At 56.7% G+C, this 100,929-nt stretch overlaps 1 protein-coding gene and 9 pseudogenes across 1 annotated transcript; all 10 read left to right on the top strand.

Annotated features, from left to right (window-relative positions):
- Positions 1-4,705: 4,705 nt before the first annotated feature.
- LOC143166248 (protocadherin gamma-B5 pseudogene) lies at positions 4,706-16,521 on the top strand (annotated as a pseudogene).
- A 453-nt stretch (positions 16,522-16,974) lies between these two features.
- Positions 16,975-19,461, top strand: LOC143166247 (protocadherin gamma-A10 pseudogene; annotated as a pseudogene).
- Positions 19,462-19,994: 533 nt separating this feature from the next.
- LOC143166246 (protocadherin gamma-B5 pseudogene) lies at positions 19,995-34,479 on the top strand (annotated as a pseudogene).
- A 1,421-nt stretch (positions 34,480-35,900) lies between these two features.
- LOC143166245 (protocadherin gamma-A10 pseudogene) lies at positions 35,901-38,617 on the top strand (annotated as a pseudogene).
- Positions 38,618-45,635: 7,018 nt separating this feature from the next.
- Positions 45,636-49,063, top strand: LOC143166244 (protocadherin gamma-B5 pseudogene; annotated as a pseudogene).
- Positions 49,064-50,837: 1,774 nt separating this feature from the next.
- On the top strand, positions 50,838-53,554 carry LOC143166243 (protocadherin gamma-A10 pseudogene; annotated as a pseudogene).
- A 3,175-nt stretch (positions 53,555-56,729) lies between these two features.
- LOC143166242 (protocadherin gamma-B5-like) lies at positions 56,730-69,208 on the top strand. The gene is made up of 4 exons (XM_076350446.1): positions 56,730-56,837; positions 57,366-57,419; positions 63,957-66,918; positions 69,102-69,208. Exons 1-4 carry the CDS (start codon positions 56,730-56,732, stop codon positions 69,206-69,208), a joined length of 3,231 nt encoding a protein of 1,076 aa, XP_076206561.1.
- Positions 69,209-69,661: 453 nt separating this feature from the next.
- LOC143166241 (protocadherin gamma-A10 pseudogene) lies at positions 69,662-72,378 on the top strand (annotated as a pseudogene).
- Positions 72,379-84,703: 12,325 nt separating this feature from the next.
- Positions 84,704-89,347, top strand: LOC143166240 (protocadherin gamma-B5 pseudogene; annotated as a pseudogene).
- Positions 89,348-89,824: 477 nt separating this feature from the next.
- On the top strand, positions 89,825-92,308 carry LOC143166239 (protocadherin gamma-A12 pseudogene; annotated as a pseudogene).
- The last annotated feature ends 8,621 nt before the right edge of the window (positions 92,309-100,929 follow it).

The following is a 100,929-nucleotide window of genomic DNA, read 5'->3' as shown; positions in this document are numbered from 1 at the left end:
CGTTACAGGGAAGTGGTCTGGGGAAGCGGTCTCTTGCGGAGAAGAAGTTCTTGCAAATTACGAGGGTTAAAGAGCCCCACGCAAGCGGTGAGGGGTTGGAGATGAGAATTGTGGGAGCTGGTCGTGGGGGGCTGTTGAATTACGGAAGAGATACGGTTTGCTCCTTTCCCTGTTCAGTGCCCAGCTGTAGTTTCACGCAATGCGAGTTTCACCTTCCCAGGTAAGTTTGGCCTGAGACACGTTGTTCCGGCTGTACTGGGAGCCCTGCGAGGCGCTTCCTGTGTGTTTGCAGGTTGTTGTGATGTTCTTAATTAACAGCCGAATTATGTACTTATGAGAAGTGCCATAATGGGAGCTTTGGGAGGAGCCAGCAGTGTTTTCATTACCTACTAAACACCTTCATGACGCATCTACTCTAAGTGCCATCACCTAGAAGAGTATGTTACGCTCCTTCTGGTTTTGCATGTTTTTGCTTCTTGCCTTGCTCGTTTTCATAGGAAACACTTTCACAGACGTGTCTCCTCAAATTGTTACTGGAGGAAATGTTCTTGCTTGCCAAATACACACGGTAAGAAGTCATACGTTATTCGTGGTAAAGGAGACGTCGTCTGTGCAACTTTTCTTTGGGTGGAGTCTATCTGGAAATGATGCAGGTCAAGGACCACGGTGCGATCTGTGCAGGGTTTGAGGAGAGTCTTGGGGGTGCTGTGTGTGAGGAGGTAGCGGTGGAGACATGGCATGTGTTTTGTGGGTTCCCAGGGCTTCTTGCTGGCCTTCTGGAAATGAGCCTGAAGGTGTCATATTTTTGGGTATCACCTTGCTCGGACTCCGACTGGAGAAGTTGTGGGTTCATCAGTTTGCTTTCCTATTGCGTGCTGTTCCCTGGGAAGGGTACTTAAATTCTTGCCTTGCTTGTCATGATGAGGTCAAGGTGGGCCTCCGTGTGTCTGATACTGTGTCTGAAAGTGTCACTAGTGCTCATCAGTGCTCTTGCTTGTCACAGACCCATGGTGAGAAGTCAGTGCAAGATCAGCAAGAGAGGCTGGCGTCGAAGCAGGAAAAAAGGGGGTTGTACGCTCCGTCTGGCTGGGCGGTGCTTTAATATTAATTAATATTAATATAACGGCTCTTGCTCCTATGAAGTAACGGCTGATGTTTTGTCGGTATTAAAATTGGTGGGAGTGTAGGAGACGGGAGGGTATTTTTGTCAGGAATTTCTGGGTTTGGGGCTTGTTATTTGAAGCATGGCTGAGGAAGTTGCTCATTTTAGGCACTGTCATGTTGGATACAGCTTTTCCTGTGAACGGTAGTTATTGGGCGTAGACACAAACATTGCATTAACGGTTGCAGAGTCACATATCTTTTGCATTGCCCATGTGCTGAGGAAGAACGACGGTGTCTTTGAGCTGATGCTGTCGACTGAGTCTTTACGTGAGCTGCATATTGCTTCTGGCCTTCAGAACACTTTACGTTTCTTCAAATGAGTGTGATGAGCAGAGAAGTCTCTATGCATGCATCCGTGTTGTGAGCCTTGTTCTCCGTAAGGAGAAGCTGTGTGTGAAACACTTCTTTCAGTGACGTCTGTCTGCAAAGTTAGCCTCCCTGCTGCGTGATGTTTGAGCACGCCGAAGCATTCTGTCTGCACGGAGACAGGGCAGGTGGAAGAGTTTGCTGTGGTATAGTAGGAAATGTGTAAAAGGTAGGTGTCAATGTTTGGTTTCTCCTAGTTGTTGTGTGGGTCCCATAGTTGTGGTTAATATTACCAGGCTGGGGGAGCCATTTCCATCCCTACCTTGAAGGTGTTCAGCTGCCAAGACAAAGACATTGATACACTTCCGTATCCCTAAAATGTCACTGAATGACATGATTTTTTTGCCTGTGTCCCCTACATGGCCAAAATATTGGGTATTGTCCGTGGTGCAGGTAAAGGCTGTGAGTGCAGAGCAAGGAGGGTGAGAGGCTGGCTTCCAACTATGCAAATGGGTGGTTCAACGTGGTTTTGGCTGGGCAATGGTTTGATTTCACACCTGGTGCCAAGGCCTGTGCCATTGATGCGATGATCGTAGATTAACTTTCCTAAAAGGCAATGGTAGTCCTCCTATCACGAAGTATTAGTGCAATAACTGTGCATGTAGAACGATGATGCATGTGCAGAACGCCTCATAATTGCCATGAATTGGTCAAAGAACACAGTGCACGTTGTGAAGGGTTGGAGGTGCGAGTCGTGGGAGCTGTTCGTGAGGGGCTGTTGAAGGACACAAGAGCTATAGTTCTCTCCTTTCCCCGATTAATGCCCAGCTGTAGGATCATGCAACGTGAGGTCTGGCTTCCCAAGTAAGTTTGGCCTAAGACATGTTACTCCAGCTCTACTGGGAGCCCTGGGAGGTTCCTCCTGTGTGTTTGCAGGTTGTCCTCAATTCTTAACTAACAGCTTGATTGTGTGCTTATGACAAATGCCATCATGGGAGCTTTGGGAAGAGCAAACCGTGTATCCACTGCCTACGAAACACCTGAACTGCGTACCTACTCTAAGTGCCATACTCTAGAAGGGTATGTTCTGATGCCTTCCTTCACACCTGCAGGTGTGAAGTTCTTGCCTTGCTCGTTGTAATGCTCGGAAGGGGGGCCGTTGTCTCTGATAATGTGTGGAAGATCACATCTGTTACACGGTTTGTCTGGCTGTCCCGTACGCGCCTTTCATGTTTACAGCTGTAAAGAGAAAGGCTTTCGTAGACCTGTTTCCTTAAAACATTACTGGAAGAAATGCTCTTGCTTGTCACAGACACGCGGTGAGAAGTCAAACGTTATCCGTGGTAAGGAGAAGTTGTCTGTGCAGCTTTTCTTTTGACGGAGTCTATCTGCAAATCATGAAAATCATTGACAAGCATGCGAGCTGTGAAGGGCTGGAGGGGTCTCTGTCTTGGGGGCGCTGTGTGTGAGGAGTTACTGGTGGAGACAAGGCACGTGTCTTGTTAATGCCCAGGGCTCGTTGGTGGAATACATAAAGTGAGTCTGAAGGTGTCTTATTTTTGGCTATCACACTGCTCAGATTCCAGCTGGCCAAGCTGTGGGTTCATCAGTTTGCTTTCCTGTTGCATGCTGCTTCCCGTCAATGGCGGTTCTTGAGCATGGACGTACAATTTACGTTAAGATTTGAGAGTCGTGTGTCTCCCAAGTTGCCCAAAGTGTTGAAGAAGGATGATGGTGTCTTTGAGTTGATACTTTGGCGACCGGGCCTTTGTCGGAGCTGCATATCGCTTATGCACCTGAGACCATTTTACGTTTCTTTGAGGTAGTGTGCGAGCAGAGAAATGTCTTTGCATGCATCCGTGTGGTGATCCTTGTTCTGAGAGGAGGCGAAGTTGTGCGTGCAACTTTTCTTTCAGTGGTGTCTGTCTGCAAACGTAGCTTTCCTGTTGCGTAACGTTTGGGCAGGGTGAAAAATTCTGTCTGTCCAGAGACGGGGCAGGTGAGAAAGTTTGCTGTGGTATAATTTGAAATGTCTGCAAGAACATTTAGGTGTCAAGGTTCAGTTTGTCCTAGTTGTTATATGGGTCCCACAGTTGTGGTTCTGTGCATTTTCCCTTTCTTATTGTCCAAAGAAATTGCGTTGAGGATCCGTGGCTGTGGTCTTTGGTGTGAGCTCCTGTGTGAGTCTCCTGTGGACTTGTTACCAACGAGATACCCTTCTTGTGTACCTTCTAGAGCTGACATAATCTGAAACGTCAAGCTGTGATGCCTTCACTTCCGTAGGTTTCCCATTCTTGCCACCTTTGTTGTCCAGGTCTAAGGCGGGGCCTCATTGTGGCTGGTGACCCTTGAAACCTTAAAAGATGTTTTGTGACTGTTGGGCTGGGGAAGCAGTTTCCATCCCTACCTTGAAGGTGTTCAGCTGCCAAGACAAAGACATTGATAGACTTCCGTATCCCTGAAATGTCACCGAATGACATGCTTTTTTGCCTGTGTCCGCTATATGGCCAAACTGTTGGGTATTGTCCATGGTGCAACTAAAGGCTGTGAGTGCAGAGCAAGGAGGGAGAGAGGCTGGCTTCCAACCATGACCACGTGGTTCAACGTGGTTTTGGCTGAGCAATGGTTTGATTTCACACCTGGTGCCAAGGCCTGTGCCATTGATGCGGTGATCCTGGATTCCCTCTCCTGAAAGGCAATGGTCGTCCTCCTATCATGAAGTATTTGTGCAATAACTGTGCATGTAGAACAATGATGCATGTGCAGAACGGCTCATAATTCCCATGTGAACCCTCCGTTATCCATGTCCATCTCCCTGAAACGTTGCGATGTAGAGTTCCTTCACAGCTGTAATTACACTTTCTCTCAGGCCTTTGTTTCCTGGAAGGTCGTGTTTCCTTTTCCCCATTTCTGGACAGTGCTTTTTGCGTTTGAAACTGTGAGTGTTGCTTTGCAGCAAATACTTCCTTCAGCTACGTAGGACAGAATTTTTGGTGTGAGGGAAACGAAGGAGAAGCTTAAGGAGAATCTGTGGTAATTTCTCAGAAGACTTAGCTTGGGAACGAGGCCCACGATAAGGTGTTTACTCTTACGGCTTCATGTCTGTGGGAGATGAGCAGGCCACATGAGCTGCTGACTATTTCTTCAACTGAAGCCCCCTGCTATTTTGTCCAGAGCAAGACTTTAGGGCCGCACTTGTGCTTGAGACCTCAGTGACTCCCAGGTGCTCTCAGGGATGAATTTCAACACCCGCAGTGAAGACCAAGAAGACTTCCCGGTGAGTTTCTCTGACAACACTTTCTCTTTGAAAGCTTCCTTGCCTTGCTTGTCTGAGTTATGTTTTTGTTTCTCATTACCTGGTCTCATACGTCTGTAGCTTTACTGGTGTTTATCAGCATCGCTTCGTTTAGCAATGCGCCGTGTGGTAGTGCCTCTTGGTCTTGCTGCAGCGGGTGTGAAGGGCAGGAGATGTGAGGGTATCTTTGTGTTCTGTTATTGTTGGGGGGAATAGATGTAAACATGACCTTAGTAGAAGTCGCACCTCTGTGGAACAGTGCGTGTGATAAAAGAGGGGAGGAGGTTCGCCCTAAACCGTGAGTCTGATGACCCATTCTCTGCTGGACGACCGCTCTGCTTTTATTTTGGCCGTTTATCATTCGTGTGCTTTAGAACCCTTCTTTTTCTTCTGAGACTGCTCTTGAGCAGAGAAATGTACCTCCCTTCTTGGTGTGATGGTAGTGCATGATCCTCCCATGATGTGTTTTTGGCAGTTGTGAGCAGGTGAGAAGCGAACCCGCAAGGTGTGTAGGGTTGGAGAGAAGACAGGGGAGCTCGGGGGTGGGGGGCTATAGAAGAACAGCTGGTCATTTCCTTGCTTGCCATAGTTAACACAAGCGTGTGCCTAATGGAGTACCATGGAATTTGAGTTGCTTCTGCTCAATAAGTTTGGCCTCAGAAATGCTATTCCACCCGATCCCTTCATTCCTGTATGTTTCTAACTCTTGCCTTGCTTGTTGTCATGAGCTACGGCTCGGCCTCGGGGTGTCTGGTCAAATGTGGAAGGTCCCATCTGTTGCAGTTGTCTGCGTGCAGGTGCAGTTCCCGTACACACCTTTGATGTTGACAGCTGTAAAGAGGAAGGCTTTCACAGGCAGACGTGTGCTCCCAGGGGCACACTTGTCTGTAGCGAAAGAAAGCAAGACCATCTCTACCGCAGTCCTCAAAGTGCAGAGTGGCAACCGCGCCCCGCCAAGGTTTCCATGAAGAGATGGGGGCTGAGTGGGAGAACGCGTGGAGGGTGTCCCCCGACGGTCCCCCATAACATGCTGGCCACTCAGTTGGAGAGAGGTGGGTTTGACAGGTGGGCTCTTAGATGGATGAGGAAGTGTCTGGATGGCCGCATCCAAAGAGTTATAGTCAGTGGCTCAATGTCCAAGTGGAAACCAGTAACGTGTGGTGTCTCTCGAGGGTCCGCACCAGGGCCAGTACTATTTAGTACCTTCACAGAGTGTGGGATTGGGTGCACCCTCAACGAGTTTGCAGAGGACACCAAGCTGAGTGGTGCCATTGATTCACTGGAGGCAAGGGATGCCATCCAGAGCGACCTTGAAAGGCTGGAGAAGTGGGACTGTGTGAATCTCATGAATTTCAACAAGGTCCTGTGCCTGGTTTGGGTGGCCAAATGGGACATGAGCTGGCAATGAGCGCTTGCTGCCAGGAAACACAGTCATATCCTGGGCTGCGTAACAAGAAGCGTGGTGGTTGTCTCCCTCTGCTCCGCTTTCATGAGACCCCACCTGGAGTACTGCGTGCAGCTCTGGGGCCCACACTACAAGAATTTTATGGAGCTGTTAGAGTACATGGTCCAGAGGAGGACCATGAAAATGATGAAAGCTCTGGAACACCTCTGCTATGAAGAAGGGCTGAGAGAGTTGAGGCTTTTCAGCCTGGAGACGAGAAGGCTCTGGGGAGACCTTATGGTGCGCCTTTTTAATATAGAAAGGGGGCTTATAAGAAAGAGTTTTTACCAGGGCCTGTTGTGACATTTGATTGGACGTTTTCATGGTTTAAGCTCATTTGGCAACTGAGCACCACACAGCTGATCGCTCACTCTCCCCACTCCCGGTGGGATGGGGGAGAGACTTGGAAGAGTAAAAGTGAGAAAATTCATGGGTTGAGATAGAAACAGTTTGATAATTGAAATAAAATAAAATACCACTACTACTAATAATAGTTATAATAAGAATATACTTATTACTTATATATATATATAAGCAAGTGATGCACAGTGCAGTTGCTCACCACCCACCGACCGATGCCCAGCCAGTCCCCAAGCAGCAGCCCCCCCGGCCATCTTTCCCCCAGTTTATGTACTGAGCATGACGTCCCATGGTGTGGAATGTCCCTTTGGCCAGTTTGGGTCAGCTGTCCTGGCTGTGCCCCCTCCCAGCTTCTTGTGCACCTCCAGCCTGCTCAGTCGGCAGAGCATGGGAAGCTGAAAAGGCCTTGACTAGTGTAAGCACTGCTCAGCAACAACTAAAACATCAGTGTGTTATCAACATTATTCTCATCCTAAATCCAGAACACAGCACTGTACCAGCTACTAGGAAGAAAAGGAACTGTATCCCAGCTGAAACCAGGACAGTATCCACCCCTTATTCTATACCATCTACGTCATGCCCAGGTCCCCCACTTTCCAATACATTCCAACTGATCACCACCTCATTTCCTATTTTTGATATATATACACACAGATATCATTCCCTTAGTCTATGGGCCATCCCTCTAAAATGTTTGTTGAGTTCATTCAGTCCATGACTTTGGGCTCCATCTGTCATCATAATCTTTCAGGGCAGGAAAGATGGAGATGGTATGCGGTGTTGGATTGTTTCGTGTTGAAGCCAGTCCTGGTTCCACCATCACTGTGCTTTGCTCGGTTTCATCAAAGTTCATTCTTCATTAATCTGGGTGATTCTTGTTGTAATATCATTGGTATGGCATATAATATTATGCAGCAATTAACATCATACAGTTCAAATCATTGGCTGTTCTCACCCAAAATCAAATCCCCTTGAGGTACACATCGGACTTCCCCATCCTTCCGCATTATCCACCAAGTGCAGCCGGGTCCTTGAGCAAAAGCAATCCCACGGATGGGTTTGCCTTTGCCCGAGGCAGGAATAATCCAGAGTGTCTTCCCCAACACATTTTTTATGTGCACTACAGGGACTTTATTCCCATCTACAGTACGTAAAAGTTCTGACTGGGCAGGGCCAGCTCGATTGGCAGATCCCCTGGTGTTGACTAACCAGGTGGCCTTTGCTAAATGTGTAGCCCAATGTTTGAACGTCCCGCCACCCATTGCTCTCAGTGTAGTCTTTAACAGTCCATGGTATCGTTCGATTTTCCCGGAGGCTGGTGCATGACAAGGGATGTGATACACCCACTTGATGCCGTGCTCTTTGGCCCAGGTGTCTATGAGGTTGTTTTGGAAATGAGTCCCGTTGTCTGACTCAATTCTTTCTGGGGTGCCATGTCGCCATAGGACTTGCTTTTCAAGGCCCAGGATAGTGTTCTGGGTGGTGGCATGGGGCACGGGATATGTTTCCAGCCATCCGGTGGTTGCCTCCACCATTGTAAGCACGTGGCGCTTGCCTTGGCGGGTTTGTGGGAGTGTGATATAATCAGTCTGCCAGGCCTCCCCATATTTATGTTTCAGCCATCGTCCTCCATACCAGAGGGGCTTTAACCGCTTGGCTTGCTTGATGGCAGCGCATGTTTCACATTCATGGATAACCTGCGCAATAGTGCCCATGGTCAAGTCCACCCCTCGATCACGAGCCCATCTGCATGTTGTATCTCTTCCTTGACGGCCTGAGGTGTCCTGGGCCCCCCGAGCTAGAAATACTTCACCCTTATGTTGCCAGTCCAGATCCACCTGAGCCACTTCAATCTTAGCAGCCTGACCCACCTGCTGGTTGTTCTGATGTTCTTCAGTGGCCCGACTCTTGGGTACGTGAGCATCTACGTCACGGACTTTTACAGCCAGGTTCTCTACCCGGGCAGCAATATCTTGCCACAATGCGGCAGCCCAGATGGGTTTGCCTCTGCACTGCCAATTGCTCCACTTCCATTGCTGTAACCACCCCCACAGGGCATTTGCCACCGTCCATGAGTCAGTATAGAGATGGCCACTTTTCTCGGTCAGCAGTGTCTAAAGCCAGCTGGATGGCCTTTACTTCTGCAAATTGGCTCGATTCACCTTCTCCTTCAGCAGTTTCTACAACTTGTCACGTAGGACTCCATACAGCCGCTTTCCACCTCCGATGCTTTCCCACAAGACGACAGGACCCATCAGTGAACAGAGCATATTGTTTCTCATTTGCTGGTAGTTTATTATACAGTGGGGCCTCCTCAGCACGCGTCACCTCCTCCTCTGGCGATATTCCAAAATCTTTGCCTTCTGGCCAATCCATGATCACTTCCAGGATTCCCGGGCGACTGGGGTTCCTATTCGAGCCCGTTGTGTGGTCAGTGCAACCCACTTACTCCACGTAGCATCAGTTGCATGATGCGTACAGGGGACCCTCCCTTTGAACTTCCAGCCCAGCACCGGCCGTCGGGGTGCCAGGAGGAGCTGTGCTTCAGTACCAGTGACTTCCGAAGCAGCTGAAACCCCTTCATATGCTGCCAGTATGTCTCTTTCAGCTGGAGTATAGCGGGCCTCGGATCCTCTGTATCCCCGACTCCAAAACCCTAGGGGTCGACCTCGAGTCTCCCCTGGTGCTTTCTGCCAGAGCCTCCAGGTAGGGCCATTCTCCCTGGCTGCGGTGGAGAGCACATTTTTTACATCTTGTCCTGCCCGGACTGGCCCCAGGGCTACTGCATGAACTGTCTCCTCTTTGATTTGTTCAGAAGCTTGTCGTTGCTCAGGGCCCCATTTGAAATGGTTCTTCTTCCGGGTCACTTGATAGAGGGGGTTTACGATCAGACTGTAATTTGGAATATGCATTCTCCAAAACCCACAACGCCTAAGCAAGCTTGTGTTTCCTTTTTGCTAGTTGGTGGAGGCGTGGCTGTTATTTTGTTGATCACATCCATTGGGATCTGACGACGTCCATCTTGCCATTTTATTCCTCAAAACTGGATCTCCTGTGCAGGTCCCTTGACTTTGCTTTGGTTTATGGCAAAACCGGCTTTCAGAAGGAGTTGGACTCTTTTCTTCCCTCTTTGAAAAACTTCTCCTGCTGTGTTGCCCCACACAATGATGTCATCAATGTATTGCAGGTGTTGCGGAGTGTCACCCTGTTCCAGTGCGGTCTGGATCAGTCCATGGCAAATGGTAGGGCTGTGTTTCGAGCCCTGGGGCAGTCTGTTCCAGGTGTACTGGACGCCCCTCCAAGTGAAAGCAAACTGTGGCCTGCACTCTGCTGCCAAAGGGATTGAGAAAAACGCCTTAGCGATATCACTTGTGGCATACCACTTGGCTGCCTTTGACTCCAGTTGGTATTGAAGTTCAGGCATGTCCGGCACAGCAGCACTCAGCAGTGGCATGACTTTGTTCAGGCCACAATAGTCTACTGTTAGTCTCCACTCTCCATTAGCCTTTTGCACTGGCCATATGGGATTGTTAAAGGGTGAGCGAGTCTTGCTGATCACTCCGTGGCTCTCCAGTTGAAGAATCAGGTTATGGATGGGAACCAGGGAGTCTCGGTTGGTGCAATATTGCCTGTTAGAGTAGGTCCAGAGGAGGACCATGAAAACGGTCAAAGGGCTGGGCCATCTCTGCTATGAAGAAGGGCTGAGAGAGTTGAGGTTCTTCAGCCTGGAGACGAGAAGGCTCTGGGGAGACCTTATGGTGCACCTTTTCAATATAGAAAGGGGTCTTATAAGAAAGAGTTTTTACCAGGGCCTGTCGTGACAGGACAAGGGAAAAGGGTTTTAAACTGAGCGAGGCTAGGTTTTGATTGGAGGTAAAGAAGAAATGTTTTATGACGAGGGTGGTGAGACACTGGAACACATTGCCCAGAGAAGTTGTTTATGCGCGACCATTGGGAGTGCTCAAGGTCAAGTTGGACGGGGCTTTGAGCAATCTGGTCTTTTGAAGGGTGTCCCTGCCTTTGTCAGAGGGGTGGATTCGATGGTCTTTAAAGGTCCCTTCTAGCCTAAACCTTTCTATGATTCTATGAAAGACTTGACCTGGCTTTCCCCATCAGATATGGAGACGTAACAGAAGGGACTTCGTTTGTGAATCAGAAACAAAATAATACAGGATATTCTGCTCTCTTAGTATAGAGCTCTACACATTACCTTTGGGGTGATATGTTTCTCAGTGCGATTGTTCTGCTCCCTACAAGGAAAATCAATGGTGGGCCAAACATCATAGACACACGTGAGGAAAAGGAAGAACCGCAGGGAAGACGGAAACCCTTTGCAGGTCTGGCATGACAGGACTGCAATGACTTTTGCTTCATTCTGTTTCTGATGGCTTATTGATTACCCCAACACGAATCTTTCCTACTTGGTATTTGTCCCAGGTATCAAAGCAGAATTCGGAATACCTGACAGAGTGCTAAAAAGCTCTTGAAGTCTTCCCTAGCTATACTGTCGTCTCTTGCTCTCATAGTTCTGTCCTGATGTCATTCACGGCAGCTGAGTTCCTTTCTTGTTTGCTCTGCTGTACGAATATTTACTGCCGAGTATTCATTGCGACTCCAGGAGATGCCCTAAAAGTACCCGACAGCGTATCTCAGGTTTAAACCCTTCGGAGTGGCGTTAAGCAAGTGCTTCTGCGCCTCCTGATTGTAGTAAAAGAGAGACGCCAAGGGTGGGCGCAGCCACTCAGCGCCGGTCAAAAGTCCGGGCCCCTGCGGGCGCGGCCATGAGGCGGCTGCGGTGGCGTCGCGGCGCCTCCGGGTGCCGCTGTTGGCCGACGCGGAGCGGCGCCGGAGCCGCAGCCGGCGCCGGAGCCGGCGCCGGAGCCGGAGGCGGAGGCGGCGCAGCGTCGTGCCCCCGCAGGCTGCTGGCTCGCACGGCGCCGGCCAGAGCGGCAGCGGCACGGGCAGCAGAGGCGAGAGGCGGCGCGGCGCGGGGAGCGGCGGCGTCCGAGGCGGCGGCGAGCTCGCTGCCCTGCGGCCGCCCCTGCGCTCGCTGCGGAGAGCGGCCGGGAGGGAGGGAGGGCAGCGGCAGGAGGGAGGAGCGCGGCGGGCGCTGCCGAGAATGGCGGGCAGGCAGCGGCAGAGCGGCCGGCGAGCGGCCGGGCGAGTGCTGCTGCCCGCTTTGCTGCTGTGCTTGTGCTGCCGGGCGGCGCCGGAGCGGATCCGCTACGCCATCCCCGAGGAGCTGGGCAGAGGCTCGCTGGTGGGGCCGCTGGCGCGGGACCTGGGGCTGAGCCCGGCGGACCTGCCGGCACGCAAGCTGCGGATAGTCTCTGGTGACGAAAAGCAGTACTTCACTCTCGGGGAAGATAATACAAATCTGCGGGTAAACGAGAGGATAGACCGAGAGGGCATCTGCGGGGCTGTGTCGCCCTGTGTCCTCACTTTGGAGGCAGTCGTGGAAAAGCCTTTCAGTATATTTCATGTAAGCGTCACTATCCAGGATATCAACGACAATCCGCCGCAGTTTGACAGAGAATTTGTTGCCATAGAAATGATCGAGTCCACGCCTCCTGGGGCCAGGATCCCGCTGAGCAGTGGCAGAGATCCCGACATTGGGGCGAACTCATTACAGAATTACCAACTTACCCCCAACCCGCTCTTCTCCCTTGTAGTGAGGGAGAGTCCTGATGGGACGAAACACGTGGAATTGGTACTGGAGAAAAGCTTAGATCGAGAAAAACAGAGCTATCACCATTTGATACTGACGGCGGTGGATGCCGGGGATCCAGTCCGATCCGGGACCGCCCAGATTAAGATTAACGTGACCGACGCGAATGACAACCCGCCGGTGTTCACCAAAGAGATCTACAAGGTTCGACTGCTGGAAAACCTGCCAGAGGGCTCCTTAGCTTTTCAGGTGAAAGCTACTGACGGCGACGAAGGTACAAATGCAGAGATTACCTACTCCTTCAGTGACATCGCAAACAGTGCTCGCCAGCTCTTCGCTCTGGACTCCAGGACAGGGGACGTGAAGATAACAGGTCCCTTAGATCACGAAGAAGGGAAATACTACGAAGCGAGTGTTGAAGGCAAGGACGGGGGCGGGCTGAGTGCGCACGCCAAAGTGCACATAGACATTCTAGACGTGAACGACAATGCGCCAACCCTTTCCCTCCTGCCTATCTTGAACCCGACACCTGAAGACGCGGCCCCGAGCACAGTAGTAGCTCTGATCAATGTCCGTGACAGAGACTCAGGGGATAACGGAGAAGTGAGCTGCAACATCGACGGCGATTTCCCTTTCAGACTAGAACCGGCATCAGCGAATGCCTACAAACTGGTAATAGCCAGTGCCCTAGACAGAGAAAAGGTCTCCGCTTACAATATCACCATCACTGCCAGGGACCGGGGCAGCCCGGCGCTGTCCAGCCGCGCGGCGCTGGTGCTGGAGGTGTCGGACGTGAACGACAACGCGCCGGTGTTCGAGGAGGCCGCCTACAGCGCCTACGTGGCGGAGAACAACGCGGCGGGCGCGGCGGTGGTGCGCGTGCGCGCGCGGGACGCGGACGCGGGCGCCAACGGGCGCGTGAGCTACTGGCTGGCGGGCGGCAGCGCGGGCGCGGCGGGCGCGGCGCCGTACGTGTCGGTGGAGGCGCGGAGCGGCGCGGTGTACGCGCAGCGCTCCTTCGACTACGAGCAGTGCCGCGAGTTCGCGGTGGCGGTGCGGGCGCAGGACGGCGGGGCGCCGGCGCGGAGCTCGACGGCGACGGTGCGCGTCTTCGTGCTGGACCGCAACGACAACGCGCCGCGGGTGCTGTGGCCGGCGGCGGGCGCGGGCGCGGGCGCGGGGGCGGGCGCGGGGGCGGGGGCGTCGGGGGCGTCGGGGTCGCCGTTCGAGGTGGTGCCGCGGTCGGCCGAGGCCGGGTACGTGGTGGCCAAGGTGGTGGCGGTGGACGCGGACGCGGGGCGCAACGCGTGGCTGTCGTACGAGCTGGTGCAGGCGCCGGAGCCGGCGCTGTTCCGCGTGGGGCTGCACAGCGGCGAGGTGCGGACGGCGCGGGCCGTGTCGGAGAGGGACGCGGCGAAGCAGCGGCTGGTGGTGGTGGTGAAGGACCACGGGCAGCCGGCGCTGTCGGCCACGGCCACGCTGCACGTGGTGCTGGCCGAGAGCTTGCAGGAGGCGCTGCCGGAGCTGAGCGAGCGGGCGGCGGGCGCCGACTCGCCGGCGGAGCTGCAGTTCTACCTGGTGCTGGCGCTGGCGCTCCTCTGCGCCCTGTTCCTGCTGAGCGTGGCGCTGGCCGTGCTGGCGCGGGTGCGCCGGGCCGGGCCGCCCGCCGTCCTGCGCTGCCTGGGCGCGCAGCGCTTCTCCGTGGCCGGCGCCGCCTTCCCGGCCGACTTCTGCGAGGGCACCTTGCCTTACTCCTACAACCTGTGCGTGGCGCCGGGCCGCGCCGTGGCCGAGGGCGCTTGGCTGCCGCCGCCGCCGCCGCCGCTGCCCAGCCTGCCCGCGGAGGAGCTTCTCGGCGGGGAGCCCTGCGGGAAGCGGAGCCCGAGCAGCAGCGCCGGCGCGGGAGAGCCGCCCGCGGACCCCGACGCACCGCAGGTCGGTACGCCCGCGCAGTCCTCGTCGCTCAGCCTTTCCTCACCTCACGCTGGCGGTAGCGGGCTCTTGGCTCGTCGCTTCTCTGCTTTGCCCGGTAGTGCCCATCTCTGTTCCCACGAACGAATGAAACGATCCCTTCTTTTGGCAGCTCCTTTGGCAGCACGCAGGGTGCGAAGCGGCGCTTCCTGCGTCGTCGGCTGTCAGACGGCTGGGCGCCGCGGGGAGGTCCTTGCCCTTCCACTTGTGCTGGGTGAAATGGTACAAGCTCGTGGGTGGGATGGGCTCTGCTGATGCTGGGCGTCCACAAGGCAAAACACCCCTGCCTTTTTCCCATTTCCCACTCAGAGCAGGTAGCCAGTGACGGCGCTTCTTGGTTCATGGCGCGTTCAGGTCCAGCTGAGCCGTTTTGTCTACAAAACTCGTGCTCTGTAAAATGGTATGCGTTAGTCATGGTTCTGCCGGATCCTTTCTGTGCCGACTGAGATCCTTGGGCCTTTCTGAGCCTCCACCCTCTTTCGCCTGGGTTTCCCCGGGGGGTGTGGGTGGCAAGTGCTGGTCCGTGTCTCCATGCGGGAATGAGAGCCGAGCAGGGTAAGGCCGTTCCATTCAGAGCAGGCAGTAGGCGACGGCACTTCTTGGTTCGTCGGCGGTCGCAGGTTGCGGGTCAGCTGAGAAGTTTGGACTGCGAAGCTTGTGTTGCCTGAAAGGGTAGTGAGGGTGAAGGCGGGTCCGTACTGCGTAAAAAGAGACGCGCTGATTCTACACGACGGGGTCGGGAAAATGGGGCTGACGCTTGGTGTTGGAGATTTCTCCTTCCTGAAAGGTGCGTGCTTTCTCCGTGAGAGGAGAAGTTACGGGTCGTTCCTCCCTGGTGAAGCAGGAGAGTGTCGCCCATCTGTTGGGGTAAGGCTGCTGCAGCAACGGTAGCCCGGGTGGGACGGGTTAATTCGTCCAGGCGTTGTTTCTCTGTGCAGTTACTTCTCCTTTTTCTTTCTTCCACCCTGGGTGGTAGTTCCCTCTTTTTTACCGTTCCTGATCTGCCTTTCATAGGCAGGTGAAGTTGTCGACTGGGATCTCAAGAAAGAATAATACAGCCTTCTGTCTTTCAGAGCCTGTCTTCTTTTCCTCTTCCCTTTTCCCAAAGAGAGGTGCTCGGGCCTGGTTGATCGCATTGGCAGGGGAAGAGCAAACCGAGGAATTCGGTCTCTCAGCCAGTGTTGTGTCTGCCTGTTTTACCGGGAGAGGCTATGCCCATCCTGAGAACATACCTAAACTGCCAAGGAGATACGCGAAATGGCAGCAGTCAGGCACTTGAATAAAGTAGATAAACTGTGTATAAACTAGACGAACTCTAAATTAATGTGGCCTATTGAAAAGGGAAATCCCAGGTTCTTCAAGTCCTTCAACTTTGCTTTTCCAGTAGTAGCTGTATCTGTAGAGGTACCAGCATTTTGACGCAATTCCATTGCTCTCATCCGGTTCAGAAATACCGCTGAGAATAGACGAATATCGGGAAAAGAGGCGCGTGAGAATAATTTGGAGGAAAGCCACCCTGCCGTAGGGCTGCAGTCCCCCCCCGTTTGGCTGGTGTGGGCCAGAGAAGGGGCGCAGGAGCAAAGGCAGAGGGACCCGTTAGTCTTCTTGCTGTACTCGCAAAGCCATTTTCGCCGGGGTTTGCGGGGAGCCGAGCAGCTGAATCTGGCCAGGTTCCCTGCAGGTGGGTGCACCCGGGGTGGGTGGGAGAGAGTGGTTTTCGAGCAGCAGGGGAGCCTCCGCCTGTACTGTGCTCCCGGGAAGGTCTTCCAGGGAGAAAGCCCAGAGCGCGCGGCAGGTGCCTGAGCGGCCCCACCTCCTGAGGAGCTGTACGGGGTTGGGGGGCTTAGAGTGTCAGGTTGAGCTGACTGACCCCACCTTCTTCAGCCCTTAAATGTCTCATCTCAGCCCGTGCTGGTGGAGTAGTTAATTTAGACCGTGTTCCGTGCGAACGGGAGTAGTTAAAGAGAAGTCCCTGCCGAGGGGATTAATGAGCCTGATACCCCTGGTTCTCCGGGGGAGGGTCTGAATATCACGTTTTGTGTTTCAGAGCCCGTTTGCTTTTGCTGTCCGTGTACCGGTCATTCAAGCATGGCGGATACAAAGATTCGTGGGGGCGATTTTTCTTTTGGACGAGCGGGAGAAGACTAATAATATTCCAGAAGTCGCATTAAGGAAAATTGTTTTACTTTACATATACCGCCATTAGGAATTAATTTTCGCCATGCGGTAGAAATGAGACATCGACGGGAGGACTCCGCCCTCTTCCTGGCTGCGATCACCTTGCGGAAAGGGAAGGGTGATGTCGCACCGTGAGAGCAGAGATGGTCTCGAGCTTAAGGCAACGCCCGCGATCACCGGCGGACGGGAAGCGATGTGTCCGCGGCGACGGCGCCGTCCCCGCGAGGTGTCCGTGGGAAAGGCAGGGCGGGCAGCGGTCGGCAGCGCTCGGTGCCTGCAGTGCCGGGAGGAGGCTGCGGGCGCCGCTGTTGACCGAGGAGGAGCGAGAGGAAGGCCGGAGCGCTGCAGGCAGCCCCGCCCGCTGCGGCCCGGCTGGCTCGCTGGCTGGCTGGCTGGCTCGGCGGCCGGGCGGTCTGCGAGCGTCCCCGCGGTGCGGAGCCGTGCTGCGGCGAGGCGGAGGGGCCGGCGGCAGCGCCCGGGAGCGGCGAGCCGGGGCCGGAGCCGGAGCGGGAGACGCAGCCGGATCGTTGGGCGGCGGCGGCGGGGAGCTGCCGGCGGTGGTGCGGCGCCGGCGGGGCCGCGGCGGAGATGGTCGCGGCGGGGAGGCGCTGTGGCCGGCGGGAGCGAGCCCTGCTGTGGTGCGTCCTGGCGGCGGCGTGGGAGGCGGCGTGGGGGCAGCTGCGCTACGCGGTTCCCGAGGAGATGCCGAAGGGCTCGTTCGTGGGCGACGTGGCCAAGGACCTGGGGCTGGACCTGCCGGCGCCCCGCGACCGCGGCCTCCGCATCTTGGGCAGAGGTCGGACGCAGTATTTCGCTCTTCACGGGAAGACGGGACATTTGGTGACGGCGGAGAGGATAGACAGAGAGCAGCTGTGCCGGCTGGTGCAGCAATGCGTGCTGCGCTGTGAGGTGATAGTGGAGGGGGACATGAAGATTTACGGAATCGAAGTGGAGATCACGGACATTAACGACAACGCGCCCAGCTTCCGAGAGGCAGAAACGGAGCTGAGAATGAGCGAGATGACCGCCCCGGGGTGGCGGTTTCCCCTGGCCGAGGCTCACGACCCGGACGCGGGACGGAATTCGGTGCAGAGCTACGAGCTGAGCGGCGACGAGCACTTCTCGCTGGCCGTGCAGGCGGGCCCCGGCGGGGACCAGCGTCCCGAGCTGGTGCTGGCGAAGGCGCTGGACCGGGAGGCGGCGGCGTTTCACGAGCTGGTGCTGAGGGCGAGCGACGGCGGGGAGCCGGCGCGGACGGGCACGGCGCGGATCCGCGTGGCGGTGCTGGACGCGAACGACAACGCGCCCGTGTTCAGCCAGGCGGAGTACACGGTGCGTGTGCCGGAGGACGTGCCCGTGGGCTCCGCCCTCGTCACCCTCACGGCCACCGACGCCGACGAGGGGCTGAACGGCGACGTGAAATACTCGCTGAAGAAAGCCACGGACATGGCATCGCAGATTTTCCAGCTGGAGGCCGGGACGGGAGCGATCACGCTGCTGCGGAGCCTGGACTTCGAGGAAGGCGACTCCTACGAGCTGGAGGTGCAGGCACATGATGGCGGGGCCCTTTTCGACACGGCGAAAGTCGCGATCGCGGTGACAGACGTGAACGACAACGCGCCCGAACTGACAGTGACTTCCCAGCTGAGCGCGATCTCTGAGGACGCGCCGCCGGGGACGGTGGTGGCCCTGCTGCACGTGCAGGACCGGGACTCGGGGGCGAACGGCGAGGTGCGGTGCAGCATCGGCGAGAGCCTCCCGTTCCGGCTGGAGAAGTCCTTCGCGGAGTACTACCGCGTGGTGACGGCGAGGGAGCTGGACCGGGAGGAGGTGGCGGAGTACAACGTGACGGTGCGGGCGGCGGACGGCGGGTCGCCGGCGCTGTGGAGCAGCGCGGTGCTGGCGCTGCGGGTGCTGGACGTGAACGACAACGCGCCGGTGTTCGCGGAGGCGCGCTACAGCGCCCGTGTGCCCGAGAACAACGCGGCGGGCGCGCTGGTGCTGACGGTGCGGGCGGCGGACGCGGACTGGGGGCAGAACGCGCGCGTGCGGTACCGGCTGTCGGAGGGGCGGGTGCGGGGCGCGCCGCTCTCGTCCTACGTGTCGGTGCAGGCGGAGACGGGCGCGCTGTACGCGCTGCGCTCCTTCGACTACGAGGAGGTGCGCGAGGTGGGGCTGTGGGTGCGGGCGGAGGACGGCGGCGCGCCGGCGCTGAGCAGCAACGTGTCGGTGCGGCTCGTGATCGTGGACGAGAACGACAACGCGCCGCAGGTGCTGTACCCGCCGGCGGCGGCGGCGGCGGCGGCGCCGGGCGCGGGCTGGTCGGGCGTGGAGCTGGCGCCGCGCTCGGCGGAGCCCGGGGCGCTGGTGGCCAAGGTGGTGGCGGTGGACGCGGACGCGGGTCAGAACGCGTGGCTGTCGTACGAGCTGGCCAAGGCGACGGAGCCGGGGCTGTTCCGCGTGGGGCTGCACAGCGGCGAGGTGCGGACGGCGCGCTTCCCGCTGGCCCGCGACGCGGCGCGGCAGAGCCTGGTGGTGGTGGTGAAGGACCACGGGCGGCCGGCGCTGTCGGCCACGGCCACGCTGACGGTGGTGCTGGCCGAGAGCGTGGCCGAGCTGCTGTCGGAGCTGGGCAGCGCGGCGGCGGCGCCGGGCGAGCCGGCCGGCAGCCTGACGCGGTGGCTGGTGGTGGCCGTGGCGGCCGTGTCCTGCCTCTTCCTCGCCTTCCTGCTGCTGCTGCTGGCGCTGCGCCTGCGGCGCTGGCGCCGCTCGCAGCTGCTGGCGGCGGGCAGCGGCGCCTTGCGCGGCGTGCCGGCCTCGCACTTCGTGGGCATCGACGGCGTCCGCGCCTTCCTGCGCTCCTACTCGCACGAGGTGTCGCTCACCGCCGACTCGCGCAAGAGCCAGCTCCGCTTGTCGGCCGGCAGCTGCTGCGACACCCTCCCGGCCCGCCCGCCGCCCGACGAGCCCGCGCCGCTGCTCGGGGAGGACCCTGCCGGCGCCCGCCGCGCGGACCCCGCCGCTCCCCCGGTGAGTTCCTCTGACCAGGCTCCCCTGCCTTTCCTTTCTCCGTAGCCTGGGTTGTTTTTCTCTTCCCGTTACCTCTCCTCCGTGCGTGCAGGTGAGGCGAGGCGTAGCTGCGTGGGCAGAGGCTCTGTGTGTTGGCGCCTATTGCTCATTTAGGGCATTTGCTGGAGTTTTCATCAGCCTTATAGGTGGTGTGGGAGGTGGGAGAAGCGAGGCTACGGTGGTGTGCTGTCCTTTTCCTGGTGGGGGAAGTAGATGAGAAGTGGATGTAAACGTAGCAGAAGAGGCGCATCGACGTCTGTATCATCTCTGCGGTTTCAAACCTCTCAGAAAATGCACCGCTCCTCCTCCTGGTAGACATCCAGGGCCTGACCGTGGTACACGTTACAGGGAAGTGGTCTGGGGAAGCGGTCTCTTGCGGAGAAGAAGTTCTTGCAAATTACGAGGGTTAAAGAGCCCCACGCAAGCGGTGAGGGGTTGGAGATGAGAATTGTGGGAGCTGGTCGTGGGGGGCTGTTGAATTACGGAAGAGATACGGTTTGCTCCTTTCCCTGTTCAGTGCCCAGCTGTAGTTTCACGCAATGCGAGTTTCACCTTCCCAGGTAAGTTTGGCCTGAGACACGTTGTTCCGGCTGTACTGGGAGCCCTGCGAGGCGCTTCCTGTGTGTTTGCAGGTTGTTGTGATGTTCTTAATTAACAGCCGAATTATGTACTTATGAGAAGTGCCATAATGGGAGCTTTGGGAGGAGCCAGCAGTGTTTTCATTACCTACTAAACACCTTCATGACGCATCTACTCTAAGTGCCATCACCTAGAAGAGTATGTTACGCTCCTTCTGGTTTTGCATGTTTTTGCTTCTTGCCTTGCTCGTTTTCATAGGAAACACTTTCACAGACGTGTCTCCTCAAATTGTTACTGGAGGAAATGTTCTTGCTTGCCAAATACACACGGTAAGAAGTCATACGTTATTCGTGGTAAAGGAGACGTCGTCTGTGCAACTTTTCTTTGGGTGGAGTCTATCTGGAAATGATGCAGGTCAAGGACCACGGTGCGATCTGTGCAGGGTTTGAGGAGAGTCTTGGGGGTGCTGTGTGTGAGGAGGTAGCGGTGGAGACATGGCATGTGTTTTGTGGGTTCCCAGGGCTTCTTGCTGGCCTTCTGGAAATGAGCCTGAAGGTGTCATATTTTTGGGTATCACCTTGCTCGGACTCCGACTGGAGAAGTTGTGGGTTCATCAGTTTGCTTTCCTATTGCGTGCTGTTCCCTGGGAAGGGTACTTAAATTCTTGCCTTGCTTGTCATGATGAGGTCAAGGTGGGCCTCCGTGTGTCTGATACTGTGTCTGAAAGTGTCACTAGTGCTCATCAGTGCTCTTGCTTGTCACAGACCCATGGTGAGAAGTCAGTGCAAGATCAGCAAGAGAGGCTGGCGTCGAAGCAGGAAAAAAGGGGGTTGTACGCTCCGTCTGGCTGGGCGGTGCTTTAATATTAATTAATATTAATATAACGGCTCTTGCTCCTATGAAGTAACGGCTGATGTTTTGTCGGTATTAAAATTGGTGGGAGTGTAGGAGACGGGAGGGTATTTTTGTCAGGAATTTCTGGGTTTGGGGCTTGTTATTTGAAGCATGGCTGAGGAAGTTGCTCATTTTAGGCACTGTCATGTTGGATACAGCTTTTCCTGTGAACGGTAGTTATTGGGCGTAGACACAAACATTGCATTAACGGTTGCAGAGTCACATATCTTTTGCATTGCCCATGTGCTGAGGAAGAACGACGGTGTCTTTGAGCTGATGCTGTCGACTGAGTCTTTACGTGAGCTGCATATTGCTTCTGGCCTTCAGAACACTTTACGTTTCTTCAAATGAGTGTGATGAGCAGAGAAGTCTCTATGCATGCATCCGTGTTGTGAGCCTTGTTCTCCGTAAGGAGAAGCTGTGTGTGAAACACTTCTTTCAGTGACGTCTGTCTGCAAAGTTAGCCTCCCTGCTGCGTGATGTTTGAGCACGCCGAAGCATTCTGTCTGCACGGAGACAGGGCAGGTGGAAGAGTTTGCTGTGGTATAGTAGGAAATGTGTAAAAGGTAGGTGTCAATGTTTGGTTTCTCCTAGTTGTTGTGTGGGTCCCATAGTTGTGGTTAATATTACCAGGCTGGGGGAGCCGTTTCCATCCCTACCTTGAAGGTGTTCAGCTGCCAAGACAAAGACATTGATACACTTCCATATCCCTAAAATGTCACCGAATGACATGCTTTTTTGCCTGTGTCCGCTATAGGGCCAATATATTGGGTATTGTCCGTGGTGCAGGTAAAGGCCGTGAATGCAGAGCAAGGAGGGAGAGAGGCTGGCTTCCAACTATGCAAATGGGTGGTTCAACGTGGTTTTGGCTGAGCAATGGTTTGATTTCACACCTGGTGCCAAGGCCTGTGCCATTGATGCGATGATCGTAGATTAACTTTCCTAAAAGGCAATGGTAGTCCTCCTATCACGAAGTATTAGTGCAATAACTGTGCATGTAGAACGATGATGCATGTGCAGAACGCCTCGTAATTGCCATGAATTGGTCAAAGAACACAGTGCACGTTGTGAAGGGTTGGAGGTGCGAGTCGTGGGAGCTGTTCGTGAGGGGCTGTTGAAGGACACAAGAGCTATAGTTCTCTCCTTTCCCCGATTAATGCCCAGCTGTAGGATCATGCAACGTGAGGTCTGGCTTCCCAAGTAAGTTTGGCCTAAGACATGTCACTCCAGCTCTACTGGGAGCCCTGGGAGGTTCCTCCTGTGTGTTTGCAGGTTGTCCTCAATTCTTAACTAGCAGCTTGATTGTGTGCTTATGACAAATGCCATCATGGGAGCTTTGGGAAGAGCAAACCGTGTATCCACTGCCTACGAAACACCTGAACTGTGTACCTACTCTAAGTGCCATACTCTAGAAGGGTATGTTCTGATGCCTTCCTTCACACCTGCAGGTGTGAAGTTCTTGCCTTGCTCGTTGTAATGCTCGGAAGGGGGGCCGTTGTCTCTGATAATGTGTGGAAGATCACATCTGTTACACGGTTTGTCTGGCTGTCCCGTACGCGCCTTTCATGTTTACAGCTGTAAAGAGAAAGGCTTTCGTAGACGTGTTTCCTTAAAACGTTACTGGAAGAAATGCTCTTGCTTGTCACAGACACGCGGTGAGAAGTCAAACGTTATCCATGGTAAGGAGAAGTTGTCTGTGCAGCTTTTCTTTTGACGGAGTCTATCTGCAAATCATGAAAATCATTGACAAGCATGCAAGCTGTGAAGGGCTGGAGGGGTCTCTGTCTTGGGGGCGCTGTGTGTGAGGAGTTACTGGTGGAGACAAGGCACGTGTCTTGTTAATGCCCAGGGCTCGTTGCTGGAATACATAAAGTGAGTCTGAAGGTGTCTTATTTTTGGCTATCACACTGCTCAGATTCCAGCTGGCCAAGCTGTGGGTTCATCAGTTTGCTTTCCTGTTGCATGCTGCTTCGCGTCAATGGCGGTTCTTGAGCATGGACGTACAATTTACGTTGAGATTTGAGAGTCGTGTATCTTCCAAGTTGCCCAAAGTGTTGAAGAAGGATGATGGTGTCTTTGAGTTGATACTTTGGTGACCGGGCCTTTGTCGGAGCTGCATATCGCTTATGCACCTGAGACCATTTTACGTTTCTTTGAGGTAGTGTGCGAGCAGAGAAATGTCTTTGCATGCATCCGTGTGGTGATCCTTGTTCTGAGAGGAGGCGAAGCTGTGCGTGCAACTTTTCTTTCAGTGGTGTCTGTCTGCAAACGTAGCTTTCCTGTTGCGTAACGTTTGGGCAGGGTGAAAAATTCTGTCTGTCCAGAGACGGGGCAGGGGAGAAAGTTTGCTGTGGTATAATTTGAAATGTCTGCAAGAACATTTAGGTGTCAAGGTTCAGTTTGTCCTAGTTGTTATATGGGTCCCACAGTTGTGGTTCTGTGCATTTTCCCTTTCTTATTGTCCAAAGAAATTGCGTTGAGGATCCGTGGCTGTGGTCTTTGGTGTGAGCTCCTGTGTGAGTCTCCTGTGGACTTGTTACCAACGAGATACCCTTCTTGTGTACCTTCTAGAGCTGACATAATCTGAAACGTCAAGCTGTGATGCCTTCACTTCCGTAGGTTTCCCATTCTTGCCGCCTTTGTTGTCCAGGTCTAAGGTGGGGCCTCATTGTGGCTGGTGACCCTTGAAACCTTAAAAGATGTTTTGTAACTGTTGGGCTGGGGAAGCAGTTTCCGTCTGTTGTGGTTTAACCTCAGCCGGCAACTAAGCAACACCCAGCCGCTTGCTCATTCCCCCTCCAGTGGGATGGGGAAGAGAATTGGAAGGGTAAAAGTGAGAAAACTTGTGGGTTGAGATAAAGATAGTTTAATAGGGAAAGCAAAAGCTGCGCACGCAAGCAAAGCGAAACAAGGAATTCATTCACTACTTCCCATGGGCAGGCAGGTGTTCAGCCATCTTGAGGAAAGCAGGGCTCCATCACGCGTAATGGTTATTTGGTAAGACAAACGCCATCACTCCGAACGTCCCCCCCTTCCTTCTTCTTCCCCCAGCTTAATATACTGAGCATGACGTCACATGGTATGGAATATCCCTTTGGGCAGTTAGGGTCAGCTGTTCTGGCTGTGCCCCCCTCCCAGCCCCCCGTGCACCTCCAGCCCTCCCAGTCGGCAGAGCATGAGAAGCTGAAAAGTCCTTCACTAGTGTAAGAACTACCCAGCAAAAAATAAAACATCGGTGTGTTATTAACTTTGTTCTCGTCCTAAATCCAAACCACAGCACTGTTCCAGCTACTAGGAAGGAGATTAACTCTATCCCTGCTGAAACCAGCACACCATCCCTACCTTGAAGGTGTTCAGCTGCCAAGAGAAAGACATGGATACACTTCTCTATCCCTAAAATGTCACCGAATGAAATGCTCTTTCCCATGTGGCTGATGCACAGTCAAAATATTGGGTATTGTCCGTGGTGCAACTAAAGGGCTTCATACCTGTGGGAGATGAGCAGGCCACATGAGCTGCTGACTATTTCTTCAACTGAAGCCCCCTGCTATGTTGTCCAGAGCAAGACTTTAGGGCCGCACTTGTGCTTGAGACCTCAGTGACTCCCAGGTGCTCTCAGGGATGAATTTCAACACCCGCAGTGAAGACCAAGAAGACTTCCCAGTGAGTTTCTCTGACAACACTTTCTCTTTGAAAGCTTCCTTGCCTTGCTTGTCTGAGTTATGTTTTTGCTTTTCGTTACCTGGTCTCATACGTCTGTAGCTTTACAGGTGTTTATCAGCATCACTTCGCTTAGCAATGCGCCATGTGGTAGTGCCTCTTGGTCTTGCTGCAGCGGGTGTGAAGGGCAGGAGATGTGAGGGTATCTTTGTGTTCTGTTATTGTTGGGGGGAATAGATGTAAACACGACCTTAGTAGAAGTCGCACCTCTGTGGAACAGTGCGTGTGATAAAAGAGGGGAGGAGGTTCCCCCTAAACCGTGAGTCTGATGACCCATTCTCTGCTGGACGACGGCTCTGCTTTTATTTTGGCCGTTTATCATTCGTGTGCTTTAGAACCCTTCTTTTTCTTCTGAGACTGCTCTTGAGCAGAGAAATGTACCTCCCTTCTTGGTGTGATGGTAGTGCATGATCCTCCCACGATGTGTTTTTGGCAGTTGTGAGCAGGTGAGAAGCAAACCCGCAAGGTGTGTAGGGTTGGAGAGAAGACAGGGGAGCTCGGGGGTGGGGGGCTATAGAAGAACAGCTGGTCATTTCCTTGCTTGCCATAGTTAACACAAGCGTGTGCCTAATGGAGTACCATGGAATTTGAGTTGCTTCTGCTCAATAAGTTTGGCCTCAGAAATGCTATTCCACCCGATCCCTTCATTCCTGTATGTTTCTAACTCTTGCCTTGCTTGTTGTCATGAGCTACGGCTCGGCCTCGGGGTGTCTGATCAAATGTGGAAGGTCCCATCTGTTGCAGTTGTCTGCGTGCAGGTGCAGTTCCCGTACACACCTTTGATGTTGACAGCTGTAAAGAGGAAGGCTTTCACAGGCAGACGTGTGCTCCCAGGGGCACACTTGTCTGTAGCGAAAGAAAGCAAGACCATCTCTACCGCAGTCCTCAAAGTGCAGAGTGGCAACCGCGCCCCGCCAAGGTTTCCATGAAGAGACGGGGGCTGAGTGGGAGAACGCGTGCAGGGTGTCCCCCCGACAGTCCCCCATAACATGCTGGCCACTCAGTTGGAGAGAGGTGGGTTTGACAGGTGGGCTCTTAGATGGATGAGGAAGTGTCTGGACAGCTGCGTCCAAAGAGTTATAGTCAATGGCTCAATGTCCAAGTGGAAACCAGTAACATGTGGTGTCCCTCGAGGGTCCGCACCAGGGCCAGTACTATTTAGTATCTTCATAGAGTGTGGGAATGAGTGCACCCTCAACGAGGTTGCAGAGGACACCAAGCTGAGTGGTGCCGTTGATTCACTGGAGGCAAGGGATGCCATCCAGAGCGACCTTGCAAGGCTGGAGAAGTGGGGCCATGAATTTCAACAAGGTCCTGTGCCTGGTTTGGGTGGACAAATGGGACATGAGCTGGCAACGAGCGCTTGCTGCCAGGAAACACAGTCATATCCTGGGCTGCGTAACAAGAAGCGTGGTGGTTGTCTCCCTCTGCTCCGCTTTCATGAGACCCCACCTGGAGTACTGCGTGCAGCTCTGGGGCCCACACTACAAGAAGGATATCGACTCTTGGGTACGTGAGCATCTACTTCACGGACTTTTACAACCAGGTTCTCTACCCGGGCAGCAATATCTTGCCACAATGCGGCAGCCCAGATGGGTTTGCCTCTGCGCTGCCAATTGCTCCACTTCCATTGCTGTAACCACCCCCACAGGGCATTTGCCACCGTCCATGAGTCAGCATAGAGAGAGAGCACTGGCCACTTTTCTCGGTCAGCAGTGTCTAAAGCCAGCTGGATGGCCTTTACTTCTGCAAATTCACCTTCTCCTTCAGCAGTTTCTACAACTTGTCTCATGGGACTCCATACAGCCGCTTTCCACCTCCGATGCTTTCCCACAAGACGACAGGACCCATCAGTGAACAGAGCATATTGTTTCTCATTTGCTGGTAGTTTATTATACAGTGGGGCCTCCTCAGCACGCGTCACCTCCTCCTCTGGCGATATTCCAAAATCTTTGCCTTCTGGCCAATCCATGATCACTTCCAAGATTCCTGGGCGACTGGGGTTCCTATTCGAGCCCGTTGTGTGGTCAGTGCGACCCACTTACTCCACGTAGCATCAGTTGCATGATGCGTACAGGGGACCCTCCCTTTGAACTTCCAGCCCAGCACCGGCCGTCGGGGTGCCAGGAGGAGCTGTGCTTCAGTACCAGTGACTTCCGAAGCAGCTGAAACCCCTTCATATGCTGCCAGTATGTCTCTTTCAGTTGGAGTATAGCGGGCCTCGGATCCTCTGTATCCCCGACTCCAAAACCCCAGGGGTCGACCTCGAGTCTCCCCTGGTGCTTTCTGCCAGAGCCTCCAGGTAGGGCCATTCTCCCTGGCTGCGGTGGAGAGCACATTTTTTACATCTTGTCCTGCCCGGACTGGCCCCAGGGCTACTGCATGAACTGTCTCCTCTTTGATTTGTTCAGAAGCTTGTCGTTGCTCAGGGCCCCATTTGAAATGGTTCTTCTTCCGGGTCACTTGATAGAGGGGGTTTACGATCAGACTGTAATTTGGAATATGCATTCTCCAAAACCCACAACGCCTAAGCAAGCTTGTGTTTCCTTTTTGCTTGTTGGTGGAGGCGTGGCTGTTATTTTGTTGATCACATCCATTGGGATCTGACAACGTCCATCTTGCCATTTTATTCCTCAAAACTGGATCTCCTGTGCAGGTCCCTTCACCTTGCTTTGTTTGATGGCAAAACCGCCTTTCAGAAGGATTTGGACTCTTTTCTTCCCTCTTTGAAAAACTTCTCCTGCTGTGTTGCCCCACACAATGATGTCATCAATGTGTTGCAGGTGTTGTGGAGCCTCACCCTGTTCCAGTGCAGTCTGGATCAGTCCATGGCAAATGGCTGTGTTTCGAGCCCTGGGGCAGTCGGTTCCAGGTGTACTGGACGCCCCTCCAAGTGAAAGCAAACTGTGGCCTGCACTCTGCTGCCAAAGGGATTGAGAAAAACGCCTTAGCGATATCACTTGTGGCATACCGCTTGGCTGCCTTTGACTCCAGTTGGTATTGAAGTTCAGGCATGTCCGGCACAGCAGCACTCAGCAGTGGCATGACTTTGTTACAGGCCACAATAGTCTGCTGTTAGTCTCCACTCTCCATTAGCCTTTTGCACTGGCCATATGGGACTGTTAAAGGGTGAGCGAGTCTTGCTGATCACTCCGTGGCTCTCCAGTTGAAGAATCAGGTTATGGATGGGAATCAGGCAGACTCGGTTGGTGCGATATTGGCACCGGTGCAGTGTGGTGGTAGCGATTGGCACCTGTTGGTCTTCGACCTTCAGCAACCCCAGAAGAGAAGGGTCCTTTGAGAGACCAGGCAAGGTAGACAGCAGTTTAATGTCTTCCGCCTCCAAGGCAGCTATACCAAAAGCCCACCGGTACCCTTCTGGGTCCTGGAAATACCCTCTCCTGAGGCAGTCTATGCCAAGGGTGCACGGAGCCCCTGGGCCAGTCACAATGGGGTGCTTCTGCCACTCACTCCCAGTTAGACTCACTTCGGCTTCCAATACAGTTAGCTGTTGGCGTCCCCCCGTCACCCCAGAAATACAGATGGGTTCTGCCCCCGTATAGCTTGATGGCATTAGGGTACACTGTGCACCGGTGTCTGCTAGAGCCTTATACACCAGTGGGTCCGATGTGCCAGGCCACCGAATCCACACAGTCCAGTAAACCCGGTTGTCCCTTTCCTCCACCTGGCTGGAGGCAGGGCCCCTCTAGTCCTCGTCATAGTATTCGTTTCTCAGTTCCTGTAAATACGAGTCAGAAGTCTCTTCATTAAGAGCAGAAGTAAGATGGGTCCTTCTACTCTGCCTGGGGAACTGCCCGCTGGAAACTGGAGCAGCAATTTTCCTGGAAGAACCCCCTTTTGTGATTGCTTTTCCTTGCAACTCACGTACCCGTGCCTCTAGGGCTGAGGTGGGCTTTCCATCCCACTTTCTCATGTCCTCTCCGTCGTCACGCAGGTAAAACCATAGGGTGCCCTGTGGTGTGTACCCTTTATAGCCTCTCTCTTGAGCAAAAGAACGCTGACTCCTAATAGCCGAGATACTGGTCCGTACAGGTGGGGAGTAGGACCTACCCTCTTCAAGTTGCTGGAGCTTCCGGGACAGTTTCTCCACAGCCAAGACGAGGGAGGAAGAGAGACTTTCTTCATATTGCCGGAGTTAACCAGCCAATTCATGCACTGTTTGTCCCTCTCCGTCTTTCCAGGCCATCACTGCCAATGACTTGGCATACGACAATGGTGCGCTCCTTACAAACTTCTGCCACATGGGTCGTGTGCACTTGACTTCATCTGGATCTTTGCATAGCTGCTTGTTTTTCAGGTCACCATAAACCACCTCCAGCACAGCTAATTCCCTCAGGTACTGGATACCCCTCTCCATGGTGGTCCACTAGCCTGGATGACATATGACATCTTCCTTGAAGGAATACCTTTCCCTGAGTTATAGTCAATGGCTCAATGTCCAAGTGGAAACCAGTAACGTGTGGTGTCCCTCGAGGGTCCGCACCAGGGCCAGTACTATTTAGTATCTTCATAGAGTGTGGGAATGAGTGCACCCTCAATGAGTTTGCAGAGGACACCAAGCTGAGTGGTGCTGTTAATTTGCTGGAGGCAAGGGATGCCATCCAGAGCGACCTTGCAAGGCTGGAGAAGTGGGACCGTGCGAACCTCATGAAGTTCAACAAGGCCAAGTTCAAGGTCCTGCACCTGGTTTGGGGCAGTCCCCAGTTTCAGTGCAGACTGTGGGATGAATGGGTTGAGAGCAGCCCTGTGGAGAAGGACTTGGGGGTAGTGGTGGGTGACAAATGGGACATGAGCTGGCAATGAGCGCTTGCTGCCAGGAAACCCAATTGTCTCCTGGCCTGGGTAACAAGTAGCGTGGTGGTTCTCTCCCTCTGCTCCGCTTTCATGAGACCCCACCTGGAGTACTGCGTGCAGCTCTGGGGCCCACACTAAAAGAAGGATATGGAGCAGAGTTAGAGTAGGTCCAGAGGAGGACCATGAAACTGGTCAAAGGTCTGGAACACCTCTGCTATGAAGCAGGGCTGAGAGAGTTGAGGTTTTTCAGCCTGGAGACGAGAAGGCTCTGGGGAGGCCTTAGTGAGCCTTTTCAAGATATAAGGGGGGCTTATAAGAAAGAGTTTTTACCAGGGCCTGTCGTGACAGGACAAGGGGCAATGGTTTTAAACTGAGCGAGGCTAGGTTTTGATTGGACTTAAAGAAGAAATGTTTTATGATGAGGGTGGTGAGACACTGGAACACACTGTCCAGAGAAGTTGTGTATGCGCCACCATTGGGAGTGCTCAAGGTCAAGTTGGACGGGGCTTTGAGCAATCTGGTCCTTTGAAGGGTGTCCCTGCCTTTGTCAGAGGGGTGGATTCGATGGTCTTTAAAGGTCCCTTCTAGCCTAAACCTTTCTATGATTCTATGAAAGACTTGACCTGGCTTTCCCCATCAGATATGGAGACGTAACAGAAGGAACTTGTTTTGTGAATCAGAAACAAATTAATGAAGGGTGTTCTGTGATCTCAGCAGAGAGCTCTACACATTACCTTTGGGGTGATACGTTTCTCAGTGCGATTGTTCTGCTCCCTACAAGGAAAATCAACGGTGGGACAAACATCAGAGACACAAGAGAGTAAAAGGAAGAACCGCAGGGAAGACGGAAACCCTTGGCAGGTCTGGCATGACAGGACTGCAATGACTTTTGCTTCATTCTGTTTCTGATGGCTTATTGATTACCCCAAATGAATATTTACTGCCGACCATTCATTGCGACTCCAGGAGATGCCCTAAAAGTACCCGACAGCGTATCTCAGGTTTAAACCCTTTGGAGTGGCGTTAAGCAAGTGCTTCTGCGCCTCCTGATTGTAGTAAAAGAGAGACGCCAAGGGTGGGCGCAGCCACTCAGCCCCGGTCAAAAGCCCGGGCCCCTGCGAGCGCGGCCATGAGGCGGCTGCGGTGGCGTCGCGGCGCCTCCGGGTGCCGCTGTTGGCCGACGCGGAGCGGCGCCGGAGCCGCAGCCGGCGCCGGAGGCGGAGCCGGAGGCGGAGGCGGCGCAGCGTCGTGCCCCCGCAGGCTGCTGGCTCGCACGGCGCCGGCCAGAGCGGCAGCGGCACGGGCAGCAGAGGCGAGAGGCGTCGCGGCGCGGGGAGCGGCGGCGGCGTCCGAGGCGGCGGCGAGCTCGCTGCCCTTCGGCCGCCCCTGCGCTCGCTGCGGAGAGCGGCCGGGAGGGAGGGAGGGCAGCGGCAGGAGGGAGGAGCGCGGCGAGCGCCGCCGAGAATGGCGGGCAGGCAGCGGCAGAGCGGCCGGCGAGCGGCCGGGCGAGTGCTGCTGCCCGCTTTGCTGCTGTGCTTGTGCTGCCGGGCGGCGCCGGAGCGGATCCGCTACGCCATCCCCGAGGAGCTGGGCAGAGGCTCGCTGGTGGGGCCGCTGGCGCGGGACCTGGGGCTGAGCCCGGCGGACCTGCCGGCACGCAAGCTGCGGCTCAGCGCGGAGAAGCAATACTTCACGGTGAGCGGGGAGAGCGGGAACCTGTACGTGAGCGAGAGGCTGGACCGGGAGGAGATGTGCGGCGAGTCGGCGTCCTGCTCCGTCAGCTTCGAGGCGCTGGTGCAGAACCCGCTGAACGTTTTCCACGTCGAGGTGGCCATCCAGGACGTGAACGACAATTCCCCGGCCTTCAGCAAGGCTGCGCTGGACCTCGAGATCGTCGAGTTGACCCTTCCCGGGGCGCGTTTTCCGCTGGAGGTGGCCCGAGACGCGGACGTGGGCAGCAACGCGCTGCTGACTTACGAGCTCACTAGCAACCCGTCCTTCAGTCTGGCCGTGAAGGAGAGCCCGGGCGGGAGCAAGCAGCCGGAATTAGTGCTGGAGAGAGCGCTGGACCGCGAGAAGCAGAGCTCCTTTCAGCTGGTGCTGACGGCGGTGGATGGCGGGGACCCCGTGAGGTCCGGGACTGTGCAGGTTCGCGTCAACGTGTCGGACGCCAACGACAACGCGCCCGTGTTCAGTAAAAGCGTGTACGAGGCGCGAGTGCGGGAGAATGTGCCGGCGGGCTCGCCGGTGCTGCGGGTGCGAGCCACGGACGCGGACGCGGGCTCCAACGGGCGGGTCTCCTACTCCTTCGGCAACGTCCCGGACGGCGTCCGCGCGTTGTTCAGTGTGGACAGCGACAGCGGCGAGGTCAGGACGGCGGGGCCCCTGGATTTCGAGGAGAAGAGGACATACAGCTTCGGCCTGGAGGCGAGGGACGGCGGCGGGCTCACGGCTCACTGCGAAGTGCAGATAGACATCAGCGACGAGAACGACAACGCGCCCGAAATCACGATGTTGTCGGTGTCGAGCCCGGTGCCCGAGGACGCGCCGCCCGGCACGGTGGTGGCCCTGGTGAAAGTGCGGGACCGGGACTCCGGGGAGAACGGGCAGGTGTCGTGCGAGCTGCGGGGCGAGGCGCCGCTGTCGATCGTGGCGTCGTCGGGCGGCTCGTACAAGGTGGTGACGGCGAGCGCGCTGGACCGGGAGCAGGCGGCCGAGCACCGGGTGGCGGTGGTGGCCAGGGACCGGGGCAGCCCGGCGCTGTCCAGCCGCGCGGCGCTGGTGCTGGAGGTGTCGGACGTGAACGACAACGCGCCGGTGTTCGAGGAGGCCGCCTACAGCGCCTACGTGGCGGAGAACAACGCGGCGGGCGCGGCGGTGGTGCGCGTGCGCGCGCGGGACGCGGACGCGGGCGCCAACGGGCGCGTGAGCTACTGGCTGGCGGGCGGCAGCGCGGGCGCGGCGGGCGCGGCGCCGTACGTGTCGGTGGAGGCGCGGAGCGGCGCGGTGTACGCGCAGCGCTCCTTCGACTACGAGCAGTGCCGCGAGTTCGCGGTGGCGGTGCGGGCGCAGGACGGCGGGGCGCCGGCGCGGAGCTCGACGGCGACGGTGCGCGTCTTCGTGCTGGACCGCAACGACAACGCGCCGCGGGTGCTGTGGCCGGCGGCGGGCGCGGGCGCGGGGGCGGGGGCGGGGGCGGGGGCGTCGGGGTCGCCGTTCGAGGTGGTGCCGCGGTCGGCCGAGGCCGGGTACGTGGTGGCCAAGGTGGTGGCGGTGGACGCGGACGCGGGGCGCAACGCGTGGCTGTCGTACGAGCTGGTGCAGGCGCCGGAGCCGGCGCTGTTCCGCGTGGGGCTGCACAGCGGCGAGGTGCGGACGGCGCGGGCCGTGTCGGAGAGGGACGCGGCGAAGCAGCGGCTGGTGGTGGTGGTGAAGGACCACGGGCAGCCGGCGCTGTCGGCCACGGCCACGCTGCACGTGGTGCTGGCCGAGAGCTTGCAGGAGGCGCTGCCGGAGCTGAGCGAGCGGGCGGCGGGCGCCGACTCGCCGGCGGAGCTGCAGTTCTACCTGGTGCTGGCGCTGGCGCTCCTCTGCGCCCTGTTCCTGCTGAGCGTGGCGCTGGCCGTGCTGGCGCGGGTGCGCCGGGCCGGGCCGCCCGCCGTCCTGCGCTGCCTGGGCGCGCAGCGCTTCTCCGTGGCCGGCGCCGCCTTCCCGGCCGACTTCTGCGAGGGCACCTTGCCCTACTCCTACAACCTGTGCGTGGCGCCGGGCCGCGCCGTGGCCGAGGGCGCTTGGCTGCCGCCGCCGCCGCCGCCGCTGCCCAGCCTGCCCGCGGAGGAGCTTCTCGGCGGGGAGCCCTGCGGGAAGCGGAGCCCGAGCAGCAGCGCCGGCGCGGGAGAGCCGCCCGCGGACCCCGACGCACCGCAGGTCGGTACGCCCGCGCAGTCCTCGTCGCTCAGCCTTTCCTCACCTCACGCTGGCGGTAGCGGGCTCTTGGCTCGTCGCTTCTCTGCTTTGCCCGGTAGTGCCCATCTCTGTTCCCACGAACGAATGAAACGATCCCTTCTTTTGGCAGCTCCTTTGGCAGCACGCAGGGTGCGAAGCGGCGCTTCCTGCGTCGTCGGCTGTCAGACGGCTGGGCGCCGCGGGGAGGTCCTTGCCCTTCCACTTGTGCTGGGTGAAATGGTACAAGCTCGTGGGTGGGATGGGCTCTGCTGATGCTGGGCGTCCACAAGGCAAAACACCCCTGCCTTTTTCCCATTTCCCACTCAGAGCAGGTAGCCAGTGACGGCGCTTCTTGGTTCATGGCGCGTTCAGGTCCAGCTGAGCCGTTTTGTCTACAAAACTCGTGCTCTGTAAAATGGTATGCGTTAGTCATGGTTCTGCCGGATCCTTTCTGTGCCGACTGAGATCCTTGGGCCTTTCTGAGCCTCCACCCTCTTTCGCCTGGGTTTCCCCGGGGGGTGTGGGTGGCAAGTGCTGGTCCGTGTCTCCATGTGGGAATGAGAGCCGAGCAGGGTAAGGCCGTTCCATTCAGAGCAGGCAGTAGGCGACGGCACTTCTTGGTTCGTCGGCGGTCGCAGGTTGCGGGTCAGCTGAGAAGTTTGGACTGCGAAGCTTGTGTTGCCTGAAAGGGTAGTGAGGGTGAAGGCGGGTCCGTACTGCGTAAAAAGAGACGCGCTGATTCTACACTATGGGGTCGGGAAAATGGGGCTGACGCTTGGTGTTGGAGATTTCTCCTTCCTGAAAGGTGCGTGCTTTCTCCGTGAGAGGAGAAGTTACGGGTCGTTCCTCCCTGGTGAAGCAGGAGAGTGTCGCCCATCTGTTGGGGTAAGGCTGCTGCAGCAACGGTAGCCCGGGTGGGACGGGTTAATTCGTCCGGGCGTTGATTCTCTGTGCAGTTACTTCTCCTTTTTCTTTCTTCCACCCTGGGTGGTAGTTCCCTCTTTTTTACCGTTCCTGATCTGTCTTTCATAGGCAGGTGAAGGTGTCGACTGGGATCTCAAGAAAGAATAATACAGCCTTGTGTCTTTCAGAGCCTGTCTTCTTTTCCTTTTCCCTTTTCCCAAAGAGAGGTGCTCGGACCTAAACCGTGTATTTTAGAGCGTGCAGCTGTACTTGTCTTCTCCTGCCGTCCTACACTATTTTCTTGAAAAGGTGTCGTACCAACCTGAAGATTCGAAAATTAGATGAATAAGCATCGATCTTTTCACACAGTGATTTCTGAGAAAATGAAAGCCCCTTGCTGGTCGTTCAGGCCGCAGAGTTACTGGGATAAAACGTGTATAAACTCAGCCGAGCAGCTGAATCTGGCCAGGTTCCCTGCAGGTGGGTGCACCCGGGGTGGGTGGGAGAGAGTGTTTTTCGAGCAGCAGGGGAGCCTCCGCCTGTACTGTGCTCCCGGGAAGGTCTTCCAGGGAGAAAGCCCAGAGCGCGCGGCAGGTGCCTGAGCGGCCCCACCTCCTCAGGAGCTGTACGGGGTTGGGGGGCTTAGAGCGTCAGGTTGAGCTGACTGACCCCACCTTCTTCAGCCCTTAAATGTCTCATCTCAGCCCGTGCTGGTGGAGTAGTTAATTTAGACCGTGTTCCGTGCGAACGGGAGTAGTTAAAGAGAAGTCCCTGCCGAGGGGATTAATGAGCCTGATACCCCTGGTTCTCCGGGGGAGGGTCTGAATATCACGTTTTGTGTTTCAGAGCCCGTTTGCTTTTGCTGTCCGTGTACCGGTCATTCAAGCATGGCGGATACAAAGATTCGTGGGGGCGATTTTTCTTTTGGACGAGCGGGAGAAGACTAATAATATTCCAGAAGTCGCATTAAGGAAAATTGTTTTACTTTACATATACCGCCATTAGGAATTAATTTTCGCCATGCGGTAGAAATGAGACATCGACGGGAGGACTCCGCCCTCTTCCTGGCTGCGATCACCTTGCGGAAAGGGAAGGGTGATGTCGCACCGTGAGAGCAGAGATGGTCTCGAGCTTAAGGCAACGCCCGCGATCACCGGCGGACGGGAAGCGATGTGTCCGCGGCGACGGCGCCGTCCCCGCGAGGTGTCCGTGGGAAAGGCAGGGCGGGCAGCGGTCGGCAGCGCTCGGTGCCTGCAGTGCCGGGAGGAGGCTGCGGGCGCCGCTGTTGACCGAGGAGGAGCGAGAGGAAGGCCGGAGCGCTGCAGGCAGCCCCGCCCGCTGCGGCCCGGCTGGCTCGCTGGCTGGCTGGCTGGCTCGGCGGCCGGGCGGTCTGCGAGCGTCCCCGCGGTGCGGAGCCGTGCTGCAGCGAGGCGGAGGGGCCGGCGGCAGCGCCCGGGAGCGGCGAGCCGGGGCCGGAGCCGGAGCGGGAGACGCAGCCGGAGCCGGAGCCGAAGCCGTAACGGGACCGTTGGGCGGCGGCGGCGGGGAGCTGCCGGCGGTGGTGCGGCGCCGGCGGGGCCGCGGCGGAGATGGTCGCGGCGGGGAGGCGCTGTGGCCGGCGGGAGCGAGCCCTGCTGTGGTGCGTCCTGGCGGCGGCGTGGGAGGCGGCGTGGGGGCAGCTGCGCTACGCGGTTCCCGAGGAGATGCCGAAGGGCTCGTTCGTGGGCGACGTGGCCAAGGACCTGGGGCTGGATCTGCCGGCGCCCCGCGACCGCGGCGTCCGTATCGTGGGCAGAGGTAGGACGCAGTATTTCGCTCTTCACGGGAAGACGGGACATTTGGTGACGGCGGAGAGGATAGACAGAGAGCAGCTGTGCGAGAGTGTGCAGCAATGCGAGCTGCGCTGTGAGGTGATAGTGGAGGGGGACATGAAGGTTTACGGAATCGAAGTGGAGATCATGGACATTAACGACAACGCGCCCAGCTTCCGAGAGGCAGAAACGGAGCTGAGACTGAGCGAGACGACCGCCCCGGGGTCGCGGTTTCCCCTGCGGGACGCGCAAGACCCGGACGCGGGACGGAATTCGGTGCAGAGCTACGAGCTGAGCGGCGACGAGCACTTCTCGCTGGCCGTGCAGGCGGGCCCCGGCGGGGACCAGCGTCCCGAGCTGGTGCTGGCGAAGGCGCTGGACCGGGAGGCGGCGGCGTTTCACGAGCTGGTGCTGAGGGCGAGCGACGGCGGGGAGCCGGCGCGGACGGGCACGGCGCGGATCCGCGTGGCGGTGCTGGACGCGAACGACAACGCGCCCGTGTTCAGCCAGGCGGAGTACACGGTGCGTGTGCCGGAGGACGTGCCCGTGGGCTCCGCCCTCGTCACCCTCACGGCCACCGACGCCGACGAGGGGCTGAACGGCGACGTGAAATACAGTTTTAAGAAAATTTCAGACCGGGCGTCGAAACTTTTTCACCTGGATTCTGAGACAGGAGAAATATCCGTTAAGGACGATTTGGACTTTGAGGAAATCTCCTCACATGAACTGGAGGTGCAGGCAAATGATGGAGGTGTCCTTTTCGACACGGCGAAAGTCGCGATCGCGGTGACAGACGTGAACGACAACGCGCCCGAACTGACAGTGACTTCTCAGCTGAGCGCGATCTCTGAGGACGCGCCGCCGGGGACGGTGGTGGCCCTGCTGCACGTGCAGGACCGGGACTCGGGGGCGAACGGCGAGGTGCGGTGCAGCATCGGCGAGAGCCTCCCGTTCCGGCTGGAGAAGTCCTTCGCGGAGTACTACCGCGTGGTGACGGCGAGGGAGCTGGACCGGGAGGAGGTGGCGGAGTACAACGTGACGGTGCGGGCGGCGGACGGCGGGTCGCCGGCGCTGTGGAGCAGCGCGGTGCTGGCGCTGCGGGTGCTGGACGTGAACGACAACGCGCCGGTGTTCGCGGAGGCGCGCTACAGCGCCCGTGTGCCCGAGAACAACGCGGCGGGCGCGCTGGTGCTGACGGTGCGGGCGGCGGACGCGGACTGGGGGCAGAACGCGCGCGTGCGGTACCGGCTGTCGGAGGGGCGGGTGCGGGGCGCGCCGCTCTCGTCCTACGTGTCGGTGCAGGCGGAGACGGGCGCGCTGTACGCGCTGCGCTCCTTCGACTACGAGGAGGTGCGCGAGGTGGGGCTGTGGGTGCGGGCGGAGGACGGCGGCGCGCCGGCGCTGAGCAGCAACGTGTCGGTGCGGCTCGTGATCGTGGACGAGAACGACAACGCGCCGCAGGTGCTGTACCCGCCGGCGGCGGCGGCGGCGGCGGCGCCGGGCGCGGGCTGGTCGGGCGTGGAGCTGGCGCCGCGCTCGGCGGAGCCCGGGGCGCTGGTGGCCAAGGTGGTGGCGGTGGACGCGGACGCGGGTCAGAACGCGTGGCTGTCGTACGAGCTGGCCAAGGCGACGGAGCCGGGGCTGTTCCGCGTGGGGCTGCACAGCGGCGAGGTGCGGACGGCGCGCTTCCCGCTGGCCCGCGACGCGGCGCGGCAGAGCCTGGTGGTGGTGGTGAAGGACCACGGGCGGCCGGCGCTGTCGGCCACGGCCACGCTGACGGTGGTGCTGGCCGAGAGCGTGGCCGAGCTGCTGTCGGAGCTGGGCAGCGCGGCGGCGGCGCCGGGCGAGCCGGCCGGCAGCCTGACGCGGTGGCTGGTGGTGGCCGTGGCGGCCGTGTCCTGCCTCTTCCTCGCCTTCCTGCTGCTGCTGCTGGCGCTGCGCCTGCGGCGCTGGCGCCGCTCGCAGCTGCTGGCGGCGGGCAGCGGCGCCTTGCGCGGCGTGCCGGCCTCGCACTTCGTGGGCATCGACGGCGTCCGCGCCTTCCTGCGCTCCTACTCGCACGAGGTGTCGCTCACCGCCGACTCGCGCAAGAGCCAGCTCCGCTTGTCGGCCGGCAGCTGCTGCGACACCCTCCCGGCCCGCCCGCCGGCTGAGGCTTCAGGTGAGCTCGTCGCCACGGGCGACCACGTTGCCGAGGACGGTGGCCAAGTGTCCTTTCAGGTACGTTCATTTTGTTTACCCTTCTTTTGTCTAACGCGGCGCTTAGGATTCTGAGGGCAGCCACGGACGTTCCCAAGCGCACCGTTCGCAGTCTTGGCAATCACCTTTTGCGATGGTCGCCAGCGCGTGAATGGCACCTCCGCAACGTGCGCTGAGTCTGCTGTGTGGGTTTTACGTGCCGTGCTCTGTACCGGCCGGGCAGAGCTCTTGGTGTCTAGCTTCCTCTAAGGCTGGAAGCTTCCCTTGCATGTGCGGCTGCGCAGGGAAAGGTTGGTCTCGAGGTCTTCCTCTGACACTTCCTTGAAATTGTGAAGTGCTTCCTAGTACCGGGGTCCCAGAATTTCCTTGCCGTCCCCTGGATCAGCTCTCAAATGCTGGTAGAACTGGGCAACCTCGTAGCCCGAAAGCCAACACCTCTGAAGTCCCAGGTTACTTGGAAACCCGCCTTCGGCAAACGAATTAATCAATCCCGTACAAGGACACTCAAAGGTCTACGAATAGATTGGTATTACATGGGGAAACATCCCTCTGATAGCCCTTCGATTTTCTTCCCGCTGCTGGGCCTCGTGCCTTAACCTTTGGATCCGATACAAATGTGATTTTCGACAAGGAAGGCAAAGCGTCGTTCAGCAACGCGCTGTGTGCTGGTGCCTCTTGCTCCGGGGGGGTGAAGGTGGGAATGTGTCTCAGCGTTACAGTTGGTGTGGGAGGCAGGAGAAGTGGGACTGCTGTTGGCTGGAGTTTCGTTTGAGCGGGGCTTTGTGTTTTTATCACGCGCCGGGTCGTTTCTCGTTTTCTCCCCTGACGTGTGTAATAGCGTTTTTCCTGTCGGTATTAGCTCTTCTGAACGGAAGTGTTGCGTCATTAGCAAAGGGAAGTTAGGAGCAGGGTCAGATATCTTCCCGGCAGCAGATGTGCTTGAGTAGGAACGTTAATGGCCCCGTGCATATCTGCTCATCGTTTCTACTCTTCTCAGCCTTTATGTTTCTCCATGATAACGCGGTGAGCAACAAAGTGTCTTTGTATTTGTCCGTGCTGCCATCTTTGTGCACGGGGTGGAGGAATGGGCTGGGCAACGACTCGTCCCTTGGCGAAGTCTGTCTGCCTGTTGTGAAGGCGAAAGAGAATCATAAAAGTTGTGACTGTTTGAGAAAGTCTCTGGGTGGCGGCGTGTGAAGGGCTACTGGAGGAAACGGGAAATGTGTTTTGCTGATTCCCTGTCTTTTAAGGTTGAGCTATTTAAGAGGGAGCTGGATGTGTCTTGGCTTGAAAATAGATGCTGTGGCGAGAGCCATATGAGTGCTGGAGGGGAGAGATTCAAGGTGCAAGGCAAGGTGTAAGGAGGGGGGGTATTCCCCCTCCGCAGGTGTCCACCGACCCAGTGTCTCCTGGAGGACCGCTCCTTTTAGTTTTAGACCCTTGATGTTTCTTCCCAGAAGACTAGTGAGCAGGCAGATCTTCTGTCTTAGGACAGAGATGTAAAGATACCTATGTGAAGTCCATGGGTGATCCTGGTGCCTTTTATAGGGAAGTGGTCTGGACAGCTGGCCCTTTGATGGCACGTGCTTGAAAATTATCAGGGTCAGAGAACACAGTGCACGTTGTGAAGGGTTGGAGGTGCGAGTCGTGGGAGCTGTTCGTGAGGGGCTGTTGAAGGACACAAGAGCTATAGTTCTCTCCTTTCCCCGATTAATGCCCAGCTGTAGGATCATGCAACGTGAGGTCTGGCTTCCCAAGTAAGTTTGGCCTAAGACATGTCACTCCAGCTCTACTGGGAGCCCTGGGAGGTTCCTCCTGTGTGTTTGCAGGTTGTCCTCAATTCTTAACTAGCAGCTTGATTGTGTGCTTATGACAAATGCCATCATGGGAGCTTTGGGAAGAGCAAACCGTGTATCCACTGCCTACGAAACACCTGAACTGTGTACCTACTCTAAGTGCCATACTCTAGAAGGGTATGTTCTGATGCCTTCCTTCACACCTGCAGGTGTGAAGTTCTTGCCTTGCTCGTTGTAATGCTCGGAAGGGGGGCCGTTGTCTCTGATAATGTGTGGAAGATCACATCTGTTACACGGTTTGTCTGGCTGTCCCGTACGCGCCTTTCATGTTTACAGCTGTAAAGAGAAAGGCTTTCGTAGACGTGTTTCCTCAAAACGTTACTGGAAGAAATGCTCTTGCTTGTCACAGACACGCGGTGAGAAGTCAATCGTTATCCATGGTAAGGAGAAGTTGTCTGTGCAGCTTTTCTTTTGACGGAGTCTATCTGCAAATCATGAAAATCATTGACAAGCATGCGAGCTGTGAAGGGCTGGAGGGGTCTCTGTCTTGGGGGCGCTGTGTGTGAGGAGTTACTGGTGGAGACAAGGCACGTGTCTTGTTAATGCCCAGGGCTCGTTGCTGGAATACATAAAGTGAGTCTGAAGGTGTCTTATTTTTGGCTATCACACTGCTCAGATTCCAGCTGGCCAAGCTGTGGGTTCATCAGTTTGCTTTCCTGTTGCATGCTGCTTCCCGTCAATGGCGGTTCTTGAGCATGGACGTACAATTTACGTTGAGATTTGAGAGTCGTGTATCTTCCAAGTTGCCCAAAGTGTTGAAGAAGGATGATGGTGTCTTTGAGTTGATACTTTGGTGACCGGGCCTTTGTCGGAGCTGCATATCGCTTATGCACCTGAGACCATTTTACGTTTCTTTGAGGTAGTGTGCGAGCAGAGAAATGTCTTTGCATGCATCCGTGTGGTGATCCTTGTTCTGAGAGGAGGCGAAGCTGTGCGTGCAACTTTTCTTTCAGTGGTGTCTGTCTGCAAACGTAGCTTTCCTGTTGCGTAACGTTTGGGCAGGGTGAAAAATTCTGTCTGTCCAGAGACGGGGCAGGGGAGAAAGTTTGCTGTGGTATAATTTGAAATGTCTGCAAGAACATTTAGGTGTCAAGGTTCAGTTTGTCCTAGTTGTTATATGGGTCCCACAGTTGTGGTTCTGTGCATTTTCCCTTTCTTATTGTCCAAAGAAATTGCGTTGAGGATCCGTGGCTGTGGTCTTTGGTGTGAGCTCCTGTGTGAGTCTCCTGTGGACTTGTTACCAACGAGATACCCTTCTTGTGTACCTTCTAGAGCTGACATAATCTGAAACGTCAAGCTGTGATGCCTTCACTTCCGTAGGTTTCCCATTCTTGCCGCCTTTGTTGTCCAGGTCTAAGGTGGGGCCTCATTGTGGCTGGTGACCCTTGAAACCGTAAAAGATGTTTTGTAACTGTTGGGCTGGGGAAGCAGTTTCCATCCCTACCTTGAAGGTGTTCAGCTGCCAAGACAAAGACATTGATAGACTTCCGTATCCCTGAAATGTCACCGAATGACATGCTTTTTTGCCTGTGTCCGCTATATGGCCAAACTGTTGGGTATTGTCCATGGTGCAACTAAAGGCTGTGAGTGCAGAGCAAGGAGGGAGAGAGGCTGGCTTCCAACCATGACCACGTGGTTTAACGTGGTTTTGGCTGAGCAATGGTTTGATTTCACACCTGGTGCCAAGGCCTGTGCCATTGATGCGGTGATCCTGGATTCCCTCTCCTGAAAGGCAATGGTCGTCCTCCTATCATGAAGTATTTGTGCAATAACTGTGCATGTAGAACAATGATGCATGTGCAGAACGGCTCATAATTCCCATGTGAACCCTCCGTTATCCATGTCCATCTCCCTGAAACGTTGCGATGTAGAGTTCCTTCACAGCTGTAATTACACTTTCTCTCAGGCCTTTGTTTCCTGGAAGGTCGTGTTTCCTTTTCCCCATTTCTGGACAGTGCTTTTTGCGTTTGAAACTGTGAGTGTTGCTTTGCAGCAAATACTTCCTTCAGCTACGTAGGACAGAATTTTTGGTGTGAGGGAAACGAAGGAGAAGCTTAAGGAGAATCTGTGGTAATTTCTCAGAAGACTTAGCTTGGGAACGAGGCCCACAATAAGGTGTTTACTCTTACGGCTTCATGTCTGTGGGAGATGAGCAGGCCACATGAGCTGCTGACTATTTCTTCAACTGAAGCCCCCTGCTATGTTGTCCAGAGCAAGACTTTAGGGCCGCACTTGTGCTTGAGACCTCAGTGACTCCCAGGTGCTCTCAGGGATGAATTTCAACACCCGCAGTGAAGACCAAGAAGACTTCCCGGTGAGTTTCTCTGACAACACTTTCTCTTTGAAAGCTTCCTTGCCTTGCTTGTCTGAGTTATGTTTTTGTTTCTCATTACCTGGTCTCATACGTCTGTAGCTTTACTGGTGTTTATCAGCATCGCTTCATTTAGCAATGCGCCGTGTGGTAGTGCCTCTTGGTCTTGCTGCAGCGGGTGTGAAGGGCAGGAGATGTGAGGGTATCTTTGTGTTCTGTTATTGTTGGGGGGAATAGATGTAAACATGACCGTAGTAGAAGTCGCACCTCTGTGGAACAGTGCGTGTGATAAAAGAGGGGAGGAGGTTCGCCCTAAACCGTGAGTCTGATGACCCATTCTCTGCTGGACGACGGCTCTGCTTTTATTTTGGCCGTTTGTCATTCGTGTGCTTTAGAACCCTTCTTTTTCTTCTGAGACTGCTCTTGAGCAGAGAAATGTACCTCCCTTCTTGGTGTGATGGTAGTGCATGATCCTCCCACGATGTGTTTTTGGCAGTTGTGAGCAGGTGAGAAGCAAACCCGCAAGGTGTGTAGGGTTGGAGAGAAGACAGGGGAGCTCGGGGGTGGGGGGGTATAGAAGAACAGCTGGTCATTTCCTTGCTTGCCATAGTTAACACAAGCGTGTGCCTAATGGAGTACCATGGAATTTGAGTTGCTTCTGCTCAATAAGTTTGGCCTCAGAAATGCTATTCCACCCGATCCCTTCATTCCTGTATGTTTCTAACTCTTGCCTTGCTTGTTGTCATGAGCTACGGCTCGGCCTCGGGGTGTCTGGTCAAATGTGGAAGGTCCCATCTGTTGCAGTTGTCTGCGTGCAGGTGCAGTTCCCGTACACACCTTTGATGTTGACAGCTGTAAAGAGGAAGGCTTTCACAGGCAGACGTGTGCTCCCAGGGGCACACTTGTCTGTAGCGAAAGAAAGCAAGACCATCTCTACCGCAGTCCTCAAAGTGCAGAGTGGCAACCGCGCCCCGCCAAGGTTTCCATGAAGAGACGGGGGCTGAGTGGGAGAACGCGTGCAGGGTGTCCCCCAACGGTCCCCCATAACATGCTGGCCACTCAGTTGGAGAGAGGTGGGTTTGACAGGTGGGCTCTTAGATGGATGAGGAAGTGTCTGGATGGCCGCGTCCAAAGAGTTATAGTCAATGGCTCAATGTCCAAGTGGAAACCAGTGACGTGTGGTGTCCCTCGAGGGTCCGCACCAGGGCCAGTACTATTTATTATCTTCATAGAATGTGGGATTGAGTGCACCCTCAACGAGTTTGCGGAGGACACCAAGCTGAGTGGTGCCGTTGATTCACTGGAGGCAAGGGATGCCATCCAGAGTGACCTTGAAAGGCTGGAGAAGTGGGACCGTGTGAATCTCATGAAGTTCAAGAAGGTCCTGCACCTGGTTTGGGGCAGTCCCCAGTTTCAGTGCAGACTGTGGGATGAATGGGTTGAGAGCAGCCCTGTGAAGAAGGACTTGGGGGTAGTGGTGGGTGACAAATGGGACATGAGTTGGCAACGAGCGCTTGCTGCCGGGAAACACAGTCATATCCTGGGCTGCGTAAGAAGTAGCATGGTGGTTGTCTCCCTCTGCTCCGCTTTCATGAGACCCCACCTGGAGTACTGCGTGCAGCTCTGGGGCCCACACTACAAGAAGGATATGGAGCATAGTTAGAGTAGCTCCAGAGGAGGACCATGAAACTGGTCAAAGGTCTGGAACACCTCTGCTATGAAGCAGGGCTGAGAGAGTTGAGGCTTTTCAGCCTGGAGACGAGAAGGCTCTGGGGAGACCTTATGGTGCACCTTTTCAATATAGAAAGGGGGCTTATAAGAAAGAGTTTTTACCAGGGCCTGTTGTGACAGGACAAGGGAAAAGAGTTTTAAACTGAATGAGGGTAGGTTTTGATTGGAGGTAAAGAAGAAATGTTTTATGATGAGGGTGGTGAGACACTGGAACACACTGTCCAGAGAAGTTGTGTATGCACCACCATTGGGAGTGCTCAAGGTCAAGTAGGACGGGGCTTTGAGCAATCTGGTCTTTTGAAGGGTGTCCCTGCCTTTGTCAGAGGGGTGGATTCGATGGTCTTTAAAGGTCCCTTCTAGCCTAAACCATTCTATGATTCTATGAAAGACTTGACCTGGCTTTCCCCATCAGATATGGAGACGTAACAGAAGGAACTTCTTTTGTGAATCAGAAACAAATTAATGAAGGGTGTTCTGTGATCTCAGCAGAGAGCTCTAAACATTACCTTTGGGGTGATACGTTTCTCAGTGCGATTGTTCTGCTCCCTACAAGGAAAATCAACGGTGGGACAAACGTCAGAGACACACGTGAGGAAAAGGAAGAACCGCAGGGAAGACAGAAAACCTTTGCAGGTCTGGCATGACAGGATTGCAATGACTTTTGCTTCATTCTGTTTCTGATGGCTTATTGATTACCCCAACACGAATCTTTCCTACTTGGTATTTGTCCCAGGTATGAAAGCAGAATTCGGAATACCTGACAGAGTGCTAAAAAGCTCTTGAAGTCTTCCCTAGCTATACTATCGCCTCTTGCTCTCATAGTTCTGTCCTGATGTCATTCAGGGCAGCCGAGTTCCTTTCTTGTTTGCTCTGTTGTACAAATATTTACTGCCGAGTATTCATTGCGACTCCAGGAGATGCCCTAAAAGTACCCGACAGCGTATCTCAGGTTTAAACCCTTCGGAGTGGCGTTAAGCAAGTGCTTCTGCGCCTCCTGATTGTAGTAAAAGAGAGACGCCAAGGGTGGGCGCAGCCACTCAGCCCCGGTCAAAAGCCCGGGCCCCTGCGTGCGCGGCCATGAGGCGGCTGCGGTGGCGTCGCGGCGCCTCCGGGTGCCGCTGTTGGCCGACGCGGAGCGGCGCCGGAGCCGCAGCCGGCGCCGGAGCCGGCGCCGGAGGCGGAGGCGGAGGCGGAGGCGGCGCAGCGTCGTGCCCCCGCAGGCTGCTGGCTCGCACGGCGCCGGCCAGAGCGGCAGCGGCACGGGCAGCAGAGGCGAGAGGCGTCGCGGCGCGGGGAGCGGCGGCGGCGTCCGAGGCGGCGGCGAGCTCGCTGCCCTGCGGCCGCCCCTGCGCTCGCTGCGGAGAGCGGCCGGGAGGGAGGGAGGGCAGCGGCAGGAGGGAGGAGCGCGGCGAGCGCTGCCGAGAATGGCGGGCAGGCAGCGGCAGAGCGGCCGGCGAGCGGCCGGGCGAGTGCTGCTGCCCGCTTTGCTGCTGTGCTTGTGCTGCCGGGCGGCGCCGGAGCGGATCCGCTACGCCATCCCCGAGGAGCTGGGCAGAGGCTCGCTGGTGGGGCCGCTGGCGCGGGACCTGGGGCTGAGCCCGGCGGACCTGCCGGCACGCAAGCTGCGGGTGGCGCCTGCCGCTAAAAGGCAGCTGAAATACTTCACGGTGAGCGGGGAGAGCGGGAACCTGTACGTGAGCGAGAGGCTGGACCGGGAGGAGATGTGCGGCGAGTCGGCGTCCTGCTCCGTCAGCTTCGAGGCGCTGGTGCAGAACCCGCTGAACGTTTTCCACGTCGAGGTGGCCATCCAGGACGTGAACGACAATTCCCCGGCCTTCAGCAAGGCTGCGCTGGACCTCGAGATCGTCGAGTTGACCCTTCCCGGGGCGCGTTTTCCGCTGGAGGTGGCCCGAGACGCGGACGTGGGCAGCAACGCGCTGCTGACTTACGAGCTCACTAGCAACCCGTCCTTCAGTCTGGCCGTGAAGGAGAGCCCGGGCGGGAGCAAGCAGCCGGAATTAGTGCTGGAGAGAGCGCTGGACCGCGAGAAGCAGAGCTCCTTTCAGCTGGTGCTGACGGCGGTGGATGGCGGGGACCCCGTGAGGTCCGGGACTGTGCAGGTTCGCGTCAACGTGTCGGACGCCAACGACAACGCGCCCGTGTTCAGTAAAAGCGTGTACGAGGCGCGAGTGCGGGAGAATGTGCCGGCGGGCTCGCCGGTGCTGCGGGTGCGAGCCACGGACGCGGACGCGGGCTCCAACGGGCGGGTCTCCTACTCCTTCGGCAACGTCCCGGACGGCGTCCGCGCGTTGTTCAGTGTGGACAGCGACAGCGGCGAGGTCAGGACGGCGGGGCCCCTGGATTTCGAGGAGAAGAGGACATACAGCTTCGGCCTGGAGGCGAGGGACGGCGGCGGGCTCACGGCTCACTGCGAAGTGCAGATAGACATCAGCGACGAGAACGACAACGCGCCCGAAATCACGATGTTGTCGGTGTCGAGCCCGGTGCCCGAGGACGCGCCGCCCGGCACGGTGGTGGCCCTGGTGAACGTGAACGACCCGGACTCCGGGGAGAACGGGCAGGTGTCGTGCGAGCTGCGGGGCGAGGCGCCGCTGTCGATCGTGGCGTCGTCGGGCGGCTCGTACAAGGTGGTGACGGCGAGCGCGCTGGACCGGGAGCAGGCGGCCGAGCACCGGGTGACGGTGGTGGCCAGGGACCGGGGCAGCCCGGCGCTGTCCAGCCGCGCGGCGCTGGTGCTGGAGGTGTCGGACGTGAACGACAACGCGCCGGTGTTCGAGGAGGCCGCCTACAGCGCCTACGTGGCGGAGAACAACGCGGCGGGCGCGGCGGTGGTGCGCGTGCGCGCGCGGGACGCGGACGCGGGCGCCAACGGGCGCGTGAGCTACTGGCTGGCGGGCGGCAGCGCGGGCGCGGCGGGCGCGGCGCCGTACGTGTCGGTGGAGGCGCGGAGCGGCGCGGTGTACGCGCAGCGCTCCTTCGACTACGAGCAGTGCCGCGAGTTCGCGGTGGCGGTGCGGGCGCAGGACGGCGGGGCGCCGGCGCGGAGCTCGACGGCGACGGTGCGCGTCTTCGTGCTGGACCGCAACGACAACGCGCCGCGGGTGCTGTGGCCGGCGGCGGGCGCGGGCGCGGGGGCGGGGGCGGGCGCGGGGGCGGGCGCGGGGGCGTCGGGGTCGCCGTTCGAGGTGGTGCCGCGGTCGGCCGAGGCCGGGTACGTGGTGGCCAAGGTGGTGGCGGTGGACGCGGACGCGGGGCGCAACGCGTGGCTGTCGTACGAGCTGGTGCAGGCGCCGGAGCCGGCGCTGTTCCGCGTGGGGCTGCACAGCGGCGAGGTGCGGACGGCGCGGGCCGTGTCGGAGAGGGACGCGGCGAAGCAGCGGCTGGTGGTGGTGGTGAAGGACCACGGGCAGCCGGCGCTGTCGGCCACGGCCACGCTGCACGTGGTGCTGGCCGAGAGCTTGCAGGAGGCGCTGCCGGAGCTGAGCGAGCGGGCGGCGGGCGCCGACTCGCCGGCGGAGCTGCAGTTCTACCTGGTGCTGGCGCTGGCGCTCCTCTGCGCCCTGTTCCTGCTGAGCGTGGCGCTGGCCGTGCTGGCGCGGGTGCGCCGGGCCGGGCCGCCCGCCGTCCTGCGCTGCCTGGGCGCGCAGCGCTTCTCCGTGGCCGGCGCCGCCTTCCCGGCCGACTTCTGCGAGGGCACCTTGCCCTACTCCTACAACCTGTGCGTGGCGCCGGGCCGCGCCGTGGCCGAGGGCGCTTGGCTGCCGCCGCCGCCGCCGCCGCTGCCCAGCCTGCCCGCGGAGGAGCTTCTCGGCGGGGAGCCCTGCGGGAAGCGGAGCCCGAGCAGCAGCGCCGGCGCGGGAGAGCCGCCCGCGGACCCCGACGCACCGCAGGTCGGTACGCCCGCGCAGTCCTCGTCGCTCAGCCTTTCCTCACCTCACGCTGGCGGTAGCGGGCTCTTGGCTCGTCGCTTCTCTGCTTTGCCCGGTAGTGCCCATCTCTGTTCCCACGAACGAATGAAACGATCCCTTCTTTTGGCAGCTCCTTTGGCAGCACGCAGGGTGCGAAGCGGCGCTTCCTGCGTCGTCGGCTGTCAGACGGCTGGGCGCCGCGGGGAGGTCCTTGCCCTTCCACTTGTGCTGGGTGAAATGGTACAAGCGTGGCGAAGCTCGTGGGTGGGATGGGCTCTGCTGATGCTGGGCGTCCACAAGGCAAAAAAGCTGCCTTTTTTTCATGGTGGTGTGGGTGGCAAGTGCTGGTCCGTGTCTCCATGCGGGAATGAGAGCCGAGCAGGGTAAGGCCGTTCCATTCAGAGCAGGCAGTAGGCGACGGCACTTCTTGGTTCGTCGGCGGTCGCAGGTTGCGGGTCAGCTGAGAAGTTTGGACTGCGAAGCTTGTGTTGCCTGAAAGGGTAGTGAGGGTGAAGGCGGATCCGTACTGCGTGAAAAGAGACGCGCTGATTCTACACGACGGGGTCGGGAAAATGGGGCTGACGCTTGGTGTTGGAGATTTCTCCTTCCCGATCGCTTTTTCCCGAAGCGATGTACTTGGACGTGGCTGTCGGCTGAAAAAACGCCCGTTGGTTAATGGTGTTTCGGTGTTGGACTCCCAAAGGCAAGTGCGTGAGGCTCCAGGAACGGAGAAGTTACCGATTGTTCCTCCCGTGTTTTGAGGGAAGGCCGCTGCAGAAATGGCAGCACTAGCGAGGCTGACTAATTTTTTCCGGGCATTATTTCTCCGAGTTCTTTCTGTAGTTCTTTCTCAATTTTTGTTCCCTTTTTTTGCGGTTCCTGATGTGTCTTTTTTTACAGATGTTAAGCCGTTAAATGGGCTCTCTCTCAAAAAAAGAAAAAAAAGTCGAGTTTTGTGTTTCAGAGTCTGTCTTCTTTTTGTATCCCCCTTTTCCCGAAGCATTTTACTTTGTTTGCCTTCTGATGTTGTTTTACTTTTTAGTTTCTTTTGCTGCTGAGTTACTCTAGACCGGAGCAGTAAGTGCTGAGTGTAAGCACGGCCTGTACTGTGGAAGGGTACGATGAAGAATTCCGAAGCGGTGGTAGGAGAAGGGGGAGAAATGGAGGCTGACTCAGGGCAGCCTCCGATGTGCAGGTGGAAAGTAACAAAGTGGAGAGGGAAGGGCAGTCCCTGAGGAGGACTCCTTTTGAGGGGGGAGCTGCATTGCTGCCTTGTGCTCTTGGTCGGGGTTTGGGAAGAAAACGTGCCCGGTGGCGTTCCAGCACGAGGCTGTATTGGTCTGCAGAAAGGCTGGGGGAAACGTCATTCGAGCAGGACTGCTGCAAGAGCTGTGCACCACAACGTGGTGGGGATTGTGCTTCCGGACGCATGGGAGAAGGCTCGTAATATTCTGCACGTCACATTGTTGCCGCAAGTCGGCAAGTTAAAAAAACTCTCTAAGACTCGGTGTGGAGTTTTAGAAAGCAGGCATTCTTCATTGCGGCGCCGGGCGCACAGGGGATCGCTCCACCTACTGTGCGCACCGAGTTGCTCAACTACAGAAGTTGTACAGTTGGAATATACATATTCATTAGATTTCCGAGAAACGGTTATCATATGCATGTTATTTCCTGGAACTCATTAACATATGTAAGATTCTTTGACGCATGCACTCTTATGGCCATTGGTGGTCTGTCAGGGTCCTCTGGTGGTCGTCGATAGTCTTCCGCTACTTGAGCTCAGTCTTCGCGGAGGCACGGTTTGTTCTTTGGCCCGGTTGCGCATTTTGCTCACACAAACTAGCTTATTTCAGCATAGCTTCCTTATCTGTTCTACTCCAAGATACAAAGCTTCGAGGTCTTCTTTCGCCTACTGAATGTTTAGCTCATCTATTCACAGGGCACTTCCACTGAAGGTCTAGCTTATCAGAGTGACAGAGTACGTCAAACTTGGCTACATTACTCCAACGAAGAGAACCGTATGTCTCTTCAGTGTTCCTTTATACTCGGTATCAACATTAGGAGAACGTTATATCTATATTATATCTATATCTATATTATATCACGGTTACAAAAAAATCTGTGCGGTAGAAATGAGACATCGACGGGAGGACTCCGCCCTCTTCCTGGCTGCGATCACCTTGCGGAAAGGGAAGGGTGATGTCGCACCGTGAGAGCAGAGATGGTCTCGCGAAAAGGCAACGCCCGCGATCACCGGCGGACGGGAAGCGATGTGTCCGCGGCGACAGTGCCGTCCCCGCGAGGTGTCCGTGGGAAAGGCAGGGCGGGCAGCGGTCGGCAGCGCTCGGTGCCTGCAGTGCCGGGAGGAGGCTGCGGGCGCCGCTGTTGACCGAGGAGGAGCGAGAGGAAGGCCGGAGCGCTGCAGGCAGCCCCGCCCGCTGCGGCCCGGCTGGCTCGCTGGCTGGCTGGCTGGCTCGGCGGCCGGGCGGTCTGCGAGCGTCCCCGCGGTGCGGAGCCGCGCTGCAGCGAGGCGGAGGGGCCGGCGGCAGCGCCCGGGAGCGGCGAGCCGGGGCCGGAGCCGGAGCGGGAGACGCAGCCGGAGCCGGAGCCGAAGCCGTAACGGGACCGTTGGGCGGCGGCGGCGGGGAGCTGCCGGCGGTGGTGCGGCGCCGGCGGGGCCGCGGCGGAGATGGTCGCGGCGGGGAGGCGCTGTGGCCGGCGGGAGCGAGCCCTGCTGTGGTGCGTCCTGGCGGCGGCGTGGGAGGCGGCGTGGGGGCAGCTGCGCTACGCGGTTCCCGAGGAGATGCCGAAGGGCTCGTTCGTGGGCGACGTGGCCAAGGACCTGGGGCTGGATCTGCCGGCGCTCCGCGACCGCGGCCTCCGCGTCTTGGGCAGAGGTCGGACGCAGTATTTCGCTCTTCACGGGAAGACGGGACATTTGGTGACGGCGGAGAGGATAGACAGAGAGCTGCTGTGCCGGCTGGTGCAGCAATGCGTGCTGCGCTGTGAGGTGATAGTGGAGGGAGACATGAAGGTTTACGGAATCGAAGTGGAGATCACGGACATTAACGACAACGCGCCCAGCTTCCGAGAGGCAGAAACGGAGCTGAGAATGGGCGAGACGACCGCCCCGGGGTCGCGGTTTCCCCTGCGGGACGCGCAAGACCCGGACGCGGGACGGAATTCGGTGCAGAGCTACGAGCTGAGCGGCGACGAGCACTTCTCGCTGGCCGTGCAGGCGGGCCCCGGCGGGGACCAGCGTCCCGAGCTGGTGCTGGCGAAGGCGCTGGACCGGGAGGCGGCGGCGTTTCACGAGCTGGTGCTGAGGGCGAGCGACGGCGGGGAGCCGGCGCGGACGGGCACGGCGCGGATCCGCGTGGCGGTGCTGGACGCGAACGACAACGCGCCCGTGTTCAGCCAGGCGGAGTACACGGTGCGTGTGCCGGAGGACGTGCCCGTGGGCTCCGCCCTCGTCACCCTCACGGCCACCGACGCCGACGAGGGGCTGAACGGCGACGTGAAATACAGTTTTAAGAAAATTTCAGACCGGGCGTCGGAACTTTTTCACCTGGATTCTGAGACCGGAGAAATATCCGTTAAGGACGTTTTGGACTTTGAGGAAATCTCCTCACATGAACTGGAGGTGCAGGTGCATGACGGCGGAGGCCTTTCCGACACGGCGAAAGTCGCGATCGCGGTGACAGACGTGAACGACAACGCGCCCGAACTGACAGTGTCGTCGTCGCTGAGCGCGATCTCTGAGGACACGCCGCCGGGGACGGTGGTGGCCCTGCTGCACGTGCAGGACCGGGACTCGGGGGCGAACGGCGAGGTGCGGTGCAGCATCGGCGAGAGCCTCCCGTTCCGGCTGGAGAAGTCGTTTGATAATTACTACCGCGTGGTGACGGCGAGGGAGCTGGACCGGGAGGAGGTGGCGGAGTACAACGTGACGGTGCGGGCGGCGGACGGCGGGTCGCCGGCGCTGTGGAGCAGCGCGGTGCTGGCGCTGCGGGTGCTGGACGTGAACGACAACGCGCCGGTGTTCGCGGAGGCGCGCTACAGCGCCCGTGTGCCCGAGAACAACGCGGCGGGCGCGCTGGTGCTGACGGTGCGGGCGGCGGACGCGGACTGGGGGCAGAACGCGCGCGTGCGGTACCGGCTGTCGGAGGGGCGGGTGCGGGGCGCGCCGCTCTCGTCCTACGTGTCGGTGCAGGCGGAGACGGGCGCGCTGTACGCGCTGCGCTCCTTCGACTACGAGGAGGTGCGCGAGGTGGGGCTGTGGGTGCGGGCGGAGGACGGCGGCGCGCCGGCGCTGAGCAGCAACGTGTCGGTGCGGCTCGTGATCGTGGACGAGAACGACAACGCGCCGCAGGTGCTGTACCCGCCGGCGGCGGCGGCGGCGGCGGCGCCGGGCGCGGGCTGGTCGGGCGTGGAGCTGGCGCCGCGCTCGGCGGAGCCCGGGGCGCTGGTGGCCAAGGTGGTGGCGGTGGACGCGGACGCGGGTCAGAACGCGTGGCTGTCGTACGAGCTGGCCAAGGCGACGGAGCCGGGGCTGTTCCGCGTGGGGCTGCACAGCGGCGAGGTGCGGACGGCGCGCTTCCCGCTGGCCCGCGACGCGGCGCGGCAGAGCCTGGTGGTGGTGGTGAAGGACCACGGGCGGCCGGCGCTGTCGGCCACGGCCACGCTGACGGTGGTGCTGGCCGAGAGCGTGGCCGAGCTGCTGTCGGAGCTGGGCAGCGCGGCGGCGGCGCCGGGCGAGCCGGCCGGCAGCCTGACGCGGTGGCTGGTGGTGGCCGTGGCGGCCGTGTCCTGCCTCTTCCTCGCCTTCCTGCTGCTGCTGCTGGCGCTGCGCCTGCGGCGCTGGCGCCGCTCGCAGCTGCTGGCGGCGGGCAGCGGCGCCTTGCGCGGCGTGCCGGCCTCGCACTTCGTGGGCATCGACGGCGTCCGCGCCTTCCTGCGCTCCTACTCGCACGAGGTGTCGCTCACCGCCGACTCGCGCAAGAGCCAGCTCCGCTTGTCGGCCGGCAGCTGCTGCGACACCCTCCCGGCCCGCCCGCCGGCTGAGGCTTCAGGTGAGCTCGTCGCCACGGGCGACCACGTTGCCGAGGACGGTGGCCAAGTGTCCTTTCAGGTACGTTCATTTTGTTTACCCTTCTTTTGTCTAACGCGGCGCTTAGGATTCTGAGGGCAGCCACGGACGTTCCCAAGCGCACCGTTCGCAGTCTTGGCAATCACCTTTTGCGATGGTCGCCAGCGCGTGAATGGCACCTCCGCAACGTGCGCTGAGTCTGCTGTGTGGGTTTTACGTGCCGTGCTCTGTACCGGCCGGGCAGAGCTCTTGGTGTCTAGCTTCCTCTAAGGCTGGAAGCTTCCCTTGCATGTGCGGCTGCGCAGGGAAAGGTTGGTCTCGAGGTCTTCCTCTGACACTTCCTTGAAATTGTGAAGTGCTTCCTAGTACCGGGGTCCCAGAATTTCCTTGCCGTCCCCTGGATCAGCTCTCAAATGCTGGTAGAACTGGGCAACCTCGTAGCCCGAAAGCCAACACCTCTGAAGTCCCAGGTTACTTGGAAACCCGCCTTCGGCAAACGAATTAATCAATCCCGTACAAGGACACTCAAAGGTCTACGAATAGATTGGTATTACATGGGGAAACATCCCTCTGATAGCCCTTCGATTTTCTTCCCGCTGCTGGGCCTCGTGCCTTAACCTTTGGATCCGATACAAATGTGATTTTCGACAAGGAAGGCAAAGCGTCGTTCAGCAACGCGCTGTGTGCTGGTGCCTCTTGCTCCGGGGGGGTGAAGGTGGGAATGTGTCTCAGCGTTACAGTTGGTGTGGGAGGCAGGAGAAGTGGGACTGCTGTTGGCTGGAGTTTCGTTTGAGCGGGGCTTTGTGTTTTTATCACGCGCCGGGTCGTTTCTCGTTTTCTCCCCTGACGTGTGTAATAGCGTTTTTCCTGTCGGTATTAGCTCTTCTGAACGGAAGTGTTGCGTCATTAGCAAAGGGAAGTTAGGAGCAGGGTCAGATATCTTCCCGGCAGCAGATGTGCTTGAGTAGGAACGTTAATGGCCCCGTGCATATCTGCTCATCGTTTCTACTCTTCTCAGCCTTTATGTTTCTCCATGATAACGCGGTGAGCAACAAAGTGTCTTTGTATTTGTCCGTGCTGCCATCTTTGTGCACGGGGTGGAGGAATGGGCTGGGCAACGACTCGTCCCTTGGCGAAGTCTGTCTGCCTGTTGTGAAGGCGAAAGAGAATCATAAAAGTTGTGACTGTTTGAGAAAGTCTCTGGGTGGCGGCGTGTGAAGGGCTACTGGAGGAAACGGGAAATGTGTTTTGCTGATTCCCTGTCTTTTAAGGTTGAGCTACTTAAGAGGGAGCTGGATGTGTCTTGGCTTGAAAATAGATGCTGTGGCGAGAGCCATATGAGTGCTGGAGGGGAGAGATTCAAGGTGCAAGGCAAGGTGTAAGGAGGGGGGGTATTCCCCCTCCGCAGGTGTCCACCGACCCAGTGTCTCCTGGAGGACCGCTCCTTTTAGTTTTAGACCCTTGATGTTTCTTCCCAGACGAATAGTGAGCAGGCAGATCTTCTGTCTTAGGACAGAGATGTAAAGATACCTATGTGAAGTCCATGGGTGATCCTGGTGCCTTTTATAGGGAAGTGGTCTGGACAGCTGGCCCTTTGATGGCACGTGCTTGAAAATTATCAGGGTCAGAGAACACAGTGCACGTTGTGAAGGGTTGGAGGTGCGAGTCGTGGGAGCTGTTCGTGAGGGGCTGTTGAAGGACACAAGAGCTATAGTTCCCTCCTTTCCCCAATTAATGCCCAGCTGTAGGATCATGCAACGTGAGGTCTGGCTTCCCAAGTAAGTTTGGCCTAAGACATGTCACTCCAGCTCTACTGGGAGCCCTGGGAGGTTCCTCCTGTGTGTTTGCAGGTTGTCCTCAATTCTTAACTAGCAGCTTGATTGTGTGCTTATGACAAATGCCATCATGGGAGCTTTGGGAAGAGCAAACCGTGTATCCACTGCCTACGAAACACCTGAACTGTGTACCTACTCTAAGTGCCATACGCTAGAAGGGTATGTTCTGATGCCTTCCTTCACACCTGCAGGTGTGAAGTTCTTGCCTTGCTCGTTGTAATGCTCGGAAGGGGGGCCGTTGTCTCTGATAATGTGTGGAAGATCACATCTGTTACACGGTTTGTCTGGCTGTCCCGTACGCGCCTTTCATGTTTACAGCTGTAAAGAGAAAGGCTTTCGTAGACGTGTTTCCTTAAAACGTTACTGGAAGAAATGCTCTTGCTTGTCACAGACACGCGGTGAGAAGTCGAACGTTATCCATGGTAAGGAGAAGTTGTCTGTGCAGCTTTTCTTTTGACGGAGTCTATCTGCAAATCATGAAAATCATTGACAAGCATGCGAGCTGTGAAGGGCTGGAGGGGTCTCTGTCTTGGGGGCGCTGTGTGTGAGGAGTTACTGGTGGAGACAAGGCACGTGTCTTGTTAATGCCCAGGGCTCGTTGGTGGAATACATAAAGCGAGTCTGAAGGTGTCTTATTTTTGGCTATCACACTGCTCAGATTCCAGCTGGCCAAGCATCAGTTTGCTTTCCTGTTGCATGCTGCTTCCCGTCAATGGCGGTTCTTGAGCATGGACGTACAATTTACGTTGAGATTTGAGAGTCGTGTATCTTCCAAGTTGCCCAAAGTGTTGAAGAAGGATGATGGTGTCTTTGAGTTGATACTTTGGCGACCGGGTCTTTGTCGGAGCTGCATATCGCTTATGCACCTGAGACCATTTTACGTTTCTTTGAGGTAGTGTGCGAGCAGAGAAATGTCTTTGCATGCATCCGTGTGGTGATCCTTGTTCTGAGAGGAGGCGAAGCTGTGCGTGCAACTTTTCTTTCAGTGGTGTCTGTCTGCAAACGTAGCTTTCCTGTTGCGTAACGTTTGGGCAGGGTGAAAAATTCTGTCTGTCCAGAGACGGGGCAGGTGAGAAAGTTTGCTGTGGTATAATTTGAAATGTCTGCAAGAACATTTAGGTGTCAAGGTTCAGTTTGTCCTAGTTGTTATATGGGTCCCACAGTTGTGGTTCTGTGCATTTTCCCTTTCTTATTGTCCAAAGAAATTGCGTTGAGGATCCGTGGCTGTGGTCTTTGGTGTGAGCTCCTGTGTGAGTCTCCTGTGGACTTGTTACCAACGAGATACCCTTCTTGTGTACCTTCTAGAGCTGACATAATCTGAAACGTCAAGCTGTGATGCCTTCACTTCCGTAGGTTTCCCATTCTTGCCACCTTTGTTGTCCAGGTCTAAGGCGGGGCCTCATTGTGGCTGGTGACCCTTGAAACCTTAAAAGATGTTTTGTGACTGTTGGGCTGGGGAAGCAGTTTCCATCCCTACCTTGAAGGTGTTCAGCTGCCAAGACAAAGACATTGATAGACTTCCGTATCCCTAAAATGTCACCGAATGACATGCTTTTTTGCCTGTGTCCGCTATATGGCCAAACTGTTGGGTATTGTCCATGGTGCAACTAAAGGCTGTGAGTGCAGAGCAAGGAGGGAGAGAGGCTGGCTTCCAACCATGACCACGTGGTCCAACGTGGTTTTGGCTGAGCAATGGTTTGATTTCACACCTGGTGCCAAGGCCTGTGCCATTGATGCGGTGATCCTGGATTCCCTCTCCTGTAAGGCAATGGTCGTCCTCCTATCACGAAGTATTTGTGCAATAACTGTGCATGTAGAATGATGATGCATGTGCAGAACGGCTCATAGTTCCCATGTGAACCCTCCGTTATCCATTTCCATCTCCCTGAAACGTTGCGATGTAGAGTTCCTTCACAGCTGTAATTACACTTTCTCTCAGGCCTTTGTTTCCTGGAAGGTCGTGTTTCCTTTTCCCCATTTCTGGACAGTGCTTTTTGCGTTTGAAACTGTGAGTGTTGCTTTGCAGCAAATACTTCCTTCAGCTACGTAGGACAGAATTTTTGGTGTGAGGGAAACGAAGGAGAAGCTTAAGGAGAATCTGTGGTAATTTCTCAGAAGACTTAGCTTGGGAACGAGGCCCACGATAAGGTGTTTACTCTTACGGCTTCATGTCTGTGGGAGATGAGCAGGCCACATGAGCTGCTGACTATTTCTTCAACTGAAGCCCCCTGCTATGTTGTCCAGAGCAAGACTTTAGGGCCGCACTTGTGCTTGAGACCTCAGTGACTCCCAGGTGCTCTCAGGGATGAATTTCAACACCCGCAGTGAAGACCAAGAAGACTTCCCGGTGAGTTTCTCTGACAACACTTTCTCTTTGAAAGCTTCCTTGCCTTGCTTGTCTGAGTTATGTTTTTGCTTTTCGTTACCTGGTCTCATACGTCTGTAGCTTTACTGGTGTTTATCAGCATCGCTTCGTTTAGCAATGCGCCGTGTGGTAGTGCCTCTTGGTCTTGCTGCAGCGGGTGTGAAGGGCAGGAGATGTGAGGGTATCTTTGTGTTCTGTTATTGTTGGGGGGAATAGATGTAAACATGACCTTAGTAGAAGTCGCACCTCTGTGGAACAGTGCGTGTGATAAAAGAGGGGAGGAGGTTCCCCCTAAACCGTGAGTCTGATGACCCATTCTCTGCTGGACGACGGCTCTGCTTTTATTTTGGCCGTTTGTCATTCGTGTGCTTTAGAACCCTTCTTTTTCTTCTGAGACTGCTCTTGAGCAGAGAAATGTACCTCCCTTCTTGGTGTGATGGTAGTGCATGATCCTCCCACGATGTGTTTTTGGCAGTTGTGAGCAGGTGAGAAGCAAACCCGCAAGGTGTGTAGGGCTGGAGAGAAGACAGGGGAGCTCGGGGGTGGGGGGGTATAGAAGAACAGCTGGTCATTTCCTTGCTTGCCATAGTTAACACAAGCGTGTGCCTAATGGAGTACCATGGAATTTGAGTTGCTTCTGCTCAATAAGTTTGGCCTCAGAAATGCTATTCCACCCGATCCCTTCATTCCTGTATGTTTCTAACTCTTGCCTTGCTTGTTGTCATGAGCTACGGCTCGGCCTCGGGGTGTCTGGTCAAATGTGGAAGGTCCCATCTGTTGCAGTTGTCTGCGTGCAGGTGCAGTTCCCGTACACACCTTTGATGTTGACAGCTGTAAAGAGGAAGGCTTTCACAGGCAGACGTGTGCTCCCAGGGGCACACTTGTCTGTAGCGAAAGAAAGCAAGACCATCTCTACCGCAGTCCTCAAAGTGCAGAGTGGCAACCGCGCCCCGCCAAGGTTACCATGAAGAGACGGGGGCTGAGTGGGAGAACGCGTGCAGGGTGTCCCCCCGACGGTCCCCCATAACATGCTGGCCACTCAGTTGGAGAGAGGTGGGTTTGACAGGTGGGCTCTTAGATGGACGAGGAAGTGTCTGGATGGCCGCTTCCAAAGAGTTATAGTCAGTGGCTCAATGTCCAAGTGGAAACCAGTGACGTGTGGTGTCCCTCGAGGGTCCGCACCAGGGCCAGTACTATTTAGTATCTTCATAGAATGTGGGAATGAGTGCACCCTCAACGAGTTTGCAGAGGACACCAAGCTGAGTGGTGCCGTTGATTCACTGGAGGCAAGGGATGCCATCCAGAGCGACCTTGCAAGGCTGGAGAAGTGGGACCGTGTGAATCTCATGAAGTTCAACAGGGTCCTGTGCCTGGTTTGGGTGGACAAATGGGACATGAGCTGGCAACGAGTGCTTGCTGCGAGGAAACACAGTCATATCCTGGGCTGCGTAACAAGAAGCGTGGTGGTTCTCTCCCTCTGCTCCGCTTTCATGAGACCCCACCTGGAGTACTGCGTGCAGCTCTGAGGCCCACACTACAAGAATTTTATGGAGCTGTTAGAGTACATGGTCCAGAGGAGGACCATGAAACTGGTCAAAGGTCTGGAACACCTCTGCTATGAAGCAGGGCTGAGAGAGTTGAGGCTTTTCAGCCTGGAGACGAGAAGGCTCTGGGGAGACCTTATGGTGCGCCTTTTTAATATAGAAAGGGGGCTTATAAGAAAGAGTTTTTACCAGGGCCTGTTGTGACATTTGATTGGACGTTTTCGTGGTTTAAGCTCAGTTGGCAACTGAGCACCACACAGCTGATCGCTCACTCTCCCCACTCCCGGTGGGATGGGGGAGAGACTTGGAAGAGTAAAAGTGAGAAAATTCATGGGTTGAGATAGAAACAGTTTGATAATTGAAATAAAATAAAATACCACTACTACTAATAATAGTTATAATAAGAATATACTTATTACTTATATATATATATAAGCAAGTGATGCACAGTGCAGTTGCTCACCACCCACCGACCGATGCCCAGCCAGTCCCCAAGCAGCAGCCCCCCCGGCCATCTTTCCCCCAGTTTATGTACTGAGCATGACGTCCCATGGTGTGGAATGTCCCTTTGGCCAGTTTCGGTCAGCTGTCCTGGCTGTGCCCCCTCCCAGCTTCTTGTGCACCTCCAGCCTGCTCAGTCGGTAGAGCATGGGGAGCTGAAAAGGCCTTGACTAGTGTAAGCACTGCTCAGCAACAATTAAAACATCGATGTGTTGTCAACATTATTCTCATCCAAAATCCAAAACACAGCACTGTACCAGCTACTAGGAAGAAAAGGAACTGTATCCCAGCTGAAACCAGGACAGTATCCACCCCTTATTCTATACCATCTACGTCATGCCCAGGTCCCCCACTTTCCAATACATTCCAACTGATCACCACCTCATTTCCTATTTTTGATATATATACACACAGATATCATTCCCTTAGTCTATGGGCCATCCCTCTAAAATGTTTGTTGAGTTCATTCAGTCCATGACTTTGGGCTCCATCTGTCATCATAATCTTTCAGGGCAGGAAAGATGGAGATGGTATGCGGTGTTGGATTGTTTCGTGTTGAAGCCAGTCCTGGTTCCACCATCACTGTGCTTTGCTCGGTTTCATCAAAGTTCATTCTTCATTAATCTGGGTGATTCTTGTTGTAATATCATTGGTATGGCATATAATATTATGCAGCAATTAACATCATACAGTTCAAATCATTGGCTGTTCTCACCCAAAATCAAATCCCCTTGAGGTACACATCGGACTTCCCCATCCTTCCGCATTATCCACCAAGTGCAGCCGGGTCCTTGAGCAAAAGCAATCCCATGGATGGGTTTGCCTTTGCCCGAGGCAGGAATAACCCAGAGTGTCTTCCCCAACGCATTTTTTATGTGCACTACAGGGACTTTATTCCCATCTACAGTACGTAAAAGTTCTGACTGGGCAGGGCCAGCTCGATTGGCAGATCCCCGAGTGTTGACTAACCAGGTGGCCTTTGCTAAATGTGTAGCCCAATGTTTGAACGTCCCGCCACCCATTGCTCTCAGTGTAGTCTTTAACAGTCCATGGTATCGTTCGATTTTCCCGGAGGCTGGTGCATGACAAGGGATGTGATACACCCACTCGATGCCGTGCTCTTTGGCCCAGGTGTCTATGAGGTTGTTTTGGAAATGAGTCCCATTGTCTGACTCAGTTCTTTCTGGGGTGCCATGTCGCCATAGGACTTGCTTTTCAAGGCCCAGGATAGTGTTCTGGGCGGTGGCATGGGGCACGGGATATGTTTCCAGCCATCCGGTGGTTGCCTCCACCATTGTAAGCACGTGGCGCTTGCCTTGGCGGGTTTGTGGGAGTGTGATATAATCAGTCTGCCAGGCCTCCCCATATTTATGTTTCAGCCATCGTCCTCCATACCAGAGGGGCTTTAACCGCTTGGCTTGCTTGATGGCAGCGCATGTTTCACATTCATGGATAACCTGCGCAATAGTGCCCATGGTCAAGTCCACCCCTCGATCACGAGCCCATCTGCATGTTGCATCTCTTCCTTGATGGCCTGAGGTGTCCTGGGCCCCCCGAGCTAGAAATACTTCACCCTTATGTTGCCAGTCCAGATCCACCTGAGCCACTTCAATCTTAGCAGCCTGACCCACCTGCTGGTTGTTCTGATGTTCTTCAGTGGCCCAACTCTTGGGTACGTGAGCATCTACGTCACGGATTTTTACAGCCAGGTTCTCTACCCGGGCAGCAATATCTTGCCACAATGCGGCAGCCCAGATGGGTTTGCCTCTGCACTGCCAATTGCTCCACTTCCATTGCTGTAACCACCCCCACAGGGCATTTGCCACCGTCCATGAGTCAGTATAGAGATGGACACTTTTCTCGGTCAGCAGTGTCTAAAGCCAGCTGGATGGCCTTTACTTCTGCAAATTTGCTCGATTCACCTTCTCCTTCAGCAGTTTCTACAACTTGTCTCATGGGACTCCATACAGCCGCTTTCCACCTCCGATGCTTTCCCACAAGACGACAGGACCCATCAGTGAACAGAGCATATTGTTTCTCATTTGCTGGTAGTTTATTATACAGTGGGGCCTCCTCAGCACGCGTCACCTCCTCCTCTGGCGATATTCCAAAATCTTTGCCTTCTGGCCAATCCATGATCACTTCCAGGATTCCTGGGCGACTGGGGTTCCTATTCGAGCCCATTGTGTGGTCAGTGCGACCCACTTACTCCACGTAGCATCAGTTGCATGATGCGTACAGGGGACCCTCCCTTTGAACTTCCAGCCCAGCACCGGCCGTCGGGGTGCCAGGAGGAGCTGTGCTTCAGTACCAGTGACTTCCGAAGCAGCTCAAACCCCTTCATATGCTGCCAGTATGTCTCTTTCAGCTGGAGTATAGCGGGCCTCAGATCCTCTGTATCCCCGACTCCAAAACCCCAGGGGTCGACCTCGAGTCTCCCCTGGTGCTTTCTGCCAGAGCCTCCAGGTAGGGCCATTCTCCCTGGCTGCGGTGGAGAGCACATTTTTTACATCTTGTCCTGCCCGGCCTGGCCCCAGGGCTACTGCATGAACTGTCTCCTCTTTGATTTGTTCAAAAGCTTGTCGTTGCTCAGGGCCCCATTTGAAATGGTTCTTCTTCCGGGTCACTTGATAGAGGGGGTTTACGATCAGACTGTGATTTGGAATATGCATTCTCCAAAACCCACAATGCCTAAGCAAGCTTGTGTTTCCTTTTTGCTAGTTGGTGGAGGCGTGGCTGTTATTTTGTTGATCACATCCATTGGGATCTGACGACGTCCATCTTGCCATTTTATTCCTCAAAACTGGATCTCCTGTGCAGGTCCCTTGACTTTGCTTTGGTTTATGGCAAAACCGGCTTTCAGAAGGAGTTGGACTATTTTCTTCCCTCTTTGAAAAACTTCTCCTGCTGTGTTGCCCCACACAATGATGTCATCAATGTATTGCAGGTGTTGCGGAGTGTCACCCTGTTCCAGTGCGGTCTGGATCAGTCCATGGCAAATGGTAGGGCTGTGTTTTGAGCCCTGGGGCAGTCGGTTCCAGGTGTACTGGACGCCCCTCCAAGTGAAAGCAAACTGTGGCCTGCACTCTGCTGCCAAAGGGATTGAGAAAAACGCCTTAGCGATATCACTTGTGGCATACCGCTTGGCTGCCTTTGACTCCAGTTGGTATTGAAGTTCAGGCATGTCCGGCACAGCAGCACTCAGCAGTGGCATGACTTTGTTCAGGCCATGATAGTCTACTGTTAGTCTCCACTCTCCATTAGCCTTTTGCACTGGCCATATGGGATTGTTAAAGGGTGAGCGAGTCTTGCTGATCACTCCGTGGCTCTCCAGTTGAAGAATCAGGTTATGGATGGGAACCAGGGAGTCTCGGTTGGTGCAATATTGCCTGTTAGAGTAGGTCCAGAGGAGGACCATGAAAACGGTCAAAGGGCTGGGCCATCTCTGCTATGAAGAAGGGCTGAGAGAGTTGAGGTTCTTCAGCCTGGAGACGAGAAGGCTCTGGGGAGACCTTATGGTGCACCTTTTCAATATAGAAAGGGGGCTTATAAGAAAGAGTTTTTACCAGGGCCTGTTGTGACAGGACAAGGGGCAATGGTTTTAAACTGAAAGAGGGTAGGTTTTGATTGGAGGTAAAGAAGAAATGTTTTATGATGAGGGTGGTGAGACACTGGAACACACTGTCCAGAGAAGTTGTGTATGCACCACCATTGGGAGTGCTCAAGGTCAAGTTGGACGGGGCTTTGAGCAATCTGGTCTTTTGAAGGGTGTCCCTGCCTTTGTCAGAGGGGTGGATTCGATGGTCTTTAAAGGTCCCTTCTAGCCTAAACCATTCTATGATTCTATGAAAGACTTGACCTGGCTTTCCCCATCAGATATGGAGACGTAACAGAAGGGACTTCGTTTGTGAATCAGAAACAAAATAATACAGGATATTCTGCTCTCTTAGTATAGAGCTCTACACATTACCTTTGGGGTGATACGTTTCTCAGTGCGATTGTTCTGCTCCCTACAAGGAAAATCAACGGTGGGACAAACATCAGAGACACAAGAAAGTAAAAGGAAGAACCGCAGGGAAGACGGAAACCCTTTGCAGGTCTGGCATGACAGGACTGCAATGACTTTTGCTTCATTCTGTTTCTGATGGCTTATTGATTACCCCAACACGAATCTTTCCTACTTGGTATTTGTCCCAGGTATGAAAGCAGAATTCGGAATACCTGACAGAGTGCTAAAAAGCTCTTGAAGTCTTCCCTAGCTATACTGTCGTCTCTTGCTCTCATAGTTCTGTCCTGATGTCATTCACGGCAGCTGAGTTCCTTTCTTGTTTGCTCTGCTGTACGAATATTTACTGCCGAGTATTCATTGCGACTCCAGGAGATGCCCTAAAAGTACCCGACAGCGTATCTCAGGTTTAAACCCTTCGGAGTGGCGTTAAGCAAGTGCTTCTGCGCCTCCTGATTGTAGTAAAAGAGAGACGCCAAGGGTGGGCGCAGCCACTCAGCCCCGGTCAAAAGCCCGGGCCCCTGCGAGCGCGGCCATGAGGCGGCTGCGGTGGCGTCGCGGCGCCTCCGGGTGCCGCTGTTGGCCGACGCGGAGCGGCGCCGGAGCCGCAGCCGGCGCCGGAGCCGGCGCCGGAGCCGGAGGCGGAGGCGGCGCAGCGTCGTGCCCCCGCAGGCTGCTGGCTCGCACGGCGCCGGCCAGAGCGGCAGCGGCACGGGCAGCAGAGGCGAGAGGCGGCGCGGCGCGGGGAGCGGCGGCGTCCGAGGCGGCGGCGAGCTCGCTGCCCTGCGGCCGCCCCTGCGCTCGCTGCGGAGAGCGGCCGGGAGGGAGGGAGGGCAGCGGCAGGAGGGAGGAGCGCGGCGGGCGCTGCCGAGAATGGCGGGCAGGCAGCGGCAGAGCGGCCGGCGAGCGGCCGGGCGAGTGCTGCTGCCCGCTTTGCTGCTGTGCTTGTGCTGCCGGGCGGCGCCGGAGCGGATCCGCTACGCCATCCCCGAGGAGCTGGGCAGAGGCTCGCTGGTGGGGCCGCTGGCGCGGGACCTGGGGCTGAGCCCGGCGGACCTGCCGGCACGCAAGCTGCGGATAGTCTCTGGTGACGAAAAGCAGTACTTCACTCTCGGGGAAGATAATACAAATCTGCGGGTAAACGAGAGGATAGACCGAGAGGGCATCTGCGGGGCTGTGTCGCCCTGTGTCCTCACTTTGGAGGCAGTCGTGGAAAAGCCTTTCAGTATATTTCATGTAAGCGTCACTATCCAGGATATCAACGACAATCCGCCGCAGTTTGACAGAGAATTTGTTGCCATAGAAATGATCGAGTCCACGCCTCCTGGGGCCAGGATCCCGCTGAGCAGTGGCAGAGATCCCGACATTGGGGCGAACTCATTACAGAATTACCAACTTACCCCCAACCCGCTCTTCTCCCTTGTAGTGAGGGAGAGTCCTGATGGGACGAAACACGTGGAATTGGTACTGGAGAAAAGCTTAGATCGAGAAAAACAGAGCTATCACCATTTGATACTGACGGCGGTGGATGCCGGGGATCCAGTCCGATCCGGGACCGCCCAGATTAAGATTAACGTGACCGACGCGAATGACAACCCGCCGGTGTTCACCAAAGAGATCTACAAGGTTCGACTGCTGGAAAACCTGCCAGAGGGCTCCTTAGCTTTTCAGGTGAAAGCTACTGACGGCGACGAAGGTACAAATGCAGAGATTACCTACTCCTTCAGTGACATCGCAAACAGTGCTCGCCAGCTCTTCGCTCTGGACTCCAGGACAGGGGACGTGAAGATAACAGGTCCCTTAGATCACGAAGAAGGGAAATACTACGAAGCGAGTGTTGAAGGCAAGGACGGGGGCGGGCTGAGTGCGCACGCCAAAGTGCACATAGACATTCTAGACGTGAACGACAATGCGCCAACCCTTTCCCTCCTGCCTATCTTGAACCCGACACCTGAAGACGCGGCCCCGAGCACAGTAGTAGCTCTGATCAATGTCCGTGACAGAGACTCAGGGGATAACGGAGAAGTGAGCTGCAACATCGACGGCGATTTCCCTTTCAGACTAGAACCGGCATCAGCGAATGCCTACAAACTGGTAATAGCCAGTGCCCTAGACAGAGAAAAGGTCTCCGCTTACAATATCACCATCACTGCCAGGGACCGGGGCAGCCCGGCGCTGTCCAGCCGCGCGGCGCTGGTGCTGGAGGTGTCGGACGTGAACGACAACGCGCCGGTGTTCGAGGAGGCCGCCTACAGCGCCTACGTGGCGGAGAACAACGCGGCGGGCGCGGCGGTGGTGCGCGTGCGCGCGCGGGACGCGGACGCGGGCGCCAACGGGCGCGTGAGCTACTGGCTGGCGGGCGGCAGCGCGGGCGCGGCGGGCGCGGCGCCGTACGTGTCGGTGGAGGCGCGGAGCGGCGCGGTGTACGCGCAGCGCTCCTTCGACTACGAGCAGTGCCGCGAGTTCGCGGTGGCGGTGCGGGCGCAGGACGGCGGGGCGCCGGCGCGGAGCTCGACGGCGACGGTGCGCGTCTTCGTGCTGGACCGCAACGACAACGCGCCGCGGGTGCTGTGGCCGGCGGCGGGCGCGGGCGCGGGGGCGGGGGCGGGGGCGTCGGGGTCGCCGTTCGAGGTGGTGCCGCGGTCGGCCGAGGCCGGGTACGTGGTGGCCAAGGTGGTGGCGGTGGACGCGGACGCGGGGCGCAACGCGTGGCTGTCGTACGAGCTGGCGCAGGCGCCGGAGCCGGCGCTGTTCCGCGTGGGGCTGCACAGCGGCGAGGTGCGGACGGCGCGGGCCGTGTCGGAGAGGGACGCGGCGAAGCAGCGGCTGGTGGTGGTGGTGAAGGACCACGGGCAGCCGGCGCTGTCGGCCACGGCCACGCTGCACGTGGTGCTGGCCGAGAGCTTGCAGGAGGCGCTGCCGGAGCTGAGCGAGCGGGCGGCGGGCGCCGACTCGCCGGCGGAGCTGCAGTTCTACCTGGTGCTGGCGCTGGCGCTCCTCTGCGCCCTGTTCCTGCTGAGCGTGGCGCTGGCCGTGCTGGCGCGGGTGCGCCGGGCCGGGCCGCCCGCCGTCCTGCGCTGCCTGGGCGCGCAGCGCTTCTCCGTGGCCGGCGCCGCCTTCCCGGCCGACTTCTGCGAGGGCACCTTGCCCTACTCCTACAACCTGTGCGTGGCGCCGGGCCGCGCCGTGGCCGAGGGCGCTTGGCTGCCGCCGCCGCCGCCGCCGCTGCCCAGCCTGCCCGCGGAGGAGCTTCTCGGCGGGGAGCCCTGCGGGAAGCGGAGCCCGAGCAGCAGCGCCGGCGCGGGAGAGCCGCCCGCGGACCCCGACGCACCGCAGGTCGGTACGCCCGCGCAGTCCTCGTCGCTCAGCCTTTCCTCACCTCACGCTGGCGGTAGCGGGCTCTTGGCTCGTCGCTTCTCTGCTTTGCCCGGTAGTGCCCATCTCTGTTCCCACGAACGAATGAAACGATCCCTTCTTTTGGCAGCTCCTTTGGCAGCACGCAGGGTGCGAAGCGGCGCTTCCTGCGTCGTCGGCTGTCAGACGGCTGGGCGCCGCGGGGAGGTCCTTGCCCTTCCACTTGTGCTGGGTGAAATGGTACAAGCTCGTGGGTGGGATGGGCTCTGCCGATGCTGGGCGTCCACAAGGCAAAAAAACCCTGCCTTTTTCCCATTTCCCACTCAGAGCAGGTAGCCAGTGACGGCGCTTCTTGGTTCATGGCGCGTTCAGGTCCAGCTGAGCAGTTTTGTCTACAAAACTCGTGCTCTGTAAAATGGTATGCGTTAGTCATGGTTCTGCCGGATCCTTTCTGTGCCGACTGAGATCCTTGGGCCTTTCTGAGCCTCCACCCTCTTTCGCCTGGGTTTCCCCGGGGGGTGTGGGTGGCAAGTGCTGGTCCGTGTCTCCATGCGGGAATGAGAGACGGAGCAGGGTAAGGCCGTTCCATTCAGAGCAGGCAGTAGGCGACGGCACTTCTTGGTTCGTCGGCGGTCGCAGGTTGCGGGTCAGCTGAGAAGTTTGGACTGCGAAGCTTGTGTTGCCTGAAAGGGTAGTGAGGGTGAAGGCGGGTCCGTACTGCGTAAAAAGAGACGCGCTGATTCTACACTATGGGGTCGGGAAAATGGGGCTGACGCTTGGTGTTGGAGATTTCTCCTTCCTGAAAGGTGCGTGCTTTCTCCGTGAGAGGAGAAGTTACGGGTCGTTCCTCCCTGGTGAAGCAGGAGAGTGTCGCCCATCTGTTGGGGTAAGGCTGCTGCAGCAACGGTAGCCCGGGTGGGACGGGTTAATTCGTCCGGGCGTTGTTTCTCTGTGCAGTTACTTCTCCTTTTTCTTTCTTCCACCCTGGGTGGTAGTTCCCTCTTTTTTACCGTTCCTGATCTGCCTTTCATAGGCAGGTGAAGGTGTCGACTGGGATCTCAAGAAAGAATAATACAGCCTTTTGTCTTTCAGAGCCTGTCTTCTTTTCCTCTTCCCTTTTCCCAAAGAGAGGTGCTCGGACCTAAACCGTGTATTTTAGAGCGTGCAGCTGTACTTGTCTTCTCCTGCCGTCCTACACTATTTTCTTGAAAAGGTGTCGTACCAACCTGAAGATTCGAGAACTAGATGAATACTTTACTCGTAAGCATGGATCTTTTCACACAGTGATTTCTGAGAAAATGAAAGCCCCTTGCTGGTCGTTCAGGCCGCAGAGTTACTTGGATAAAACGTGTATAAACTAGACAAACTGTAAATTAATGTGGCCTATTGAAAAGGGAAATCCCACGTTCTTCAAGTCCTTCAACTTTGCTTTTCCAGTAGTAGCTGTATCTGTAGAGGTACCAGCATTTTGACGCAATTCCATTGCTCTCATCCGGTTCAGAAATACCGCTGAGAATAGACGAATATCGGGAAAAGAGGCGCGTGAGAATAATTTGGAGGAAAGCCACCCTGCCGTAGGGCTGCAGTCCCCCCCCGTTTGGCTGGTGTGGGCCAGAGAAGGGGCGCAGGAGCAAAGGCAGAGGGACCCGTTAGTCTTCTTGCTGTACTCGCAAAGCCATTTTCGCCGGGGTTTGCGGGGAGCCGAGCAGCTGAATCTGGCCAGGTTCCCTGCAGGTGGGTGCACCCGGGGTGGGTGGGAGAGAGTGGTTTTCGAGCAGCAGGGGAGCCTCCGCCTGTACTGTGCTCCCGGGAAGGTCTTCCAGGGAGAAAGCCCAGAGCGCGCGGCAGGTGCCTGAGCAGCCCCACCTCCTGAGGAGCTGTACGGGGTTGGGGGGCTTAGAGTGTCAGGTTGAGCTGACTGACCCCACCTTCTTCAGCCCTTAAATGTCTCATCTCAGCCCGTGCTGGTGGAGTAGTTAATTTAGACCGTGTTCCGTGCGAACGGGAGTAGTTAAAGAGAAGTCCCTGCCGAGGGGATTAATGAGCCTGATACCCCTGGTTCTCCGGGGGAGGGTCTGAATATCACGTTTTGTGTTTCAGAGCCCGTTTGCTTTTGCTGTCCGTGTACCGGTCATTCAAGCATGGCGGATACAAAGATTCGTGGGGGCGATTTTTCTTTTGGACGAGCGGGAGAAGACTAATAATATTCCAGAAGTCGCATTAAGGAAAATTGTTTTACTTTACATATACCGCCATTAGGAATTAATTTTCGCCATGCGGTAGAAATGAGACATCGACGGGAGGACTCCGCCCTCTTCCTGGCTGCGATCACCTTGCGGAAAGGGAAGGGTGATGTCGCACCGTGAGAGCAGAGATGGTCTCGAGCTTAAGGCAACGCCCGCGATCACCGGCGGACGGGAAGCGATGTGTCCGCGGCGACGGTGCCGTCCCCGCGAGGTGTCCGTGGGAAAGGCAGGGCGGGCAGCGGTCGGCAGCGCTCGGTGCCTGCAGTGCCGGGAGGAGGCTGCGGGCGCCGCTGTTGACCGAGGAGGAGCGAGAGGAAGGCCGGAGCGCTGCAGGCAGCCCCGCCCGCTGCGGCCCGGCTGGCTCGCTGGCTGGCTGGCTGGCTCGGCGGCCGGGCGGTCTGCGAGCGTCCCCGCGGTGCGGAACCGTGCTACAGCGAGGCGGAGGGGCCGGCGGCAGCGCCCGGGAGCGGCGAGCCGGGGCCGGAGCCGCAGCGGGAGACGCAGCCGGATCGTTGGGCGGCGGCGGCGGGGAGCTGCCGGCGGTGGTGCGGCGCCGGCGGGGCCGCGGCGGAGATGGTCGCGGCGGGGAGGCGCTGTGGCCGGCGGGAGCGAGCCCTGCTGTGGTGCGTCCTGGCGGCGGCGTGGGAGGCGGCGTGGGGGCAGCTGCGCTACGCGGTTCCCGAGGAGATGCCGAAGGGCTCGTTCGTGGGCGACGTGGCCAAGGACCTGGGGCTGGACCTGCCGGCGCTCCGCGACCGCGGCGTCCGCGTTGTCTCCGAAGGTCGGACGCAGTATTTCGCTCTGCACGGGAAGACGGGACATTTGGTGACGGCGGAGAGGATAGACAGAGAGCAGCTGTGCCGGCTGGTGCAGCAATGCGTGCTGCGCTGTGAGGTGATAGTGGAGGGGGACATGAAGGTTTACGGAATCGAAGTGGAGATCACGGACATTAACGACAACGCGCCCAGCTTCCGAGAGGCAGAAACGGAGCTGAGAATGAGCGAGATGACCGCCCCGGGGTCGCGGTTTCCCCTGGCCGAGGCTCACGATCCGGACGCGGGACGGAATTCGGTGCAGAGCTACGAGCTGAGCGGCGACGAGCACTTCTCGCTGGCCGTGCAGGCGGGCCCCGGCGGGGACCAGCGTCCCGAGCTGGTGCTGGCGAAGGCGCTGGACCGGGAGGCGGCGGCGTTTCACGAGCTGGTGCTGAGGGCGAGCGACGGCGGGGAGCCGGCGCGGACGGGCACGGCGCGGATCCGCGTGGCGGTGCTGGACGCGAACGACAACGCGCCCGTGTTCAGCCAGGCGGAGTACACGGTGCGTGTGCCGGAGGACGTGCCCGTGGGCTCCGCCCTCGTCACCCTCACGGCCACCGACGCCGACGAGGGGCTGAACGGCGACGTGAAATACTCGCTGAAGAAAGCCACGGACATGGCATCGCAGATTTTCCAGCTGGAGGCCGAGACGGGAGCGATCACGCTGCTGCGGAGCCTGGACTTCGAGGAAGGCGACTCCTACGAGCTGGAGGTGCAGGCACATGATGGCGGGGCCCTTTTCGACACGGCGAAAGTCGCGATCGCGGTGACAGACGTGAACGACAACGCGCCCGAACTGACAGTGACTTCCCAGCTGAGCGCGATCTCTGAGGACGCGCCGCCGGGGACGGTGGTGGCCCTGCTGCACGTGCAGGACCGGGACTCGGGGGCGAACGGCGAGGTGCGGTGCAGCATCGGCGAGAGCCTCCCGTTCCGGCTGGAGAAGTCCTTCGCGGAGTACTACCGCGTGGTGACGGCGAGGGAGCTGGACCGGGAGGAGGTGGCGGAGTACAACGTGACGGTGCGGGCGGCGGACGGCGGGTCGCCGGCGCTGTGGAGCAGCGCGGTGCTGGCGCTGCGGGTGCTGGACGTGAACGACAACGCGCCGGTGTTCGCGGAGGCGCGCTACAGCGCCCGTGTGCCCGAGAACAACGCGGCGGGCGCGCTGGTGCTGACGGTGCGGGCGGCGGACGCGGACTGGGGGCAGAACGCGCGCGTGCGGTACCGGCTGTCGGAGGGGCGGGTGCGGGGCGCGCCGCTCTCGTCCTACGTGTCGGTGCAGGCGGAGACGGGCGCGCTGTACGCGCTGCGCTCCTTCGACTACGAGGAGGTGCGCGAGGTGGGGCTGTGGGTGCGGGCGGAGGACGGCGGCGCGCCGGCGCTGAGCAGCAACGTGTCGGTGCGGCTCGTGATCGTGGACGAGAACGACAACGCGCCGCAGGTGCTGTACCCGCCGGCGGCGGCGGCGGCGGCGGCGCCGGGCGCGGGCTGGTCGGGCGTGGAGCTGGCGCCGCGCTCGGCGGAGCCCGGGGCGCTGGTGGCCAAGGTGGTGGCGGTGGACGCGGACGCGGGTCAGAACGCGTGGCTGTCGTACGAGCTGGCCAAGGCGACGGAGCCGGGGCTGTTCCGCGTGGGGCTGCACAGCGGCGAGGTGCGGACGGCGCGCTTCCCGCTGGCCCGCGACGCGGCGCGGCAGAGCCTGGTGGTGGTGGTGAAGGACCACGGGCGGCCGGCGCTGTCGGCCACGGCCACGCTGACGGTGGTGCTGGCCGAGAGCGTGGCCGAGCTGCTGTCGGAGCTGGGCAGCGCGGCGGCGGCGCCGGGCGAGCCGGCCGGCAGCCTGACGCGGTGGCTGGTGGTGGCCGTGGCGGCCGTGTCCTGCCTCTTCCTCGCCTTCCTGCTGCTGCTGCTGGCGCTGCGCCTGCGGCGCTGGCGCCGCTCGCAGCTGCTGGCGGCGGGCAGCGGCGCCTTGCGCGGCGTGCCGGCCTCGCACTTCGTGGGCATCGACGGCGTCCGCGCCTTCCTGCGCTCCTACTCGCACGAGGTGTCGCTCACCGCCGACTCGCGCAAGAGCCAGCTCCGCTTGTCGGCCGGCAGCTGCTGCGACACCCTCCCGGCCCGCCCGCCGGCTGAGGCTTCAGGTGAGCTCGTCGCCACGGGCGACCACGTTGCCGAGGACGGTGGCCAAGTGTCCTTTCAGGTACGTTCATTTTGTTTACCCTTCTTTTGTCTAACGCGGCGCTTAGGATTCTGAGGGCAGCCACGGACGTTCCCAAGCGCACCGTTCGCAGTCTTGGCAATCACCTTTTGCGATGGTCGCCAGCGCGTGAATGGCACCTCCGCAACGTGCGCTGAGTCTGCTGTGTGGGTTTTACGTGCCGTGCTCTGTACCGGCCGGGCAGAGCTCTTGGTGTCTAGCTTCCTCTAAGGCTGGAAGCTTCCCTTGCATGTGCGGCTGCGCAGGGAAAGGTTGGTCTCGAGGTCTTCCTCTGACACTTCCTTGAAATTGTGAAGTGCTTCCTAGTACCGGGGTCCCAGAATTTCCTTGCCGTCCCCTGGATCAGCTCTCAAATGCTGGTAGAACTGGGCAACCTCGTAGCCCGAAAGCCAACACCTCTGAAGTCCCAGGTTACTTGGAAACCCGCCTTCGGCAAACGAATTAATCAATCCCGTACAAGGACACTCAAAGGTCTACGAATAGATTGGTATTACATGGGGAAACATTCCTCTGATAGCCCTTCGGGTTTTTTCCTGCTTGTGGGCCTCGTGCCTTAACCTTTGGATCCGATACAAATGTGATTTTCGACAAGGAAGGCAAAGCGTCGTTCAGCAACGCGCTGTGTGCTGGTGCCTCTTGCTCCGGGGGTGTGAAGGTGGGAATGTGTCTCAGCGTTACAGTTGGTGTGGGAGGCAGGAGAAGTGGGACTGCTGTTGGCTGGAGTTTCGTTTGAGCGGGGCTTTGTGTTTTTATCACGCGCCGGGTCGTTTCTCGTTTTCTCCCCTGACGTGTGTAATAGCGTTTTTCCTGTTGGTATTAGCTCTTCTGAACGGAAGTGTTGCGTCATTAGCAAAGGGAAGTTAGGAGCAGGGTCAGATATCTTCCCGGCAGCAGATGTGCTTGAGTAGGAACGTTAATGGCCCCGTGCATATCTGCTCATCGTTTCTACTCTTCTCAGCCTTTATGTTTCTCCATGATAACGCGGTGAGCAACAAAGTGTCTTTGTATTCGTCCGTGCTGCCATCTTTGTGCACGGGGTGGAGGAATGGGCTGGGCAACGACTCGTCCCTTGGCGAAGTCTGTCTGCCTGTTGTGAAGGCGAAAGAGAATCATAAAAGTTGTGACTGTTTGAGAAAGTCTCTGGGTGGCGGCGTGTGAAGGGCTACTGGAGGAAACGGGAAATGTGTTTTGCTGATTCCCCGTCTTTTAAGGTTGAGCTATTTAAGAGGGAGCTGGATGTGTCTTGGCTTGAAAATAGATGCTGTGGCGAGAGCCATATGAGTGCTGGAGGGGAGAGATTCAAGGTGCAAGGCAAGGTGTAAGGAGGGGGGGTATTCCCCCTCCGCAGGTGTCCACCGACCCAGTGTCTCCTGGAGGACCGCTCCTTTTAGTTTTAGACCCTTGATGTTTCTTCCCAGAAGACTAGTGAGCAGGCAGATCTTCTGTCTTAGGACAGAGATGTAAAGATACCTATGTGAAGTCCATGGGTGATCCTGGTGCCTTTTATAGGGAAGTGGTCTGGACAGCTGGCCCTTTGATGGCACGTGCTTGAAAATTATCAGGGTCAGAGAACACAGTGCACGTTGTGAAGGGTTGGAGGTGCGAGTCGTGGGAGCTGTTCGTGAGGGGCTGTTGAAGGACACAAGAGCTATAGTTCTCTCCTTTCCCCGATTAATGCCCAGCTGTAGGATCATGCAACGTGAGGTCTGGCTTCCCAAGTAAGTTTGGCCTAAGACATGTCACTCCAGCTCTACTGGGAGCCCTGGGAGGTTCCTCCTGTGTGTTTGCAGGTTGTCCTCAATTCTTAACTAGCAGCTTGATTGTGTGCTTATGACAAATGCCATCATGGGAGCTTTGGGAAGAGCAAACCGTGTATCCACTGCCTACGAAACACCTGAACTGTGTACCTACTCTAAGTGCCATACTCTAGAAGGGTATGTTCTGATGCCTTCCTTCACACCTGCAGGTGTGAAGTTCTTGCCTTGCTCGTTGTAATGCTCGGAAGGGGGGCCGTTGTCTCTGATAATGTGTGGAAGATCACATCTGTTACACGGTTTGTCTGGCTGTCCCGTACGCGCCTTTCATGTTTACAGCTGTAAAGAGAAAGGCTTTCGTAGACGTGTTTCCTCAAAACGTTACTGGAAGAAATGCTCTTGCTTGTCACAGACACGCGGTGAGAAGTCAATCGTTATCCATGGTAAGGAGAAGTTGTCTGTGCAGCTTTTCTTTTGACGGAGTCTATCTGCAAATCATGAAAATCATTGACAAGCATGCGAGCTGTGAAGGGCTGGAGGGGTCTCTGTCTTGGGGGCGCTGTGTGTGAGGAGTTACTGGTGGAGACAAGGCACGTGTCTTGTTAATGCCCAGGGCTCGTTGCTGGAATACATAAAGTGAGTCTGAAGGTGTCTTATTTTTGGCTATCACACTGCTCAGATTCCAGCTGGCCAAGCATCAGTTTGCTTTCCTGTTGCATGCTGCTTCCCGTCAATGGCGGTTCTTGAGCATGGACGTACAATTTACGTTGAGATTTGAGAGTCGTGTATCTCCCAAGTTGCCCAAAGTGTTGAAGAAGGATGATGGTGTCTTTGAGTTGATACTTTGGTGACCGGGCCTTTGTCGGAGCTGCATATCGCTTATGCACCTGAGACCATTTTACGTTTCTTTGAGGTAGTGTGCGAGCAGAGAAATGTCTTTGCATGCATCCGTGTGGTGATCCTTGTTCTGAGAGGAGGCGAAGCTGTGCGTGCAACTTTTCTTTCAGTGGTGTCTGTCTGCAAACGTAGCTTTCCTGTTGCGTAACGTTTGGGCAGGGTGAAAAATTCTGTCTGTCCAGAGACGGGGCAGGGGAGAAAGTTTGCTGTGGTATAATTTGAAATGTCTGCAAGAACATTTAGGTGTCAAGGTTCAGTTTGTCCTAGTTGTTATATGGGTCCCACAGTTGTGGTTCTGTGCATTTTCCCTTTCTTATTGTCCAAAGAAATTGCGTTGAGGATCCGTGGCTGTGGTCTTTGGTGTGAGCTCCTGTGTGAGTCTCCTGTGGACTTGTTACCAACGAGATACCCTTCTTGTGTACCTTCTAGAGCTGACATAATCTGAAACGTCAAGCTGTGATGCCTTCACTTCCGTAGGTTTCCCATTCTTGCCGCCTTTGTTGTCCAGGTCTAAGGCGGGGCCTCATTGTGGCTGGTGACCCTTGAAACCTTAAAAGATATTTTGTGACTGTTGGGCTGGGGAAGCAGTTTCCATCCCTACCTTGAAGGTGTTCAGCTGCCAAGACAAAGACATTGATAGACTTCCGTATCCCTAAAATGTCACCGAATGACATGCTTTTTTGCCTGTGTCCGCTATATGGCCAAACTGTTGGGTATTGTCCATGGTGCAACTAAAGGCTGTGAGTGCAGAGCAAGGAGGGAGAGAGGCTGGCTTCCAACCATGACCACGTGGTTCAATGTGGTTTTGGCTGAGCAATGGTTTGATTTCACACCTCGTGCCAAGGCCTGTGCCATTGATGCGGTGATCCTGGATTCCCTCTCCTGAAAGGCAATGGTCGTCCTCTGACAATAAAGTATTGGAGCATAGGTGTGTACCTAGAATGATGATATATGGGAAGAACGGCTAATAATTCCCATGTGAACCCTCCTTTATCCATCTCCATCTCCCTGAAACGTTGTGATGTAGAGTTCCTTCACAGCTGTAATTACACTTTCTCTCAGGCCTTTGTTTCCTGGAAGGTCGTGTTTCCTTTTCCCCATTTCTGGACAGTGCTTTTTGCGTTTGAAACTGTGAGTGTTGCTTTGCAGCAAATACTTCCTTCAGCTACGTAGGACAGAATTTTTGGTGTGAGGGAAACGAAGGAGAAGCTTAAGGAGAATCTGTGGTAATTTCTCAGAAGACTTAGCTTGGGAACGAGGCCCACGATAAGGTGTTTACTCTTACGGCTTCATGTCTGTGGGAGATGAGCAGGCCACATGAGCTGCTGAGTATTTCTTCAACTGAAGCCCCCTGCTATGTTGTCCAGAGCAAGACTTTAGGGCTGCACTTGTGCTTGAGACCTCAGTGACTCCCAGGTGCTCTCAGGGATGAATTTCAACACCCGCAGTGAAGACCAAGAAGACTTCCCGGTGAGTTTCTCTGACAACACTTTCTCTTTGAAAGCTTCCTTGCCTTGCTTGTCTGAGTTATGTTTTTGTTTCTCATTACCTGGTCTCATACGTCTGTAGCTTTACTGGTGTTTATCAGCATCGCTTCGTTTAGCAATGCGCCGTGTGGTAGTGCCTCTTGGTCTTGCTGCAGCGGGTGTGAAGGGCAGGAGATGTGAGGGTATCTTTGTGTTCTGTTATTGTTGGGGGGAATAGATGTAAACATGACCTTAGTAGAAGTCGCACCTCTGTGGAACAGTGCGTGTGACAAAAGAGGGGAGGAGGTTCCCCCTAAACCGTGAGTCTGATGACCCATTCTCTGCTGGACGACCGCTCTGCTTTTATTTTGTCCGTTTATCATTCGTGTGCTTTAGAACCCTTCTTTTTCTTCTGAGACTGCTGTTGAGCAGAGAAATGTACCTCCCTTCTTGGTGTGATGGTAGTGCATGATCCTCTCACGATGTGTTTTTGGCAGTTGTGAGCAGGTGAGAAGCAAACCCGCAAGGTGTGTAGGGTTGGAGAGAAGACAGGGGAGCTCGGGGGTGGGGGGGTATAGAAGAACAGCTGGTCATTTCCTTGCTTGCCATAGTTAACACAAGCGTGTGCCTAATGGAGTACCATGGAATTTGAGTTGCTTCTGCTCAATAAGTTTGGCCTCAGAAATGCTATTCCACCCGATCCCTTCATTCCTGTATGTTTCTAACTCTTGCCTTGCTTGTTGTCATGAGCTACGGCTCGGCCTCGGGGTGTCTGGTCAAATGTGGAAGGTCCCATCTGTTGCAGTTGTCTGCGTGCAGGTGCAGTTCCCGTACACACCTTTGATGTTGACAGCTGTAAAGAGGAAGGCTTTCACAGGCAGACGTGTGCTCCCAGGGGCACACTTGTCTGTAGCGAAAGAAAGCAAGACCATCTCTACCGCAGTCCTCAAAGTGCAGAGTGGCAACCGCGCCCTGCCAAGGTTACCATGAAGAGACGGGGGCTGAGTGGGAGAACGCGTGCAGGGTGTCCCCCAATGGTCCCCCATAACATGCCGGCCACTCAGTTGGAGAGAGGTGGGTTTGACAGGTGGGCTCCTAGATGGATGAGGAAGTGTCTAGATGGCCGCATCCAAAGAGTTATAGTCAATGGCTCAATGTCCAAGTGGAAACCAGTGACGTGTGGTGTCCCTCGAGGGTCCGCACCAGGGCCAGTACTATTTAGTATCTTCATAGAATGTGGGATTGAGTGCACCCTCAACGAGTTTGCGGAGGACACCAAGCTGAGTGGTGCCGTTGATTCACTGGAGGCAAGGGATGCCATCCAGAGCGACCTTGAAAGGCTGGAGAAGTGGGACCGTGTGAATCTCATGAAGTTCAAGAAGGTCCTGTGCCTGGTTTGGGTGGCCAAATGGGACGTGACCTGGCAACGAGCGCTTGCTGCGAGGAAACACAGTCATATCCTGGCCTGGGTAACAAGAAGCGTGGTGGTTTTCTCCCTGTACTCTGCTTTCATGAGACCCCACCTGGAGTACTGCGTGCAGCTCTGGGGCCCACACTACAAGAATTTTATGGAGCTGTTAGAGTAGGTCCAGAGGAGGACCATGAAACTGGTCAAAGGTCTGGAACACCTCTGCTGTGAAGCAGGGCTGAGAGAGTTGAGGCTTTTCAGCCTGGAGACGAGAAGGCTCTGGGGAGACCTTATGGTGTGCCTTTTCAATATAGAAAGGGGGCTTGTAAGAAAGAGTTTTTACCAGGGTCTGTTGTGACATTTGATTGGACGTTTTCATGGTTTAAGCTCAGTCGGCAACTGAGCACCACACAGCTGCTCGCTCACTCTCCCCACTCCCGGTGGGATGGGGGAGAGACTTGGAAGAGTAAAAGTGAGAAAATTCATGGGTTGAGATAGAAACAGTTTGATAATTGAAATAAAATAAAATACCACTACTAATAATAATAGTTATAATAAGGATAAGAATATAAAAAGCAAGTGATACACAATCTCACCACCCACCGACCGATGCCCAGACAGTGCCTGAGCAGCGATCCCCCCAGCCAGCTTTCCCTCAGTTTATGTACTGTGCATGACGTCCCATGGTGTGGAATGTCCCTTTGGCCAGTTTGGGTCAGCTGTCCTGGCTGTGCCCCCTCCCAGCTTCTTGTGCACCTCCAGCCTGCTCAGTCGGTAGAGCATGGGGAGCTGAAAAGGCCTTGACTAGTGTAAGCACTGCTCAGCAACAATTAAAACATCGATGTGTTGTCAATATTATTCTCATCCAAAATCCAAAACACAGCACTGTACCAGCTACTAGGAAGAAAAGGAACTGTATCCCAGCTGAAACCAGGACAGTATCCACCCCTTATTCTATACCATCTACGTCATGCCCAGGTCCCCCACTTTCCAATACATTCCAACTGATCACCACCTCATTTCCTATTTTTGATATATATACACACAGATATCATTCCCTTAGTCTATGGGCCATCCCTCTAAAATGTTCGTTGAGTTCATTCAGTCCATGACTTTGGGCTCCATCTGTCATCATAATCTTTCAGGGCAGGAAAGATGGAGATGGTATGCGGTGTTGGATTGTTTCATGTTGAAGCCAGTCCTGGTTCCACCATCACTGTGCTTTGCTCGGTTTCATCAAAGTTCATTCTTCATTAATCTGGGTGAATCTTGTTGTAATATCATTGGTATGGCATATAATATTATGCAGCAATTAACATCATACAGTTCAAATCATTGGCTGTTCTCACCCAAAATCAAATCCCCTTGAGGTACACATCGGACTTCCCCATCCTTCCGCATTATCCACCAAGTGCAGCCGGGTCCTTGAGCAAAAGCAATCCCACGGATGGGTTTGCCTTTGCCCGAGGCAGGAATAACCCAGAGTGTCTTCCCCAACGCATTTTTTATGTGCACTACAGGGACTTTATTCCCATCTACAGTATGTAAAAGTTCTGACTGGGCAGGGCCAGCTCGATTGGCAGATCCCCTGGTGTTGACTAACCAGGTGGCCTTTGCTAAATGTGTAGCCCAATGTTTGAACGTCCCGCCACCCATTGCTCTCAGTGTAGTCTTTAACAGTCCATGGTATCATTCCATTTTCCCGGAGGCTGGTGCATGACAGGGGATGTGATACACCCACTCGATGCCGTGCTCTTTGGCCCAGGTGTCTATGAGGTTGTTTTGGAAATGAGTCCCATTGTCTGACTCAGTTCTTTCTGGGGTGCCATGTCGCCATAGGACTTGCTTTTCAAGGCCCAGGAGAGTGTTCTGGGCAGTGGCATGGGGCACGGGATATGTTTCCAGCCATCCGGTGGTTGCCTCCACCATTGCAAGCACGTGGCACTTGCCTTGGCGGGTTTGTGGGAGTGTGATATAATCAGTCTGCCAGGCCTCCCCATATTTATGTTTCAGCCATCGTCCTCCATACCAGAGGGGCTTTAACCGCTTGGCTTGCTTGATGGCAGCGCATGTTTCACATTCATGGATAACCTGCGCAATAGTGCCCATGGTCAAGTCCACCCCTCGATCACGAGCCCATCTGCATGTTGCATCTCTTCCTTGATGGCCTGAGGTGTCCTGGGCCCCCCGAGCTATAAATATTTCACCCTTGTGTTGCCAGTCCAGATCCACCTGAGCCACTTCAATCTTAGCAGCCTGACCCACCTGCTGGTTGTTCTGATGTTCTTCAGTGGCCCGACTCTTGGGTACGTGAGCATCTACGTCACGGACTTTTACAGCCAGGTTCTCTACCCGGGCAGCAATATCTTGCCACAATGCGGCAGCCCAGATGGGTTTGCCTCTGCACTGCCAATTGCTCCACTTCCATTGCTGTAACCACCCCCACAGGGCATTTGCCACCGTCCATGAGTCAGTATAGAGAGAGAGCACTGGCCACTTTTCTCGGTCAGCAGTGTCTAAAGCCAGCTGGATGGCCTTTACTTCTGCAAATTGGCTCGATTCACCTTCTCCTTCCGCAGTTTCTACAACTTGTCTCATGGGACTCCATACAGCCGCTTTCCACCTCCGATGCTTTCCCACAAGACGACAGGACCCATCAGTGAACAGAGCATATTGTTTCTCATTTGCTGGTAGTTTTTTATGCAGTGGGGCCTCCTCAGCACGCGTCACCTCCTCCTCTGGCGATATTCCAAAATCTTTGCCTTCTGGCCAATCCATGATCACTTCCAGGATTCCTGGGCGACTGGGGTTCCTATTCGAGCCCGTTGTGTGGTCAGTGCGACCCACTTACTCCACGTAGCATCAGTTGCATGATGCGTACAGGGGACCCTCCCTTTGAACTTCCAGCCCAGCACCGGCCGTCGGGGTGCCAGGAGGAGCTGTGCTTCAGTACCAGTGACTTCCGAAGCAGCTCAAACCCCTTCATATGCTGCCAGTATGTCTCTTTCAGTTGGAGTATAGCGGGCCTCAGATCCTCTGTATCCCCGACTCCAAAACCCCAGGGGTCGACCTCGAGTCTCCCCTGGTGCTTTCTGCCAGAGCCTCCAGGTAGGGCCATTCTCCCTGGCTGCGGTGGAGAGCACATTTTTTACATCTTGTCCTGCCCGGACTGGCCCCAGGGCTACTGCATGAACTATCTCCTCTTTGATTTGTTCAAAAGCTTGTCGTTGCTCAGGGCCCCATTTGAAATGGTTCTTCTTCCGGGTCACTTGATAGAGGGGGTTTACGATCAGACTGTGATTTGGAATATGCATTCTCCAAAACCCACAACGCCTAAGCAAGCTTGTGTTTCCTTTTTGCTAGTTGGTGGAGTTGGTGGCTGTTATTTTGTTGATCACATCCATTGGGATCTGACGACGTCCATCTTGCCATTTTATTCCTCAAAACTGGATCTCCTGTGCAGGTCCCTTGACTTTGCTTTGGTTTATGGCAAAACCGGCTTTCAGAAGGAGTTGGACTCTTTTCTTCCCTCTTTGAAAAACTTCTCCTGCTGTGTTGCCCCACACAATGATGTCATCAATGTGTTGCAGGTGTTGCAGAGTGTCACCCTGTTGCAGTGCAGTCTGGATCAGTCCATGGCAAATGGCTGTGTTTTGAGCCCTGGGGCAGTCGGTTCCAGGTGTACTGGACGCCCCTCCAAGTGAAAGCAAACTGTGGCCTGCACTCTGCTGCCAAAGGGATTGAGAAAAACGCCTTAGCGATATCACTTGTGGCATACCGCTTGGCTGCCTTTGACTCCAGTTGGTATTGAAGTTCAGGCATGTCCGGCACAGCAGCACTCAGCAGTAGCATGACTTTGTTCAGGCCACAATAGTCTGCTGTTAGTCTCCACTCTCCATTAGCCTTTTGCACTGGCCATATGGGACTGTTAAAGGGTGAGCGAGTCTTGCTGATCACTCCGTGGCTCTCCAGTTGAAGAATCAGCTTATGGATGGGAACCAGGGAGTCTCGGTTGGTGCGATATTGGCACCGGTGCAGTGTGGTGGTAGCGATTGGCACCTGTTGGTCTTTGACCTTCAGCAACCCCACAAGAGAAGGGTCCTCCAAGAGACCAGGCAAGGTAGACAGCAGTTTAATGTCTTCCGCCTCCAAGGCAGCTATACCAAAAGCCCACCGGTACCCTTTTGGGTCCTGGAAATACCCTCTCCTGAGGTAGTCTATGCCAAGGGTGCGCGGAGCCCCTGGGCCAGTCACAATGGGGTGCTTCTGCCACTCATTCCCAGTTAGACTCACTTCGGCTTCCAATACAGTTAGCTGTTGGCATCCCCCCGTCACCCCAGAAATACAGATGGGTTCTGCCCCCGTATAGCTTGATGGCATTAGGGTACACTGTGCACCGGTGTCTACTAGAGCCTTATACGCCTGTGGGTCCGATGTGCCAGGCCACCGAATCCACACAGACCAGTAAACCCGGTTGTCCCTTTCCTCCACCTGGCTGGAGGCAGGGCCCCTCTAGTCCTCGTCATAGTATTCGTTTCTCAGTTCCTGTAAATACGAGTCAGAAGTCTCTTCATTAAGAGCAGAAGTAAGATGGGCCCTTCTACTCTGCCTGGGGAACTGCCCGCTGGAAACTGGGGCAGCAATTTTCCTGGAAGAACCCCCTTTTGTGATTGCTTTTCCTTGCAACTCACGTACCCGTGCCTCTAGGGCTGAGGTGGGCTTTCCATCCCACTTTCTCATGTCCTCTCCGTCGTCACGCAGGTAAAACCATAGGGTGCCCTGTGGTGTGTACCCTTTATAGCCTCTCTCTTGAGCAAAAGAACGCTGACTCCTAATAGCCGAGATACTGGTCCGTACAGGTGGGGAGTAGGACCTACCCTCTTCAAGTTGCTGGAGCTTCCGGGACAGTTTCTCCACAGCCAAGACGAGGGAGGAAGAGAGACTTTCTTCATATTGCCGGAGTTAACCAGCCAATTCATGCACTGTTTGTCCCTCTCCGTCTTTCCAGGCCATCACTGCCAATGACTTGGCATACGACAATGGTGCGCTCCTTACAAACTTCTGCCACATGGGTCGTGTGCACTTGACTTCATCTGGATCTTTGCATAGCTGCTTGTTTTTCAGGTCACCATAAACCACCTCCAGCACAGCTAATTCCCTCAGGTACTGGATACCCCTCTCCATGGTGGTCCACTAGCCTGGATGACATATGACATCTTCCTTGAAGGAATAACTTTCCCTGAGTTATAGTCAATGGCTCACTGTCCAAGTGGAAACCAGTAACGTGTGGTGTCCCTTGAGGGTCCGCACCAGGGCCAGTACTATTTAGTATCTTCATAGAGTGTGGGATTGAGTGCACCCTCAACGAGGTTGCGGAGGACACCAAGCTGAGTGGTGCCGTTGATTCACTGGAGGCAAGGGATGCCATCCAGAGCGACCTTGAAAGGCTGGAGAAGTGGGACCGTGTGAATCTCATGAAGTTCAAGAAGGTCCTGCACCTGGTTTGGGGCAGTCCCCAGTTTCAGTGCAGACTGTGGGATGAATGGGTTGAGAGCAGCCCTGTGGAGAAGGACTTGGGGGTAGTGGTGGGTGACAAATGGGACATGAGCTGGCAATGAGCGCTTGCTGCCAGGAAACCCAATTGTCTCCTGGCCTGTGTAACAAGTAGCGTGGTGGTTCTCTCCCTCTGCTCCACTTTCATGAGACCCCGCCTGGAGTACTGCGTGCAGCTCTGGGGCCCACACTAAAAGAAGGATATGGAGCATAGTTAGAGTAGCTCCAGAGGAGGACCATGAAACTGGTCAAAGGTCTGGAACACCTCTGCTATGAAGCAGGGCTGAGAGAGTTGAGGCTTTTCAGCCTGGAGATGAGAAGGCTCTGGGGAGACCTTATGGTGCACCTTTTCAATATAGAAAGGGGGCTTATAAGAAAGAGTTTTTACCAGGGCCTGTCGTGACAGGAGAAGGGGCAACGGTTTTACCTGAACAAGAGTAGGTTTAGATTGCATGTAAAGAAGAAATGTTTTATGATGAGGCTGGTGAGACACTGGAACACATTGCCCAGAGAAGTTGTGTATGCACCACCACTGGGAGTGCTCAAGGTCAAGTTGGACGGGGCTTTGAGCAATCTGGTCGTTTGAAGGGTGTCCCTGCCTTTGTCAGAGGGGTGGATTCGATGGTCTTTAAAGGTCCCTTCTAGCCTAAACCATTCTATGATTCTATGAAAGACTTGACCTGGCTTTCCCCATCAGATATGGAGACGTAACAGAAGGAACTTCTTTTGTGAATCAGAAACAAATTAATGAAGGGTGTTCTGTGATCTCAGCAGAGAGCTCTACACATTACCTTTGGGGTGATACGTTTCTCAGTGCGATTGTTCTGCTCCCTACAAGGAAAATCAACGGTGGGACAAACATCAGAGACACAAGACAGCAAAAGGAAGAACTGCAGGGAAGACGGAAACCCTTTGCAGGTCTGGCATGACAGGATTGCAATGACTTTTGCTTGATCCTGTTTCTGATGGCTTATTGATTACCCCAACACGAATCTTTCCTACTTGGTATTTGTCCCAGGTATGAAAGCAGAATTCGGAATACCTGACAGAGTGCTAAAAAGCTCTTGAAGTCTTCCCTAGCTATACTATCGTCTCTTGCTCTCATAAAAGAGAGACGCCAAGGGTGGGCGCAGCCACTCAGCCCCGGTCAAAAGCCCGGGCCCCTGCGAGCGCGGCCATGAGGCGGCTGCGGTGGCGTCGCGGCGCCTCCGGGTGCCGCTGTTGGCCGACGCGGAGCGGCGCCGGAGCCGGAGCCGCAGCCGGCGCCGGCGCCGGAGGCGGAGGCGGCGCAGCGTCGTGCCCCCGCAGGCTGCTGGCTCGCACGGCGCCGGCCAGAGCGGCAGCGGCACGGGCAGCAGAGGCGAGAGGCGTCGCGGCGCGGGGAGCGGCGGCGGCGTCCGAGGCGGCGGCGAGCTCGCTGCCCTGCGGCCGCCCCTGCGCTCGCTGCGGAGAGCGGCCGGGAGGGAGGGAGGGCAGCGGCAGGAGGGAGGAGCGCGGCGAGCGCTGCCGAGAATGGCGGGCAGGCAGCGGCAGAGCGGCCGGCGAGCGGCCGGGCGAGTGCTGCTGCCCGCTTTGCTGCTGTGCTTGTGCTGCCGGGCGGCGCCGGAGCGGATCCGCTACGCCATCCCCGAGGAGCTGGGCAGAGGCTCGCTGGTGGGGCCGCTGGCGCGGGACCTGGGGCTGAGCCCGGCGGACCTGCCGGCACGCAAGCTGCGGGTGGCGCCTGCCGCTAAAAGGCAGCTGAAATACTTCACGGTGAGCGGGGAGAGCGGGAACCTGTACGTGAGCGAGAGGCTGGACCGGGAGGAGATGTGCGGCGAGTCGGCGTCCTGCTCCGTCAGCTTCGAGGCGCTGGTGCAGAACCCGCTGAACGTTTTCCACGTCGAGGTGGCCATCCAGGACGTGAACGACAACGCGCCGCGCTTCCTGCGAGACACTTTCGAGCTGGAAATCAACGAGTTGACTTCTCCCGGCGCCCGGTTTTACTTGGGCATGGCGGAAGACGCGGACGTGGGCAGGAACTCGCTGCAGGGCTACGAGCTGGAGGCCAACGGGTACTTCGCGGTGGAGGCGAAGGAGAGCCCGGACGGCAGCAAGTTCGCGGAGCTGGTGCTGCGCCGCGCGCTGGACCGGGAGAGCGAGCAGAGCCTGCGTCTGGTGCTGACGGCGCTGGACGGCGGCGAGCCGCCCCGGAGCGGCACCGCCCAGCTCTGCATCAACGTCACCGACGCCAACGACAACCCACCCGTGTTCGCGCAGGACCGGTACCGCGCGAGCCTGCCGGAGGACGCGCCGCCGGGCTCGCCGGTGCTGCGCGTCTCCGCCTCCGACGCCGACGCCGGCACCAACGCCCGCATCACCTACGGCTTCGGGGAAACGCCGGCCAAGGTGCTTCAGAAGTTCGTGGTGGAGGCGGAGAGCGGGACGATCACGCTGCGGGAGGCGCTGGACTTCGAGGACACGCGAGCTTTCAGCCTGGCCGTGGAGGCGAGGGACGGGGGCGGTCTGGTGGCGCACTGCAAGGTGGAGGTGGAGGTGCTGGACGTGAACGACAACGCGCCCGAAATCACGATGTTGTCGGTGTCGAGCCCGGTGCCCGAGGACGCGCCGCCCGGCACGGTGGTGGCCCTGGTGAACGTGAACGACCCGGACTCCGGGGAGAACGGGCAGGTGTCGTGCGAGCTGCGGGGCGAGGCGCCGCTGTCGATCGTGGCGTCGTCGGGCGGCTCGTACAAGGTGGTGACGGCGAGCGCGCTGGACCGGGAGCAGGCGGCCGAGCACCGGGTGGCGGTGGTGGCCAGGGACCGGGGCAGCCCGGCGCTGTCCAGCCGCGCGGCGCTGGTGCTGGAGGTGTCGGACGTGAACGACAACGCGCCGGTGTTCGAGGAGGCCGCCTACAGCGCCTACGTGGCGGAGAACAACGCGGCGGGCGCGGCGGTGGTGCGCGTGCGCGCGCGGGACGCGGACGCGGGCGCCAACGGGCGCGTGAGCTACTGGCTGGCGGGCGGCAGCGCGGGCGCGGCGGGCGCGGCGCCGTACGTGTCGGTGGAGGCGCGGAGCGGCGCGGTGTACGCGCAGCGCTCCTTCGACTACGAGCAGTGCCGCGAGTTCGCGGTGGCGGTGCGGGCGCAGGACGGCGGGGCGCCGGCGCGGAGCTCGACGGCGACGGTGCGCGTCTTCGTGCTGGACCGCAACGACAACGCGCCGCGGGTGCTGTGGCCGGCGGCGGGCGCGGGCGCGGGCGCGGGGGCGGGCGCGGGGGCGGGGGCGTCGGGGTCGCCGTTCGAGGTGGTGCCGCGGTCGGCCGAGGCCGGGTACGTGGTGGCCAAGGTGGTGGCGGTGGACGCGGACGCGGGGCGCAACGCGTGGCTGTCGTACGAGCTGGTGCAGGCGCCGGAGCCGGCGCTGTTCCGCGTGGGGCTGCACAGCGGCGAGGTGCGGACGGCGCGGGCCGTGTCGGAGAGGGACGCGGCGAAGCAGCGGCTGGTGGTGGTGGTGAAGGACCACGGGCAGCCGGCGCTGTCGGCCACGGCCACGCTGCACGTGGTGCTGGCCGAGAGCTTGCAGGAGGCGCTGCCGGAGCTGAGCGAGCGGGCGGCGGGCGCCGACTCGCCGGCGGAGCTGCAGTTCTACCTGGTGCTGGCGCTGGCGCTCCTCTGCGCCCTGTTCCTGCTGAGCGTGGCGCTGGCCGTGCTGGCGCGGGTGCGCCGGGCCGGGCCGCCCGCCGTCCTGCGCTGCCTGGGCGCGCAGCGCTTCTCCGTGGCCGGCGCCGCCTTCCCGGCCGACTTCTGCGAGGGCACCTTGCCCTACTCCTACAACCTGTGCGTGGCGCCGGGCCGCGCCGTGGCCGAGGGCGCTTGGCTGCCGCCGCCGCCGCCGCCGCCGCCGCTGCCCAGCCTGCCCGCGGAGGAGCTTCTCGGCGGGGAGCCCTGCGGGAAGCGGAGCCCGAGCAGCAGCGCCGGCGCGGGAGAGCCGCCCGCGGACCCCGACGCACCGCAGGTCGGTACGCCCGCGCAGTCCTCGTCGCTCAGCCTTTCCTCACCTCACGCTGGCGGTAGCGGGCTCTTGGCTCGTCGCTTCTCTGCTTTGCCCGGTAGTGCCCATCTCTGTTCCCACGAACGAATGAAACGATCCCTTCTTTTGGCAGCTCTTTTGGCAGCACGCAGGTGGCGTTCATGGCGCGTTCAGGTCCAGCTGAGCAGTTTTGTCTACAAAACTCGTGCTCTGTAAAATGGTATGCGTTAGTCATGGTTCTGCCGGATCCTTTCTGTGCCGACTGAGATCCTTGGGCCTTTCTGAGCCTCCACCCTCTTTCGCCTGGGTTTCCCCGGGGGGTGTGGGTGGCAAGTGCTGGTCCGTGTCTCCATGCGGGAATGAGAGACGGAGCAGGGTAAGGCCGTTCCATTCAGAGCAGGCAGTAGGCGACGGCACTTCTTGGTTCGTCGGCGGTCGCAGGTTGCGGGTCAGCTGAGAAGTTTGGACTGCGAAGCTTGTGTTGCCTGAAAGGGTAGTGAGGGTGAAGGCGGATCCATACTGCGTAAAAAGAGACGCGCTGATTCTACACTATGGGGTCGGGAAAATGGGGCTGACGCTTGGTGTTGGAGATTTCTCCTTCCTGAAAGGTGCGTGCTTTCTCCGTGAGAGGAGAAGTTACGGGTCGTTCCTCCCTGGTGAAGCAGGAGAGTGTCGCCCATCTGTTGGGGTAAGGCTGCTGCAGCAACGGTAGCCCGGGTGGGACGGGTTAATTCGTCCGGGCGTTGTTTCTCTGTGCAGTTACTTCTCCTTTTTCTTTCTTCCACCCTGGGTGGTAGTTCCCTCTTTTTTACCGTTCCTGATCTGCCTTTCATAGGCAGGTGAAGGTGTCGACTGGGATCTCAAGAAAGAATAATACAGCCTTTTGTCTTTCAGAGCCTGTCTTCTTTTCCTCTTCCCTTTTCCCAAAGAGAGGTGCTCGGGCCTGGTTGATCGCATTGGCAGGGGAAGAGCAAACCGAGGAATTCGGTCTCTCAGCCAGTGTTGTGTCTGCCTGTTTTACCGGGAGAGGCTATGCCCATCCTGAGAACATACCTAAACTGCCAAGGAGATACGCGAAATGGCAGCAGTCAGGCACTTGAATAAAGTAGATAAACTGTGTATAAACTAGACAAACTCTAAATTAATGTGGCCTATTGAAAAGGGAAATCCCAGGTTCTTCAAGTCCTTCAACTTTGCTTTTCCAGTAGTAGCTGTATCTGTAGAGGTACCAGCATTTTGACGCAATTCCATTGCTCTCATCCGGTTCAAAAATACCGCTGAGAATAGACGAATATCGGGAAAAGAGGCGCGTGAGAATAATTTGGAGGAAAGCCACCCTGCCGTAGGGCTGCAGTCCCCCCCCGTTTGGCTGGTGTGGGCCAGAGAAGGGGCGCAGGAGCAAAGGCAGAGGGACCCGTTACTCTTCTTGCTGTACTCGCAAAGCCATTTTCGCCGGGGTTTGCGGGGAGCCGAGCAGCTGAATCTGGCCAGGTTCCCTGCAGGTGGGTGCACCCGGGGTGGGTGGGAGAGAGTGGTTTTCGAGCAGCAGGGGAGCCTCCGCCTGTACTGTGCTCCCGGGAAGGTCTTCCAGGGAGAAAGCCCAGAGCGCGCGGCAGGTGCCTGAGCAGCCCCACCTCCTGAGGAGCTGTACGGGGTTGGGGGGCTTAGAGTGTCAGGTTGAGCTGACTGACCCCACCTTCTTCAGCCCTTAAATGTCTCATCTCAGCCCGTGCTGGTGGAGTAGTTAATTTAGACCGTGTTCCGTGCGAACGGGAGTAGTTAAAGAGAAGTCCCTGCCGAGGGGATTAATGAGCCTGATACCCCTGGTTCTCCGGGGGAGGGTCTGAATATCACGTTTTGTGTTTCAGAGCCCGTTTGCTTTTGCTGTCCGTGTACCGGTCATTCAAGCATGGCGGATACAAAGATTCGTGGGGGCGATTTTTCTTTTGGACGAGCGGGAGAAGACTAATAATATTCCAGAAGTCGCATTAAGGAAAATTGTTTTACTTTACATATACCGCCATTAGGAATTAATTTTCGCCATGCGGTAGAAATGAGACATCGACGGGAGGACTCCGCCCTCTTCCTGGCTGCGATCACCTTGCGGAAAGGGAAGGGTGATGTCGCACCGTGAGAGCAGAGATGGTCTCGAGCTTAAGGCAACGCCCGCGATCACCGGCGGACGGGAAGCGATGTGTCCGCGGCGACGGTGCCGTCCCCGCGAGGTGTCCGTGGGAAAGGCAGGGCGGGCAGCGGTCGGCAGCGCTCGGTGCCTGCAGTGCCGGGAGGAGGCTGCGGGCGCCGCTGTTGACCGAGGAGGAGCGAGAGGAAGGCCGGAGCGCTGCAGGCAGCCCCGCCCGCTGCGGCCCGGCTGGCTCGCTGGCTGGCTGGCTGGCTCGGCGGCCGGGCGGTCTGCGAGCGTCCCCGCGGTGCGGAGCCGTGCTGCGGCGAGGCGGAGGGGCCGGCGGCAGCGCCCGGGAGCGGCGAGCCGGGGCCGGAGCCGGAGCGGGAGACGCAGCCGGAGCCGGAGCCGAAGCCGTAACGGGACCGTTGGGCGGCGGCGGCGGGGAGCTGCCGGCGGTGGTGCGGCGCCGGCGGGGCCGCGGCGGAGATGGTCGCGGCGGGGAGGCGCTGTGGCCGGCGGGAGCGAGCCCTGCTGTGGTGCGTCCTGGCGGCGGCGTGGGAGGCGGCGTGGGGGCAGCTGCGCTACGCGGTTCCCGAGGAGATGCCGAAGGGCTCGTTCGTGGGCGACGTGGCCAAGGACCTGGGGCTGGAGCTGCCGGCGCCCCGCGACCGCGGCCTCCGCATCTTGGGCAGAGGTCGGACGCAGTATTTCGCTCTTCACGGGAAGACGGGACATTTGGTGACGACGGAGAGGATAGACAGAGAGCAGCTGTGCGAGAGTGTGCAGCAATGCGTGCTGCGCTGTGAGGTGATAGTGGAGGGGGACATGAAGGTTTACGGGATCGAAGTGGAGATCACGGACATTAACGACAACGCGCCCAGCTTCCGAGAGGCAGAAACGGAGCTGAGACTGAGCGAGACGACCGCCCCGGGGTCGCGGTTTCCCCTGGCCGAGGCTCACGACCCGGACGCGGGACGGAATTCGGTGCAGAGCTACGAGCTGAGCGGCGACGAGCACTTCTCGCTGGCCGTGCAGGCGGGCCCCGGCGGGGACCAGCGTCCCGAGCTGGTGCTGGCGAAGGCGCTGGACCGGGAGGCGGCGGCGTTTCACGAGCTGGTGCTGAGGGCGAGCGACGGCGGGGAGCCGGCGCGGACGGGCACGGCGCGGATCCGCGTGGCGGTGCTGGACGCGAACGACAACGCGCCCGTGTTCAGCCAGGCGGAGTACACGGTGCGTGTGCCGGAGGACGTGCCCGTGGGCTCCGCCCTCGTCACCCTCACGGCCACCGACGCCGACGAGGGGCTGAACGGCGACGTGAAATACTCGTTGAAGAAGATCACGGAGAAAGCCTCGCAGATTTTCCAGCTGGAGGCCGGGACGGGAGCGATCACGCTGCTGCGGAGCCTGGACTTCGAGGAAGGCGACTCCTACGAGCTGGAGGTGCAGGCGCGGGACGGAGGAGGGCTTTCCGACACGGCGAAAGTCGCGATCGCGGTGACAGACGTGAACGACAACGCGCCCGAGATTTCGGTGCGGTCGTCGCTGAGCGCGATCTCTGAGGACGCGCCGCCGGGGACGGTGGTGGCCCTGCTGCACGTGCAGGACCGGGACTCGGGGGCGAACGGCGAGGTGCGGTGCAGCATCGGCGAGAGCCTCCCGTTCCGGCTGGAGAAGTCCTTCGCGGAGTACTACCGCGTGGTGACGGCGAGGGAGCTGGACCGGGAGGAGGTGGCGGAGTACAACGTGACGGTGCGGGCGGCGGACGGCGGGTCGCCGGCGCTGTGGAGCAGCGCGGTGCTGGCGCTGCGGGTGCTGGACGTGAACGACAACGCGCCGGTGTTCGCGGAGGCGCGCTACAGCGCCCGTGTGCCCGAGAACAACGCGGCGGGCGCGCTGGTGCTGACGGTGCGGGCGGCGGACGCGGACTGGGGGCAGAACGCGCGCGTGCGGTACCGGCTGTCGGAGGGGCGGGTGCGGGGCGCGCCGCTCTCGTCCTACGTGTCGGTGCAGGCGGAGACGGGCGCGCTGTACGCGCTGCGCTCCTTCGACTACGAGGAGGTGCGCGAGGTGGGGCTGTGGGTGCGGGCGGAGGACGGCGGCGCGCCGGCGCTGAGCAGCAACGTGTCGGTGCGGCTCGTGATCGTGGACGAGAACGACAACGCGCCGCAGGTGCTGTACCCGCCGGCGGCGGCGGCGGCGGCGCCGGGCGCGGGCTGGTCGGGCGTGGAGCTGGCGCCGCGCTCGGCGGAGCCCGGGGCGCTGGTGGCCAAGGTGGTGGCGGTGGACGCGGACGCGGGTCAGAACGCGTGGCTGTCGTACGAGCTGGCCAAGGCGACGGAGCCGGGGCTGTTCCGCGTGGGGCTGCACAGCGGCGAGGTGCGGACGGCGCGCTTCCCGCTGGCCCGCGACGCGGCGCGGCAGAGCCTGGTGGTGGTGGTGAAGGACCACGGGCGGCCGGCGCTGTCGGCCACGGCCACGCTGACGGTGGTGCTGGCCGAGAGCGTGGCCGAGCTGCTGTCGGAGCTGGGCAGCGCGGCGGCGGCGCCGGGCGAGCCGGCCGGCAGCCTGACGCGGTGGCTGGTGGTGGCCGTGGCGGCCGTGTCCTGCCTCTTCCTCGCCTTCCTGCTGCTGCTGCTGGCGCTGCGCCTGCGGCGCTGGCGCCGCTCGCAGCTGCTGGCGGCGGGCAGCGGCGCCTTGCGCGGCGTGCCGGCCTCGCACTTCGTGGGCATCGACGGCGTCCGCGCCTTCCTGCGCTCCTACTCGCACGAGGTGTCGCTCACCGCCGACTCGCGCAAGAGCCAGCTCCGCTTGTCGGCCGGCAGCTGCTGCGACACCCTCCCGGCCCGCCCGCCGCCCGACGAGCCCGCGCCGCTGCTCGGGGAGGACCCTGCCGGCGCCCGCCGCGCGGACCCCGCCGCTCCCCCGGTGAGTTCCTCTGACCAGGCTCCCCTGCCTTTCCTTTCTCCGTAGCCTGGGTTGTTTTTCTCTTCCCGTTACCTCTCCTCCGTGCGTGCAGGTGAGGCGAGGCGTAGCTGCGTGGGCAGAGGCTCTGTGTGTTGGCGCCTATTGCTCATTTAGGGCATTTGCTGGAGTTTTCATCAGCCTTATAGGTGGTGTGGGAGGTGGGAGAAGCGAGGCTACGGTGGTGTGCTGTCCTTTTCCTGGTGGGGGAAGTAGATGAGAAGTGGATGTAAACGTAGCAGAAGAGGCGCATCGACGTCTGTATCATCTCTGCGGTTTCAAACCTCTCAGAAAATGCACCGCTCCTCCTCCTGGTAGACATCCAGGGCCTGACCGTGGTACACGTTACAGGGAAGTGGTCTGGGGAAGCGGTCTCTTGCGGAGAAGAAGTTCTTGCAAATTACGAGGGTTAAAGAGCCCCACGCAAGCGGTGAGGGGTTGGAGATGAGAATTGTGGGAGCTGGTCGTGGGGGGCTGTTGAATTACGGAAGAGATACGGTTTGCTCCTTTCCCTGTTCAGTGCCCAGCTGTAGTTTCACGCAATGCGAGTTTCACCTTCCCAGGTAAGTTTGGCCTGAGACACGTTGTTCCGGCTGTACTGGGAGCCCTGCGAGGCGCTTCCTGTGTGTTTGCAGGTTGTTGTGATGTTCTTAATTAACAGCCGAATTATGTACTTATGAGAAGTGCCATAATGGGAGCTTTGGGAGGAGCCAGCAGTGTTTTCATTACCTACTAAACACCTTCATGACGCATCTACTCTAAGTGCCATCACCTAGAAGAGTATGTTACGCTCCTTCTGGTTTTGCATGTTTTTGCTTCTTGCCTTGCTCGTTTTCATAGGAAACACTTTCACAGACGTGTCTCCTCAAATTGTTACTGGAGGAAATGTTCTTGCTTGCCAAATACACACGGTAAGAAGTCATACGTTATTCGTGGTAAAGGAGACGTCGTCTGTGCAACTTTTCTTTGGGTGGAGTCTATCTGGAAATGATGCAGGTCAAGGACCACGGTGCGATCTGTGCAGGGTTTGAGGAGAGTCTTGGGGGTGCTGTGTGTGAGGAGGTAGCGGTGGAGACATGGCATGTGTTTTGTGGGTTCCCAGGGCTTCTTGCTGGCCTTCTGGAAATGAGCCTGAAGGTGTCATATTTTTGGGTATCACCTTGCTCGGACTCCGACTGGAGAAGTTGTGGGTTCATCAGTTTGCTTTCCTATTGCGTGCTGTTCCCTGGGAAGGGTACTTAAATTCTTGCCTTGCTTGTCATGATGAGGTCAAGGTGGGCCTCCGTGTGTCTGATACTGTGTCTGAAAGTGTCACTAGTGCTCATCAGTGCTCTTGCTTGTCACAGACCCATGGTGAGAAGTCAGTGCAAGATCTGCAAGAGAGACTGGCATCGAAGCAGGAAAAAAGGGGGTTGTACGCTCCGTCTGGCTGGGCGGTGCTTTAATATCGTGCCTAGTGCCAAGGCCTCTGCCACTTACACGAAGCCCCCTTTTCCCGTGTCCCGAAAGGGGATGACAATCCTCTGGCGAATTTGTCTGCAAGCAATAGCCACGGAAGTGCAAACATGACTCAGGGGTACTATTTCTAGTAACGGCTGCGTGCAACATCGTTTTCTAGTTCTATGTCCTTGTAAGACTGTGATGCAGAGTTTCATCCTGGTTGTGTCAAGCTTTTCCCAGCCTTGACCATCCTTCAGCTGCTATTAACGGCTCTTGCTCCTATGAAGTAACGGCTGATGTTTTGTCGGTATTAAAATTGGTGGGAGTGTAGGAGACGGGAGGGTATTTTTGTCAGGAATTTCTGGGTTTGGGGCTTGTTATTTGAAGCATGTCTGAGGAAGTTGCTCATTTTAGGCACTGTCATGTTGGATACAGCTTTTCCTGTGAACGGTAGTTATTGGGCGTAGACACAAACATTGCATTAACAGTTGCAGAGTCACGTATCTTTCGCATTGCCCATGTGCTGAGGAAGAACGACGGTGTCTTTGAGCTGATGCTGTCGACTGAGTCTTTACGTGAGCTGCATATTGCTTCTGGCCTTCAGAACACTTTACGTTTCTTCAAATGAGTGTGATGAGCAGAGAAGTCTCTATGCATGCATCCGTGTTGTGAGCCTTGTTCTCCGTAAGGAGAAGCTGTGTGTGAAACACTTCTTTCAGTGACGTCTGTCTGCAAAGTTAGCCTCCCTGCTGCGTGATGTTTGAGCACGCCGAAGCATTCTGTCTGCACGGAGACAGGGCAGGTGGAAGAGTTTGCTGTGGTATAGTAGGAAATGTGTAAAAGGTAGGTGTCAATGTTTGGTTTCTCCTAGTTGTTGTGTGGGTCCCATAGTTGTGGTTAATATTACCAGGCTGGGGGAGCCGTTTCCATCCCTACCTTGAAGGTGTTCAGCTGCCAAGACAAAGACATTGATACACTTCCGTATCCCTAAAATGTCACCGAATGACATGCTTTTTTGCCTGTGTCCGCTATAGGGCCAATATATTGGGTATTGTCCGTGGTGCAGGTAAAGGCTGTGAAGGCAGAGCAAGGAGGGTGAGAGGCTGGCTTCCAACCATGCAAATGGGTGGGTAAACGTGGTTTTGGCTGGGCAATGGTTTGATTTCACACCTGGTGCCAAGGCCTGTGCCATTGATGCGGTGATCGTAGATTAACTTTCCTAAAAGGCAATGGTAGTCCTCCTATCACGAAGTATTAGTGCAATAACTGTGCATGTAGAACGATGATGCATGTGCAGAACGCCTCATAATTGCCATGAATTGGTCAAAGAACACAGTGCACGTTGTGAAGGGTTGGAGGTGCGAGTCGTGGGAGCTGTTCGTGAGGGGCTGTTGAAGGACACAAGAGCTATAGTTCTCTCCTTTCCCCAATTAATGCCCAGCTGTAGGATCATGCAACGTGAGGTCTGGCTTCCCAAGTAAGTTTGGCCTAAGACATGTCACTCCAGCTCTACTGGGAGCCCTGGGAGGTTCCTCCTGTGTGTTTGCAGGTTGTCCTCAATTCTTAACTAGCAGCTTGATTGTGTGCTTATGACAAATGCCATCATGGGAGCTTTGGGAAGAGCAAACCGTGTATCCACTGCCTACGAAACACCTGAACCGTGTACCTACTCTAAGTGCCATACGCTAGAAGGGTATGTTCTGATGCCTTCCTTCACACCTGCAGGTGTGAAGTTCTTGCCTTGCTCGTTGTAATGCTCGGAAGGGGGGCCGTTGTCTCTGATAATGTGTGGAAGATCACATCTGTTACACGGTTTGTCTGGCTGTCCCGTACGCGCCTTTCATGTTTACAGCTGTAAAGAGAAAGGCTTTTGTAGACGTGTTTCCTTAAAACGTTACTGGAAGAAATGCTCTTGCTTGTCACAGACACGCGGTGAGAAGTCAAACGTTATCCATGGTAAGGAGAAGTTGTCTGTGCAGCTTTTCTTTTGACGGAGTCTATCTGCAAATCATGAAAATCATTGACAAGCATGCGAGCTGTGAAGGGCTGGAGGGGTCTCTGTCTTGGGGGCACTGTGTGTGAGGAGTTACTGGTGGAGACAAGGCACGTGTCTTGTTAATGCCCAGGGCTCGTTGGTGGAATACATAAAGTGAGTCTGAAGGTGTCTTATTTTTGGCTATCACACTGCTCAGATTCCAGCTGGCCAAGCATCAGTTTGCTTTCCTGTTGCATGCTGCTTCCCGTCAATGGCGGTTCTTGAGCATGGACGTACAATTTACGTTGAGATTTGAGAGTCGTGTATCTCCCAAGTTGCCCAAAGTGTTGAAGAAGGATGATGGTGTCTTTGAGTTGATACTTTGGCGACCGGGTCTTTGTCGGAGCTGCATATGCACCTGAGACCATTTTACGTTTCTTTGAGGTAGTGTGCGAGCAGAGAAATGTCTTTGCATGCATCCGTGTGGTGATCCTTGTTCTGAGAGGAGGCGAAGTTGTGCGTGCAACTTTTCTTTCAGTGGTGTCTGTCTGCAAACGTAGCTTTCCTGTTGCGTAACGTTTGGGCAGGGTGAAAAATTCTGTCTGTCCAGAGACGGGGCAGGTGAGAAAGTTTGCTGTGGTATAATTTGAAATGTCTGCAAGAACATTTAGGTGTCAAGGTTCAGTTTGTCCTAGTTGTTATATGGGTCCCACAGTTGTGGTTCTGTGCATTTTCCCTTTCTTATTGTCCAAAGAAATTGCGTTGAGGATCCGTGGCTGTGGTCTTTGGTGTGAGCTCCTGTGTGAGTCTCCTGTGGACTTGTTACCAACGAGATACCCTTCTTGTGTACCTTCTAGAGCTGACATAATCTGAAACGTCAAGCTGTGATGCCTTCACTTCCGTAGGTTTCCCATTCTTGCCGCCTTTGTTGTCCAGGTCTAAGGCGGGGCCTCATTGTGGCCGGTGACCCTTGAAACCTTAAAAGATGTTTTGTGACTGTTGGGCTGGGGAAGCAGTTTCCATCCCTACCTTGAAGGTGTTCAGCTGCCAAGACAAAGACATTGATAGACTTCCGTATCCCTAAAATGTCACCAAATGACATGCTTTTTTGCCTGTGGCCGCTATATGGCCAAACTGTTGGGTATTGTCCGTGGTGCAACTAAAGGCTGTGAGTGCAGAGCAAGGAGGGAGAGAGGCTGGCTTCCAACCATGACCACGTGGTTCAACGTGGTTTTGGCTGAGCAATGGTTTGATTTCACACCTGGTACCAAGGCCTGTGCCATTGATGCGGTGATCCTGGATTCCCTCTCCTGAAAGGCAATGGTCGTCCTCTGACAATAAAGTATTGGAGCATAGGTGTGTACCTAGAATGATGATATATGGGAAGAACGGCTCATAATTCCCATGTGAACCCTCCTTTATCCATCTCCATCTCCCTGAAACGTTGCGATGTAGAGTTCCTTCACAGCTGTAATTACACTTTCTCTCAGGCCTTTGTTTCCTGGAAGGTCGTGTTTCCTTTTCCCCATTTCTGGACAGTGCTTTTTGCGTTTGAAACTGTGAGTGTTGCTTTGCAGCAAATACTTCCTTCAGCTACGTAGGACAGAATTTTTGGTGTGAGGGAAACGAAGGAGAAGCTTAAGGAGAATCTGTGGTAATTTCTCAGAAGACTTAGCTTGGGAACGAGGCCCACGATAAGGTGTTTACACTTACGGCTTCATGTCTGTGGGAGATGAGCAGGCCACATGAGCTGCTGACTATTTCTTCAACTGAAGCCCCCTGCTATGTTGTCCAGAGCAAGACTTTAGGGCCGCACTTGTGCTTGAGACCTCAGTGACTCCCAGGTGCTCTCAGGGATGAATTTCAACACCCGCAGTGAAGACCAAGAAGACTTCCCGGTGAGTTTCTCTGACAACACTTTCTCTTTGAAAGCTTCCTTGCCTTGCTTGTCTGAGTTATGTTTTTGTTTCTCATTACCTGGTCTCATACGTCTGTAGCTTTACTGGTGTTTATCAGCATCGCTTCGTTTAGCAATGCGCCGTGTGGTAGTGCCTCTTGGTCTTGCTGCAGCGGGTGTGAAGGGCAGGAGAAGTGAGGGTATCTTTGTGTTCTGTTATTGTTGGGGGGAATAGATGTAAACATGACCTTAGTAGAAGTCGCACCTCTGTGGAACAGTGCGTGTGATAAAAGAGGGGAGGAGGTTCGCCCTAAACCGTGAGTCTGATGACCCATTCTCTGCTGGACGACCGCTCTGCTTTTATTTTGGCCGTTTGTCATTCGTGTGCTTTAGAACCCTTCTTTTTCTTCTGAGACTGCTCTTGAGCAGAGAAATGTACCTCCCTTCTTGGTGTGATGGTAGTGCATGATCCTCCCACGATGTGTTTTTGGCAGTTGTGAGCAGGTGAGAAGCAAACCCGCAAGGTGTGTAGGGTTGGAGAGAAGACAGGGGAGCTCGGGGGTGGGAGGGTATAGAAGAACAGCTGGTCATTTCCTTGCTTGCCATAGTTAACACAAGCGTGTGCCTAATGGAGTACCATGGAATTTGAGTTGCTTCTGCTCAATAAGTTTGGCCTCAGAAATGCTATTCCACCCGATCCCTTCATTCCTGTATGTTTCTAACTCTTGCCTTGCTTGTTGTCATGAGCTACGGCTCGGCCTCGGGGTGTCTGGTCAAATGTGGAAGGTCCCATCTGTTGCAGTTGTCTGCGTGCAGGTGCAGTTCCCGTACACACCTTTGATGTTGACAGCTGTAAAGAGGAAGGCTTTCACAGGCAGACGTGTGCTCCCAGGGGCACACTTGTCTGTAGCGAAAGAAAGCAAGACCATCTCTACCGCAGTCCTCAAAGTGCAGAGTGGCAACCGCGCCCCGCCAAGGTTTCCATGAAGAGACGGGGGCTGAGTGGGAGAACGCGTGGAGGGTGTCCCCCGACGGTCCCCCATAACATGCTGGCCACTCAGTTGGAGAGAGGTGGGTTTGACAGGTGGGCTCTTAGATGGATGAGGAAGTGTCTGGATGGCCGCGTCCAAAGAGTTATAGTCAATGGCTCAATGTCCAAGTGGAAACCAGTGACGTGTGGTGTCCCTCGAGGGTCCGCACCAGGGCCAGTACTATTTAGTATCTTCATAGAATGTGGGATTGAGTGCACCCTCAACGAGTTTGCAGAGGACACCAAGCTGAGTGGTGCCGTTGATTCACTGGAGGCAAGGGATGCCATCCAGAGCGACTTTGAAAGGCTGGAGAAGTGGGACCGTGCGAACCTCATGAAGTTCAACAAGGTCCTGTGCCTGGTTTGGGTGGCCAAATGGGACGTGACCTGGCAACGAGCGCTTGCTGCCAGGAAACACAGTCATATCCTGGCCTGGGTAACAAGAAGCGTGGTGGTTCTCTCCCTCTGCTCCGCTTTCATGGGACCCCACCTGGAGTACTGCGTGCAGCTCTGGGGCCCACACTACAAGAAGGATATGGAGCAGAGTTAGAGTAGGTCCAGAGGAGGACCATGAAACTGGTCAAAGGTCTGGAACACCTCTGCTATGAAGCAGGGCTGAGAGAGTTGAGGCTTTTCAGCCTGGAGACGAGAAGGCTCTGGGGAGACCTTATGGTGCACCTTTTCAATATAGAGAGGGGGCTTATAAGAAAGAGTTTTTACCAGGGTCTGTTGTGACATTTGATTGGACATTTTCATGGTTTAAGCTCAGTCGGCAACTGAGCACCACACAGCTGATCGCTCACTCTCCCCACTCCCGGTGGGATGGGGGAGAGACTTGGAAGAGTAAAAGTGAGAAAATTCATGGGTTGAGATAGAAACAGTTTGATAATTGAAATAAAATAAAATACCACTACTACTTCTACTAGTTATAATAAGGATAAGAATATAAAAAGCAAGTGATACACAATCTCACCACCCACCGACCGATGCCCAGACAGTGCCCGAGCAGCGACTCCCCCCAGCCAGCTTTCCCTCAGTTTATGTACTGAGCATGACGTCCCATGGTGTGGAATGTCCCTTTGGCCAGTTTGGGTCAGCTGTCCTGGCTGTGCCCCCTCCCAGCTTCTTGTGCACCTCCAGCCTGCTCAGTCGGTAGAGCATGGGAAGCTGAAAAGGCCTTGACTAGTGTAAGCACTGCTCAGCAACAACTAAAACATCGATGTGTTGTCAACATTATTCTCATCCAAAATCCAAAACACAGCACTGTACCAGCTACTAGGAAGAAAAGGAACTGTATCCCAGCTGAAACCAGGACAGTATCCACCCCTTATTCTATACCATCTACGTCATGCCCAGGTCCCCCACTTTCCAATACATTCCAACTGATCACCACCTCATTTCCTATTTTTGATATATATACACACAGATATCATTCCCTTAGTCTATGGGCCATCCCTCTAAAATGTTCGTTGAGTTCATTCAGTCCATGACTTTGGGCTCCATCTGTCATCATAATCTTTCAGGGCAGGAAAGATGGAGATGGTATGCGGTGTTGGATTGTTTCGTGTTGAAGCCAGTCCTGGTTCCACCATCACTGTGCTTTGCTCGGTTTCATCAAAGTTCATTCTTCATTAATCTGGGTGATTCTTGTTGTAATATCATTGGTATGGCATATAATATTATGCAGCAATTAACATCATACAGTTCAAATCATTGGCTGTTCTCACCCAAAATCAAATCCCCTTGAGGTACACATCGGACTTCCCCATCCTTCCGCATTATCCACCAAGTGCAGCCGGGTCCTTGAGCAAAAGCAATCCCACGGATGGGTTTGCCTTTGCCCGAGGCAGGAATAACCCAGAGTGTCTTCCCCAACGCATTTTTTATGTGCACTACAGGGACTTTATTCCCATCTACAGTACGTAAAAGTTCTGACTGGGCAGGGCCAGCTCGATTGGCAGATCCCCTGGTGTTGACTAACCAGGTGGCCTTTGCTAAATGTGTAGCCCAATGTTTGAACGTCCCGCCACCCATTGCTCTCAGTGTAGTCTTTAACAGTCCATGGTATCGTTCCATTTTCCCGGGGGCTGGTGCATGACAGGGGATGTGATACACCCACTCGATGCCGTGCTCTTTGGCCCAGGTGTCTATGAGGTTGTTTTGGAAATGAGTCCCGTTGTCTGACTCAATTCTTTCTGGGGTGCCATGTCGTCGTAGGACTTGCTTTTCAAGGCCCAGGAGAGTGTTCCGGGCGGTGGGATGGGGCACGGGATATGTTTCCAGCCATC

This window comes from Aptenodytes patagonicus, chromosome 12, assembly GCF_965638725.1.
Source record: "Aptenodytes patagonicus chromosome 12, bAptPat1.pri.cur, whole genome shotgun sequence".
Classification (NCBI taxonomy): Eukaryota; Metazoa; Chordata; class Aves; order Sphenisciformes; family Spheniscidae; genus Aptenodytes; species Aptenodytes patagonicus.
This window is presented reverse-complemented; position numbering and strand designations above follow the sequence as displayed.

Coding starts and splice junctions, on each gene's coding strand:
- LOC143166242 (XM_076350446.1), top strand. CDS start 56,730: ATGACCACGTGGTCCAACGTGGTTTTGGCTGAGCAATGGTTTGATTTC. Junction 57,420..63,956: donor AAGACCAAGAAGACTTCCCG/GTGAGTTTCTCT, acceptor TTGTAGTAAAAG/AGAGACGCCAAGGGTGGGCG. Junction 66,919..69,101: donor TCGCTTCTCTGCTTTGCCCG/GTAGTGCCCATC, acceptor TACCGCCATTAG/GAATTAATTTTCGCCATGCG.